The sequence below is a fragment of the Artibeus jamaicensis genome, unplaced genomic scaffold, assembly GCF_021234435.1.
Source record: "Artibeus jamaicensis isolate MK-2021 breed Jamaican fruit bat unplaced genomic scaffold, CSHL_Jam_final contig_444, whole genome shotgun sequence".
NCBI lineage: Eukaryota > Metazoa > Chordata > Mammalia > Chiroptera > Phyllostomidae > Artibeus > Artibeus jamaicensis.
Window position 1 is genome coordinate 7,168,790 of NW_026521831.1, and position 139,741 is coordinate 7,308,530.

The 139,741-nt window shown below is 52.9% G+C and overlaps 4 protein-coding genes across 9 annotated transcripts; all 4 read right to left on the reverse strand.

The window, feature by feature from the left end:
• Positions 1-55,697: 55,697 nt before the first annotated feature.
• On the reverse strand, positions 55,698-64,807 carry LOC119037970 (putative serpin A13). 4 transcript variants are annotated; one of them, XM_053666182.1, is made up of 5 exons: positions 64,677-64,804; positions 61,973-62,606; positions 60,334-60,604; positions 59,774-59,894; positions 55,698-56,153 (listed from the first exon to the last, which is right to left on the reverse strand). In XM_053666182.1, exons 2-5 carry the CDS (start codon positions 62,553-62,555, stop codon positions 55,944-55,946), a joined length of 1,185 nt encoding a protein of 394 aa, XP_053522157.1. In that variant the 5' UTR covers positions 62,556-62,606; positions 64,677-64,804; the 3' UTR covers positions 55,698-55,943. The 4 variants fall into 4 exon arrangements, with proteins under 4 accessions (XP_053522157.1, XP_036986273.2, XP_053522159.1 ...); XM_037130378.2 differs by having other exon boundaries at positions 61,973-62,572; positions 64,677-64,803; XM_053666184.1 differs by lacking the exon at positions 55,698-56,153 and adding an exon at positions 58,924-59,010 and having other exon boundaries at positions 61,973-62,572; positions 64,677-64,805.
• A 3,916-nt stretch (positions 64,808-68,723) lies between these two features.
• Positions 68,724-76,538, reverse strand: LOC119037946 (alpha-1-antichymotrypsin). 2 transcript variants are annotated; one of them, XM_037130331.2, is made up of 5 exons: positions 76,444-76,538; positions 73,914-74,567; positions 72,051-72,324; positions 70,212-70,359; positions 68,724-69,118 (listed from the first exon to the last, which is right to left on the reverse strand). In XM_037130331.2, the coding sequence occupies exons 2-5, from the start codon at positions 74,548-74,550 to the stop codon at positions 68,918-68,920; spliced, it is 1,260 nt and encodes a 419-aa protein (XP_036986226.2). In that variant the 5' UTR covers positions 74,551-74,567; positions 76,444-76,538; the 3' UTR covers positions 68,724-68,917. The 2 variants fall into 2 exon arrangements, with proteins under 2 accessions (XP_036986226.2, XP_036986225.2); XM_037130330.2 differs by having other exon boundaries at positions 76,440-76,513.
• Positions 76,539-86,438: 9,900 nt separating this feature from the next.
• Positions 86,439-95,952, reverse strand: LOC119037916 (plasma serine protease inhibitor). 2 transcript variants are annotated; one of them, XM_053666111.1, is made up of 6 exons: positions 95,844-95,931; positions 91,814-91,996; positions 90,514-91,151; positions 88,605-88,875; positions 88,081-88,228; positions 86,439-87,492 (listed from the first exon to the last, which is right to left on the reverse strand). In XM_053666111.1, exons 3-6 carry the CDS (start codon positions 91,133-91,135, stop codon positions 87,304-87,306), a joined length of 1,230 nt encoding a protein of 409 aa, XP_053522086.1. In that variant the 5' UTR covers positions 91,136-91,151; positions 91,814-91,996; positions 95,844-95,931; the 3' UTR covers positions 86,439-87,303. The 2 variants fall into 2 exon arrangements, with proteins under 2 accessions (XP_053522086.1, XP_036986192.2); XM_037130297.2 differs by lacking the exon at positions 91,814-91,996 and having other exon boundaries at positions 95,844-95,952.
• Positions 95,953-104,489: 8,537 nt separating this feature from the next.
• Positions 104,490-113,237, reverse strand: LOC119037945 (kallistatin). The gene is made up of 5 exons (XM_037130329.2): positions 113,117-113,237; positions 110,478-111,122; positions 106,683-106,956; positions 105,733-105,892; positions 104,490-104,983 (listed from the first exon to the last, which is right to left on the reverse strand). Exons 2-5 carry the CDS (start codon positions 111,103-111,105, stop codon positions 104,783-104,785), a joined length of 1,263 nt encoding a protein of 420 aa, XP_036986224.2. The 5' UTR covers positions 111,106-111,122; positions 113,117-113,237; the 3' UTR covers positions 104,490-104,782.
• Positions 113,238-139,741: the final 26,504 nt, after the last annotated feature.

Below are 139,741 nucleotides of genomic sequence, written 5' to 3' on the forward strand. Positions count from 1 at the left end.
CCGAGACATTTTTCATCTTTCCAGTTTCTTCCCCTTTCTGGTTTTCCTCTACTCTGCTGGACCACGGAGGTCCACCGCCAGTTCTGCACAAGGTTCGACTGTTCCAGTGCCCAGGTCCCAGGGACCAAGATTTTCCCTCTGTTTACCCAGCCGTCACACTGGATTAATCTAAATCAATTTGCAAATGTCTTTATTTACATGGAAAACCCTCTGGATAAACCAGAACACCCTGGAACAGAAAGCCCAGCTCCTTCTGTAAAACAGGTTTCCTGACGCACAGGCAGCCAGGCCATCCCAGACTGTTTCCGTCCGGCCAGGTGGGGTCTGTGTGCGCTTGGCCTGATGGGAGCACACAATGGAACCTTCACAAGTTTGTCTGGAACCTGCTGCTCCTGCCTCAGATGGTCAGGGACCAGATACGCAGTCAGAGTCAGGTCTGTCGTGGGTGCCTTTAGGAGGTCGGTGCTCTAGGGGACCCTGGTGTGTATTCGTTTCCTGGGGCTGCTGTCACAAAACACCACATGCTAGGTGGCCTAAAACAATAGCAATTTATTCTTCCGTCGTTCTGGAGGCTAGAAGTCCAGGACCACGTGTGCGAGCACCCACGGCGTCTGCCCCTAGACCAACCGGGGGGGGGGGCAGTGCAGAAATTCAGGTGGAGCAGCGGGCGTCTGTCTCCCAAAAGGCACTCATACCTGTTGCTGGTGGACATGTAATGGTCACAACCTTTTCAGAGACGATTCTGGCAAAACGTATTGAAATTACAAGCACTTCCCTTTGACCCAGAATTCCACCTCTGTGAATATTGATCATACAGACAGCATAATGCTACCTATGCAGTGTTGAATACATTGTGGACAATTTGTAATAATTTGTTGTAATTCATTATAATTATAGTAATGGATAATTCTTACTAATTCATTGAGAACAATGAATTGGCACCATATGTGGGCACCTGCAGGAATCTGCAGGAGGCAGGAAAAGAGAAAGCAAGTTCAAGTACATATGGTACGAACCTATGTTTTCCTAGAACATTGACAAAACTACTTTGTGTAAATACATATACGTGTCTGTGTGGGCTCAAGATATGTTTGGAAATAACTTACAAGCACGAGAGAACATGGGAAAGACGCGCACTGGGTTGTTGACACGGGTCAAGTGTGGTGGGGTGAGGACACAATGGGGAGCCCCGGGACAGGAAAAGGGCCAACGTAAGACCAGAATGAGCACAGACCTGACACCACTGGGTGGAGAGGACATGGTCTCAGCTGTTATTTAAGATTACACACACGTGTTTACCTGTCCTTCACCTCTTCCAACACCCTTTGCTTTGAAGTCTATTTTGCCTGATATTACCATTGTCACTTGAAGCTTCTTAGCCTTACTTTTTGTATGGTGAATTGTTTTTCATCCCCTTGCTTTCAATCTATCTGTCTTTATAACTAAAGTACGTCACTTTGAGGCAATATACAGGTGGGTATATTCACCCATTCTGATCATTCTACCTTTTAACTGGAGGGTTTGGGCCATTAAGAGTTGGGAGCCTATTGATATGATTGGATTTAGGGCTCCATTTTATTATCTATTTTTGGTTTGTCCCTTGGTTGGTTTTTGAAATTTTTATAAATTTTTTCAATTATAGTTGACATTCCACATTTTATTAGTTTCAGGTGTCCGGCATGGTGGTTAGACATTTTTCTAAATTATGCAGTGATCCCCCCGATATTTTTAAACTGTTTTCAATAATAACCTAAAACTCACAGAGAAGGCCCAAGTGGAGCGGCGGACTGAACATCTATGTCCTGCCCCCAGTTCGTTGGCTGGAACCCTGACCCCCCAGATGGTGGCGTCAGGAGGTGGGGCCTATGGGAGGTGAGTGAGTCCCGAGGGTGGAGCCTTTGGGAATGGGACATGTGTCCTTCATGAAAGAAGGAGACACCAGATCTCTCTTTCTCTCTCTGCCTCACTGAGGGACACAACAAGGAAACAGCCATTGACAAACCAGGGAGAGGACCCTCATGAGAACTGGCCAACCTTGACCCCTGATCTCCGGCTTCCAGCTTCCAGGACAGTGAGAAATCAATGTCTGGTGTCTACAAGCCACCCAGTCTATGGTCTTCTGTTCCAGCAACCAGAATGGGGGACAAAAACAACAGTACGGAGAGTTCCATACGTCCCTCACCTTGCTCCCCCATTATTGACATTCTACCTCACACCTTAACACAGTCCTTCGTCACAAGTGCAAAACCAGCCTTGGCACGTTACTGTTAATCAAGCTCCAGACTTTATTTGGATTTCACAAGTTCCCCATTAACGTCCTCTTTTTGACCCAGGTACCACATTGCATGTGGTCATTATGTTGTCGTCTCCTCTGGTCTGCGGCAGTTTCTCAGTCTTGTCTTATTCTTCATGACCTTGACAGACTTGAGGCATCCTGGCCAGGTATCCTGTGGAATATGCCCCAACCTGGGTTTGGCCGATGCTTTTCTCCTGGTTAGACTGAGGTTATGGAGTTGGGAAAGAATACAATGCCATGGAAGCGAAGTGCCCTCCCCGTCACCCCATGACTCAGCGCGGGTGATGTTTACCCTCACCGCCTGGTTTAGGTGGGGCCAGCAGGCTTCCCCACCGTGAAGCCGCCATCTCCCCCTTTCCACACCCTGCTCTATGGAGCCAGTCACTGGATCTGGTCTGCCTTCAAAGTGGGGAGAAACGGGGGAATTAAGCTCTCTGCTTCCTAGAAAGAGAACGTCTACATATGTTAACTTAGAATTCTTTTGTAAGAAAGATTTGTATGTTGTTCCTGTTTATTTATTCAATTGTATATGTAAGTATGGACTTATATATTTATGATACACTTTGGGGTATAAATCAATACTATGTTACTTATTTTTTTGTTCCAATTGTCCTAGCTTTGGTCATTGGGAGTTCTTTCCGGTTGGGCTCCTATAGCTCTTGGCTTGTCCCTAATCTAAGATTTTGATTGAATCTACCCTGAACTTTTCGACTTTTCAGATACATAAGCCAATAAGTCTCCCCTTCCCCTTTTATTCTTTAAGCTAATTTGGTCTGGATACCTGTCAGTTGCAAGCAAAAAGAGACCTGATATAATATACTACATATAATATATCCAATATATAACAGATACAATATATACCAGACTCGGGTATAATAAGACCATTAATATTGTTACTAAGGATTGTTTAAAAATATTAAGGGAAACAAAAATGATCATATTCAAAATTTAGACCAATATAGTTACTGGTGTTAAACAGATCACTTAACTTTGAGCTTCCTGGCAGCCAAAGCAAAAATAGAAATGCAGTGGCTTATATGATTAAAGGAAACATACCAGACTCTTAAGAGAGTTAAAGTAATCCTCATTCCACATGTTGCAAATGGTATGTTCTCATGAGGATTCTAAGTCAAGGATATTAAGCAGCATAAGGATTTTTCTAAAGATGCCATAACATTCCAATATAAAAGCAAAAGATGTTATTTCAGTGCAATTTAGTAAAGGCATTTCTGTAAGCACTTAATTCGCATGGTCTAGGAACCAGCTTTTTCCCATTCTAACCTGATACAGACTGAGAGCTCCGGGAACAGAGGAATGGTGGGTAGACTGTCTTAGGCTATCTTTTTCAGGTATCCTTGGCTATTTGAAGGATAATAGTCAAACTATTTTTTTTTAATAATACACACTCCGAGCACACACATATTACTGGAAGAAAAGTGATTTATCAGTTAAGATTCCAACTCCAATGTATAATCCGGAGATTTAACTTTGCAATTTTTCGCTGATGCTAATGGCTTTTGTCTGTTTACCTGTCAGCCCAGGAAACTCCTCCTAACCTCTCTGCCGAGTTTAATGGGATTCTTCCTGAAGAAACTGCCCCTTTATGCTCTAAGGATTGCAGGTTTGGGACGCCAGGGGAAGGGAGCCCATGGGGAACGCCCTGCCAGACACTCGCTTCCATTCCTTCCATTCCAGCCACTTTGTCCTTGGAAGTTCACAAGTGCTGTACCTTGGCATCCACAGGCTGAAACAGGGACTGCTGAGCGCTCCGTCTCCGGCCCCTCTGGGCCTGCATCAGACTCCAAACCCACATTCCGTTTGCATGAAGGAACCCACCCGACCGTCGGCTGGCCTACCTCCCGCCTCCGAGGTTTCTCCAGCGAGGCTTACCTTCCAGCAGCTGAGTTAATCCGCTTACGGAGACTTTGGCTGCTTTTCGACTTCCAACGGTATTTTCCTGCCACCGGCCAGCTCCCCGTCTTGTCATCGGGTTTCTGCAGTTCTGCAGAATTTAAAGTGGGACCAATTAACCCAAGTACGGTGGCTCAGTAGCACGCAGGAACTGGGGCGCCCAGAGAAGCTGGTGGCGTAGAAAAGACCCCAGAGAGCATCCTGACCCCAGGCCGTGGAGAAACGAGCTGCAGAGCTCAGAGGCCTGGGCTCAGGCAGCGCGGCCAAAACGCCAACCAGCTCCACATGGCGTGTCAGCCTGACACCTGTTTGATGGTTTACTTCATATTTCTTTAAGCTGTTTCATGTTTTGGAACAAATGCATTTATTGAAAATCGAAACGGCCTAGACCTGATCAGCTGATCCATTTTCACTAGACTCATAATCACGCAACACAACTTTGTGATTAAACGCTTGGACCCCACTCGCCCCAGTGCAGAGGGGTTTTCAGGTGTTTTGTATCAGAAAACGCTGGGATGGGGGGTGTGGCCTCAGAAAGTCTGCATCCCAAATACACATTTAAAGAGGCCATTCCAGAATTCGTGGAGAGGAAAGAGGAAGTGAGAGTCTTTCCAGGATCACAGTCAATGGGGAAGTTGTCTAGCCGGCCACGCAGAGATGAGAATGGCCAGCGAGGAAACGACCGTGATGATGATATGACCAATGAGAGCATGGCGGGTCGGTGCTGCTCCGTTCTAGCTCCTTCTCCTGTCTGGGGAGATCTCTGGGCTCCAGTCCGGCTTTGTCTTTGTTCTAAAGGAGCATCTTTCTTCTAGAAGTCATCAGAAGTCCTGGAAAGGGTTGAACAGGGAGGACCCTGGGCACCCTCATTCGAGGCTGCTCGGGGCCCTCTTCCCTGGCCCACCTCTTTGGGGGGCCCTGGGTGCTGGAAAGAGACCCGACTCTGTCCACACACCACACAGGGCTTCAACCCCTGGTTTGCCCTTCTCGGCCGTGGGCCTCTGGGCAAGTTCTTGCTCTCAGTTTTTCCATTTCTAGAGATGGTGATGCTGAGTCCTCCCTTTGGGACCTGGTCAGCGGGGATCGGAGCTCCCCACGGGCATGGCAGAGTGCACCTCGCACAGTGTGTACCTAGCACGTAGTGGGTGCTTAGTGGGTGGCTTCCTTCCATTAGGAAAAGATCAGGAAGTCTGTGGTGGGACAAAGAGACCCCGGTCCAGGTCTCGGTCGCATGCAGAATGCAGCCTTTCTCCTAACTGCACGCGTTATAAAAACCACAACAGGGAACCCGCAGTCTGCTCTCGCCTCACTGCTCCAACACTCACTTCATGCCCCTTGGCTTCATCGCTGCCTCCGGAACAGCTTTTACTTTGCTTGTCGGATGTAACAGAATCATACAAACACTTGCCCTCTGGCAGCCAGTGTCTCCGCAGACACGGAGTGACGGTGTCTCCTGTCTGCACGTGTTCCGACTGCTGCGTGCAGTTGTCTTCACGTCTTCGCAGGGACAGCGGATGCTCCCGTGGTGGCAGCAGCAGCCTGACCCCGGGGACTCACTGTCCCACCCGTTGCTCTGCACGATCCTGGAAAACACTGTAAAGCATTTTCTGACTTAGCTAGTTCACAGACATTATTCCTTTAAAAATATTTTTCCCCCTATAAGATGGAGTCATTAGAAAAATTCCAGGAGAAAAGCCCAAAAGAGCGAAGATAATGAACATTTTAATGGCCCTCCAGACTGCTGTGTTGCTTTTCGGTCAGCTGTGCGGTGAACGTCCATGGAGAGCCCCCTGGGTGACATGGGTGGTCCCCACTGGTGACAGGACAGACCCGTCACAGCACTGCGTGTGTGCCGTCTCACTAGAATGAGGCCAGCACTGAGTACGTGTGTTTATCAGTTTTCCCTGGTTAGAAAGTACCCTCTTGTTTATCCCAGAGATCTGCTTTTAATATGTTTTCTCTTTGGGTTTGATGAATGGGTTTACCTCTTCGCCAGCCACAGGCACTTCCCAAAGCAGGGACACACTTTAGTCTTGTCACCAACAGAATGAAGGGGCTGCAACAGGGGCCCATTCACTGAAGTGCAGCCACCCCAGGAAGCAGGTCTTTTCGTTATCCCCATTTTCTGATCAGACACTGAGGCTCAGTGACATAGGGTGCCTTGTCCGAGGTTGCACGCGTGTTTAAGCATTGGCTCTGTCTGAATTGCGGGTTCTTCACCCTGCGGCGTGGTTTGTACCGAGAGATGCTCAGGATAGAATTTCGTCCGCACAGGTAGGAGTCCCGCAGAGATTAACTGGGGAGGTTCAGCTTTATCTCCAGGGTGGGCCATGGCACAGCTTTTTGTTTTAGTTTTTGTGTCTGCATGTCACCCCTCTAAACCACCTACTTCTTGGGGGTCGGTTTCAACACCTGCGGCTGTAAATCAGACGGCCCTAGAGGGAGAAACTGGGACCGGTACATGACATCACTGTGCCCCGGGGGCACTCTCCCAGGTCGCCAGTCCCCACGAGGCCTCCCAGCCCGTGTAGTCTTCAGCCCTGGACCTGTTCAGGCTTCACGGAGTTTGCAAATCAAAGCAGCCTTTCCCTAACTCTAACAAGGTGGCCGTGGGATTTCTTCAAAAGAGACTCTGCTTCAGAGGCAGGAGAGTTTCTGTTTTAAGTCAAGGCCGCAGCAAATCATCAGCAGTTAGATCCTCCTCTGGTAATTCATCAACAAAGTTTCCTCCGTGAGTAGCAACTCATGGTTTCCAGGATTCAGAGACTGGGAGAAGTAAAAGGAGCCAGGGAGCTCATACATCATAAAAATCGTAAAGTCCAATGTTTACTGGAGCCAGAAATGGTAGAAGTGAGTGAAGCAGGACAATAGGGAGTGGTGGGGACTGAGGTGAATTGAGAGCACATGTCCCATGGATGCAAGTAGGTGCCATGAGTGAAATGGCCTAGTATTGCTAAATCTTTTATTCTTTATGAGATGCTAAAACTCCCAATTTTTAGATGAAATCATCTCATTTTTATAAATGAGAAATACATTTTAGTTATGAAAGAAAAAAAATGCAGGTCAAACGCCAAGCATGTCTGCACACGGACTTTGGCTGAGGGTGCGCCGTCTGAGCTTTGCTCCGGCAGCACCACCTATTGCACAGATGTGAGAGCTGAGCCCCAGAGCGAGGGAATGACCACTGCCCATCAGTCTCTTCCCATAAGATAAGGGCCCTCAGGTAGAAGTTACAGCATGAAAAGGCACAACTGGGTGCAAAAGTTAACACTTATTAACCGCTTGCTACATTCTAGGCCCTGTGTAGAGATGTACCTCATATGGTCATCACAGCTATTTCGTCTACCTGACATACGAGGCAACTGAAGTTCACGGCTGATAAGTCAGACTGTAGGGCGTACAGGAGCGCCTGACTCCAGTGCCCATGTCCATTCCACTGCTGTTAGCTATCTTCCCAGGTAGTGAGCCCCCGTCCCTGGTGTGTAATGAGAACACTGTGGAAAAGTACCTTTCCATTAGACCATGCAACAGAACAGAGAGCCCAGAGGCTAGCCTGTTGTGCACATGAAAACTCGAGGTACAATGAAGGGGCTCCCACAAGTTGGTGGGGGAAAGAAAGGACAGTTTAGCCACTAGAGGTGGAAAAACTGCGCCACCAGATGAAGGCAAACAGAACCCTGGATTCCCTAATTCCGTTTACAAAGATGGTGGCGGATGGAGCGAGACAAATTCCAAAGTAAGACTAGATTATCAATAGAAGATAACCTAGAAAAAATAATATGACATTTTTTGTGTGGGAAACTACTGATGTGTGTGGGGGGCAGGGGGCGGTGCTGGTCAGGGGGAGGCATTGCCAAAGCACAAAGCACAAAAAAATGGGTGAACTTGATTTTAATACAATTAGAGAATTTTGCTCAGTGAAGGACACATTGGAGCAAGTTCCCAGATAACAAACAGAAAGAAGTTGTTTGTAAGGTCAGAAATGGACAAGGAACTAATATTGAAAATACTCCAAGGAATTTCTGCAGAACCAGAAAAGACAGGAGCCACAGGGCAACATTGGGCAAAGGATACAGTCGGTCCTTGAAGGAGGAACCCTAAATGGCTAACAAGCACATGAAGAGATGCTCCGACTCAGCAGCAAACAGAGAAATGCAAATTAGAACAACGATGAGACATCACTCACACCTATCGGATTGGCCCAAATACAAAGATAGGAAGCAAGATGATGGAAGATGTGGCGGAGATGTGGGGACACAAGAAACTATGTACGCAGCTGGTGGGAAAGTTTAGATGGGCACAGCCATCCTGGAGAGTCACCGGCTGTCCCTCATCCAGCTGGGTGTACAGCATGTCACCCCACAGCCAAGCAGTTCAACCTGGGACGTTATTTCTCAGGGGCGTTCACCATAGGCTCCTCAGGGCCTTCAGGGGCAGCCTCAGAGCTTGTCCTGGGGCGGCGTGGTGGACAAGCTCCGCGGGCTACGAGCTGTGGTAGTTCTCAGCAAAGTGCAGATCTTTATAACGCAGTACTGAGTGAAAGAAGTAAGTAGGAGACCTATGGCCCAATACTACTATGTCAATTCAAAACTTTCGCACAAACACGACAAACACAAGCATTAGAGTGATGGCCCAGGGGACAGGGGCTGGGGCGGGGAGCGAGGAGGAAAGGGGAAAAGGCAATGAGTCAAGACAGAGGCCTTGACGGGGCCAACAGCGGGAGAGAGGCAGGGAGTTGAGTGGTGTGACGAACTGCACCACCACCTTCCCCAAAGTAAAAAGTATCTTTTTTTTTTTTTTAAGAAAATAGAGGCCGCTGCCATTCTGTCACTGGGGAACGAGCAGATTCCCCAGCACCCTGGTTGCCCGCCCGCGGGCCTGCCTTCCCCCGTCCCAGCTGAAGGTCTGATCCAGATTTCGGGTCTCCTTTCCAGCACAGGGCTGTTGTGTTGACCTTTCCTGGCCTCGCTTGTCATGCGGAAAATCAAGCGGGTGTCTGCACAGTGAGGGTGGGTGTGTTGTGAACAAGCCCGGGAAATTCAGAATGATGTAATGGCTACGGGCCTTCTGGATGAAAATGAGAAAAAGTCCTCACGTCACATCCCTGCCAACATTTGCAGACCGTAAATAGGAACATTGGAGGTGAAAAATAGGGAATCGCTGCTTAGCTGCCTGGGGAATCTCTGGCCGGGAGACGTTTGGAAGAAGCGCGCATAGAGTGGAGGGCCGGCTGCAGAACATGCTCACGCCCGAGCGTTCCGTCCCTGCCTCCATGGAGGGCTCCGGATTTCGGGTGCTGCAGCGCAAACTGCTCAACCTGGAAGCTAGAACGATGATGATCATAATAGTAACTGCTATTTAATTCTTATTCACCAATATTACTTACTGCCCACCTTGTGCCAAGTACCAGGAGGGGACCTTTGCACAAGCTGTTGCTCATTCTGCGGCTCCCTGGTTGTGTGGAAGGAGTTCGGATCCCAATTTGACCTGAGAGAGCCCTAGAAAGGCCCCCCCAGCCCCTCCCTCCCCTGGGCTGTCTCCTCCCCAGGGAGACAGCGGTGGAAGGGGGCCTGGCCCAAGCACCCGAAGCAGAATAGTCTGTGTCCTTGGACAAGGCTCTCAGCCTCTCTAAGCCCCTGATTCCTCATCAATCCAAATGGGCGGAGGGGCCCCGCCTAGCCCACCCCACCAGGCTGTTAGGAGAATAAGCTCAGGGCATGCAAGGCCTTCTTTGAAAGAAGGAAACTGTTGATCGTTCATTTAGGGAGAATTTGTGGTATCACGTGGGCTCACGTCCAAAGTCTCATCGACTTTAAGTTCCCTCCCCCAAAACCTTTTGTTTCCTATGCCCCTCCCCCTCCCCTTTGACATAGGACCATCTCACTACCACACATACGTTGTCTCACAGTTACTGCAACACCTACCATCATTTTAATAAACACAAAATATGTATGCACTATTAGGCACCTGGTTTGCATTATCTAAATGTTCCCAGTGTGTGTGTCTGTGTGAGACTGTGTGTCTGTGTGTGTACAGGAGACAGAGGGGGAGGCTAGTGTGAGGAGCGGGAGCAGAGTACACAGTGACTGAGCAGTGAAGGACTTGCCCAGGGTTCCCACTAGTTCGTGACTTTGACCTGGGCCTCTTCCTTCTGTCCTTTCCCTGGTGTCGTTCAGGCGGCTGCTGCTGGGGCGTCCTTAGAACATAGCTTTGGGTTCAGGAGAAACCTGGGTTTGAGTTCTGGCTCTGCTGATGACAGCCGTGGGACCCTGGACAAGAGACACAACTGTCAGATGAGGACAGTGATATGACCCCCCCCATGTTTGCAAAGGCCTGGCGCGCGGTAAGCGCTCAGCGAGTGCACCTGCCCGCCTCCTTTCCATGCGAAACCTCGTGCACGTTCCCTTGGTTAGTCATCGCCTTTCAGAGACAGGAAGAGAGGGGCAGCTGAGAGTAAAAGCATTTCGACCCGTGATGGGTGGCTAACTGAGTGTGTCAGCTTGGCTAGTCAACGCAATATCTGGGTACCGTGGATGTTGCTGTGAAGGTGTTTATTTGTTTGTTTTGTATGAGACTGGCATTTAACTTGGTGGCCTTTGACTAAGTAAAGCAGATTATGGTCCCTAACGTGGGGGAGCCCATCCAATCAGGTGAAGGCCTGAATAGAACAAAGACCAATCACCCCCAGCAAGAAGGAATGATACCAGCTCATGGACTCAAACTGCTACTCTGGATCTCCAACCTGCAGCCTACCGTGCGGATTTTGGACTCCTCAGCCTCTATAATTGCGTGAGCCAGTTCCTTAAAATAAGTATTCATCCCTTCTTCCCTTCCCTCTCCCCCCTCCCTCCCTTCCCTCTCCCACCCTCCCTGCCCTTCCCTCTCCCTCCCTTCCAGTCCCGCCCCCTCCTTCCCTACCCCCCCCATCCCCTTCCCTCCCTTTCTCTGCCCTGCCTCCACATGTTCAGACAAACCCAGACACACACGCCCTGTTGGGTCTACCTCTCTGGAGAGCCCCCAGCAAACACCTCTTTCAGAAGAGTCGGCCTGGACACCCACCCTGGGGCGGGTCCGCCTGCCTGCTTCACCTTAGCAGGCAGGTGGAGCGCACAGCGGGTGCTGCACCGCTCTGCTGAGCAGCGAGCTCTGTTTCAAGATAATGAGAAGCTGACCACGAGGCAGGAGGCCTCATGGGACTTCCCCAATTTGTCTGAATAATGAAGTGTTGCCCATTGCCTGCATAGCTGACTATGAACAAAATATGTGTTCCGTGCTCTATCCACCATTTGGAGAAAAAGAGAAAAAACACATTTGGGTTTTTTATGAATGCTCTCATGAAAGTATGCGCTGTGTTTGTCGACTTCTTCCCTGCCCCAACGCCGCACCAATTACCCAAAGTCGATGCTCCAGTTGCTGTGGAGGGCAGTTTCCAGGCTTTTCCGAGACGGCCTTTGCATTCACCCCAGGTGGCTCAGCCTAGGCCCTGCTGGCACCCGGGGCCGGGCCCTTGCTCCATGCACGGGTGGTTCTGTGCAGCACAGGACGGCTCAGGGGCTCCCTGGCCTCTCCCCAGGCCCCGACCCCTTAGTGCAGTACCCCTGTGTCTAAGACTCCTGGTTCTTTTCGGGGCTTACGAAAATGTTTCCATTTTAATTTCACTTTAAGATCAGAAGAAAAAAAAGGAACATAATAATAATAAATATGTATCAATGAACCCAGCCTGGATTATATTTTTCTTCACACCAATTTAGCTTTAAAAGAAAACATTTGATTTTTTTTTTTTTTTTTTACAGAGGAAGGGGTTCATAATGGGTGAAAGGTGAAGCACCCACAGAGTTGGAGTGGGTGGCCCAGCCTCTGCCCGCTAGTTGTCACTAGCCTTCCTCTCCAAAACAGTAGCCATCTAAAATGCCCCTAGACATTGCCGGCTAGAGACCCCCAGGAGTCAGGGGAGGCATGCAAATCAGCCGGCTGGGATTCACCGTTGGCACTACTAATGAAAGCAATAATCATTCATTCAGCCAGCAAGTGTTCAGGGGGCACCTGCGGGCTGTCATGCAGCTGCTCTGGGGACCACAGGAAGAATGGAATAGTAGGGTATCTTTCCCACCCTGGGGTCTCTAAATGGGCTAGGTCAGGGTGACCACGGGGTGGGGAAGCGGGGAAGGATTCCCAGAAATGGGCGTTGTAGATGGGGTCTGGCAAGGTGAGTAGGTGTTTTCCAGATTGGAATAAAAATGAGGAGAGGGTTGGTGGGTCTGCGGATCAGCGTGGAGGGGGTGAAGAGGGTCACCCTCGGGTCTGCCTTTGGGGTCACTGCCAAGTGTTAAGGGCCGGACATAGGCCCCTTTGTAATAAGCAGAACGGGGGTGGGGGGAGGCATTTAGTTGCCTGGAATCATGGAAATATTCATTTCTTTTTGAATCTCCTGAAAGATTCATTTCTTCTGTCAGCACCGACAGTAACATACGACGTGCAACACCCCCGGCTCTGACACCACGTCCAGCCCGTGAAGTCCAATTAGCAAATGAACGCTGATTTCAGATTTATCAGATTCGAGTTTTGACTTTTGTCCAGAGGAGAACAGGAGCGCCGTGTTATTTCAGGCTTGTATTTCACCTTCTCGAGGAAGGAAAGGAAAGACACACGTCGTTTTGACGGGATCCAGAGCCCTGCTCGGGGAGAGGCGCCCTATTTTATAAGGGAGCCGCTGTCTAGAAATAGTCCTGCCCTGTGCGTGCCGTTTAGTTTCTGGGCCCGTCGTGCCAGCGACGTGAAATAGAAAGCAGTCCTGGGCCGCCGCCGTTTTTCCAGGGCCAGTGGTCTGCCGACTGCAGGGCTCAGTGGGCTTGGCACGAGGCGCGCTTTCCAATTGGCACTGGGGGCTTGTGGAACTTGAGATTGGCCACGGTCTGCACTTCGCCTCTGAGAACGGGCCTGCCCTTCCCGGCGCTCGCAGGAAGACAGGCCTGGAAACTGGGGAACTGGAGGCAGTCACACTGACCTGGAGCGTCCCTCTGCTTTCCGTGGTTGGGCTTATCTCAGCCTCCCTTCTAGAGCGACTCTGAATAACACAGCAGCCCCTCCCCCACCTCTAGGTTTTCACCAGGTGTGCAAAGCAGAAGGACAAGAGTTTGCGGGATGGAGTCCCTCATCACTGTCCGAGAGGCAGGGCTGAGCAAGTTTGAATCCCTCTTCTGCCACTCAAGTTTGTGGCCTTGGGGAAATTGCTGACTGCAGGACAAAGAAGGGACAACCAGGCACTGATGTATGCGCCTTTTGCGTCTTCACCCATTGGCCACTGCAGCAATCTGGGCCCCGCCCCAGGCCCCTCCCCCTGCATCCCGCAAAGGAGTCTGGGACAAACAACCTTTGCATCTGCTTCCACTCTGGGGGTGGGTGGTGATTGTCCTCGGAGGGCCGGGCCTGGCCAGGTCCGTCCGCCGAGTGCGCCCGAAGCCCCACGCAGCGTCGCGCAGCAGTGGTGAAGGAGGCAGAGCCCGGTCGCCTCTGGCACCATCTTCAAAAATGAAAATAATTTAATACTTGCAAACGCAGCCCTCATTATCTCTCCGAGCAACAAGATCTGTCTCCAAACCTGAGAAGTTCAGATTACCAAGTTTCCAGACCTTTTTACCAACTCAATCCAAAAACAATCCTGGTTTTATAACTCAATAAAAAGGACTCGAATTTTCAAGCGAGAGCAGAGCAGGCAGAGCGCGCGGGCCGAGGGGCAGATGAGGGAAACGATCGGTCTCCCCACTTGAGGAGGGGAGGGGCGACTGCCAGGCAGGGGCCGGGCAGGCTTTAGGCCCAGATTCCTCATCTGGGAAGGAAACCAGCCAGAAACGTCTGCTTCCACGCCCTCAGTGGGATTTACCCCGATGGCAGGCCCAAGGGGCCGCAGGCCGGGTCATCGTGCTCTTTATATGACAGATGGGGAAACTAAGTTGGAGGGCAGGTGCCTGGCAGAGCCACCCCATAGGTTGTGCGGGTTTCCTGGAGGGGGCTGGGGGTGGGGTGAGCGTCCGGATTTTGCGCAACTCCCCAAACCATGCTCCCTGGTGCAAGGCTGCTTTCGTCTGGAGGGGGCGCCCTATTGCAGTTCGCGTACCAGGGCCTTGTAGGTGCCCATCTGGTGTCCCCTTCCAGGGCAGTGTTGTCAGGCGGCAGGGTTTCCATGGAGGCGGCAGGTCTGGAGCGAGGGCAGCCCAGAGCGCCTCTTGTCTGGCGTGTTTTCCCTTTCCCTGCAGTCAGGTATCTCTAGGAGGGCGGTGGGCAGGGCCGAATCTCCGAGTCCAGGGCTGAATCAGCCTCGGTTTCTTAGGGGCACAGGGAAAACCAAGCTTTCTCTTGCGGGGTTAGCTAGGGTTTAAACGAGGTGCTGATGAAGTGAGGGGCTGGGGATGAGGTCCTCTCTCCTGCACAGTTAGTGGCGTGGGAATTGGTTCAACAGTATCGACTTGGTGATTCCAATCAATAACGTGTATATCATCTGACCCAGTAATTCCACTCGTGAAATTCAGCCTGATGAGTAATTTGAGCAAAAGGCAAAGATGTTTGGTTCAAGACCATCCTGTGCACAGGAGTGAAAACACATATGTCCACCCATTGATATAGTTTCCCGAAAGAAAAAAAAAACGAGAGCGAGAGAGCGTAGAAAAGGTGAAAAAAACAGTTGCCAATGACACACAGTAGGTGTTCAGTAGAAGTTCTGTCTATAAGGCCTCTTGACATCATGAGTCCCAAGCAGCAACTTTGATCCTTATGTCAGCGTTCATCCCTACTAAAAAAGCCCAGAGCTAGTTTGGGCCAAATTAAAATGGAAACATATAGGCAAAGTAAGGCTTGTCGAAAGAAAAAAAAGAGAGAGAGAAGAGAAAAAATCCTGACTGTACATGTATATAAAATCCATATTACACCATGCAACAAACCATAAATTGGAAACATGTGAAGTTGCCCTATGTTGGCGTGGAGATGGCGTTTTTAATGCATCGACTTGAAATTGAGCCATCTTCATAAAGCACCTGAGGATGGGAAGGTGCGCAGCGGCCTCGGGTTGCTGGGCGGAGTGGCCGTGGCCCCATGCTCTGGGGCACATTTGAGGCCTCTCTAACTTCAATGCAAAGAAGTTAAAAAGGCACTTACTTGGCACCCTCTTCCCACCTTCCCAGTCATACAAGGCAAATGCCAAACAGATGTCCTCAAAGGCTGGAAAACTGAAATGAAAGGCACATTTAGGATTTATAGAGCTGAAAACCAAAAACCAGTGGAAATTAGGACTCTGATGAGCACAAAGCTTGCTGTTAATGCATAATTTTTTTTCACTGTAGTACTTGCAAATTGGCTTCCAGATCCCCAAGCAGTCAGCGGGAGACCGGAGAGGGGTGTGGCCTCAGTTTGATAAAGTGATAGGCCGGAACCAGGCATCCAAGCTCTTCAGGATCTGGCAAGACCTGCCTGTGAAGCTTTGAGGCCCATGCCCTGCACTCCTGATGCCCCCTCTCTCTAACACTGCCGTCCTTGACGCACCTCCACACCCCAGCGTACCCTTTATCTTCTCTCTCTAGCGTACCCAGCCTTGGTCCCTCCACTCTCTCCCATGCCCATCTTTGCCTCTCCCTCATTTTATATTGCTTGATTTTTTTCAAAATGTAGTCTGCATTAGCTTTATAATCAGAAAAAAAGATATTTCACCTTGCTCACAGAAAAACACTAGGAGATCATAGAAAAAGCTCAACCACACTTGCCAACACCTAGTCAGCACCCAGTAAATGAAGTTCCATCCACAGAACTTCTTGATACCATCAGACTTGACACCATCGAAAATGGTTAACATTCAGCCACGTTAACCCAGCCTTCAAGGCCCTTCCCCACCATATTCTCCTCCATGCTGAGTTACAGGCAGATCCCTGTCTGAATCCATCATGCCGTAATAATTTTGTTCCCCCTGTCTAGAATGTTCTCATAGAATCTGAAGACCCCTCCCACACTTTGGGCCTTGGGAGGAAGTCACCTCCCCTGGTGGGCTCCCCCTGGCCCAAGGGATGCTGCTCTTCCATCACTTCCTGCACAGTATTTCCTTTGCTGTTCAGGCTAATCTTCCCAGACTGGAGCCTCTGGAGGCAGGGATGAAAGCCATTTCAGCTCTGGCCTAGAGGGCACTACTCAGGGGTGAGGATACCCGACAGGGTTCTCCTTTTCGCACAGCACAGAGTAGGCACTTCATTGGATGAATGAGTGAATGAATGCGATGAGGCCTCCCCCAGGTGCTCCTCCTATCCTCTCCACCCTCAGAAGGACTTCACCTGAGCACGGGTGGCAGAACTAAAGCAATTCCAGGAGCCAGCAAATGCCGTTTATCTAGACCAACCCTGTACACCCTGCCTCTGGGCGCTTAACAGATGTTGATACCATTTAATGGCTTATTCCATTTTACAGGTGTCGAGACTCAGAGAGGTGCCGTGCTTTGTTCAAAGGTCACCTTTTGTCAGGATCCAGGAACCTGGGTTTGGGGACCGAGATAGGGGGAGATTGAGACCCTGGGCTGAGGCAGAAGAAAAGGGTGATCGGCAGGTTGACCTCAGGAAAAGCTCGGGACCGCAGAGGTGAACGTTAATTTCAGCTTCATTGTTGCCTTTGTAAGCAGATGTCTGCTTATCTTCCAAGACTGGGATTCCTGGAATCCTTGAACTTGGTGTAATTCCCTCGGTGCAGCCTGATAATAGCCCAGTGATATTTTACCCTCATGGACACCTGTAGAAGAAGATACTGTGATTATGCCGCTTCAGGTGCAAACACTGAAGCTTGGGGGAGTGATTAAGTCCCCAAATAGCCAGGCGGCTGAGCCGTGATTCGAGCCTGAGGGGTCTGACTCTCAGCCTGTGACCTTCCAACTGTCCCGTGTCACTTTTATTTCCCTCTGCAAGTTTAGGGACCCTGGCCAGGGACGAGTGTGGAAGTCCCATCTTGGTTCTTAGCAGGTCACCTGATCCTTTAGATTCAGAGTCAGGGTAGATGAGGGTTCAAATCCCCACCAGGGCCCATGTGCCTGAAAGGACAAAGCCAGCCCCATGTGCTGTGTGGTACTGTTTTCGGAGCAGGCTTGTGACCTTCTTGAACGTGACTGCCATTTTACTCGTCTGAGCTTGTGTCCTCAGGACTGGAAATTGCTGGAAGCAAGAACAGAACTACCTGCTCCCTACAGCCATGGAAAATAGTTTCCCTCCCTACAGGTGGAAAATAATGTCGGAATAAACTGCAGCTTCATGATACAACACCCCAACAGCCCAGGGGCCACGCCACAGCACCCCCACCTTTTAAAATCCAATTATAATCCATTGAAAGCTCAAAGCCCCCACTCCCCGGTGCTGGTGTCTCTCTCCACACCATGCCCCCTCTCCTCTCTTGGAGAGTGAATAAAAGCTTGACTCTACGCTTCTTCTCTTTGTGAACTCCTCCGCAACCCATGTCACTGACAATCCTAACCTTTGGTGGTCTGTCATGGGGACATTCTCTATTTCCCCCTCGGGCCTCCTGAGACTTGCAACTAAGGGAGCAGAGGGCGCCGGAAGCTCCATCCGGGCTAACTCCCGAGCCCTGTCTCTGCGATGTTTGGAGAGAGGATTCTAATCCTTCTCTGTCCAGATTCTGCTGACAGCCTCCTCCTCACCAGCTTCATGGCCAGCAATCAGTTAAGTCTCTCTGAATCTCCAGGCGAAAACATCCTACTCATCTCACTGTTGATGTTGTAAACCCCGCTTCTGGGTCTATCACTTTCACGGGGTCTCAGCTGGGAGGGACGCCTCCAACCGTCGTCCTGCTGGTTCCATCTGCTCTTGGGGGCCAGGAACGCTTGGCTCTGACTTGGCCCCATTGTGCCCGAGTTAAGTAAAAACAAGGTTACAAAGAGGAAGAAAATCTCACGCCCGTCCCAGACTGGAAAACACTTTATATTCTCCTTCTAGAGACCCGGGAGCTGCTAAATCCTGGGAAAAACTGGGCCTGCCTCTCAAGGCAGAGGAAAAAGTGACATTTTAAATTCAAGCTGCTTTTCTCCCCCTTCTCCCCGTCACCTGATAAAATGAAGCCCTTCCAGGAGAAGCTCGTTCTTCCTTCCCTACCTTTTTGAAGTGCAAACACCTGGTCTTCTTTGAGAACCCTTGTCTAGACCATCTTCTAAAACACAAAGTTTGGGAAGATCATTCTTATCAAAAGGGGGAAAAAACCTTTGCTATATCTGAGCAGTTACTTTAATTTGTTTCAGCTATTCTTGTCTAAATTAGTAAATTCTGATAGAAATTATTGAATGTCTAGGCATTTCGAAATCCCATGAAATACCAAAACATAGACTCCTGGACCTGCTTTTGGCTTTCCGTTACAGAAAGGCTGTGGAGGGAATTTGGAGCTGTAGGCGCAAGCCTGTGCTTTATCGGAGGTGCGCTTCCCGCGGGTGAGAGCGTGTTTGCCAGGAGAGGAGCCTGGGTTTCCAACGGTCCTGAAATGCATTGAAAAGTCAATCTAGGGAATGCTGGTTGCTTGCTTTTTAGTATCAACTGCATTTTAGTAAAATCTACAACCATGTCATTTTAAATGTGGTCATTTACAAACAGTCACTGTTTTGCTGCAATGCATTTGCAAATATATCTTTGGATAGTTCATGAAGGAGACTCTGACTTAGTCTGAATTACAGATATCTATGTAGGTCATGTCTTTAAAGTAAATGGAGATTTATAGAACCCTGAGGAATAACTAGATTGGTGGAAATATTGGCAAATAGTCAAGACAAACAAAATGGGTCATATGGGACCGAATGAACTAAAGATAATTGTCATTCTTATGGCTTTGTTCGAAATTTTGCTAATTTTAAATCTTTCTATTTTCCAGATATAAGGAAACTTGTTTTTTCCCCAGAACAATATTTAAGTTATATCCTCCTAAGCAATATTAAAACATTTCTATTTTCCCCCTCTCCAATCCCTCTAGAATTCAGCAACTCTTGATGAGTTGAGTATTATTTTCATGGCAATATGTTTGCTTGCATAAACCCTATAAGAATCTGTCCTCCTTTTTAATAGCACCAGTTTCCAAATGTGGTTTTATTAACCAAGTCTTTGTCTGGAATGTCACAATCGAAAGAGTCACGCCTGGACTTTGGATGTCACCAGAAAGCCCTAAGGAATTAAGACGGACTTTTGAAGCCAGTAAGAGCCCCTTGGAGAAACAGCCTGGTTCCATCATGTGGTTCAGAGTAGTCTTTCCAGGTAAGGAACAAAGGTTGCTTCCCTGAAAGATGGCAAGGAAGGAGCCTCAAGACATTTTGGGGACCTCAAGAACTTGAGCAACGCACCCAAACATATAGATAATTCAGGCAAAACTAGATGGCGCCTGTTCGGCTCGGCGCCTATGCCCCGAGCAGCTGACTGAAGCTTGGTCTGAAGGTTCCTCATAAAATCCCAGCCGAGCAGATTTGAAAGAGCCTATTCTCGGTGACTATTCTTGTTGTGGTTGTGCAAATAACCAGTCCAACTTGAAACCGGACTTAATGCAATCTCTCTAATAAAATGAAGATGATTTGGGGGAGAGGAACTGTGCTTCAATGGAAATCCCAATGTCCCATTGTCACCCACAAACTGACCGAATCCTGATTTTCCTGGTTTCCTCCCAAGCTAATGTTTTACTTTACTTTTTTATTTTTTTGTATCTTTTGATTTGGAATCATTGAGAATGACCAATGAATGCAGTGTCAGCTGTAAGGAATTCACCGGCCACGCCCCCTCTCCCTTTTTGGGATTTGAAGGCCAATATCCGGTCTTGGTTTTCTTGGCTAATTACCTTCCTAGGACCCAGAGCAGCCTTTTTCTCTATTCTCGTTTTTTAGGCCATGTCTCCTCAAATACCCCATTTCCATCATTTGCCAGAGCTCCGGGCTCTGGGAGATTTCCTTCACAAATGGCCTCTGGCCACAGCTCTCGCTTTTCAGGTACAATGCCCAACAGCCCAGGGGCCACACCACAGCACCCCACATTTTTAATCTAATTATAATCCAATGAAAGCTCAAAGCCCCCATTCCCCAGTGCTGGTGTCTCTCTCCACACCACACCCCCTCCTCTTTTGGAGAGTGAATAAGAACTTTACTCTCGACACTTTCTTCTCTTTGGGAATTCTTTCACGGCCCATGGCCCCGGTCACCCTAACGGAGCCTTTCAGACTTCCTGCAGTCGGTCCATCTGCAAACGTGTGCCTACTGGTGCCAGGCCCTATGCTTGGCACTGGGAGAATGTCCTTGGCCTGGAACCCACGGCGCTGACAGATGAGGAACGACTAACAAGTTCATGAACAAGATCATTGCAAGTAGCAGTAAGTGCCAAGAAGGCCTGCCATCCCGAGCCACCCAAGCATGCCACCCTGCCACCAGAGATCAACAGATGCTGCTTTCCAAAGATGAGGGTGTGTACTGAGTCCAAGACCCAGGGCATGGCAACGCTGATTTCAAAGCTTGTCTTTGTGGCTCTCTGTCTCGCAACTCCTTCTGGCAAAGATTGTATCAGTTGGGGTGCCCGCAGCCAAACAAGCCGCAGGAGGCGCTCCGGGGAAGGGGGTTCATACAGGGAATGGTTGTCACTGGTGACAGGGACCTGAAAGAGAGGGAATGGGTCATGGAGCTGAGCCAGACGGCCAGGCAGAAAGCAGCAACCACTCGTGGGGAGGGGACACAGGGGAATGAGAACTTGGAGGAGAGGCATGTGGAGCTGGGGACAGAGCCCTGAGAGGAGAGAGAAGTGAGCCTGCAACTGTCTGCAGAGCTGGGGCGGAGGGTCATGCAGCTGGGTGAGACCAACAGGAACAGCCGCCCGCTGCCTCCTTACATCCCGTCATCCCGTCCCTCTCTCAGGCGTCCCTCCTGGCAGAGCCGAGCGGGGAGCCACCTGCCTGATGAGTCAGAGAATGATGTGTGCCCACCTCAGAGCCCAGCCTGGCCAAACACGGTGTGGACGGGCAGATACAAAGCTGAGAGAAGATGACTGAGGCTGCCAATTGCTAACTGTGACTTCTGGAAGTTTCTTTAACGTCTCTGAACCTGATCCATAAAACGGGCTGGTGCTGGTCATACAATGTGTCCCCATGTATGAGACGTGTGAGATACTAATGCAAACCGCCTGGTGCCTGTAGGCGTCACTAAATGGGAGTGTGTGTGTGTGTTAAATTAGAAAGGACTCAAGTAAAGTTTCTTGCTCTAGGATTTCATAGCTGTAAAAGGACAATGCCCCCCCATCCTCTCTCCCTAAACAACTTTTCTTTTATTTTTCTCAATAGCATTTTCACCAGCCGACTTACAGTGCCATTTACTTTTAAAAATCCTTCTTCATTTATTGTCCTCCTCTCCCCACTGGAATGTGAGGGACACGGGGGCAGAGGTTTCATCTGCCTTGTTGACCCAGGACCAAGACTGGGGCCTGATGCCTGGTTGTGCTTACTGGCTATTGGGTTGAATGAATGAAATAACAGAACTTCTGATTAGAGTGAATTCAATCTTTTCCTTACTTTTCCCCTTCCCTCTCTCCTTCCTCTCTTTCCTAGGATAGTTACCAGTGGCTTCTAAGTGCTAGGTGTCAAGCAAAGCACCTGAAACTTTTACCAGCCATCTTGGTCCTGACGATGTTGTCTGCAAAATGGCACAAGATGTTACCAGAGAAGCTGGACTTGGCTCTTGAGTTTGGCAAAGAAAGAATTCAGATGCAAGAATCCAGATCATAGGAGAAAGTTACGGAAGTGGTAGAAGTGAGCCAGTTGGGCTGTGTAAGCTCAGGAAACAGGCTACAGAGGCAGCAGGAGGGCCTTTGGAGGGGAGGAGAGGGGCCGAGGTTAGGTGCTGGGAGAAGAGGAGGCGGAAGGGTAGGTGCCAACGTGCTCCCAGAGGGAAAGAAAGCACCAGCTGGGGCCTTTGTCTGGGGGGATTTTAAGGCTGAGTGTTTAGGGGGAGACTCTCAACAGAATAATCATCAGCTTTAGGCCAATGCACCAGAGTGAGTTTGTTCTCCTGACCTCCTCCGTCCTTGGGTGGGGTTGGCACACATGTGGCACTAATTGGATTTTTGCTATCTATTCCCTTGAGTAGGGTGGTTTAAACTATTTACACTGACTGCAAACCACTTCCTCTTCGGTGTCCTTAGCTGGGGAAGACAGGATTTTGTGATTGATTTATGGCTGTAAACGGCTTGACTGTTTAACTATCTGTCGCAGTTTCCCTGTGGCACTTGTCCTGGCTCACTAACCTGTCTCACTCTTATCACGTGTTACCTGTTGTGTCCTTGCATGTTCTCGCTCGTCAGCCCCCCAGCCCCCCGGCCCCAGCCTGGGTCTCCTTCTCTAGGTGCACTCAGACCATCTGGGCTCAGGTTCGAGCCCCACCACCCACTGCTGGTGTGCCCTCCGGGTCATTCATTCACTTCTTCACTCAGTGAGCCATCAAATACTGAGCTCAGTTATATTCCCAATGCCCTGTTCGGGGTGAGAGCTGTGCAACTTTGAGATTCCAGAGCAAGGTCCAGGAGGACTTCCTGGAGAAGGTGGCCCTTGCAGGACGGGTAGGGGAAGAGAAACTGATTTGTTGATGATGGTGGTTGCTGCTAAGACAACTAGCACTTAGGAAATTTATACTGTGCACGTGCTTATTTATGTAACCTGCCCGACAACCCTCTTACGTGGGCGCCACTTTATCTCCATTATAGATGAAGAAGCCGAGACTGAGATCAGGTAGCTCAGTAAAATAACCACAGGTGTCCTTTATTGTATGCTTTCCCGGGTGTCCAACCCACCACCTCCAGGCCACATGTGGCCCAGGATGGCTATGAATTGGCCCAACACAAAAGCGTAAATTTACTGAAGATACTAAAAGAATTTTTTTGTTTTCATTAGTGTTTGAGTGTTTAATGTGTGAGCTAAAACAACTCCTCTTCTTTCAGTTGGTGGCCCAGAGACACCAAAATGTTGGACACCCCTGTAACAGGGTTGACTATTTCCCAACTCTTACCTCATTTAATATCTTTTACCAGTCCTATGGGGTAGATACTGGTCATTTGGTTCATGTTAATGAATCTTATTTCACAAATTTGGAAAATGAGACTGGACAGGCCGGTACTCACCACTACCACACACATAGCCGGTGAGCGGGGCAGGCAGGACCAGAACCCAGGCCCCGCGGCGCAGGGCCACGGCATTCATCACCCTGCCCCACTGCGTCTGCGCTCAGGCTCTGCTGGGCACTGCCCCTGGAAGGTTGCGCTCACAGGCACAAGGCTGGGCACGTTCATTTCAGAAGAATTTCTGAAGCAGCCACTAGTACAGATGCTGACGGCAGCATCCCCCCTCCTTACCTTCTTCCCTGCACCCCAGCTTCACAGGACTTTCTGGCATCTCAGCTAGGGAAGGCGACCTCTTCTCACACCCTGCCTGCCCTCCTCCCTTCCTCGCTGTCTTTGATGTGTTCATCTGAGCTCTCCTGAAGAGGAGCGTCTGACTGCTGCGCGCCAACTGCTGAGCCGACACTTCTAAACGTCTGCAGGAATGCAATGAGGGGTGCGCTTGGGTAATGAAGCTGAAAGCTCTTGGAGTCGATGGCCTTTGGGACTTGATTAGCAGAGACTCGCACTTCGCTGCAGAATTGGCAGATAAAGTGGTGCTTGGAGCGAATGCAGGACGAATTTATAGAACTTTGGAACATTCGGTCAGGAAAAGCCAGCCTTTTCCCAGCCTGGCTGGGACCCAGGCAGAACCCCGGGAAGCTCGGTGACCCCACTGCAGTGAGGGAGTGGAAAGACTTTGAGGATGGCGATTCCGACATTGGCCGAAGCGACTCTGCACGGCTATCCTTCCGCCAAGTTTCCAAACCAAGTCTGAGCCTCTCAGCTTTCACATCCGTAGAAGGGGCAGACGCCTCCTACCTCAACGCATCCTGGGAGGATGAAACGAAATACAGAAAGGACTGTCACAGTCAGCTTTTGCTGCTCTTCGTGCCATGTCTGTTGCCCGAAACATCCTTTCCACGCCCCCAGGCCCCTCCAGATCCATTCCTTGATGCTCTGGGCCCGGTTGCCCCTGTGGACTTCATTTCCCAGGTTCCCCTGTTCTGTGGCCTCAGCCAATGGCAGCGGGAGATACCAGGGTATTCCTTCCCTTCTCCCTCCTCGTTTTGATGCTGGCATCCAGGGGGTGACTGCGTCCTTCTAGAACTAAGGCTCCAACTGGGGCGCCCCCTGCCTGGCTCTACCTCTCACGGGGCTCCACTAACACAGTTTTCTCTAGTTTGATCGCAGCCCTGAGGGGTGGGACTGCGTTTCTTTGCCTCACCCACACACCAGGACCAGTCCCTTCATGACCCTCTTCCTAGATGCCAGCTGTGGAGTGCCCCATCTTTTCTCCTGCCTGGCCTCTCAGTATATAGATGTGCTGGATAGATTTTTCTTTTCCCTCTAGTTCCAGCTCTGCCACCAAGGGCCCACGTGTGATCAGAGATGAGTCCCGTCTGTTAACTCCACACTCCTCAAGTGTCCGTGGAGGGGACACAGTTCTCCCCTCTGCAGGACAAAGAAGTGCAAGGGAGACGGTCTGGCCTCTCACCAGCTCCTGACTCAATCTTTGCTTTTTGAGGAGGAATAACTTTGGGGTGGGGAACAAGGGGTGCATCCCAGCCCCTCCGGGGAGCGAAGAGGCCTGGTTTGCATGGTAGAAGGAACTCTGTGCCGGATGCCTTCAGATCCAGACGGGGCCACACATCCAAGCCTGGCTCTCCCATCAGCTGACCTATTAAAGCTGACCTTGCAATCTGCCATTTAATCCTGTCCACTTCTTGGTGCCTCCCAACTCTTTGTCCCCCTGAATCCTGATACCCCTCTAAGGTTGGTATCCTCCTCTACAAAACACAGGGGGGGGGGAGGGGGCTGGGTTATCTTGCTATACATGGAAAGTCATCTTTCCCTGTAAAACTAAGCAAAATGAAAAGCAAGACTGTACCCTTTCATCATCTGTCTGCTGGAGGATGGGCCCAGGAGACTAGCTCTCTCTCAGCCTGAGGATGGATGCCTAGGTGTTGAGAGGCATTCAAAGCATTAACCCAGCCTCCCTCCTCCTTGCCACAGTCAGCAAGACTGATAAAGAGCCCTGCACGGACCAACCGTCCCACCGAGCGGCTGCTGTTCAAGGTGCTGTCTGGGGCGCCCCCCACCCACGGCGCACACCCCTGCCTTTGGGCATCTGTTCCAGACAGAGGTAACTGCGTACTGCAGGCATTGCTTTTGGACAAGGGAAGTTTTCCACGAGACCATGGGCATCATCTGTGACAATATCCGGCGCCAACTCCGGAGAGGGCCCAAACACAACCATGGCCTTGGGCAAGTCACAGTCTCTCTGAGCCTTAGTTTTCTCACCTGGACACTCCTGAGGCCACTCTGGACCCGAGCATTCCAGTGGGGACCTGTATTGCTTAGTTTCAAGGAACACAGGTGTCGGCGCCAAAGACGCCTGGATTTGGCCACCACTCTGTTTCTCACTGGCTGTGTGGCTTTGGTAAGGCGCCCCCTCTCTTCGAGTCCCATTGCTTTCAGTGGAGACACTAGTGCCCACTTCAGAAGATTTGTGTAGGAAGGGATGGGGTCACTCATTCCGGCCACCTAGCACACAGCAGACTGCGCCTGAGTTGCCATTGGGTGAATGCGTGCACGAACACAGCTCCCATGGGCCTCGGCCGTCTGTGTGTGGGTGGTGACCCCACTGTACATATGGGGGCCCTGGGGCCCGGGAGCTGGGTGCCTCAGCAGGGTCAGGGCAAGGGCAGGGGCTGTGGGGAACTTTCCCAGGACATTGACCTCCGCTCCTTCCCATGGTGCTGTGCTGCTTCCAGGACTCTAGTTCACTGCACTGGGGTCTCATTTTTATGGCCTAGGTTTAGAATCTTCCTTTCGGGGACCCTGGGAATGGCTTAGGCTTCCCACTGACTTGGGAGCTGTGGTCACCATATAACCTGAGGAAGACCTTGGGTTTGCACTGGGGCACGGAATAAGAAGAGGCAGGTCCCAGCAGGGAGGCACCAGCGGCAAGCAGAATGCCCTCTTCGCTCGGAGACTAACTGAGCTCTTGGTTCAGGTACTAACTGGGGAGCAAATACTGGCCTTCAGCATCTGAGGTCGGGACTGGTGCTCACAGGGAAGCCAGCACCTGGGGAGCCTAAAAGGGCCTTGGACACACCGCTTGGCTCAGACCGAAAGGGCTAGTCAGGCTCTGTGCTCCCCATGACTTAAGGTCAGAAGTATCTGGGACCCAGACGGGTGTTCACCAGCCTCTTGCAAGAAGAAGAGAACAGTGTTCAATTCGTCAGAGGAAATGGCCAGCCCCTGCTCTGTTACCGTGAACTTGAATTAACTGTACAGGAAAGGGCTGACTAAGGGGGCAGAAGGAAACTAAAAGTTCATGACCACCTTCTCCATGCTCGGCCCCGTACGTGTTTGCTAACTTCTCCTTGCCGTCAGAACAGCCAGTAAAGTATGATTTACCTCCTTTGTGCAGATGAGGACAAGGAGGCTCAGCTAAGATAAGATCTTTGCCCCAGATCACACAGCGGGAAGAGAGTGAGCATGGAAATGTTTGGGGAGTTTCGTGCATCCCGCCCCTTCCCCCAGGAGGGCCCCATTATCATGGGGAGGCGGTGGGGGAAGGAGGGAGGCAGCTCTTCCTGATCCTCACTGGGGGGTTTAGGAAATGTGGATTCGGGGGTGGCTCTGTGATTAGCCTAATTATATTGTTTACATCTGGCCAGGTGAGAAGGGAAAAGACAGGTGTCCTATTCACCCCCACCCCAGCTCAGTTTAAGCTGGCTTTGCCGTCAAGTGTGAAAAGAACCCTATTTGGGGATCTCATTTAGCTGCCTAATGGAAATAGTGGGGTCTCCGCAGTGATGGGGATTGAAAAAAGAAAGAAAGATTGTGCTGGAAATTTCATCAGAGAAAGGGCTCTTCAGGTCCATTCATCACCCATCTACCTGTCTGAGTATCCATCCAACCATTTATTATCTATGCGACCGTCTACAGTTATTCACCCATCCACCTACTGTCTGTCCACCCTGTCCATCCACCCATCCTGGGCTCTGCCATTTACCTGCTGTGTGACTCTGGGCAACCAAAGCAACCCCTCTGAGCCTCTGTTTCTAGCCCTGCAAAGCAGAGCTGATAATAGCTTCATCGGGAAGGGGTTAAGTGGCATCCCTGTGAGTAGGCTCCGTAAGTGCCCAGAATGGTGCTTGTCACGTACTTGGCACTCCGTAAACTTGGTTCCTATCGTGTTTCTTGTCTAGGACGTGTGGTATGGTTCATTCATTCTTCCCTGCATTCACTCTTGCCCGGCGCGGTGTTGGGCCCTGCCTGGGGACAGAGCTGTGAACCAGACCAGCTGAGCTTCTTTCTGCCTTCATGCAGTTGACAGTCTGGTTATTGAGCCCAAACTGCCTGCACTGAGACTGCAGTGCGGTCTCCCTTACCCAGCCAGTACGCATGTTTGGCTTGGCTAACAACGTGTTGACTTTTTAAAAGACACTCTATTTTTTAGAGCAGTTTTAGGTTCACAGCAAAACTGAGCAGAAAGCACAGAGATTTCCCACCCCCCTGCACATCTCCCCACCAATAACAGCTTCCCCCAGCCCAGACCAGTTGGCAATGAACCGACATCACCATCATCCCCCAAAATCCGTAGTTGACACTCAGGCTCACTCTCGGTGGGGCACGTCCAGGAGCTGTGCCAAATGTGTGGTGGCGTGAGTCCGCCACCACAGTCCCACGCAGGACAGTTTCACTTCCCCGAAACTCCGCGGTGTTGCGCCTCTCATCCCTCTCCATCCCCAGCTCTGGCACCCACGGATCTGTTGTCGCTACCATCTTGCTGTTTCTGGATCGTCATAGGGTTGGACTCCTCCAGCACCCGGCCCTTTCAGGTTGGCTTCTTTCACTTAGTTCCCTCCATGTCTTTGAATGGCTCGGTAGTTCATTTTCTTTCTTTTTTTAAAAAAATAAGAGTCTACTTCAGCCAAACTGATGACATATGCCAGGGAGCAATGTCTCAAATGCTCCCTAATTTATTTCTTTTTAGCCCTAGATTACATTCCTCTGTCTGACACACCACAGTGCGTTTATCCATTCACCTACTGAAGGTCATCTTGGTTGCTTCCAGGTCTGGGCAATTATGAATAAAGCTGAATAAATGTCCATGTATTGGTTTTTGTGTGGACATAAGTTTTCTAACTTTTTCTAAGTTAGCTGCCAACATTTAAGAGTGGAGAGATTTGCCCTGGCTGGTGCGGCCCAGCTGGTTGGAGCGTTGTCCCGTAACAGAAATGTTGAGGTTTCAGTTCCTGGTTGGGGCACATACCTGGGCTGCCGGTTCGATCCTGGTCCGGGCACAGGTGTGTGCAACTCTCAGTCCAGACCCCCATAACCCCGGGTCCAGGTGTGTACGAGAGGCAACTGCTTGGTGCTTCTCTCTCACATCAGTTTCTTTCTCTCCCTTCCTCTATCTAAAATCAATGGGAAAAAAAGTTGAGAGACTTCACATTAAAAACAAATACTCAAACAGGACTTCCAGCTTCTCTGGAAAATGAAAATCCGACACTCATTCCCAAGGGACAGAGAGCCCAGGAGCAGGGCGGCTGCCGCCCTCACCGGGCTGGACCCCTGGGGTTTGCTGCGGGCCCTCCCAGCCCCCTCCGCCCATGTGCATGTTGTCTGATGTCTCCAGGCCTGGGGGTGTGAGATCCCTGGGGAGACCACGCGTGTCCTATCTTACCAGTGCTTTATTACCTGGTGCTTGCATAGGGCCAGGCTCTGTCCCGAGAGCTTTCCAAAATTTCTCTCTATCTTCGTGGACGTCCTATGAGGCCAATACTGTTAGGATCCTCATTACACGTGTGCAGAAACTGAAGCACAGAGAGGGTAAGTAAGTTGTCTGAGGACGGACAGCCCAAAGCATCAGGGTTGGGATTTGAACCCAGGCTGTTAGGCTCTTTAGCACTAAACTATGCATATTCCGGGGGTGGTGGGCAGAGAGGCAAAGTCAGGAAAGGGCAGGTAACCATCAAAGAGAAGCCACAGAGCAACAGTAATTGGGAGGCCAGAGAGCGCCAGGGAGCTCAGAGCAGAGGGAGCATCACTCCTGGCTCTCCAAAGTGCCTGGCAGGATGTAGACAATCAGTCAGTGCCGCAAAAGATGGGGAAGACTTCCTGGAGGCAGTGTCCACTGGCTGGACCTTAAGGGGCTAGAAGAGACTAAGAAATGCTTCACGGCCAAGGGCCATGAAAATCTCTTGGACTTGACAAGGGTCACTGCTTGGACCCTTGGTCTACATCTTGTCCCAAGGCCTGAAGTACATGGTAGGTGTGCCCTGCCTGTACTGGTCATGGAGAACAGGCAGCACCTCCCAAGGACTCTCGGCAGATTTCCCCGGCGCAGATGTCAAGGGCAGCCAACCCCCGGAGCCGGGTACCAGGCAGTGGGCCGGCCTGGTCCGTGAGCAGGGGGTGCAGGGTCTGCAGCACCGGAAGGGCAGTGCCTACACGGACACCCGGGGCCAAGCTCCCTGACCTTTAAAAGCCGGCAGGTAAAGCACTCTGTAACCTGTGAAGGTGGACACACACGCTCACACCAGCCTGTCGCACTCAGTCCCAGCCCTCGAGGGCCAGGGCTGTATTTCCACAGGAGGGCCCAGCAGAAACCGGCCTGCGGGTCACTGCGATGGAAGAAGGAGCGAATGTCTCGGCGGCTTCGCCTTCCCTTTTCCCTTCTCTCTCTTTTAAACCAGGCTTTTAAGCGCTGGCCCGCAGCCCGCTGATTGCCTTTCTGCAAAGCTATTTAGAAACTTCCTGTTCCACATGCTAATTAACAGTCCATGAATTTTAACTTCCACCCAGGCCCATGTAGCTATGATGTTCCTGCGTGGAGGCCAACACATGCCACTCCAAGTCCTTGACGTGCTTTTCCACTCCCTCCCGACCTGGGCCCACAGGGCACCTGGCAGGATCGCCAGTGTTCCAAGGACCACTGCGTTTCGGGCCAGGAGAACCGGGGTTGCATCCTTTATCACGACCCACCTTGCCATTCTGGCAAGTTCAAGGCAATGGGCTCATTCACCAAAACAGCTGCAGGACAGAGGGTCTGAGCCAGGCCCCCAGCCCCGTCCCCAAGGTGCTCCCAGTCTTAGAGCAGACAAGTGAACAGTGGTCATTCTGGGGAATATTTGTGTATCTATTTTTCACAACAAGCCCTGTGGGGCCGGGGCCATTTACAGACAAGAAAACCAAAGTTCAGTGGGATTGAGTGGTCTGTCTGAGGACACCCAGCCAGTAACTGGCAGAGCTGGGATTTGAACCCAGGCAGTCTATGTCCCGGGTCCATTTTTTTTCTCTTGAGTTTGGTCTTGTTGGTTTGTAGGAAGTCTTTAAGCAAAAAGGAAATTGTCTGTGATATCGCCTCTTTATCTGTGATATGAGTTGCAAATATTTCTACCTGTTTGTTGCTTGCCTTTCAGTGTTATTTTTTCCTGCAGTTTTTAAATTTTATATAAGAATTAAACAACCTTTTCTTTATGGCATTTGAGGTTTTTTAAATTAATTTTTTAAGAGAGAGAAAAGGTGGAGGGAGAGAGAGAAATGTGGGTTTGTTGTCCCGCATACTTATACATTCATTGGTTGATTCTTGTATGAGCCCTGACCAGGAATCGAACCCACGACGTTGGCATGTTGGGACGACATTCTAACCAAAGCACTACCCGGCCAGGGCAGCCTCTGAGTTTCATGTCGTGCTTGGAGAAAGCACTTGCCCCGTTCTGGAATTACACATGAAAATGCTGTGGTTTCTCCTAACATTTTGGAAGTCTGGCTTTTTACACATAAATATTTGTTCCGTTCAGAGTTTGTTTCGATGCCTAGGAGAAGGGCGGGTCTCCCTTTGGTCCGCTGTGACGGGGATCCCTCGATCCGGAGAGCTACGGCTCAGAATGTAGGAGTGACTCTGTCTATCTAGCAATTGTTGGTTTTGGGGATTCTAGAAAAATGGAAGGAGGCTACTGTCCAACCTTGAAGTCATGACTTAGACAAGCCTCCGCTCAATGGCAACTGAAATTTAAGGCTCCTTGAGCTGGAGGCCTGGGCACCCTCTTGTGCCAAGTTGGGCACGGGTGCTGGGGGTCTTGGGATGAATAAGTCAGTCCCGCCCTCAAGGATCATGCAGACCGGTGGAAAGATAGACAGACAGACCTGGCAAGGGGAGCTGCTAAGAGAAGGCCATCCCAGGCACAATAGTGAGCTCTGAGCAAGTGTCCCAGGAGAGTGTGAGATGTGCCCACACAAGTGGGTGGCAGAGAGGGGTGTGACCAGCAGGGGCCACAGAAAAGTGGGTATGCAGAACCCAAACAAGGGGACGGAGTGGAGATTTGGCCCAAACTCACATGGACGCATGTCTCTCCCTCCCACCAGTGCTTGAGTGAGAGAGACAGGAAGCTAGAACCCAAATGACGACATGTAGGATTTCCACTCTATCTTGTGCACATGTGTGTGCAGCTGTCCTTGCTGCCCTTCACCCAGAAGCTTCCTTGAGAGGTAATCATGACATTTACGTCCAGTTTGAACATCCAGGGTGTCCCTTGCTCAGGTGCCACCCCCCGCCCACCCGCAGTTGGGAAGGACACTGGCCTCCTGGGTTCTTAGCTCTGGGGGTTTGGGAAACCCTCTTTGCCTCCCCAACTGTTTTCTCCTCTATGGCAAGCAGAGAACAGCTTACACTTTTGCAGAGTTATTGTGGGACCGGACAGGATAAGTGTCAAATGCCAGGCAGGGGCTGGGTGCTTGAGAATTACTAATGATCATATTGGTGTTGATAATTATTATTATCTAATGATTACTGTTATATAATCAGTGTTCCATACATGCAGGTGTGTGAGTCAGCCCTCAGCCCACGGTTCCCACATGGTACAGGTGCGGGGAGGTGGCACATGGGGACACATCGGAAACATGGCCTCCTGTGGCTGGGGAGTTGCCGGTCTGGCTCAGTGGCTCCCCTCCTCACCCTCCACCAGTGGTCTCTCCGACTGCCTGTAGGTGGTGACGGTTAAAGCCATTTCCGCAGGCCTGGAGACAGCGACTGGGCTGAGGAGACCCCCATCCTGCCCTTGGGTGGGAATTTCAGTTTGTTGGAGGTAAGTGACCTGACGTTGGCTGTGTGGCCCTGGGCAGCTACACCTCTCGGGTCCCCAGTTGTCTCGGAATGAATGCAGGACCAGATGCCTGAGTTCTTGCTGGTGGATGATTTCACAGCGTGCTTTGTGAAGATGCTCGCGTGTACTTCTGACATCCATGCAGCTTTTGTCTTAAAGCCCTTTTCAGTGTTCTTATTTTTCGGCCCAAAGTATAAACACATCCCAAGGAACAACTTGAAAAGCTCCTCCTTACACTATATTGCAGGGGACTCCAGTTATCCTGAAACAAATTTCACAGTACAACAGGTGTGGTGGGGCAGATGGGGGACCTCCAGTGCCGGGTGGGGGGTGCTGTTTGTCTCTGTCTGGCCCCCTGGGGAGGCAGCAAGGTGCAGAGAATGGAGACGACAGCCCTGTGATGGCTGTGTGGCCCCAGGCTCACAGATGACCTTCTCTGAACTGGACTGCCAGGAGAGGGAGGGCCCGGGTTGGGTCCTGCCTGGCTGGAAAGCTGGGAAAGGGTTGGGGTGGGGGGACCGCCAGGAGTAAGTCACCCCTTTCCTGCTTTGTGTCTGATGGATCCCTCCACTGTCCTGCTCCATCTCCGTCCCGCTGACAAACGAGGTCAGGGCAGCTGGGGGAACTTATGTAATTTAGGATACTTTAGGATGCGAAGGCTGGGCGGAGGGTTAGCTTTTCTTTGAAAAGCTTCTAATCTGCTGCCAGAGCTTTCTCCTACCTGGTCTTTTCCAGAACTCATGGTTAAGAGGCCCAGGGTTGGTTCCAGCCACAGATGCTGCCCCTGCCCGTGCCGGGATGACCCAGCCATAGGCGCTGCTCTGGCGCCGCCTAGTGGCTGGCGCGGTGAGCGCACAGGCTCCTCGTGCCTCTTATCCTAGACCCACTCCTGGGGGTCCCATGCCCTCTCAGCTCTTTCGGCTTCACGTGAGTCTAAGCCAGCCAACAAAACGCTTTTCATCTTTCTCAAACGTTTAGGTTCTTTGCGGCGCGTGAACTGTTCCTTTTCCTCACTGGTTGGGTATTTATATTTTATGCTGTTGTTTTCCTCATTGAAACTTCATCATGAGGGAACAGCCCAGGGCCAACGTGTATGGGGCCTCACCCCCCACTCTCCCTGCACCTCAGTTTTCTCATCTATAAAGTCGGAAGTTAGATTCAGGGATTTTGTATGGCCTGTAAGTACAGTGACAGCAATGGCTCTTAGTGATGGGGGAAAAGGCTTGTGTTGAAACGCTAGGAGAGAAAGCCAAGGTTTCATCCAGTGCGGTGGAAATTGCCTTAGTTTTTATTAACATTACTTAACACACTTATAACTGATGTGATGTGCTGTGCAAATACAATGTGTAGTACACAGTATGCAGAGTAATGTTTGTGTCCAGAGAGGTGGGCGGCAAGAACCACAGTGATGGCGGCAGGGCACGCCCTGAGCTTGCTGTCCCCATTCTGGAAATTTGGGAACAGAGGCTCTTGGCGCTGAACTTGTCCTCAAAGCAGGAGGCTGCCAGGACAGGGAGTGAGTTCCCAGAACGAACATTTGCTTACCAGAGTCCAGTGGCCTCCAGTTTCCTTGGCTGCACTTTAGAATCACCCGATGAGGCTTTTTAAATCCAGATGCTCAGGCCCCACCCCAGGTGGATTGCATGGGGCTGTTGAAGGTGGGCCTTGCTGTGAGTCCTGCTGAGCCTGGGCCTGCAGTGGCCAGAACACCAGGCAGGAGGAGAGACCTCCTACGGGAGAGCAGGGTGCCATTGCGGGGTGTGTTCTTGGGGTGTGTGTGTGTGTGTGTGTGCACACCCATGTGCACCTGTGGGAAGCACTGGTCTGACTATGCATGAGTGCTCACTTATCATCGGGGTGTGCGGTGTGTGAATGTTCATGCACTGCCCTGCTGGGCCACCCAGGAGGTGGGTTTATGCACCCCATGTGCACAGTGCCAACAAAGCCGGGGCAATGAAATGATTGGACAAACAGGTAAATACATACATGAACAAACAAATCAATGCATGCCTGGAAAAATCAATAATTTAAAGTTGCAATCAGAAAAATTCAGAAAGAAGTTATTTCTTTTAGCACACACATACATTTTCTGACATTTGACATTTCAAAAAACCCAAATAATCTTTTCTTTTAAATTCTGTACAGAAGGCAAGGAGTCTCCATGAGCTGTTCTATGCTCAGGGCCTGTTAACAGTGGTGTGTGACCCGGCACACACAGGTGCTAGTACACCCATGAGTGAGCACGCAGTGTGCAGGTGACTTGCAGTCCCGGGGCTGCCTCTCGGCATGAATCCCTGCAGGTGCGTGTGTGGGTGTGCACAGGTGCGTGCACAGGTGCATGCCGGCAGATGCGGGCCTTCCATACACTGCTCTGCGTCCCCAGCACGAGGGCTCTGACGGGGTGTCTGTGGCTGTGCTGCTGTGGGGACACGCTTTTCTGCCTACAGGGAAGAGGTCTTTCATAGCTCAGCCACCACCTCTCACCGCAAGTGCAAACAGCAGAAGCGAAAGTCCTTGGGATGGAAGAAGGGACTCTGGAGCTGTGTGAGTTCCTTAACGCCTCACGGTTAGGCATCTTCCTTTGTCTGCAGCCTCACTCGTGCGCTGGCCCACAGTCAGACACCAGTGAGCACATACGTGTCTGTGAACATGGGGACAACCTGGTAAGTGGAATAAGCCATCCCATTTTGCCCGAGGCCTGAATTCCAGTTTATTAGGATTGGGAAGATCTGAGACTTGCCATCTAACAGTAAAGAATGGCCACAACTAAGTGAAAGCGAGGCAGAGAATATTCTAGCAGGTGATTGCCATTCCAGCTGGTAGGTGAGGCCTGCGGGAGGGTGAGGGTGGTATAAACAGTGTCACCACAGCTTTCCCACTTCCTGTTGCCCCGCTGTGATGGTGCCTCTTAGCGCCCCCTGGTGATGGGTTCTGCCTCCTGCAGACAGATCTGGGAAAGAGGAGGTGAGAGGGGCTCCCTCTAGGGCACTACCTGGAAAAATACAAACTGTTAGCCCTGATATCCTGGAAGCTCTCTCATCCTCTGCCTGCCGGAGAAAACCATGTGACCTGCCCAAAGTCACCTGGCCAGTGCGTCTAGGACCGGGTGCCTTCTCCTGACCTGGCTGTGCTCGGCCACGTCCCAATCCACCCGTCCTTGCATCCTGCATTGCCAGCCCCAACTAGGTCCCCAGCCGGAGTCTGAGACGCAGGCAGGAGCAGGTGCTAACTACGATTTCAAAGTGCTTGGACCCTGGCAGTGTCTACTGTTTGTGTTCAGCCATAGCCTCAGAAGGTCCCCATTAAAATATAACTTCCTCTATGTCAACTTCACAACATTTTCTGGAAAGGGCCAGATAGTAACTATTTTAGGCTTTTTGGGCCAGATGGACTCCGTTGCCATCATGAAACGGCCACCGGAGAGTGAAAGCAGCCTCAGATGACACAGGAGTGATCGAGCGACACTTTCCTTCATTCACAAAAAACAGAGGCTGGATTTGGCCCCTGGAACTTGCTAGCCCAATGCCGCCTCTACGGGGCAGACTTGGGCCCTCCGTCTGCCCAGTGAATCCATTTCTGCTTCTTTTGGGGAAACAAGCCTCCCCGGTAAGAACCAGCCCTCCCCATTTTCAAGTGTCTGATGTATGTGAAGTCAGCCTTCAGTTGCCTGCTTGGCCTGTGTTAGTCCATGAGTTCGTCCCTCTTCCCAACCCCTCAAATGCTAGTTGTGGTTGTTTTTATGATTTTATTTATTTCTTTTTAGGGAGGGAGAAAGGGGGGGGAGAGAAACAATGTGTAGTTGCCTCTTGCATGCCTCCTGCTGGGGACCTGGCCTGCAATCTAGGCATGTGCCTGAGACTGGGAATTAAACTGGTGACCCTTTGGTTTGTAGGCCGGTACTCAATCCACTGAGCCACACCAGCCAGGGCTCAAGTGCTAGTTTGTTCAAAATCAAACACCTGACCCAGTGGGTACCAGTGGCAGTGGGGGTCTTGGTTCCACACTTGGAGGGAGAGACACAGCCCCCAAGGCTGTGAGGTCTGGGACTCGTGCAGCAGGTCTGCTTCTCTCAGGAGAAATCCTAGAACTGCTAGTGGTTTCTCGCTGCCTCCCACCCTGCACTGTGGAGCCCAGGGTGGGAGGCAGAGAGAAACAGTGGGAGATGCCTTCTCCCTGGTGACATTAGTTGAGCCCCTAGATCAAGCCTTACCTGAAGCTCAAACAATTGTTGGACTTTTCAGTTGTGAGAGCCAAAACATTCCCTTTATGGCTCATGCTGTCTGATCTTCGTTTTCCATCACTCACAGCCTCACTCCCTAACTGACATATCACCCATATGCTCTCTTGGGAACAGTGTAGGCCAGCCTCCTGCATGACAAAGGCCATGACAAGTTCACCTCTGAGATGCTGGCTGTAGCCTCTCCCACACTCTGCTTTTGGGGCAGCCTGAGCACAACCTCTCTGGGGCCCCAGGACCCTGAGCCAAGGCTCTGGCCTTGGCCTCCAACCAGGGCTGAACTTTGCCATAATAGTTGGGAAGCCTGGATTCTTTCTCCAGCCCGTGAACTCGAAAATGTTCTATAACGGAAACATCTGGACCCTCCTCTGGCCCCAGGGTGCACACCTCTCAGACTGCTATAAGTCACAACCGTGCGCCAAGGGTTTTATTGGGGTTATGAATTATGGATATGGCTCGGGCTGTGCACTTTTCATTCTTTTTTTCCTGCCGCAATTAAGCCACAAATCATACTTGAGAAATGGGAGGGTGACCGAATTAGTCAGGATTCGTTCGTAATAGGCTGACCCTGGAAAAGCCATCCTGGAGGGGGCAGATGTTTGTCAGGTCCCAAGAGCGCAGGCCAGGGGACAATGGTGTCTCCTCACCCAGGCTTCCAGCTGATAGACTTTGGACCCCGAGAGCCTCGCACTGCCCAGGGGGGCCTGCACTTGGCCTCAGCTGGAATGGAGAGATGCCCCATGGTGAACGGATGAGGGCAGAGGCTGGGTCGGCCCCACTCCTTGACTGACTGTCAGACTGAGGACCAGTGACAGCTGGTCTAAGTGGCTGAGATGAGGAGTGACTGGGACCATCCCCAAATCCCGAGGCTCTGGATAATAAGAGGGATTTTACCCTGCCGGAGCACGTGATTCCTCACCTTCTTGATTTGACTTTTTTGAATTGAAATAGAAGGTACACAGGGAAAAGATGCAGAGTGCGATGAATCTTCAGCCTTGGACCCAGATCGATGCAAGGATTTGCGACTACAGGGAAGGGCAGAGTGGGTCAGGCCTTCGGGCCCTTGAGGATCTCACCATCAGCCAGAGAAGAGAAGGCACAAATAACTCACAACCAGGTAGCCAACACAAAGTCAAGGTGCAGGGTGCCAGCACACCGCTCTTCAGGCAGAACATGCCGTGAAGTCTGTTGCTGCTCAGGGAAGCCTGCCTCTCTCCCCTCCCAGGGACAGGGTGGAACTTCCTGCCCCGCCCTGCAGTTGGGTGGGTCAGGTGACTGGTTCTGGCCAATCAGTGTGAGTGCACATAACCCTTGTCACTTGTGGGTGAAAGACAGACTTGCTGGCCTGAGATTCTCCAAAGCTGTGGAGAATCTCTACAATGCGACCAGTGATGGTTGAGATGGAGCCACTAAAGGCAGAGAAGTGGAGCCCAAGTCCTCGGCTGGCCTTGGAGGACATGCCCACAGACCACGCTCTCCTGTAAGCTGCCCAGACTGCGGGGTTGACTGTTAACACAGCAGGACTGAGCCCAGCCCTGCTGATGGGAGGCCTGGTCTTCTCGTCCTCGCTGGGTGTTTGATGAGAGCTCTGATATCAGCTAATAACCAAGGCTGGCAGTTAGAATGGGTCATTTGTGTTACTTAGCTGTTACTGAAATCAGTAAGATGTTGGTGATGGGCGACCCAGATAACCCCGTGGACATCGCCTGATGTTCCATCTCTGTGTCCCCACTCTCCTCACTTCCACCACCAGGCCAGGGACCGACCCAGGAGCTGTCTGTCTGTGTCCTTCTCTCCGTCTGCCACACATCACCCAAAAGTAGCGAGTGCTCCATAAATGTTATTGTTATTGTTTCATGACTACAATCTTTGATCTGTGCAGGGGAGAGAGATCAGAGATCATTTCACACTCCCCTGCAGAGTGTGAAAAAGATCAAAGTAGAGGAGCTGGGGGTAGAGATGTCACAGAAGCCCCTACATCAGCCCCGAGGAAGTTCCTCGAAATTATAAGATCTCTCCAGTGTCTGATGGGAAGCCACTGGGTCGTACCAATCAGAATTCTGAGCTGTAAGCAACAGAACTCCCTCTAGTTAGTTTAAAGAGGAAAAGGGGGTTGTGAAAGGAGATCGGCAGCTGGCAGGATCTCCAGGACAGCCAGAGGTACAGGCTTGGAGGCTCATGGGCAGGAGCAATGTGGGCACATTTCACCCCAGCAGAGCACCAGTACCACCACAGCAGAACAGACAAAAAGTAGGTGAGGATGCTGCTGTGTACTGTGTATTACCACACTCAGCAGGATGAAGTCAGCAAGGCAAGTCTACAAGATGTCTTTCATCATTATCATTGGCTTCCAAATAAAGCTTCCCACAGCTGTATCTGATTGGTGGATTCAAGGTCACATGATTGTTCCCTAGCTGCAAGGGAAGCTTGGAAATAGAATCGCTGGCTTTTATTTTGAGAAGGCTAGGATTCCTAAGAAGGACAATGTTTTCTTCTTGTTGTTGTTTTTTAGATTTTATTTGTTTACTTTTAGAGAGAGGAGAAGGGAGGGAGAAAGAAAGGAAGAGAGACAGTAATGTGTGAGAGATACATCAGTCAGTTGCCTCTCACACTCCTCCAACTGGGGACCTGGCCTGTAACCCAGGCATATGCCCTCATCAGGAATCGAACCAGCAACCTTTTGGTTCTCAGGGCAGTACTCAATTCACTGAGCCACACCAGCCAGGGTAGAGGGACATTCTTAAAGCTAGCAAAAGAGTTCAAAGGTTCTGAGATGTTAAAGATCGCCACACACATCCTCCGTATCCACATTGGTCCTTTTCCAGGCCCATGAACTTTCTTACGGCTCTTCACTGCCCCACACCCTCTCAAGGCTCCTTGTCCCTGTTCCCCGGAAATCTCTGATCTGTCTCCCCTGCACAGAGCTTTCCCCACTCCCGCTCCCCCCCGCCCCCACCGCCTTCCCCCTTGTCTGTGCCCTGCAGGGCCTGTGCAGACCTGTGTCCCAGCATCCACCGAAGCCCATTGCCCTGATTCATTTTCATGTCTGTCTTCTCCCTAGACGAAGTTTCTGGGTCAGCAGCCATATTTTTTCCAGCTCTGACCAACACGCACAGCGGCGAGCAGACACGCAATTGGTGCCCTGGGCATGTGCACAAAAGAACCAAATGCACGGCCAAGTCCGTGTCATGGAGTTTCATGCTACCCACGGCAAAGGCATCTGGAAGCCCTCACTTGCTCAGTGATCAGAGGCTTCCAAGTGAGCTCACATTCACCACGCAGACTTTCCCTGGGTTCACCAGAGAAAACAGTCTTGGGGGGGGGTGTCTTTCCAGCTAGAATAATACCTGGGGATAAGCCCAAAGGAAAAGAACCCAACCGGAGGTGCGTCTGCTTCCCGGGTCCGTATTGCCTCTCCACTGTGTGGGGACCCTGCTCTCCCAGCCGAGTCGGGGAATGGGCGGCAGACCCCGGCTCCTCCGGTTTCCCCCTGATTTCTTCTAACCCCTCCAGGAGAAAGGCCGTGCCGTTGGCGGGGACGAGGAGTTAATCTGGCACTAAATGAGTAATTAAAAGTGAGGCCTTGGATATTTGCGTAATGAGCTGAGCGTATTTTCCACGAAGCTGTCATGCAGGCTCTTTAATCAGCGCTGTCTTCACAGTTAACGGCAAACGACAGTGTTTATACAACGGCAAGGAGGAAAAGACGGCATTCGGATGCCCCGGCCCAGTCTGTCTCCCTGCGTTCCTGTCTGGGTTTCCAACTCCCTCGGCCCGCACTGCTGGGTTGGGTCAAGGCTGACAAGAATCTGGCTCAAAGGTGGCAAAGGTTTATGGGATGGTTCCAGAAGCCAGCCATGCCGAGACGTGGGGGTCAGGGCCAAAGATCTAAGGGAGGCCTTTGAGAGGGAGAACATATATGGTGGGTGTATGTATGTGTTTGTGTGTGTTTGTGCACACTCTTATACATTGTTTTGTAATTCCTCAATGGATACTTGCCTACCCATTCACTCCCCAAAGATGAGAGCATCCGGGATGAAAAGCCCATGGTCCTTCTCCCTACACCTGCCCTTGCTGTCCCCACACCCCTGCCCATGTACACACAGGTAGGTGTGTGCCCTTGCAGTAGAAGGGGTCCTTGGGTTTCCCCTCCAGGTGACGGTCATCTGTCTCTCTACCCCTGGGCGCTGTCCCATCTCACAGCTTTCCTGGTCACTCCTGGATAAGAAAATGTCTTCTGTCTACTTTTAGCTTAAAAAGCAATTCCTTTGTTTAATTTCTTAGTGTAATAATGAGAACATCGAATTCCACCCAGAGGCAAACTTCTCCTTGTCCCCCCCTCCCCCACACACTCCGGTGGCAGACCCGGGGAGCCTGGGAGGCCTCCCCCCTCTCCTGGGCCTCACCAGGGGTCCCCTCTGCTGCTCCAGTAGTGAGGGAAAGAGTGGCGAGAGGGGAGGTGCAGAAAGGTTCCACTGGGTGGAGTAGGGGCGGTCTGGGCTCGGTCACACCCACTGAGCATCATTCTCACAGGTGCCTCTGCGGAGTTCTTAGCCATTCCCCCAGGGAACCCGCAGCTGCGATTTGTGCTGCTGGACACACATCCCTCACCCTTGCCCTTGGCCTCTGGGCTCTCTCAGCTCGCCCTGTCCTGTGGTGTGGCACGGATAGCACAAACTCAGCGTCTTCAAAAGGGCCACCCAGGGGGGTTCTGCTGCCAGGAAAGCCAACCAGGCAGCTTCGGTCACCAGGAAGCCACCAGCTTTGTGAGAACCTTCTCAGCCCTCCACCCCTTCCTCATCTGGGGCTCGGAACCTCCGGGCAGCGCTGGCCGGTGTTAGAGAGAGCGGCTGCTTCTGTCTTTTAAAGAGCGGTGTAGTTACCCAACCAAATGTGCCAGCGCCATGTGCCGCTTCGCACACTCACCACTCGGAGTGAGAGGCACTGGCAACACAGCAAAGTCAAGTAAAAGACCTGTGTACCTGCCTCCTTTTTCTTCAATGCAGATGAAAGAGCCCATGACATGGATCCGCCCTGTCCCACAGGGAAGTCACACTCCCAGCACCAAGAACAAGGAGCCAAGGCCCAGGCTGTTCTACACACGCTGACCTGTTGGAAGCACCGCGGCCTTCCGGCTGCCTCCCTCCGCGGAGGGGCTACGTTTCACAGTGGCCGCCCCTGGCCCCTCACCGCCTCCTCTGTTATTGTTGGTGTATAAAAAGCACTATTGACTTTGGCATATTTATCATGTATTTGGCCATAGTATTGAACTCTCATTACTCTAAATAGCTTTTCAGATGATTCTCTTGGGCTTTCTTGATATACCACACTGTCTAAAAATACCTGATTTCATCTTCCTGTCCAGAAATAGCATTTGTTATTTCTACTTTATAGACACTTGCACTGGGTGGGAATTCAAGAACAACGTGGACAATAAAATACTCCCAGTATTCTTTTATCGCCCCAATTTAACGGCAGTCTCTGTGGCACCTCACCGTCAAACGTAAGATGAAGTTCAATGTTCTAGTCTTCCAAATTTCCCAAAAGGTTTCAGAAATGTAAATGGAAGAGAAATAGCACGTTTTATCAACTTCCCTTTGCCAATGGCATTTGTGAAGACTGTTTTCACGAACGAATTTTACTCAGTTAACAGTTTACTTACTACTATTAAGACATTGTTATAAACGAATCTGATTCAGGGCTTGCGGATATTTATCTGTTTTGTGTGCGTGAGTGTTTGTCTGCAGGTCTGTGTGCGGGCTGCTCTAACTTGGTGGGACCTGCAGCGAGTCACTGAGCAGAGGCCCTGCGGTCGGAGTGTAAATAGGAGCCCACCCACCACGTGCCTACACGTTTAAAAGCCGTAAACCAAACTTATAAGCCACGAAGTAATACGTATTCTGGCCTGCCTTTGCAAATACACCTGTATAATGACAAAACAAATAATCCGTAAAGCTATGATTTTTTATAGGATTAAAACTTGGCAAAATATTTGAGAAAGAACTTAATCATTACGGAGCATGTGTGGGTGTTCTGATAATAGATATCAGTGGTTGGATGTGTAATACAACCTATAAAGACAAAATTCTTAAACCGCTATCCACTTATTTCAAAAAATATTTTCATTTCTTCATTTATTCCTTCATTTCAGCAAAATTGCTGACTATATCACTATGATCCAAGATATCACACAATATTTTCTATTGAGAGTAATGAGCTAAAGTATTGAAAAAATAAATGTAGTTGAATTCAAAGTATGCAAAATATAAATATATTTTCATAAAATGTAACAAAAAATATAAAGGACAAAAAATTATAAATTGTTGATGTTTCCTACTTGTTTTTTCTTCTAAAATATTCACAATTATTTTTTATTAAAGGACAGAATGTGGATTATCATTAATATACAATTTTAAATTAGACCTCAAATACAGCACAATATATTTTTAATTTTAATATAATTAAATATTTTATTTTATATTTGAAACGATTTTATTTACTTATTTTTACACAGAGAGAAAGGGAGGGAGAAAGAGGAGAGAAACGTCAGTGTGTGGTTGCCTCTAGCACGCCCCCTAATGGACACCTGGCCCGCAACCCATGCACGTGTCCTGACCAGGAATCAAACTGAAAGCCCTTTGGTTCAGAGGCCAGCACTCAATCCACTGAGCCACACCAGCCAGGGCTAAATGTTTTAACAAATATAAAACCCTTTGCAAGTCTAGCGTATTTGGCAATGTGAAAAACCTATGCTAAGTGCCATGTGGGTTTGTCTAGACCTATGTTACACGGATTTGGGAGTAATTATGTAATACTGAACGACGTTCTCTAGCTGTCGTGAGCAACCACGTGGGAGCACTGCGCTGACTGGTGAGTATCTCCAGCAGCACATACCGTCACGTAAAAGCAGCAGAAGCAGGAGCGTCAGGACCCCCTGGAAGACGACACATTATCACGGGAGAATCTGCAGCGTTCTCGCTCTCGGAGAGGCAGGGTGGACAAGGCTTCCTGCTCACCCAAGCACTCAAGCCTGCCCACGTTCAGAAGCAGCCTCTGTCTCCAACATCAACAGGGACATAGCCCACAGCTCTTCCCGGCGTCTGGACACACTTATTTTCTGTTTTGACAACGTGGGGCAAAAACCGTGGAGACACGTCTCCGTCTGCCCCAGCCCTGAAGAGCGTTCATCGGAGAGGCAGCACGTGGGCTGGGGCCGGGGGTCAGGGATGCCGCCTCAGTGCTCTGTAGTGTAGTCCAGTGCGTGTGCCCTCTCACACCGCGTGCAAGTGTCTGTGTGCATATGTGTACATACACATACGTCTCGATGTCTGCAACTGACTTTCAAATGGATAGGAAAAAAGATGTATGTACGTGTGTATATGTGCACATGCATATATGTGTGTATAGACATGTATATTGTATAGGTAGCCACAGATAGGAAAGCTGTCCCCAGAGCTTAAAAAGGGGCAAGGAGAAGCCCCCCTTTGTTGAGTGGATGCCTTACAAGGGGCAACCAGCACTTTAAGAGGCAAAGAAAGGAGAGGGAATAGAGTCTCCCATAACATCCTGTTTGCAAGGAACTTGAGCGTTTCCAAGTGCAGGTGATGAGGGCTTAGTCCTAGGGGCTCCCACCAACATCACCCCCAAGTGCAAAAGGACAGAGCGAGGATTCCCAGCCCCGTGGTGGAGAACATGCAGCACCAGCACCGGCTGCGACAGGCTGCTCTCTCGCCCTCCTGGTTAAGCTTCTCAGTGCCGCCTTGATGCTGGGCGTCCACGGGGCCACGGCAAGGCCCCGGCGAGTATCCAGGATGTAGACCCTTATGCTAAAATTAGCTTCAAATAGTTCTTGTTCCAACACATGGGGTCCATAATTCTCGATCAACAGTGTTCTTAGATGCGTGCACCTCCGAGTTAAAGAAGCTCTCAAAGTGGATTGGATCTACCTTATGTGACTCACTCAGTTGAGATTTCAGTTCCTCTGGGTGGGCAAATAGAGACCCTTCCACACTCTCTTGGTCCCCTACTTGGGCTACAGCTTGCAGACGTGGGAATGGGTGGGACCGACCCACACGCGAATAGAGGGCGGAGCTACGGGAGCGTCTGGGGGCACTGTTGAACCCACAGCCCAGCACGGGTCAGGAAGCCGTGGACGCACCGACAGGACATAGGCAGACAGTGACAGGCAGACACCAGCTCTGAACGAGTGTGTCCCGTGGATGGACACATAGTGTGAGGTGGGTCAGCAGTGGGCAACGCCCCAGAGACAGCTTCCCCACAAACTGTTAACCAAATAATAGCAACAATAAAAATGTAGTAGGTGATTATTTTACTCTGCTAACTCAGCTGGACAACAAATGTTACGTTTTCTTATTTTTTAAATTTAAATTCGTCTGCCCCCGGGGCCCCATCCGGTTGGCTGGAGATGGTTCCCCACCCTTCCCAGGAAGCGGGTGTGGGTGGGTGCTCCTGTTCAAGGCAGCTGAGAGGAGACTTCTGCTGGGCTCCTTAAATCGGAGACACTCCCGGTCTCCTGTCCTCAGGTGCCTCTGGGTTGCTCCTCGACCAACACTGTCACAGGTGTGGGCCCAGCTCTGCAGTACCTGCTCCAATGGGAACCCGACGCTGTCATCACAGCCCCTGGGCAGGCATGGTGTTGGAATGTGGTGGGTTCAAATCCAGGTCTTCCTGATACGAAAACTCTTTCTCAGACTGACCCTATGCCCAGTGTTTTCAGAGTGGGCAACGTAGGGTGGGGGCGGACCTCTGGGTGGGAAGCCCAGTTTGACTCGCAGCCCCTTTAAAGCATCCCGACTCCCTGATGCACCATCACCGCGCCACCCCCCCGCCCCCCAGGTAATGTCAGGTTGGTATTTCTCAGGTGCAGCCCATGGTCTAGGTGGGTATAGAACCCTCTGTTTGGGCAGAGGCCTGTCGGGGCCATGAGAGCAATTGTCTCGGGAGCATCTGCCTAAGGTAAGAAGATCCAAAACCCATGTGATGTTCTAGGGCAATTTCATAGCTTTAGTTAGAAAAAAGAACACCTCTTAGCTGAAATGGAATTAGAGCGACCTCTTAAACCGTTCTTGAGCCTTAGCTTTTCTGAAGGAACATCTTCCAGGTTCTGAAACACGTGTAACCCCGCTCAGCAGGGAAATTGTGGTCAATTGCCTTGGACCTTCTCGGTATGGAATTTCGGAGGCACGTAGGGTTACGTAATTGTTTCCAATGCTCAGACACACTACACACTTCATGTCGTTGCTGGGTGGGTCCTAGCCGTGGCCTCGTGCTGGGGGACCCTGGAGAACCAGTCACCCCAGAGAGTGTTGGCGCTCCCCCTTTGTTACAGTTGTTCTCTGAAGAGGTAGTATTCCCCCTGTTCAAAATTGGAAGTGAATGAAAGACATACGATAAAATCTTCCTCTGAACCTCTCCCCGGCATCCAGTCCCTTCCCCAAAGACAAGCACGTTTCCAGCAGCTTGAACATTCCCCCCAGAACAACTTTATTCACGCTCGGAGGACGGCATCGCATCCCTGCCTCTGCTCCCTGTCCATCCCTGTAGTCAGCGATATCACCGGGTCATTTTTCCATGTCCGTCCCCAAAGAGTCACAAAGCGTTTACTCAGATTCTGTCCACACCATGGTCATTGTATGACCAGAGAGTCACTTGGGTAAGCTGTCACTTACTGATAAGTATGAAGGTTCTTTTCTTTTTCTTTCTTTTCAATTTCTATTTTTGACTTTATGTTTTAGATTATTTTCTGAATTTCATTTAATTTTTATTTTTATTCCCATCTCCCACCCATGGCCTTTGGCAACCATCAGCTTATTCTCTATATCTATGGGTGTGTTTATGTTTTATTTTGTATATTCAATTATTTTGGTTTTCTTAGATTTCACATATGAGTGTATCACACAGTGTTTGTCTTTCTGTCTGACTTCCCTCCCTTAGCACATGCCATCTAGGTCCAGCCCTGTTGTCGTGAATGGCAACACTTTACCCTCTTTTGTTGCTGAATGATATTCCATTGTGTGTATGTATCACATCGCCTTCACTAGTAATGCTGCAATGAACATAGGGGCGCGTACATCTTTTCGAAATAGTGCTTTTGTTTTCTTTGGCTAAATACCCAGAAGTAGAATTGCTGGATCATATGGCAGCTCTATTCTTATTTTTTGAAGAATCTCCATAGTTTCCCACAGTGTCTGCATTAATTTACGTTCCCACCAACAGTGTACGAGGGCTCCCTTTTCTCCACGTGCTCGCCAGCTCACTGTTTGTGGATTCACTGATGACGGCCATTCTGACAGGTGTGGGGTGATGTCTCGGCGCGGCTGAAGTTCGCGTTTCCCTGATGGTCAGTGACCTGGGGCATCTTTTCCCGCTTCTGTTGGCACCTGTATGTGCTCTTGGGAGAACCGTTTACTCAGGATAAACTCCTAGAAATGGGACTGTAGGGTCGAAGCACATGTGTGCTTGTAATTTTGAGAGATATTATCAGAGATCCTTTCCAGAGACCGTTCTAATTTATATTTGCTCTAGGCGTATACAAAAGTCCTGTTTCGTACACTTCTATTTTTTTCCTACACTTCTATTATTAATATAGCATCAACTTTTTGATGTTTGCCCATCTGACAGACGAAACAGATTCTCATTTGTAGTTTTAATTTGTGTTTCTTTTAAGCTGAGTAAAGTTGAGCACATTTTTCTAAGTTTAAGAACCAAGCTCCTTTGCTGTATTACGAACATTGATTGATATTTTTGTCCATTTTTATATTCGGTCATTAGTCTTTTCCTTATTGATTTGTAAGAACTCTTCATATATTAACAAATTAGCCCTCTTCCATGATATGAATTGTATTTCCCCCAGTTTTTCTTCTTATTTTGACCTTGCTTATAGCAGCATTTAACCATACAGCAATTTTTTTTATTTGTGTGTAAACTTATTTATCATTAAAAAATGGCTTCGGGGTTTTTTTTGTTTTTTTTTTTTCCTAGATAGAAAGGCATGGCTTACGCCAAGGTTTTAGTAATTTTCTCACGATCTCTTCTAGCCCTTCCAGGGGTTCACTTCTCACAAGGTCGTCCTTCCTGTCCCCGTAACTACCTTGGGGCGCGCTGTGAAGGGGACAGGGCTGGCGAATGCCTGCTGCAGGTGCGACCACCCACGTCCCAGGGCTGAGAACAACGGGGGCTCATTTCTTGCTGTTAATTCATGTTTCTCTGGGGTTAGCTGGGGACTCTAGAAGCCCGGCTGACAGAGTACAGTGCTGGGGACCTTGTGGGTCGCTGGGGCAGAGGGGTGCAGTGAGTCACGCGCTGGCTGTTACAGGCTTCCTCTGAAGGGAAGGCTTATGCTCACATTTCATGGGTGAGAGCCGGTCACGTGGTTGGAAAGAGAGAAAAAGTGGAATATTTGTGAGCAGACGCAATGAGTACTGTGAAAATTACAGATTCCTTGTCTTATTTCCAGATGGCAACTTTGCTGTCTCAACTCCGTTTAATGACAAATACACCTTTTCTCCACTGATCTGAAATGCCTTCTTCATCAGAATCTAAATGCTGTTACGTATTTGGGGCTATTTGCGGATTTTCTATTTTGTTCCAACGATGAATGTGTCTCTGCATGTACCATATGGTTCTAATGACATGTTTTATAATTAACAAATTGTAATGATATCACCTAAGTTAGGGATCTTACATGTTTCAACATCGGGTGAGGAGATAGCCCCCCCTCCACATACGTCACGTTTTCATCATTTCACTAACCATTCTTGCTTGTTTACCGTTTCACACGGATTGTACAGTCTTAACTGAGCTCCTGTTAAATTCAGGTGTGAATTTAAGGGAGGCAGACTCAGCTTGGGAAGAGCTGTTGCCGAGTCTTCGTATTTAAGACTATGCTGTGTCTTCCCATTTTTAAAATCTCCTCTATGTTCTTCTGCAACATTCAACACTTTTTCTCCATCTAGAGCTGGCAGAGTCCTCACGTCTGGTCCTGGACTAATGTGTTTGTCGTAATTATGGCTGTTGCATGAAAAGGAGTCCTCCCTCCCCCCTTCCCTTCCCCTCCCTCTCATCTCTCTTCCTTGTTTTTAGTTTTCTTTGCATGTGTGGAAGGTATTAATTCCTCCATCCCCCTTTCAAATCACTAAACTGGAGGCAAAGGTAGAAGGGGAACAGGCATGAGCCAGTGTTAATATGCAGGTAAGCTACAGGAGCTCAGAGACATTTTCTTTCCCTTATCTAACCATCGTAAGATCCCAGGACAGTGAACTTCAGCTATATGATTGTTATTTACAAAATAGGTTTATTTGGAAAGTTGGCAACATGGAGGCAGGTTATTATCAAGGAAAAATATTTACTTGAAAACTCCCAACTTAGGCCACACCAGGCACTTCCCAGGTGGTCAAACGCATGAAGGTGTCGCTGGGCCAGAGAAGCGAACACATAGAGGGCTTCAGACCTGATAGTGGTTATCAGGCATTTGTGGAAGAAAGCTGAGTTCGCGCACAGTGCATGAGAGCTAGAAGGGGTTAAACTTGGCGGAGCAGTGTCGCTCTGCTCTGGTGGCTCATAAACATTGCCAAGAGAGCTTTGAAGAGGCGCTGGTACCTGAGCCCCTGCAGACCAGTAACGTCAGAAGCCGTGGGAGTGAGGCCTGGAGTTCAGCATTTTAAAAAGCCTTTTCCAGGTGATTCGTTTGTAGCCCGGCAGAAACTCCGGCTTTGGGCCAGTGTTCTCGCTGAGCAGATGAGAGAGAGCCGGGAAGGGAGACAGGTGAGGTGTCCATGCTTAGCTGGGGCCAGAGCAGGGCCCAGCCCAGGTGACAGCAGCCAGACCCTGAGAAGCAGCCATGGGGACATGCTCCTCAGTGCTTGAGGGTTAGTGACTCAGGTGCCTCACCAAGCACCCAACAAAGGAGGCACTAAATTACTCTTTTTTTTTACAAGGAGGTAAGTGAGGTTAATTCTGGGATATCCTCAAGGTTATGCAGCAAAAGAGAGCAGGAGAGAGAGAAAGAGAGGAGAAGAATAAGGAGAAGGAGAAGAAAGGGCAGGAGGGGGAGAGGGGAGGAGGGAGGGAGGGAGGGGGAGAGAGAGAGAGAGAGAGAGAGAGAGAGAGAACCTAGGGTTGCTGGACTCAGAGGCCTGAGGGCTGCAGGCTGGCCTCTTATCCTCTGGCCACCACACCCTGGGATAGTACCTGCCACTTTCCCCTCCCTGGGAAACTAGGTAATTCTATAGCAACAATTTGATGTCATTAAGAATCATTTACATTTTAAACATTTTCAGCAGTATCACCTCTTTCTTAGCCAAAATCTTACTTCAGAGCAGGGAGCAGAGCCGCCCAACCTGGGGTGGGATTCCCCCCCACACACACACAGAGCGCCACCCGCTGGCCCCTGTGCCCCTCAGAGAAGCTTCATTTGAAAAGCACAGGCGGACACACTCTGGGGATCTTTGCCTGCTCTAACATTTGACACTGAAGACTGAATAGGACAGGAATGAGAGGAATTTGTCACCCATTCATTCCTCCACAGGCGTTCAGGTGGTCTCCACTACTTGGCTACTGTTAACAATGCCTCAGTGAATGAGGTGGGGGGGGGGGGCAGACGTCTGTCTGAGATCTTGACTGAACCCTTTTGGATAAACATTCCCAGAGCGGGCGTGCTGGACCATCTGCTCATTCCACCTTTAATTTACCGGGAACCCTCCATACTGGTTTCCGAGGCGGCTGCACCAGCTCACATTCCCACTAACGGTGCCCAAGGGCTCCGCCCCCTCCGTACTGCTGCCAACGCTCACCTTTCGCTTTTCGGGTAATGGTCGCACCAACAGGTGCGAGGTGATACCTCCTTGTGGTTTTGAGGTGCATTTCCCTGATGATCAGTGACACTGAGCATCTTCTCATGAAACTGTTGGCCATTTGTGTGTCTTCTTTGGAGAAAAGCTGTCCCTTTTTAATACGGTTACTTGTGTTTTGGGTATTGCGTTGTAGGAGTTCCGTCTATATTTTGGGTAGTAACAGCTTATCAGCTACATGGTCTGGAAATAAACGGCATCTATTCTGTAAGTTTTCTTTTCACCTTCTACATACAGTGGAATATTATTCAGCCTCAAAAAAGAAGAAAACTCAGAATCTGTGATACGTGGTTGAACTTGGAAGACATGATGCTGAGTGAGCCAGACATGGAAGGACAAGGACCGTGTGGCCAACTTCTGTGATGTGTCTGAAGTGGCCAGACTCATGAGAGCAAAGAATTGGATGGTGATGCCAGGGGCTGGGGGAAGGGAGGGCAGGGAATTGTTATTCGATGGACGTAAAGTTGTAGTTATACAAAATGAAGTTCTCGGAGCCTACTGCCCAGTACTATTTCCATAGATGATAATACAGAATCGTGCACTTAAAGGTGTATTAAAAGGATAGAGCTCCTGTTGAACATTTTTCCTAGGACAAAAGAAAACAAAAGGGAGGGATTCCGCTGGGTCCCCTCACTTCATGCTGCATTTCCTCTAGAGCTTCCCGGGAGCTTTTTGTGTTTGAGATTTGCCAACCCCAGACCCAGCAGATGGAGCCCCCTGCCGAAGGATGGCCTGGTTTTAAGGGCCAGACCTTTGGGACTCTCGAGTTACCCGCCTGGCCTCTCCTGACGAGCAGATGGGCATCGGGGGTGTGCGTGAGGACCAACCATATTGGACCACTTTTCTCTGCCACCCCTCCCCTGGGCTCAGGGCAATCAGAGGCCCAGATGCCAAGCCTGGTTTGGGGAGATTTTCTCCAGCAGGCCCGTCCACCCCTGCCCGGCCCCCACCTCCTCATTGTCCTGGCAGCTGCAAGGGGACCTCTAGACCTGCTAAGTGATGGGGCTGTAGAGGCCAGGGGCCAGCTCCAAACAGAGCAAGAAATTGTTGCCTCTGGAAACAATTTCTTGCTCTGCTCTGGGAATCGGGGCAATTTTCTCTCCTGTCTCCCTGCTGCCTTTCTCCGTGGTTGTCCCCCACTGGGGGCTGCCTTCCCTCTTACCCTAGCTTGCTGCACGTGTGTGTGTGTGTGTGTGTGTGTGTGTGTGTGTGTGTGTGTAAGGCCGAGGGTGGGCTGTGTTCACACCTCTTTCTCTCTCCTTGACCTCCATTTCTCTGTCCTCTGCTCTCATGTGGGGACAGCCCAGGTCTGCACAGGTCCAGCCAGCGAGCATCCCTTAATTGCCCATCCTGGCCCGGGCACTGCCTCCGGCCTCTGAAAGGTGTCTTAGATGTGGTTCTCTGGTCTGTAGGCACGAGAGATGGACACTAGACCCAAGATGCCCAGGAGGGAGGCTCAGGTTGGGGGTCACACACTGGGGGCTTCCAGGCAGACATGGCCTCCTTTGGGGGACTCGGGGGAGGAAGTTACTTAAGCCTCTGTCCCTGAGTTTGTTTTGCGGTCCAGGCACAAGGAGCCTGTCCCTCAGAGGGTCGTAGTGAGGATTGGAGAGTATGTTAGGTTCTGAGATGGCCCTTGGTAGGGGGGTCAGCATCATTACAGGCTCCATTTCGCAAATATGTTTGCCCACGGTCACACAGCTAGTGGCCGGTATCATGCTGCCACCTTGGACCTGAGGCTCCCCGCAGGGCCCCCTGCCTTCTCTCCTCCTCGTCAGCTCTCAACTGGCCCTCCACCATAGCCGGGGTTGTCTGACATTCGGCCCCGGTGGGCACAGCCCCACATGAGCACCCCCAAGGCAGGGACTGAGTCGGGCTCCCCGTGTGGGGCAGGGCGACCTAACCCAATGTCTCCTGCGCTTCTGGGGGGCTTGCTTGTCCCAGAAGGCAGAAAAGCCTTTGAGCTTCATCGTCACAGGGATTTTGGGTCATAGGACAGAGAGCCACATTACCAGACAGCCAGGGGCCCCTACCAGCTGTGGGATTGTGGGCACCTGAGGACTTGGACCTGATCATTGTTAATGGAGACTGACGAATGGCCAGATCAGAGGGACCAGCAGGAATGAGTCCCTTAAACCCAGGAGGGAGGAGGTGGGGTGCCTTGAGCAGGACCCCAACCTGTGACTCCCTCACAGAGGCACGGGGTTGCCTGGGCCTTGAGAAGGGCCACTCAGGGATAGGTGGGAGTGGCCAGAAGGGACAGATGGGAGGCCCTGCCCAGGACAGATGGCTTGCCTCCTAGCCAGGCCCTCCAGGAACGAAGTACAAGAGGGGACCACTTTCCATATGCACCCAGAAACTGACAAGCTGTCATTCAGGTTAAAACCAACTGCTGGATAAACTCCATCCCTTGAGCCCTGGCTGGTGTGGCTGGCTTGGTTGGAGTGTTATCCCATACACAGAAAGGTTGTGGGTTCGATTCCCGGTCAAGGTGTGTATGGGAGGCAACCAATCAATGTTTTTTCTCACATCAGTGTTTCTCCCATCTTTCTCTCCCTTCCTCTGTCTCTAAATACAATGAAAAAATGTCCTTGAGTAAAGATAAGAAAGTTTTTTAAACTCATCCCTTGAAAGACAAGACCTTCAAAACAAAAGAACTGAAGACTCTGTATATAGCTATAGTTTTATGTGACTGGAAATCAGCAAAACACCAAAGATGACCGAGTTTAGTTACTCTTGCACATGCCTAGGACCAAGCACATTGGGATGAGAAACAAAATAAAGATGCGGACGTGTTGCACATCTTATACACTTTTCGTACATTTATTGCCTTTGTCTCCATGTCCGCAAAGTCACTGACGTTGTCCCACTAATTACCTTCTTATAAATTGGCTCTACTGCCAGAAATCGTCTAAAGGATGACTCTTGCACGTTTTTTGTAAACCATGGTCAGCCATCTCTGGGTCCTGACTTAACATTTGCCTGGGATGTCAGTCCAGGTCACACCCCAGGGCTCCTCGGTTAACCCAGGGCACCTTGGCCCAGGGCCAGCCTTGGGGACCCTGCAGACTGCCCTCCCCCCTGACCAGCTGCCTTCTGGACCCACCGCTTGCTTCACTGACCTCACTTATTGTTGGCTGCGTGCTTGTTTTCTTTCTTTTTAATTGAATGTGTTGTCCACATTCAAAAACAGAAACATTTTCTACATAAAAGCCTGGATTTTAGTCTTTCTCAAAAAACTTAAAAAGCCAGCAACCCTTGGACACCTTTCTGCAAGGTCTGAGGCTGGCAGGAGGCTGCGTGGGAGGGTCCCGAATTACCAATCACCCCTTCTTCTAAACTAAGAGAACTCCCAATTTGGGTTGGGCGCTTGGCCATCCTAGATAGAAATGACATTTCTCTGCTTCTCTTGCAGCTATGTGTGCCATGTGACTAGATACTGGCCAAGGAGGAGAGCTGAAGAGATGCGTATAATTCATGGGTCATAGCTTTAAAGGGAGCGAGTTTGCCCTCATTTTCCCCTTGTCCCCTTCCTGCTGGCTGGAAGGTGGAGACACAGGTCAGTGATCTTCAAACACCTGGAAGAAGACAACACCCCAGGAACGGCAGGCCCGCAATTTAGAAGAAGCCAGGTTCCCCGATGACTGGGTGAACTAGAGCTACCACAGACACTGACACTTTTATATGAGGGCAAATCTTAAACTTCTCTCTCCTAAGCCACTGCCACAGGCAGGCCACCACTGGGTCCCCCCTTTAGGTGAAGCCCACTTTTCAGTTTAACACAGTCCCTACCATCCCGTATGTTTCCCCAACTCCACGGTCAGCTACTAAATTTGTGCTGTTATTTTTTCCCCCAATCCCTGCCTACTTCCTACCTGACCTCGTACACATTCTTTCAAATTTGGGGGCCCCCCACTGTCAACCCTCAAAAAACAAAATGTAAGAAGACACTCAGTTTCCAGTGCTTTGCGGCTGCTCACCATCTTTGTTGGGGATACTCTCAGTGGCTCTGGGGCCCCCCTTTCTGGAGAGGCCGACTTTACTGACTCATTGGTGCTTTGTCGGGCACCTTCCCACTTCAGAAGAGAATAAAGTCAGGAAGTTTTATTTCTGGCAGTAAATGTGGAATGAAGTATAATGAGATGGCACACCATGGCCCCTTGAGTGGCATCAGGGGGCTCTTTGTGCGTGCCTGCAGTCCCCGTCACCGTTCCCGGTGGCATCTCGAGAGCTGGGGGCAGGATTTGGTCTTGGGTGGGTCTGGCCCCCAAACCTATGTCACTCCTTCTGTGCAGTTGGAGACACAGGGACAGGAGCCAACTGACAGCCTAGGTCTTGGCTGCAATGACCGACGTGGAGCATAGCCCCCACAGTATGCCTAGAACGGGCAAAAAAGCCTTGGTTTGGGCACTTGTTGCCCCCCAAAATGCTCACTAACCGGTGACCCTAAAGCTAGCTTTGTCAGCAGGCCTCAAAGGGTGTTGCCAAATCGGTGCTTAGCCCCATGGATGCATCGAGGGGCCAGGGCCACTCCTCAGCCCTGCTGACCACATTGACTTAACCCCTCCTTGGGTCACAGAGACAGAGCATTTAGCACCCGCTGTTCCTCTGTGGTCATCGTGTGGTCAGCAGCCTCAGCATCCCGGGACCTTGTGGGGGGCACTGGACGTCAGACTCCAGCCCAGACCTGCTGAATCAAAGTCTGTTTTCCCCGAGATGCCAGGGGATTTGTGCACGCAAACAAGCAAGCAACTGATTTAGCAAAACAGACGAAAATGCAGAGTCCAGGCTTTGAAATAAACAGCCCCTGCATCCCAGCTGGGCCACGAACTGGCTGCGTGACCTTCAGCGTGTGCCTTGAGTTCTGAGCCTCCGCTAGAAGAAGGGAGAACTAATATCAGGTAGAACCACATGCGGTTGCCCTTTTGTGAGGTTAAGGGAAAAAAAGGTCAAATATAATCAGTCTCACATGGTTCAACCTGGTGCTTATCTTGTTAGGTTGTTGTGGAAATTAATTTCAACCTGAGATACACTGTACAACGCACCCGATGCACAGCAGATGTCCGCTCGGCGGCACCGCCTCGGCCCCCCTTACTGCCCTCACCCTGCAGGCCCCCCATGAAAACCACAGGACAGAGCCAGGGTGTACGAGCTTCTCATTAAACAAGGGGCTGTAGCAGAGGCTCCGGCGAGCAGGCTGGGGGACTTGCACAGCTGCAGGAAGCCTCTGCAGGGGTACCCACCACCTTCGCCACTTTGGAATATTTCCCATTGCACTTCCAGACGGAGAAGGAGCCCCGAACAGCCCGCCGAGGCCCCCAGGGCCCCACGGAAACTTGGATGCTAACGCTGCCCCCCACCCTGTATCCGGGCACATTCCACACTTCACCCCGACGGGTTTACAATCTTGCCCAGGAAGAGCAAGCTTCCTGTTTCCGTGTGGAAGGTCATCATCAGGAAGGGCCGACTGAACTCGGTGTCTGGGGAGGGTGTGGGGTCAAGGTCGGGGTGGGGCCCTGGAGTGAGCTGGATGCTGGTGGCGGCAGCGGCCTCGGCGCCCTCCTCATTCAGAGCCATCACAGCCTTGTGAGTGACCTGCGAGGAAAGTTCAGGCGTCGTCACCGGACCCCACAGGAGGGATCAACCAGACCTTGGCTTTCGTACCATTTTTTCCTAGTCCTTCACCGAACCCCACTCTTAGTCATTTGTTCTCTTACCAGCTCACCTATTCTCCATCTACCCTTTGGATTTGGAACTTACTGTCACCGACGTGTTAAGCATGTAATTCTTTGGACACTGTCATGCCTTCCCACCCCTGCACTAGGGTATACTTGTTCTGTTCTCTGCTCTGTCCCTGAACTTCATCTATGCCTGGGACCTTCCCTCACTCTATCAGCATGTCACCTTCATCATCGCCGCTGTCTGTGGAAGACCACCTCACCTGAAGTCAGAGGACCCGGCTCTCCCCACCCCTCAGACAGGGCCCAGGGCACCAGGTACCAGATGAAGACACCAAGGTCACACAGCCAGGACAGGACAAAGCCAGGGCTTGGACTTGGGTCTGTTTGACCTCAGAGCCCACACTCCCTCACTCACCTTCCATTGTCCCTTCTAGAATGTGTATAACAAGGAGGCCACAGGGACCCAGGGCCGTTCAAGAAAAAGAATTTAGGGACTTCCAGCCAAGATGGAGGCATAGCCTCCTCGCACAACCAAAAGAAGAACAACGACAAATTTTAAAAGAAAAAACAACCAGAACTGACAGAAAATCGAACTGTATGGAAGTCTGACAACCAAGGAGTTAAAGAAGAAACACTCACCCAGACTGGTAGGAGGGGCTGAAGTGGGCAGCTGGGCAGAGAGGACTCTTGGCAAGGCAGTGGCTGGAGGACCAGGTGGTCCCACATTTGTGTGTGGATAAACCGGGAGGAACAACTGGGGAGCGAGATAGACCATACAACCCAGGGTTCCAGCTCCGGGAAATAAAGCCTCAAAAACTCTGATCGAAAACACCTGTGGGGATTGAGCCCTGGCTGGTGTAGCTCAGTGGATTGAGCGCAGGCCTGCGAACCAGAAGGTCAAGATTTGATTCCCAGTCAGGGCACATGCCTGGTTTGCAGGCCAGTTCCCAGCGGGGGACACACAAGAGGCAACCATACATTGGTACTTCTCTCCCTCTCTCCTTCCTTTCCCCTCTAAAGATAAATAAAAAAATTAATCTTAAAAAAAAAAGAAAGAAAACGCCTGTGGGGGTTGAGGCAGCAGTTAGAGAAACTCCCAGCCTCACAGAAGAGTTTATTGGAGAGACCCACAGGGTCCCAGAGCATACACAAACCCACCCACACAGAAATCAGCACCAGAAGAACCCAATTTGCTTGTGAGTAGCAGGGGTAGTGACTGAAAGCTGGCAGAGAGCAGAGCAAATGGCACTGTCCCCTCTTGGACTCTCCCCCACATATAGCGTCACAAGGCAGTCACGTGGGTTGTCCCACCCTTAGGTGACCACCTAAGGCTCTGCCCATTATACATAATAGGCATGCCGAGACAAAAAATATGACCCAAATGAAAGAACAGTTCAAAGCTCCAGAAAAAATACAACAAAGGGGCAGAGATAACCAACCTATCAGGTGCGCAGTTCGAAACACTGTGATCAGGATGCTCCAGGAACTCACTGGATACTTCATTTAACAGCATAAAAAAGACCCAGGCAGCAACGAAGGTCACATTACGTGAAATAAAGAAAAATCTACAGGGAACCAACAGTGACGGGAAGGAAACCAGGACTCAGATCAACAGTTTGGAGCAGAAGGAAGAAAGAGACATTCAACCAGAACAGAATGAAGAAACAAGAATTCAGAAAAATGAGGAGAGGCCTAGGAACCTCTAGGACATCTTTAAATGTTTCAACATCTGAACCATAGGGGTACCAGGAGAAAAGGAAGAGCAAAAAACTGAAAACTTATTTGAAAAAAATAATGAAGGAGAACTTCACCAATCTGGCAAAGAAAATAGACTTCCAGGAAGTCAAGGAAGCTCAGAGAGTCCCACAGAAGTTGGGCCCAAGGAGGAACACACCAAGGCACATCATAATTACATTAGCCAAGATTAAAGATTAGGAGAGAATCTTAAAAGCAGCAAGAGAAAAGGAAACAGTGACCTACAAAGGAGTGCCCATTTAGACTACCAGCTAATTTCTCAAAAGAGACCTTACAGGCAAGAAGGGGCTGGAAAGAGGTATTCCAAGCCATGAAAGGCAAAGACCTACATCCAAGATTGCTCTGTCCAGCAAAGCTTTCATTTAGAATGGAAGGGCAGATAAAGTGCTTCTCAGACAAGGTCGAGTTTAAGGAGTTCATCATCACCAAGCTCTTATCATATGACATGTTAAAGGGACTTCCATAAGGAAAAGAAGGTAATAAAAAATATGAGCAGTAAACTGACAACAAACTCACAATTATTAACAACCAAACCTAAAAAGCAAAACAAAACAAAAACAAACTAAGCGAACAACTAGAACAGGAACATAATCACAGAAATGGAGATCACATGGAGGGTTAGCAGCAGCGGAGTTGGAAGAGGAGAGGGGGGAGAGGGTACAGAGAATAAGTAGCATAAATGGTAGGTAGAAAATAGACAAGGGGAGGTTAAGAATACTATAGGAAATGGAGAAGCCAAAGAACTTATATGTACAACCCATGGGCGTGGACTAAAGGAGGGGAATGAGGGTGGGAAGCGGTGTACAGGGTGGAGGGGAATAAAGGGGGGGGAGGAATAATTGTAATAGCATAATCAATAAAATATATTTAAAAAAATTTTAAGGACAAAAGAAAGAAAAAGGGTGTAGGCCTTTGATGTTAAATGACTTCAGTTGGCTCAAGTGCTGGCTGGACGTTAACTAGCAGTCGTGACCTGGGGTGGTTTTCTTAGCCTCTCTCAGCCTCAGTTGCCCCATCTGTGAAATGGGAATGACAGCATGCACCTCACCAACGTGCTGTGAGATGCAGGCATGGTGCCGGGCCCAGAGCAGTGCCCAGTGAGGCCTGGCACAGGTGGCGTGGAGGTGAGGCCGGCGGTGCTGTGAGCCCTAAGCTCTCCTTCCCACTTCCTCCTCCTGTGGTTCTCCCCGGGGGCTCCCAGCCCTGAACATTGCCTTCTGTTCTCGGTACTTTGGGCCAAGCTGACCTGTGCCCTTCCACAGATCTTTCTAAATCCTTCTAGAGCACAAGTATGGTCATGCTTAAAACCTCTGAGTCCATCCCTTTTGACCTCAAGATAGAGTTCAAGGGCGCCAGCATGGCTTCTGGGCCCTCTAGGTCCTCTGCTCCACCCAGAGGAGGGACTCTCAGTTTCCATGGCACTAGCGTCTCCTCCCCCTCAGGCTGGCCCCATGCTCCCCTCTCAGTCCCTCGACTCAGCTTGTCCAAGGCCCACGAGCAGGAGTGCCCTCCGGGGAGCTTCCTCTGCGTATCCATCCCTGCCTTCCCCGCCCTTGTCTGTCGCCTGAGGGTGGGAATGGGGACTTACTCCCGTGAGGCCCCCATGTCTTGGGTGGTAGGTGTGCAATAATATGGAATAAATGCAGAGAACACATGGCAACCTGAAAAGTTACAGAAACAGCAACACCCGTGTGTAAGAAGATACTGGATGTGTTCCCCCAGCAGTGGCCCAAAGACCTGGAGAGCCTGCCAGCACCCGGGACCCGATTCCCAGCTTACCCTAGAGATGTTCAGTGCAGGCTGCCCGGGGAGGCCTCCTCCCACCGTCTGTCGTGGGAGGAGCAGCTCCAGTCTGGAGGTGCTGGAAATGGAAAATTTGGGGAAATGGAAATCGAGTTCCCTGTGGAGAGAGAATGGGTTTGCTGTTGAAACCCCAGAAGGGTGGAAGGACCTCAGCCGCTCCGGCCTCCTCCCTCAACCAGCCACAGGCCTGCGGCCTCCTCACCCCCATCCCCACTCCCACCTCTGGTCTCTCTGCCCCTGGAGCCCCTCCTCTCAGAGAGAGACAGACAGCTTTGTTAAAGGGCATGCTGTCCCCCACTGTTTAACTCTGCCTATCACGGGGTCATGCAGCTGGCACCAGAGCTGGGACTAGAACCAGCCCCCCAACTTCTGGTCCAGTGTCCCTGACCAGGCCGCACCCCGATCCCTGCAGGGAGGCCAGGGCCAGTGCCCTGGGGCCGACAGTGCCCTGGGGTGACAGTGACTGAGGGCGCTGCGTGGTGACTGAACCAGGCGGCAGGGACCCGTCTCCCCAGCCCCCGCTGTGAGCCGTCTACCTTGTCCTGAGCAAACTGTCCCACTTGATGAGGGTTTCAGGCAGCAGGGCGTCTTCCAGCTGCCCCAGCGCGCCCCGCCTGGGGAAGACAAAGAAGGTGCTGGCGTCCCCGGCGTGGTCCATCTGCAGCACAGTGCACTGCAGCTCCGGGTCGTGGAGGAAGCGGTGGCGGGCCTTCTGCCGCATCATGGGCACCGGCACGGCCCTGTGCTCATCCACAAAGAACTCCTTGGGGCGGGTGGCCTGCAGGTCGAAGGGTGTCGCCCACCCAGCTGAGTGAGGGGAGAGAGAAGCCGATGTCACCTTGGAGAGAACTGAGAATGGGCTCGGGGGTCACGCACATGGCAGCCTGTGGGAGTGGGGAGTCCACAGCATGGGCGCCACACTCGGCCTCATAACTCCCTCTCGTCTTGTCCTGTATTACGTGGGTGACCCTGGGGCCCCAACCCTGGGCCACCTGAGCTTCCGTCTTCCATGTGTAAAATGGGGCTAAGCACCGTCACCCTGACGCGATACTGTTATGCTAGTGTAAACACTGTTTCACCCTCTGGTCTCCTTGGTCTCTTTCGCAGGTGGCGAATTTTAAAGGGAAACAACGTATCACGTGGTACAGGCTACTCTGAAAACATGCGGATCTGAGGGCGAGGCTCCGCCCCGCTTGCTGGTCTAAGGCAAGTGCCTCAGCTTGCACACTGTGCCTCAGCTTTCCCGTCTCTCAAGTGGACACAATAATAACCACCTTGTTCGGTCTCAAGGAGAATTCAATAAAAAATTAAATAAATAGGCACAGTGACCAGCATGATAATAGGGACTTTACACTTCGATTGTGTGTGTGCGTGTGTGCAAACACTCTTACAGAAAACATACGGTGAGTACTCATAGGCGTGTATTTGAGGAATGCCTTAGTGGCTCAGGCAAATCATTTCTTTTTAAAAACCTGTGTCCTCACCCGTGAAGTGGAAACGTTAATTTGAGCTCTGTATGTGACCTCCACGGGAAGACGTTGCGTGAGTTGGGAGCGCGAACACCCCCAGAGACCCGCAAAGCACCGCACAGTGCGGGAAGGACAGAATGCGTCTGCAGACTCAGACATGTGCCCTTACTGGCTGTTTCGGAAAAAATAAAGGGTCTCCCTGCCTTGGGGTTCTCCCTGCTGTAACCCATGCCTTCCGGGATCTGCCGGAAGAAGGGCACTCACGCTCCTCGACTGGGTGGCTTTCGAGGTTACTCGAAGTGGGGATCAGGGCCTCCTGCAGCAGAATAATCCTTGGGGGGAGGAAGAGGGCTGCTTCAAATGCAGGGTCTTGGGTCCCTGACTTACGTACCCCTTAAATCAGAATCTTTTGGGGATCAGTGCAGGACACCTGCATTTTAAACAAGTTCTTCGAGGAGTGCTTATGCACACTGAAGTTGGAAGAATTCTTTAAAAAAAAAAACCCCAATAAGTAGCATTAGAATGGGAAAGGTGATGAGTTCTCTGTCACTGGAGGCATTCAAGCAAAAAATGCCAAGGATTCGGTGGCCCTCCTATATTGAAGTCATCAGGGGAGGTTTTCTGGATGCTGTAAGGAGCAGGGCTGCGGTGTGACCGGAACCCACTCCCCAGAAGGGGATTTCACGTTGGATGTACACCATCTTACCTCTGAGGAGCACGTGATTCACGAGGACGGCTGCAGTTTCATTCCCAAGTTCCTCCACCCAGGCCCCAAGCTTCCCCTGGGTCTGCTTCTCTACATACTCATGGATGCATTTCTGGGCCTCCACTGGGTCCCGCCCAGCCCCGGGACCCAGGCCATGGAAACTGTGCTGGCCCACAGTCACGAGGAGCTGGGGGTCCTGCACAGGGAGCCGAAGCAGCAGGTCCTGGAAGGCCTCCTGGATCTCGGCCTCGGGCACCATGGTGAGGTTGAGCCCCAGGCTCTCCAGGAGCTGGACCCTGCTGACCGCAGGGGCCCCGAGGAACAGCGTGGCCAAGGCTGAGGAGATGCTCGCTGGGGAGAAGAGGATGTTCTCTCCAGGGGCCTTCAAAGCCAGCTGTCTGTAGAGGTTGAAGGCAAAGTCAATGTTGCTCACGGATATCTTGTGGCAGGGCAGGGCCGGCCTCGGAGGGACATCACGGGGGTCAGTGTCGACGGGATCGGAATCTTCTTGGCCAACCAGTGCCAGACAACGGCCCACAGCCACGAGCACAGGGACCAGCAGCCACCACCGAGGGGCCTCCATCCTCCGGTGTCCTCGGTCTGGAAACAGGTGCACAGGGGACAGCAGCGAGCGCTGCGATCACGATCACTGACAGTCACACAGTGTCCGCCCCGTGCCGGGCACCATGCAAATACTTCCCCGGCGTGTCCTCTCGCATCCTCACCACAGCCCAATGCGGGAGGCACTGTGTTGACAGCCCCATTGGACAGGTAAGAAAACAGAGGCCTGGAAAGGGTAAGGGATTCACCCAAGGTGGAATGATGGCAGGTGGTGGAGTGAGGACTTGAACCCCGAGCCTGCGAGAGGTGGGTTCACGAGGAGATGAGAGGAGCACCCGAGAGGACACCCTGTCTGAGCAGATGCGCTCACACCCTGCACCCCCGCTGGGAGCGCCCCGGCCCCAAAGGGCAGACGCGGGCGCTGGCTGTCCCCAGGGGCAGCAATCCTGAGTCGTCACAGGTCTCCAGTTGGCTGAATCTCCTCCAGCTGCTTCTGTGGCTTCGGAAGACACCCTCTGCCCTGGGTGGGGCGGTCCCCTGGGGTCCCCTCTCTCCCAGCACCTCCTTCCGGCTTGCACACAGAGAAGGGGTCTCATGGGACACTCTCAGAGCCCCTCCTCCAGCTGACCCCTCCTTCAAATCCTGGCTCTGGCCCACCCCAGGATGTGACATGGGGGTGCTCTCAGACTTGCAGAGAGCCCCCGAGAAGGGATAGGTCAGCAGGCCCCTCTCGGTGCCTAGAGGAGTCCTAGAGACCTGGGCTCGGCTCAGGCTCCGCTGTGACGTAGGAGCCCAGAGACAGAGCCACTGGTCAAGTGACTTGACCCCTCTGGGCCTCCGCTTTCTCTCTGCAGGATGATGCTAAGAACCCCATGTCCCAGGGTCTTAGAAAGTCAAAGCGCTCATGCCCCGAGCTGACCCTGCCCAGGGCCAGGAGCAGGCCGGGCCCCCGGAAGCAGTGGATATTATTACCCCAGAGAACCTGAGACCCCCCTCTAGTGATTCTGACTCAGCAGACCCATCGACCCTAGGATTTATTTTAGCGAGGGCCTGGTCTGACCCTGTTTGTCCACTCTGGGTTTGGGCAATTATTAACAGAATTAGTCATCATCCCACTGCCCTATCCTGCTTCTGAATTTTCCACATGACCTTGGGCAGTCCTGGGCCTTTCTAAACTTTAGTTTTTTCATCTGTCAGAGGGGAGGAATAACTGAAACTTGGCCTTGAGAAACACCTCATGGGTAAAAGGTTTGTTTCGTATTGTTTATTTATCAGCAGAGAAGAGACAGTTCTCCATTTGTCCATTTGCCCAGTAATTTGCTTTGGAGAATACCTTGGCTTTGATGAAAATTTGATGAAGAGTTCATTCCCTTATTCCATTTAACATTCATTCATTCATTCACTGAACAAACATCGACTGTAAGTCCGTCGGGACTTGAGCTACATGCTGGGGATGCAGGATGGATGAGACACAGTCGCTCCCCCAGGGAACTGGGGTTTGCTGGGGGCAGGCACACAAAATTCGTGCAGGCTGGTATGTGAGCAGGTCCCCCAAACCACAGAGCTTTCAAGCTGAGAAGAGGTCATGACCCAATGCAAGCATTGTGCAGACGGGAAAACTGAGGCCCAGAGAGAAGCGTGTTCTGTCGTGTGCTGGCTCATTCAACAGGGTCAGGAGGACATGAGGGATGGCAGCCTGGGCCCCGGCTGGAAGATGCTCGCCAGCCATTGGGAGGGACAGAAAAGCAGATTGCTGATTGCAGTCCCCCAAATAATGACAGTCAGAAGGGCTGCCTATGCAGGGTGAACAGGGAGCCTGCAGGAGGCAGGACGTTCCTGGAGGGCTCTCTGGAGGAGGCAGCCCCCGACCTGGGACTGGGAGATGGATCAGGAGAGAAGCAGGAAAAGGGGCTCAGCAGAGGGGAGAGCAGGCTCAAGGTCGTGGAGGCAAGGCGAGCCAGCACAGCTCCAGACTATTGTCTGCAGGTGAAGCTCTTGGAGCAGGAGGGGTGCACCTAAGTGTACATGGGTGCCTGCCCCTGTGTGTGTGCACACATGTGACTTGGGATGGGATAACGTGGGCAGATTCACCAAGCTGGCTGGGGGCCCCTGACTCCAGCCGAACCCACAGCCCCACACTCACCTGAAATCAAATGTTTTCTGTGAACCTTCAAAGGAGCTGGAGAGATTCAGCAGGCCTGCATGGCCCTGGGCACAAACATCTGTCCCTGTGGGGAGGATGGGGACGGGCTGGACTTTTGGGACTAAACGATTGGCTATACGGAGGCCGCCCTTGGCCCAAAATCAGTGCTCAGCTCAGCCAACAGCAAGGAGAACGACCTGCCCCTTTGCTCGCTTGTGTGGAAGCCTGTGCACAGGGAAGAGCTCTGGTGCACGGGGTTGGGGGGTACGGGGGGATCCCAGTCCTGGGGCTGAGTCTCAGTTCCACTCCTATTTGCAGCATGATGGTCTCCTGAGTCTCGGATTGCTCTTTGCCCCCCTTCCCACTCAAGGTCACCATGAAGGTTAAATCCAGTGATGCATGTGGACAGTCTGTAGATATGAGGAGAGACTGAGTCCCTTGGGGCTGTGCACCAGACTCTTTGGTTTCATGTGGTCATCTGACACGTACCTACGGATACCTACTTCCTCCCGAAGCTGTGTGTGGCACAGGACACAGCCCAAGTCACAGTTCTTGCCTCCCCGAATGTGGGCTGTGATTCTCTAAAACGTGCTTGCTGCTCAGTCTGCTTACAGTGTTTTCCAAGTTGTCGTGACTTCGGGAACATCAATAGACCTCGCCACTCATTGCAGCATAAGCAACAAAGTCCATATGTACTCACCAGCAAGAGAGCTTGCGAAACTGTCACAGCTCGGATACAATCTCTGTCCCAAGCTGGCTTGGTGGCAGGGAAGGTGCAAAGGTGACCTGTGGACTGAGCGCCCCGACAGGGCTTCTGCGGGCTCCTGGGTATGAGCCAGGCCCCGTTTTCTCCCAGATTTGTTTATTGTTGCTTTATTTTTATTCTCCTCATCTGCTGCCTGGACGCAGTCCCTTCTTGTTTGTTATCTGGGGATTTTCAATTCTCTGTCTTGATAGTTGCTCAAGGGAGTTACAACGGGGTCTTTTCATTCATCGCTCACTATGGAGCTCCCAGTGCATGCTGGGGAATAAGGCACAATCCTGCCCTCAAGGATTTTCTTTGTTTCAAATTTGGATTACGGAAGAATTCAAACATACGCAACAGTAGAAAGAATGCTGTAACGAACCTTCTGCCTCATCAGCAGTTAATAGCAACATGAGGACATCATTTCCTCCACGTATTTCCTGTCCCCTTTGGATTGTTTTAAAGCCAATCTTCAACATTTTATCTGTAAGAATGTGTAAAAATCCTCTCCAAGACAGTATGTATCACTCCTTTAAACACCCACAATTCATTACTATCATCGAATTTCAAGCCATTGTTTCCCTAATTGAGTTTCCTATTTTTTTTACAGTTGGTTTGCCCGAGTTAGGATGCAGACCGTGGCCACACGTGGCACTTAGTCACTGCAGCTGCCCCCCCCCGCCACGGGGGTGTGCTCCAGGGGCCCCAGTGGGTGCCTGAGCCATGGAGGGTACTGACCCCTAGGCTGTGCTTTCTCTTATACATCCAGACACAGGATGAAGTTTAATTTACAAATTAAAATAAAAGCTCAATCACAATGACCCAGAATAAAACAGAGCGCATGTAATAACACACCCTAAGAAAAGTCGGGTGACCGAGGTCTCTCTGTCAGACCACCCTGCTGTCCGGTCCGCGCCCTGCCCGCCTCCCACGATGAGGTAGCCCGCCAGGGCCTGTGCGAGGAGAGGCGTCTGCTGTTGGAGGCGTGACTGTGAGGTCACGGGTAGAAGATCTGCTCTTACTGTAGATTTCAGCATCGTCGGCGTATATATCATTTTCTTTCTTCTCAAGTTGAGAACTTTCACCTTTTCACCTAAAGGAAGGACTTGATGGATTCTCTGGGGCCTATACACATGGCCCGCATAGCGAGCGCCCTTACACTTGGGGGCCACTACGAAGTCAAATAAGGGGGACTGCAACACAGTACCACGACACTGAGCCACCACTGCACCCCATGGACCCATTCATTCACCACTTTACCCCGAAGTCCCGTCCCTGTCCCCTGGTTACTCTCCTCCTCGTCCTGGGGTGACACCTCCCTGCTGGTCCCCCCTGCCCTCCTCAGTGAGCGGCCCTTCCTTGGACAACCCCTCAGTGGAGCGTTGCCCTTCTCACACCCCATGAAACTCATTTTAGGGGCCCTCCTCCCCCTCACTGCTCACCTGCCCATCCCGGGGGCGTGAGTCCCGACTGCCCCCCACAGCCCAAATCTTCTTCTCCTGCACTCCGTGAACCCTGTGGCTGTCTCCTGGCAACCGTAGGGTTCTGCGTGTGTCCAAATCTGAATGTGCCAGCTGCTCCTCCTGGTGTCTTATCTCAGGGAACCCTTTGTCACCACCAGGAGCCTGACCTGAACGTGGGTTTTTCTGCTTTCTTCCCACGAGCACCCACGAGCCACACTGGCTCTCCTCACACCCTTCCGATCATCCCGTCTCTCCCTCTCCAGCTGGGACCTGCTCTTGCCTCGGTTCTTGCAACAGCGCCTCGAATGCGCAGCCCACGTTTTTGTCCCGGGCCCCGAGTCACTTCCATACCAGCCAGAGTCATTTTTCTAGTGTGCAAGTCAGCTCGGAGCGACTCTCTGTTTAAACTCCCTCCAGGCTACCTGTGGCTCTGAGGGACCACACCGGAGCCCTTTCTGAGCTGACCGGCCCTGAGGTCCAGAGGCCCCCTCCCGGCCCTTCCTCTCCTCAGCCTCACCATCTGTCCTTGCTCCGGAACTGCCCAACTTCTTCTGCTTTCTTGAAAATGCCCCCATCAGCCTTGGCTGGTGTGGCTCAGTGGATTGAACACAGGCCTGAAAACCAAAGGGTCGCTGGTTTGATTTCCAGCCAGGGCACATGCCTGGGTTGTAGATCAGGTCCCCAGTAGGAGGGCACATGAGAGGCAAACACACTTTCTTTCTCCCTCCCTTTTCCTCTCTAAAAATAAATTTAAAACATCTTTTAAAAAAATTATTAAAAAAGAGAAAATGCCCCCATCACTCTTTCTCCTGCCCAGAACCTTCTCCTCTCTGTTGCCTTAACCATCATCTACTCTTCCTCTGATTGTAGGACAGAAGTCATCTCCTCCAGGAAGCCTTTCCTGGCTTCCCCAGCTGAGTTTGGTGCTGTCTGAATCTCAGCCTCAAGGGTTTTTTTCCATAATATCTTGCCCATCAGGTCGTAAGTCCCACGAGGGCTGTCGCTGTGATAATCTTTAAGGGCAGAATCGCTCTGTGGTTTAGCGTGTTCCAGAGACATCAAGCATGTTGGGAGAACATCCTGCCGGCAAGAACTACTGGCTGTGTGGCCTTGGGTGGGGGAGTCACCGAGCCTGTGTTCTGCAGCTTCCTCATCCATTAAATGAGACTGATAATATAGCACCTCTCTCACAGGGTCGTCACAAGGACTAAAGGAGTTATTCGGGGTAGAGGTCTCAGCAGCTTGCCTGGCAGGAAGATCTCAACTGTGCATTCATCCCTGTTAATGTCTTTGCTGGTGCTGGTGTGACCCCCAGAGATCACACAGTTTCAGACCACGTCAGAGCTGTGAGCGACTGCGTGATCGCTTTTAAGCAGGTGCGTGTTTCCTGCTCATTTGTTCCCACGCCCTCACTCTGGTTGCTGGGGGGACTCTGTGTCAGGGGGAGCACTCAGAACTGGGAACCTAGAAAACAGCCACTCTTCCCAGGCTGGGCGGTGCCGGGAGGGCAGAAGGGGGACATCCTCAAAGACAGAAGGCCCAGCTCGGCTGCAGGAGCATGGGGTCCAGGGCCCGTGCCAGCTGTGGTGGGGGTGGGGAGCCCCTGCAAATGTCAGCACATCGTCAGATCCTGAGGGAGGGAAAGCGCGACACTGGAACTGGGGACCAGAGAGCCCACAGAAGTAGGAATTGCACAGCAGGTCCCCCTCTGGGTCCTGGCCAGGCTGCTGAAGGTGAAGGCCTGGGCCGGGGGGCCGAGCCCAGGAGGGAGGTCTGGGGGCTCGGTCCTGCGCATGGGCAGCTGGCAGATCAGGGCAGAAAGGCACAAGGAGCACACCCAGTCCAAAGAAGATGGTTTATTGCCACCGGAAAGTCTCAGAGTCCCCAGATGAAGAGTCCACAGACTTCCCTTGCGTGTAGGAGCCACCAGGCAGAGTCACTGGCACCTTCTCGAGAATGAGTGAGCAGGGCCAGGCTGTACCCAGAGCCCCGGGCGCCCTCAGAGGGAATGCCCCTCCACCTGGAGAGGAGCACTAGGCTTCCTTGGGGTTAACGACTTTGGCGAAAAAGAGGACGTTCTGGGTGTCCTTGGAAAGTATGGCTAACAGGAAGGGCCTGTTGAATTCCACTCTGATATCTGGGATTCTAAGGGACAGGAGGGCAAGACCAATGGCTGTGGCTGCAGCTGCTTCCGTGCCGTTCTCGGCCACGTCGATCAGGGTCCTGTGGACCACCTGTGAGAACAGCAGGGCGTTACCCACCAGCGGCAGGGGAAGCAGGAGAGAAGCAGCCTGCTTGCCACCTCTGCGGGGACGGACACTCACCGAGCACCTACCTCTGACCTGTCACCATGCCGGTGTCACCTTGTTGAGTGTGTCCGTCCCTCCCAACAACCCTGCCAGCTAGTTTTGCACAGTTCTGCTGTGCAGGTGTGCAAATTGAGGCTTGCGGCTGAGAGCGACATGCCCAGAGTAAAGACTAGGGGCACCCTGACCTGGGCTCCCCTCTGAGCCCAGAGGCCGTGCTGCCCCCTCCCAAACACCGCCTCTTTAGCAGGGAGGGACAAGGGTGATGTAAGGCATTTTCCCTGCAAGCAACTTTCCAGCAGCCCCTCCACCCAGACTGCATGGGGAGAGGGCAGAGAGTGGGGCTGGCTCTGCTTTCTGCCCCTCTTCTGCCCCAGCTCAAATGTCCTCAGGGCCTTTGGCTACTTTGCATAGAATGCAGCTTCACAACCTTGGGCCACACAGCTCCCCACCCCCACTCCCACCCACGTCCTTCCATGGCCACGCCCTTTGGAAGGTGGGGGCAGAGGAGAGTGGAGGGCTGCCTGGCCCCTCCCCTTTCCTTTGACTGCTCTGCTTCTAGGAACACAGTGCAGGGGTGCCCAGTCTCCCCCGCTTTGCGTAGTGTGTCTCCATCGCAGTTGCCCTATAGCCATTGTTGCTGCCTGCGGCCTCTTACCTGCTCTGCTGGGCACTGCCCACGGGCCAAGACTTACCACCCCTTGTTACCGATAAAAAGACCAAGGGGAAGAGGACTTTAACTATTTGCCCCAGAGGCAGCAAAAGGCAGAGTCCAGGATGGGATCCACTGCGGGCTCTTCCCTTGACCAGCTTCTGTCACTTGACTCTGGAGGGCTGCGGGGACCAGCCCCCAGTGCTGTTATAACCCAGTGCTCAGGGGGGCTCCACCAAGCCCCAGGGTGGGAGACTGGCTAATGAGAAATGCATTTCCATATGCAAAGTCGAGGCTCCCCAGACGCTGCCTGGCCCTCGCATCCCACTCCCACACGGAGGGCGAGTTGTCCAAACTGTGAAGGCTCACCTGAGTGACCATCAGGCCCTTGGTCCCTGTGACCCCTGACAGGTCAGCCTCTGTGGTGAAGACTTGCCTCATGCCCAGCTGAGAAAGTACGTCTTTCAGATTGTAGTTGCTGGAGACGGAAAACTTTGGCAGGAAGATGTCTATCGATCTAGAAAATGGGGAAAATGAATTCGAACATCTGCTTTCCCGGCGCCCACCTGCCTCTCACCTCACAGTGTACTCTTCCCTGGTTTCTCTCCAACCACCCCCTTCTTGCTGGAAATAAGTGCTTCTTTCCTTCCTCTCTTGACCCTGTGCTTATTCTTCTTAATTCGTTATTATCCACTCGAGTCGGCAGTGCCTGGCTGTATGCCGGAGCTGGGGCTGGAGCTGGGGCCGGGGCGGGGCATGCACCTGGCCCTCGCCCCCCCCCTGCAAGTGTGCAGTGTAGTGGGACTCACAGTCACCCAGCAGAGATCTCATATTGTGCTGGGTGACTGTGCTGCAGCAGCTGGCTCCGTGGGCACCGGGAAGGCTTCCTGCAGGAGGTGACAGCAATCCTGGGTCCCAAAGGAGGAGATAGAGCTAGCTGGGTGAAAGGAGGGCAGGAGGCAGATTCGTGAACTTACAGGGGAAGAAAATGGGAATCCTTCATGACACGGAGGCTGCAGAGGGCAGAGTGAGGGGTCAGGCAGGGGCCAGGAGAAGGGCATGAGGGCCTGGGGTCCAAATTCGAAGGGCTTTGGAGAGCCCAAAGTAACTGAAGGCCCCCGTCTTGCCTCCCCAGTGAGCTCCTTGAGAGCAGGGGCTGCTTCTGCTTCTGAGCGGAGCTACCGGAGGTTCTTGGGGCCAGAGGTGATCACTCCAGCCTCTGAGGTTCCCTCTCTCATTGTTTCTATGTCTCTAAGACTTTTGTCATGGCGAGTGTCATCTTCACAGCTGCCAAATACGAGGACACTATGTCTTACGTTAAACTCTGAGTCCCGTGGGAGCAGGGACCTGATCTACCAACACTCTCTGTCACTAACTCTGCTCCAGCCACTCAGGGCTGTCTGATCCTTGAACCTTGTTCCCAACCTGGAGGCTGCGCACTGGCTGTTCCCTCTGCCTGGAATGCTTTTCCCCAACATATCCGCATGGCTGAGTGCCTCACCTCTGTCATGTTGATACTCAAATTTTACCTAAAATTTAAAATCACAAACTACCTTCCAGTCCAGTTTTCTTAACCCCTTTACCTTAAACCTACTATTTCTCATTCTCATTTCTTACCCTTTGACACACCAAATAATTTACTTATTATGTTTATCTAATGTCTCTCCCCCGACTATAAGGCCAGCTCCACGAGGCCATGGGATTTTGTGTTTTATTTGCTGATATACCCTCAGGCTCTAAAGTAGTGCATGGCACACAGTAGGTGCTTGTTTAACCATTCCACAAATGCTGAATGGATGAATGAATGAATGACTGTAATAGCCAGTGCAAAGCTGCCTCTTAGAGCCTGTCTCATACCTGCCCTTGACCGATCACACTTCAGCCCGCCCCCTCGGCCCCCAGAAGGCTGAGACAAGGACAGAACTCATGGGAATGTTGGGGGCTGGGTTGAGGCCCCCTGGGACTTAGAGAGAGTATGTTCCAGTCTGAGGAAGCCTCAGCCCCTGCCCCACCCAGTGTTATCATCTTACAGAAGAAAAACAGACCAGGCCCAAAGCCGCACAGGCAGCAAAGGGCGAGGCAATCCCACCCGACGCCTGTCCCACCATTGCACACCCACCCTGGACCTCGGCGAGGCCTGAGTGGAGAGGGGACAGGGAGCTGGGGAAGAGTGGGCACGGCCGACGGCCCTGGGTCCCGGGTAGGCACCTCGTCTGCAGCGAACCCCTCCACCTCGTCAGCGTCTCCGGGAGCAGCGCGGCTTCCACCTCCTTCATCTTGCCCTGGTCCGGGAGGATGAGGAGCATGCTGTCATTGCTGGTGTACCGCAGCTCCACCACCGTGCAGGCCAGCTCCTCGTCCCGGAAGTAGGGCGTGCGCAGGCCCTCCAGACTCATCATGGGCACCTTCACCGACTTCCTCTTACTCAGGTAGAACTTGGACTCGGCAGTGTCGTTGGGGTCAAAGGGTGTCATCCACTTGGCTAGAGGCAGAGGGAGCAGTGGGAGAACTCAGCAAATGCAAGGGCTGCTGCCCTGCCTCCGCACCTTCACTGCTCTGGTGGCCTGGGCAGGGAGGACAGTCCGCCCCCCAACAGCCGGGCCACAGCTCCTCTTAGGGATGGTTTGCAAAAACACCTGGACAGGTGGAGAAGCCGCACGGGTGAGGGTCAGGAAGGGGGCCGTGAACCGAAGGCCTGGTTAATCGTGCTCAGCGAGAAACCCACAGGGATCTGGGCACAGGAAAGGCCGCCGAGAACCTGGGCCACAGGAAGTGGGGAGGGGCACAGTGACACTGTGGCAGCCTGGGCCTGGGAAGAGATGGGGACCCCTGACCACTTACAAAGCCACACCAATTGTTCATCACCGGCACTGCAAGATGGCACATGTGCCTGGAGCTTGCAAAACAGACAGAGGCATCGGCACACTGGGAACCCAGAGGGCTAGGCCAAGTTCACCTGAGGACAGGAGCCCCGGTCTGCCCCCCACCCCCCAGGTGGGTGGAGCTTCCTGAGGAGATTATCCCCAAACAGAGATCTGGGGCTTCCTTGGAAATGTGTGGCCACTTCTACGGTCCCCTTTGTTTTCCACCCCTGCATGTCCCCATGTCCCCTTTGTTAGAGGCAGGAAAGGAGGGAGAAGATGGATCAGCTGGCATGTCCCTGGGTAGGAGAATTTGGAGGAGAGAGTCCCAGGGTTGGGCAGGGTGGCAGGAAGGAAAAGCACAGGAAACTCAAAGACCGAACGCAACACGCCAAGCCTGGCTCAGTTTCACAGAGAAGCTCGCTTCCACGTCCTCATGAGCAGATGAAAACGGGCCCCGGACGGCTTGCCCGGGCCTCGGCCAGGAGCTCCTGGCACAGGGCTTTCTCGGTGACTCTCTTGGTGGCTCTCTACAGCTCAGGTGTGTCAGGTACCTCACCGCCCTCTGGCTCAGTGATCGCGCTCTGCGTCCTGTCAAGCTTTTGTCCCCATAGGGACTGTTGGCTCCAGAAGACAGAATCTCTCTGCTCACACTCCGCCCCTTCGAAACTTCTGGGACACGAGGTTCGCACTTCTCGCAAACCCTTATAAGGGATTGGTCACGCGGCCCACTGGGAAGGGGTCCTGTCTTGGATAGTGCCCTCCCCAAGGCTCGTCCCAGCTGGTGGCCACACCATGTCCACCCTTAAGATTATAGGACAGCACAGTCGCAGAACCAGGCATGGCCTGACTCCTTAGAGGCTATCTTCCTATGGAGATGGCCACCAGTCCTGCAGGGATCCCCTGTGCCATCTAAATCCACCCAGGAGCAATTTGGAAGGGACACGTTTAAGTCAGAATAAAAGGTACCACCCTGGCTCAGATGAAGCGTTAATGGGCTCCCCCACAGTTATGTCCTGGAATGAGCAGCTGATGTGGGAAACCCCAGGAGAAGATGGGGCCACGGTGCCCCTGGCCACACACACAAGCCAAGGGCACCCTCCTCAATAGCAGTCTCCCTAACAACGCAGGTCACTGAGCCTGGACCGCAACAGCCCTGACAGCTCAGAAACAAAGTCTGTTTCCTTCCGAACCCCAGGCCAGCACCCACCTCTAAAGAAGATGTAGTTCACAAGGATCATCACTGTTCTTGCCTGAAGGCTCTTGATCAAACCCACAATTTTCCCCTGGGTCTTCTTTTCCACATAGTCATTGATGAGCTTCTTGGCAGCGACAGTGTCCTGGAAGTTGGTGGAGAAAGCCTCAGAGGCGTACAGCGCGTTGGCATCATTCCTGAACTTGTCCAGCAGCTCCAGCTTCTCATGGACGAACATGGCATTGCCCACACTCAGATGCAGCTGGTTGCTGGCTTGGCTGAGGGCATGCAGGAGGTGCTGGAAGCCCTGGTGGATCTCTGTCTCAGAGGTCTCCGTGAGGTTGAACTTGAGGCCTCTGAGGATCTCTGTCAGGGTGGTATCACGGGCCCCCAGGGAGAGGAAGGCCAAGGCCATGGAGATGCTCATCGGGGAAAAGACGACATTCTTAGTGGGGTCCTTCAAAGCCAACTGCCTGTAGAGGCTGAAGGCAAAGTCAGTGTTGCTGGAGGCAAATCTGAGGAGGTCCACAGGCGTCTCCTTATGTTGGCCCTCCTGGGTCACATTCGTACGGTCTGGCACGCCCCCCGGGAGGCCATGGACAGTGGGGCAGAGCCCAGCCACCAGCAGCCCCAGAGCCAGAAGGAATGACATCTCTTTTGCCCTTGACTCTGAAAAACAAAGCTCCTTTAAGTCTCAGAGGGCCAGGTGGTACTCTGACCGCCTCCCACTGCCCCACACAGCCTGCTTTCTGCTCCGTGCCCCTGCAAGCTTCGTGGCCGTGACCTCCCAGGCATCGGCTATCTCCCAGGCACCCAACACACATAATCATGCTCTGTACTCCTTCTCACTTTTTAAGGCAAGTACTGTAATTATTGCTATTTTCTTCCAGCGGAGAAACTGGGCACAGAGAGATGAAGGGGCCCACCCAGGGTCACACAGCAAGCAAGTGGCAGAGCGGAGGTGAGCAGCTTGGTTTGCCAGGTTCCGGTGGGGAAGCTAGCGATGGGTGTGAATTGCTGCTGGTCAGAATGCACCCTTCACTCCTGCTTGGCGAGCAGACACCAGTCAGAGGGAACAAGAACGTCAGGCTCCTCTTCCTGTATGTCTCTGGTCCACCCCCTAAGTAGAACCCCGGGAAGGAGCCCTGGGCCACAGCCCCGTGCTGGGCTTTCGACGACAAGCTGTGGGCAGGTGCTCCCTGCGTGGTGGCTGGCCGCAGTGAGGGCTCCTTTAGAGAGGGCTTGGAAGGCCAAGCTGCAGCGAGGTGGCCCTGGGGAGGGTCGGTGCCAAGGCCCCAAAAAGGAAGCACATTCTTTTCAGCCTCTGCCTAGTTGATAGCAGGTAATTTTTTTCTCCCTTTTCTACCAAATGCCTGGAAAGGAATCCTGGTGGGGAGAAAGCAGTGTGGGCTTCAGCATCACAGAGGCCTGGACTTCATTTTGGAGGTCCAGGATTTCATTTTGGCCACTTGTGATGGCTGGGTGGTGATGAGCAAGTGACTGAACCTCTCTGAGCCTCAATTCCCGTGTCAATCAATAGGCTGAGAAGCTCAGGAGGACAAGGGGCCTGGCTCCTGCCTGAGAGGTGCTCAAGGGATGTTATCACCTCCCACAGGCTCACTGGGAAACCACGGGCCAGAGCTACGATTCCACGGGAGGAGAGAATGAAGCCGCGGAGGAGCAGAGCGAGGTGGGTGCAAAGCTCGGGACTGAAGCAAACAGGGTTATTTAGCTTCAGCCTCCACTCACTCAGCTCCCGAGTCCAGAGGCCAATAGGGCGGTGAGGAGGGGAGGGAAGGAGAGGGGACTGTGAGTTGAGCTGATTATCATTCAGGAGGCAGTGGAACCCCCTTTGGACAAGCCCTGGGGCAGAGGCAGTTCAATTGCCTCAATTGTTTACTCTCTGGGTTATGTAACCATTCATTTCTTAGGAAAAGAGTTAAACCTTTTTCCTCCCCAAAAATTACTTCTGGAGAAAGACTTGTCTGTTCGAGCAAATTGGCAGGCCGGCTCCATTTCTGAGCAGCCTTTTAGGTGGCGGGACAGCAACCTGCTGGTCCATTTGGCTGGTGGGAGTGCTGGGTACAAGGTGGCGGGGCGGGAGTGAGGGGGGGCGCTGGAACCCAGGGACAGCCCCCACTGAGTCCCTGTGGCCTCTGCCCAGAGGGACCTAGTGCAATAATTCTGTCTGCAGCCCCTCGGAGAGCAGCACCCTGCACCAGGAGAGGGGAGACCCTGTCCTGAGGGTAGGTGGATACGTAGCTCCGTGGGGTACGTGGCTGACTCAAAGCAGAGTCCAAGTGTCAGGCACAGAAATGGCCCTAGACACCCTCGTGGTATGTCCACCCGTTTGCAGGTGTAAAACTCCGACCCAGACAGCGGACGGTCCTCAGAGGGCACCGGGACTGGCTCCCCGCACTCTGGCACACCTCCTCTTGGCTCCCCCCCTCCGCACAACCCACGATGACTCTAGGTCAAGACCTAGAACCACCCTGGAAAAGTGGATTCCTTTGCTCCCAGTAGGGCAGCATCAGGGATTACCTGCCTCGGAGAGCTGGGTGTAGTGAGAGGATGTCCAAGCCGCCTGTCCAGGTGCTGGATCCTCCTGGGTGAGAACGTGTATTTATCCCTGCACAGGGCTCCTCCCCTTCCTTGGGCAATGTTGGCAGGGAACTCCAGTGCCCTCTTTGCGGACTGGAAATTACCAGCTGAGTGTTTCCGGCAACATGCGCTTACCAGACCTACTCAAATAATCCAGTTCTGGGTACAACTAAGTTTTTGTCTCTTAAAACAAAACAAAACCTTCCCTTGGTTAGTGTTTTCCTTGTTTATGAAATATTCATTGAGGAACAGGTGAAAAGCCAGAAAAATACAAGAAGGACATTGTAAACTATTTCCCAGAATATTATCACCCGTGGAAAGTCCCAGCTAAGCTCTGTTGAAGGTCTCATATCATTTTTCTTTGGTGTGTGTGTGCCGGTGTGTGTGATGACTCACCACACAGAAACTCAGATATATTTTTTAAAAAGATAGCACTGTCTTTATAGCTCAGTTTGCATGCCGAGGCATCTCTCCGCAATTCCCAGAGATGTGAGTCTAAGGGCCCCATGCGTATGGAGAGCCCGTGTGTCCTGGGGGCCACCGGTCCCCAGCCCCATCTGTCTTTGGGGGCTTCTCTGCACTACAGACTCACCCTAAGAGCTGGTTTTCCCTCATCCCTGACCTGGAGGTCTCCTCAGGTCTCTCTCTGAGCTAATCCCAGGCCTTCCTTGGGCTCGTGGGGAAAACCTCCCCCCAGTCCCTCATCACCACAACCCTCCATCTGTGGCATCTCTGACAAACCTCTGAGGAGGCCACACACAGGGCGCAGTATGGAAACTGCTGGGTTATGGGGAGGGCATGGCTCCGGCATGAGGAAAAACTGGATTCTGAAGGTACCAATTACCAGCCATGTGACCTCAGGAGATTTACTGGAAATCCTTCAGTCTTAATTCCCTCCTCTGCGGAGCACAGGTAAGTTTCCCTGACAGGACGGTTATAAAGTTCAAGTGAAATCATACTAAATGTAAGCCCTGTTAGGACCAGATTTTTGTCTGTTGGTTTTGTGCAATGCTGAGTCCTTAATAAGTATTTGTTGACTGTAACGCACTGAGATGACCAAGAAGAGTTTGGCCTCATCCTCCCTGAAATGGTGACTTATGTCCTCCTAGACTCTAACCGTTTTCAGAATGGAATACATATTTTTAAGTTACACAGAATTCCGAAGAAACAGTGGCCAAACAAGACTTGATGGAGGCAGTGGGTTGACCTGGTGGCTCCACATTGGGAGGAACCCAGGCTCCTTCCATCTTGTTGTTCTGCCATTCCTGGTGTTTGTTTTGCCAGGTCCAAGACAGCCGATTGCTATGTTCACCTCCAGTTAATAGGAAGGAAAAGAGGGGAAGGGAAAGGTGTATTCTTTTATTTGAAGGGAACAATCTATAATATATATGTCACCTATGTTATTTCCGTTTGTGTGCCACTGGCCCGAGCTTGGTCACATTGCCACATCTAGCTGCAAGGGAGGCTGTGCAGTGTAGCCAATATTCTATATTATGTAGCCATGAGCCAGCTTAAAATTGGGGGTTCTTAAAATTTGGGGGTCAAGAGAAAAGATAGATAAAAATGGACATTGGGCATGACTAATAATCTTGCACCAACATGTACCTGAGTGTTCCCAAATTCTTCAGCCCAAGGAGAGCCATCACTTTCTTTAAAACTGAACTGACTTAGTGTGAAGGGAGAAAATTTTCTACCTCCCCCAAATACCTCTGAGGATGCTCATCGGGGGCTGACATGTCCTGGGCCATCTGTCGTCTGGAGCTCCAGACTGATGCTCCAAGCCATGTGCACTATACCTCTTGCCACCTCTCAGCCTCTTCTCTGGGCTCTTACAGCCTTCCTCAGTCTGCTTTGCCCCAAGCACCAGTACAGGCCCTTCAGTTCTGCAGCGATGTTCATACAAGGATGGCCATGTCAGTGTTCTCTATGGTCTGGTGAGAGCATAAGGGAATTACAGCAGGAAAAGAGAAGCAAAACTAAGGTAAGATGCTATTATTCCAGAACCCACTGGCTTCTCCTCTAGCATTATCCTTTCCTAGTTATCTCTCTTACTGGCCACCAAGGCTGCAGTATCACTGGAGACAGTCTTGTGGTCACTAGTTCTTTGAGAATATTCTTTCCTCTGAATCAAGGGGACCCCCACCATATTTCTGAACCCCACAAAAAGGAAATAAATTAGAATCATAGTGATGTCTGCAGCTATGCCTGTGCCCATTAGAAAGAGAGCTTTGACACACTTTCACACTTGCCACACTCAAAAGTATGGACTAGCAGCAGAGAGCCTGTTCAAAAGGCAAACCCTTGGGACCCACCCCAGACTTACTAATTCAGAATCTGCACCCTAATAAGCACCCCAGGCAATTTGTGTGCACCCTGCAGGCTGAGGAGGTGAAGGGAAGCAGAATGTCTCACACAAAATACGTCTTTTTGTATATCCCTTACAAAATAAGGGACGTTTACATTTGTAAGAGAAATCCCCATTTAAAGGTGTCTCCTTCTCTGCACCAGGAAGAGGAAGATGAGTGAGCCCCTAGAGACCCTTGTCAGTGGAGGAGGCTAGGACTTACATCTGTGTTACAACTATAACCTTGACTGTGGTGCTTTTCCTGGTCACTTCCCATAAACTGGCCCCTCCCTCTCCCAATATCTTCTTTTGCTTTTAGCTGAAGATAATATTTAAGGTGCTGGCTTGGGCCATTTTGGGGAGTCCCTTGGTTTACCTAGGTGTCTTCCATGTAGGCAAGAGGTATACATGCTATTAAACTTCTGTTTATTTTTTTCCTATTCATCTGTCTTTTATTACAGGGGTAGAGTCTCAGCCAAGAACCTAGAAGGGAAGAGAGAAAATTATTTTTCTCCCCTACACCAGCCTAGGATCTCTTCTCTGCTTTTGCTCCCTGACTTGGCATTTTCTGCCTCTGCAGAAATGGGCTCCAAGACCCGCTCCCCTGGAACCTGTGGAGGGCCTTGCTCAAGGGCAGAGCCCAGCTTCCCATCCAGAAGTAGAAGGGGCCGCAGATTTTGAACGAGTATGTATCTTTGTCCTTGTAACACATGAACTTTTTAGGTTACCAGGTGTTTTCCATACATCACTCACTTATTCATTTATTCCTGCTTTTACCGTACAAAAATGTGCAGAGTGATTTCATGTGCCAGTGATTTAGGCCCTTGGCATCTCGTAGGGAAAGAAACATGTAAAGATTCTGCTTTCCAGGTGACCTGTCCGTGCAGTCTGGGCCATTGCCCTTAACGGGAGGTGGGAAGTCCCAGGGTCTGCAGAAGTTTTCTGTAGAGGGGTAGATAATAAACATTATAGATTTCACAGCACACATATGTCCTCCTCCTTCCTCCTCCTCCCCTTTCCCTCTTCCTCCTCCTCTTCTTTTTATCGGATGTTTTTTAAATGTAAAAAAAAAAAATTATTCCTAGCTTGCAACTTACCCAGAAACAAGCTGTGGGCTGGACTTGGCTGCTGGGCCCGCTGTGGTCAGACACACATGGAGTCCACACCCATGCGCCGGCATGTTCGCTCTTTGAGTGCAGGCTCCCCCCAGAGCTTCCGGACACGTGTTCCTGTTGAGGCCTGGGGTTGGGGTGGAAGGAAAGACTCCAGCATCGAATCTCATGTTTTCCCAGGGACCACCCCCACCTCCGTTATTAAGTGGTAGAGCTGGTGGAAATTGGGCAAAACCAACCCAATGCCAAATCCAGGCTCTTTCTATTCTTTCATGCTTTTTCTTAAATACATACATACATTCATACATACATACACACATACATGGAAGAAAAAGGAAGGCGTGTGCATCCTTGAGCACAGGAGAGAAAGTGACAGTGTCAGGAGAATAATCCTTGCACAGGTGTTGGGGTGCTCGCTGTTTAAGGCAGTGGTGTTCTCTGGATCTGGGTAGGGAAGGCGGCCTCTTTTATGTGGGGCGGTGTCCCAGCTGAACGGGAGCTCTGTCCTCGTCAGTCACTACCTCCCATCTGTGACTGTGAATGGCTATGTCCCTCAGACTTGCATTGGACCCAGGCAGGCAGCCCACAGAGCTGGGGGTCCATCCTGCCCACAGCCTAGAGAGCTAAAGGGTCCATCCTGGCTTCAGTGGGGTCAGAGCTATGGTTTCCAGGACTCAAGAGACCTGGGGGTCCGAGGGCATAGAAACTGGCCCAGGTGGGAAGCAGGACCAGCCTGTGGGGCCCGTGGGAGTGTGGCTGTGGCCCCTGCCCCGAAGGTGGGGAGATAAAAGGCATACCTTGCATGCTCAGTCCAGACTGGATGGTTTGTCCACAGGACGGTCACTCTCACTGTCCCCAGACACACATGGAGTCCATGAGAACAGGACTGACTTGGACTCGGCAAGCTTGACCTTTATGATTGTTCACTGTTTTCCCAGGCCTTGTGCTGCTCCTTCTGGCTCCTGAACGCTGGCCTGGCACAGGTGGGCTGAGCAAAACCCTAGGAAGCACCTGCCCTCGGGTTGGGCTTGCAAATGGACACAATGTATCTCTGGGGCTCAGCGGGGTGGGAGTGGACAGGGGAGTTCAGGTAGGAGGGTGTCCCATCTCCGTGGAGAGACCAGTGCTTGTTCCCTCAGAGAGCTCTGTCCTGGAGCGGGAGCCAGTGGGGGAGTGGTGGGAGGGGCTCGATCGCTCTCTCTGCATTGTGGTTCTGCCACCATGGATGACTTCAAGCCAGTAACTCCACCTCTCTGAGCCTCTGTTGTCTATCCTAGCTCCTTAAAGAATTCTTAGGGGGGAAGAAATGAAATATTGGCAACAGCCCACATCCCGGAGTAGGTCCTATCTTCTCTCTCACAGGCCTGTTGACTCGGCTCTCTGTTGGAAAATTACAGAGTCCCCTGCCTGTTGTCGCCTGCCACCCAGGCCACCCGCTGGCTGTGTTTGCGCTGACCTGGTTTGTGGTCTTCGGGGAGATGCTGGCTGCAGGCCTGTGGCACATTTGCAAAGTCCTGTCAGCGTGCCCCCACGTGGTTTGGAGGCTCCTGCAGGAGCGTCTGGCAGGAGCAGGGGAAATTCCCGAGTCTGTTTTGCGGGCCGCTTAGTCATTCATTGCTCCCTGTGCTGTGTCTCGTATTCTTCTGAGGAGGAGTGACCTACTACAGCTGGCCGTCTCCAGTTACCATTGCTACAGCGCCTTCCTTCTACATTACAGGTGACACCAGGGGTTTCACCCGGTACACAAGGACTCCCGCAAAGAGCAGCCCGCCCCTGGCTTCCTACCCACCAACCTTACACGCACTTCAACTTTCCTTTCTGTAAAGTGGGGCAGGAACACCCTCCTCATGCACCCACTTATTTACACGTTCATTCGGTCCACCTGTGTCCTATTAGGACTCTGCCTGGAGTTCCTCTCCTGGGTTCTTGGGTTACAATATTCTGATCAGTTTAAAGATGAGCCCACAAAATTTTAGATAATCCTGACTTCAAGAAATAGAGCTTAATGACCCTCTCCAAGAGTTGGACCAACTTAGTGACTTGTTGCAAATGAAGTGAGCATGGAAAGGCATGGGGGATTAGTTCTGAGATACTGGGTCATAAATTGACCATGGACGTTCTTCTCTCTCTCTCTCTCTCTCTCTCTCTCTCTCTCTCTCTCCACGAGAAGCCATGTCTGAGCAGCCCTGTGAATAGGCCGAGGAGCCAAGGAGCCAGGGCTTCTTGCCAACAGCCACCTGAGTGAACTTGGGCATGGAATTCAGCCCCTGTCTGGTCTTCAGGACCCGCAGCTCTAGCCTATAGCTTGTGTACAAGTGCATGAGAAACTCTGAGCCAGAGTCACCCAGCCCAGACTCTCAGACACTGGGAGACAGTGAACTGCTCTGTGTTCCAGGCTGCAAACTATTGGAATGAGTCACTACGCAGCTGTAGCTTAATCCAAATCCACACCACCTGCCCGCTTGGCTCTCAGGATCAGGAGAAGACTGTAATCAGAGAAACTTGAGTATTATATTAAATAAAAGTCAATTTCACCAAACAGCATGGTCCACATAGTTGATGCCTCAGTAAATGCATGTTCCTTCTGACTTCCCTACTTTTAAGCAAACTCTTCTCCACCCACACAGATGCCCGGTTGTGATGGTGATGGTGATATAATCACAGTTGTGCTGTTCTTTATGCTGAGAGTTCTCACCATACGCCCTGAAGCAGTTCAGTTATTCTACTTTACACATGGGGAAACTGACGGCAGAGAGATGAAACGAGTTCCCAAGATGGCAGGCGGGAAGCGCCCAGCCGGGACTCTGCACCGGCAGGCTGCTGGCTCTGAGCCGACACTTGTCCTCTCTGGGAAACACTGTGCCACTCTCTGCTGACTCGTCCCCAGCCTGGCCCTGAGACACAGCCCCCTCTAACAGGAGCAGCCCAGCAGGAGGGTGGAGGCGTCTGGACTCCAGCCCAAGGCCTTGCCCATGTTCCGTGCCAGCCTTTAGAGAGATCCTGGCACGTGGTCCAGAGAGCCCAGGCTTGCTATGCTGCCTGGAGGGACTGATGGTTAGTCACGAGGACAGTGGCAGGTTTCTGATTTCAGGGGCCTGGGGGCGTGGAGGTGCCTGCCAAGCTCTTTGCTGCCCTGGGTGCTGTTGAAGGCAGGGCCAGGCACCCCCACTTCCTCTGTGCCCCCTGCCATGTTCTGTGTCCCATTGGTCCCCTCTTTCCTCTTCCCTGGGGTGTTGCCGAGGCTCTTTCTGTGTTTCACGGATCTGTGGTGACCAGAATTTTGACACCAGTGCCTCCTAGGCAGCTTCTCAGACTGATCAGGCCCTAAACAAACCCCCTGCTGTTCTCTGGCCCACACTCCTCACACCTCGGTAAAGGCTGTAGGCTGTCCCTGTCTCCCAGCTCAGCCAGGAAACACGGCTCCTCCTCCTCCTCCCCCCTCTCAGCGTGGGACGGGACCCTCCTCTTCCAAATCCCGGAACCACTGAGCACTCTCCGTCTCTACTGCCCACACCCCAGTCCCGGCTCCAAGTGCCGTGACCACCGAGCCCTCTGCCACCTCCCGCCTGCCACCTGAGCTTGCCCCCCAAACTGCCCGGCTGGTCTGCTTTCTACCCGGGTCCAGAGCATGTTTGCTCATTCAGGGCATCCAGGGCCACTCCCTTGCTTGAAGCCTCTCCCCACCGCTCTGCCCCTCTGCTCAGTCTAGAAGGGTCCACGTGGACTGGCCCCACCCACCTCTGCAGCTGGGATACCAGTGGGGCAGGGCCCTGCACGCGCTCCCTCCAGCAGCCCTGTCCCTGCAGAGTCCACAGGCCCCTCGGCTTGATTCAGGAGAAGAGAGGTTTCGACGCCCTTTACCCACCTTCTGTCCCAGGCCTCAGCAGGACGCGATCACAGAGGAGTCGTCTTTCCTCTACTCCAGGCTGCACAATATGTGGCCAGGAGGTTTCCGTGGTCCTTTCTGGGACCCGACCCTCTCACTCACCTAGACCTGCTCCCACTCCCCTTGCAAGCAAGCAGCCCTGCCCCGCTGTCCCTGTGACTGGCTTCCCTGCCTCTGCCGCAAGGACCGTTGGCTTCTGGATATTGGAATGGCTGCTTCTCACACGTCCTGGTTTCCTACAGCTGGAGTATCAGCGACCCCACCCGCAGGGCAGCTCAGGCTGTGTATGCTGGGGTCTGAGGCTCAGGCGGGGGCTGAGGGCATGTAGGGGCCTGGGGTCTTCTGGAGCCTTCCCTCACTCAGCCCTTCCATTTGTTCATCCAACACTTGTTGAGAGCCCACTTTGGGCCAAGGCCACAGCAGGGGACCAGGGGTGCAGGGATGACCCGAGCCTTCGCAGATTTTGTAGTGTGTGAGAGTCACAGACCCAGAGGGACAGTGACCACACACGTGGAAGGTGATAGAGGGAAGTTTGGGGGACGGTGGGAGCCCGGAGGTGGGTCTGGGGGTCAGGTGGGGCTGGGGGACCTCTGGCCAGAGTGCTGAGGCCGTGCCTCACCTCAGTTTGTCATTCTGTGTTTATTTGTTGACTACCTGCAAGCCAGGAGGACCTTTCAGAAGGAACCAACCCTGCCAACAGGCTTGACTGTGGACTTCCAGGCTCCAGGACTGTGAGGGAACACATTTCTGTTGTTAAGCTGCCCAGCCTGGGGCATTTGTTATGACAGCTTTAGTAAACTAATACTAGTGGCTAAGAAAGAGGGTCCTGGGGAGTCAGTCATGCTTATATGTGCAGGCACCCTGAGACCCCGTTACCTTTTTACCAGGTGGGATGATGAGGTCAAGCAGAGGAGCGGCCCTTAGGTGATGGAGCAGGAATGGATGGATGTGAGCGCCCCCTAGAGGGCTGAGTGGGGATACCTACTGATGGGCAGATGAGACAGTGAAGGATGAGAAGAGGTCCAGGGGATGCTCGCGGTGTGGTGTGGTGGCCAAACCACCCTGAAATCACGGTGAGAGAGAACAGACAAACCACCACTCCTGTGTTCAGGGTCCCTGCCACGGGACGACCAGCACCGTCCCCTCTTCCCCAACACTGGTCCAGACTGAGGTCTCTGGTTTGTCATGCACATGGCAGGTCACTCAATATCACACTCCTCTCGAGTCATTGTTCCCTGTGCCTTGAAGTCCCATCCCTGTTCCCAAACGGCTGTCTGTCAAAATCCTGCTTATTCTTCAAGACTTGCTCAGGGCCTCCTCTTCCACGAAGTCTTCTGATGACCCCCAGCAGTTCATTCCTCCTCTCTCTCTCTCTGAGCGCCTATACTATTTTGTTCACCCCAGGGTCATGTGACCATGGAGTGACATGGGGCACCTAGTAGGGTGCTTTAGTGCCTGACACGCGGCTGAGGCTCACAAGTCGGCACCCGGCACCCATCCCAATCTTGCCCACAGTAGCTGCTGGCTGACCATTTGCCCAGGAAGTTTAGACAGTGTTGGACCTTGGCCTTAGATGTGTTGCACAGGCAGAGCCTCCCCCTGACCTTGGACCAGCTGGGCAAACAGATGAGGCGTTTCTTGAGGGGAAGGCACACGGGAGCGGGTCTGACCCCATTAGGAGGCCCAACCCCCGAACGCTGTCCTGAGCTCAAAGCACCGATGCAGACAAGCTGTCTGGGTCAGGACGCAGCCATCTGCTCTGCCACCGGTCAACACATGCCATCTGGGTCCCAGAGCCAGGGACTGTCATTGTCACACTGTGGGGCGCAGGGCAAGCACTTAGGTTTGTTTCCATAAAGTGGATGAAAGTGATAAGCCCCGAAGGGCGGTTCAGGGATTAATGAGGTAGATCACAGATGCCAAGCGTCCCCTTGGGCCAGCACATAGTAGGTGCTTAGTACTTTGGGGAGTGGTCAAACGTGGGGTTCCAATCTTATTAGTTCTAAGGGGCACCCTTCCATGGTACAGTCCAGACTCCAGGCCCAGAGTCATGCAAGCAACCTCGTGGAAGGCAGGCCAAGGACCCATGCAGGGTGGCAAGGTGGGCAGACCTTCAGGGGTCAGAGTTGGGGGCAGCTGGTTAGGGGCCCTTTGAGACTGAATGAAGGGCTCATTTGCTTATTTGTTCACTGAAGCATCTTTAAAGCGTCTGATCCCCTTGGAGAGAAAAATGTGTGGGGTTTTATAAAAGGGAGTGAGCCTCTCTGACCATAAAGCAGCTAAGATGAAGGTGCCCCTGACTTGGGCGTCGGCTTCCTGGTCCTGTCCCCTCTGCACTACAGCACAGGGCCAACTCTGTGGGTCTGGAGTCAAACCCTGCCTCTGCCCCTTAGGATCTGTGGGACTGGGGAAGCCACCTGCTCTCTGCAAGCTTCACCTTCCCCATCTGTAAAATGGGAATAATAGCACCTGCTTCCTAGAGGATCTTGTGAAGGGCAATAGCACCGTCCAGGTGAAGTGCCTAGCACCTAATCTGGAACATGGTCAGCTATCTATGTCACCATTCCTAGAGCCACTTCCCTAAAGACGACACCCAGTGCTTGCAAAACACTTTATTGTTATGACTGACACTAAAGTTCGGCAGTATCTTCAAATGATGCTCTACTATTTGCAGCAGGCCTCCAGTCCCCCATCGCCACCCAAGCCCACAAGGCTGTAACTTCATCCACAGGATGGCACAGTCCTGTGAAAGGCCATTTCCACCTCGCTGTCCATTGCTTTGCTAAAAGGCTGAGTGGCACTCAAATGGATTGACATCAACTGTGATTGGCAGTAACACCCCAGCCTTCTTGTATGGTTTCAAGGATCCTTCCAGCCTTGACCTGATCCTTCAATGCATACGTGGAGAAACCAGAGTCCAGAGAGGGAAAGAATTGCCCCACTGTCACACAGCTGCTGGGCTGGGACAGAAGCCCCATCCCAGACTTCCATTCCGGTGTTCTTTCGAAACCGTAACACACAGATAGCTGGTGTTGCTGGTAAGTAGGGGACGAGGCTTGGACGTCCACGTCCTGGTAGAAATGTCTACCGGGAGAACCTTCCTACAGAGCTGAATGCAGCACTAGGCCGGGAACCAGGGGCCGGGTTGCAGGCTCCTTTCCACCACTAATGTGCCATGTGACCTTGGGCAAGTCAAGCAAACTCTCTGGGCCTCAGAGCTTGCCTCCACTGACGAAGGGTGAAGGCAAGACCATCTGTTCTCTAGGATTCTTCACGGCACTTGTGCCTTGAGATTGGGTGAAAGAAGCAATCATCAGTGTATCAAGGTTACTGTTATTCTTTGAGAAAGTCTCACTAGCCAACTGCACCTGCTTAAATCACTAGCTCTCAGCAGATCGAAGGCCAGCGTGCACCCACTTCTTCCACCGAGGAGGCCTGCGACCTGTCGGGAAAAACCCCGCCTCAAGGGCGGGCCACTCTGCCCAGGAAGAGGATGTTCTCAGTGTTCTCCACAATCATCATCAGGAAGGGCCTGTCGAACGCTACCACCTGAGCGCCTATGCGGGCCGACCGGAACACAAACATGACTGCAGTGGCCGCAGCCGCTTTGGTTCCCGACTCGTCCACCTCCACTACGGCTTTGTGCACCATCTGCAGGGGAGACACCAGACACCGCCAGATCACCAGGGGCAGGGAATGCCGTCACAGGAAGTGGCCAACCTTCTGCCCGTGGCGTTGCTGTCAGGGTCTCTGTGCAGCTGAACCTTGAAGCAGGTGGGGAATGACAGGACTCCGCAGCGGCCATGTGCCAGGCACAGGAGCATGTGTGTCTGTCATTGAATTCACATGGCTCTCACGGTGACAGTGCAGTGCTCTGATTTTATAGAACAAAAGGAGGCTCAGAGAGGTCAAAGCATTGTTGGAGGTCACGCAGCTGGCGAGTGAAGGAGGTACTACCTGATTTTTAGTTTTGATTGCTTAATACAGGGCTCCTTCCCCCGAGGCACTGCTAGATATGACTTCTCACTGCACAGAGGAATAGGACACAAAGGGAAGTCTTTGCATTTTAAGGAGGAGAAAGAGAAAGAATGGGACCCATGTTCCATTCCATTCCATTCCATGGAATAGAACAGAACAAATTAGAATAGAATAGAGTGGAACAGAATAGGATAGGACAGAACTGGATATGCGGGCATGGAATGGAGAAGAACACAATGGAAGAGAATAGAATGAGCTCACCTCAGACACCTGGATGTTAGAATGGTTGGAGAGTCCGGTCAGGTCAGCTTGTGAGGTGAAGATGTCCCTGATCCCTAGCTTGGGGAGGACTTTCTCCAGCTGATAGGAGCCCTCCATGGAGAACTTCGGAAGGTGAAGCTGGAGCCTTCTAAAAATGGAAGGCTTTTGTTAGACTCTTCTAGAGCATCGGACCATTACTCATATTCCTGTCATCTCCCTTCAGCTTCCTAATGACCCTCCAGCTCCTGCCTGGAGCAGAGCCCATCTCACTTTGGACTTGGCCCCGGGCAACCCCAGAGACCACCGCACACTCTGGAGGCACCACCAGGAAAGCAGGCTTCCAGCCCCACTCCCTGCAGCTGGGCCAGGCCCAGGAGCTCTGGGACTTCAGCTGATACCTCTGGGTTGGGAGGCAGCTCCTGGGCTAGGTGAGCCCTTCCCGCCATGGCTATGTGGCCTTAGGGGACATGTGTCTCACTGGAGGTGCGTAGCATTAGGCTGGTTCCAGTGTGGCCTGAGAATACCTCTTTGTGAGCTTCTTGAGCCACTTCCTCAGTGTGTCCTGGTTCAGCCCAGCCTCCACCTGCTCCATCCTGCCTTCGTTGGGGAGAACGAAGAGCGCAGTGGCATTTCCTTGGTAGGGGACGCCCACGACCCTGCAGTAGAGGTTGCGGTCCAGGAGGTAGTAATACTCATTCTCGCATCTCATCATGGGCACCTGCACCACCGTCTCTGGGGTCACGTGGAAGTCCTGCATTTGGGTGCTTTTGTGGTCGAAGCTGGTCTCCCACTTAGCTAAAGATTAAAGTAAACAGGGACAAGAAATGAGAGATTCTCAGCTGCCAACGGGAAATGGGGAGACCGCAACCCTATTCAACGGAGATCGTCCCCTTTTAGAGCACTCTCGCTGGTGGCGGTGACCGTTGAACCGCTCTGGGACCCCTTTACCATTTGAGGGGGAACACGCTCGAACATTTTGTGGGGCTTCTGCGACATTTGCAAGACAGGGAGCTTGGTTTCCACATTCAGAGACCCTGAACCTTGTGTGTCTGTGCGATTCCCTGGTATAACCGAAGGCCAAGTATCCACGTGGGGAGGGCGAAAAACACGGATGGCTGGTAAAGCTACACTGTATCTAGGTGCATCGTCTGTCTTTCACTCTTTTCCCAGTGCTGGACTTTGATCTCCGTTTGGAAGAAAGTTTGGTCGGATTTGCGGAAATACGAGATTTTTCCTACGGGGAAATCTTCAGTTACTTGTCCTGCTCTGTCTCTCCCTATGGGATTTTTTGATCAGAGTGATACAAGTAATTATCTCCACCTTCTTCATAATTATCAAATACAGATCCCACCCCAATGCCAACTCAGCTTAGTTCGCACCTGTCCTCTGCAGCCTGGTGCAAGGGCATAGCCCAGGCCAGGGACAAGGAATCCTAGAACCCAAGCCTGATACTCGCTGTCTGTGAGCGTAGGAAGAGGGGTGGGCGGTTAACATTTCACTGTTTTTCTCCCTCTCTCTCCCCCCCTGCTCTTCTCCCCACCCCGCCCTCCCCTCCCTTCCCTCTTCCCCTCTCCCTTCTTCTGCTCCTCCCTCCCACCCTCAGCCAGGCCCCGCACGGAGCGCTGAGGGCTCAGCGGTCAGCACAGAGATCTCCAACCCTTTTCATTTCTCGGCAACATAAACTGACCACTAACATTCTGCGGCACACCAGGGAATAGTTTTCGGTAGATCTGACAAGTAAAAAGGTATCATTTTGATTCATTCACACTGGAGGGCTATTGTTGTATTGGCTATTGTCATTTTTCAAGAAATCTGACAATCCAAAAGAAAAGAGGTCCATGCCCCTGACTGAATAGTCAGGTACCCTGAGTACCTGACTCACTGGCTGAGTCGCTGCTTTGGAGGCAGAAGTGACAGCCGAGATGAGGGGAGACATTTATAAGAAACGTCAGGAAGCTAAAGACAGGGATTAGCCCTCAAGGAGGGAAGAGAACACTTTTCAGAGGAACAGGCTCCTGATGGGAGATTTCTTGGCTAAGGAAGCAGCCCCTGGGATGTGAAGGGCCTGGGGTAAGGGCGTGGCCTGGGACATGCCTGCAAAGTCCCTGCTAAGGCCCAAAGTCCTGCCCCAAGTGGCCACGATGTCAGTAGCCATGTGCCCCAATGACCATGAGCAACTCACGTTAGAGAACCTGTGTGGAAGCGGCACCTTCAGATGCCCCAGGGGCCCAAAGACAGGAAGCAGCCCTTCCCCAGGTACACAGTGAGAGGGCACCCTCTTACCTGCAGCCGCTGTTGGCTTCACTCTGTCAACACGCACCAGAAAAGGCTAAATCTACTCCCACACCTTCATGTGTGTGGGAATTGGGTCTTCTTTTAATAAAAGCAGCTGAAAAGAAAGAGGAAGTTCAGGTTCAAGCTCGAGGGTCTTACCTTTGAAGAAAATGTAATTCACCAGAACCATGATCTCAGAGCTGTCCAGGTTCTGAACCAAGTCCACGATCTTGCCTTTCGTCTGCTTGGCCACATAATCATTGATCTGCTTCTGGGCAGCTTCAGGGTCCCTGAAGTTGGTGGGAAAGGTGTCTGCCAGGTACAGGGTCCTCGCGGTGCTCAGGAAGGTGTCCTGGATGTGCATCGTGGGCAGGACGAACAGGGCGGTGCCGAGGCCCAGCTGGAGGTCCTCTCTGGGCTGGCGGAGCGCCTGCAGCAGCTGGTGGAAGCCGCTGTGGAGCGCCTCCTCCTCTGGGCCCCCCTGGACAGTGAGGCCCAGACTCTCCAAGATCTGTGTCTTTGTGTTGGACCGAGCCCCCAGGGAGATCAGGGCCAGAGACACGGAGATGCTCAGAGGGGAGAAGAAGATGTTCTGGTCGGGGCCGGCAGCCGCCAAGGCCCTGTAGAGGTCGAAGGTGAAGTTCTGGTTACCGGGGGCCGCTGTGCTGACGACGGGCAGCTCCCTGACTCTCTTCTTCGTCCTCCAGGTGTGGTGGCGGCGGGGGAGGCTGGCCACCTGCAGGCTGAGCAGCACCAGGAAGAAGGGGAGGCACAGCTGCATGGCGCTGCCTCTGGTTCTGGAAGGAGAGTGGGAAGAAGTGCTCAGGAGGCTGTGGGGCCAGCGGGGCTTCTCAGAGAAAAGACCGGGTGCAAGTGTGCAAGGCTGACCTCCTAGAGAACCGCCACCACCCGAGTGCGGCACCAGAGAGGACTTAGCAGGGAGAAGAAGAAGGCAGAGGGGTGTGGCCCCGGGGCGGGGCCTGGCCACCGGGGCAAGACTCTTCCCCTGTCCTCACAACCAGGGACACACCACAGGGCGAGGGGACCTGGGGGTGGAGATTCTCCCGTGTCCTGCCTGGGCCTAGTCTCTGATGCTCCGGGGGAGCTAGCGGTCTGCTAACCTTCCCTTTGTCCCAGGTAAAGCACGTGCAAGGCCTCCTGGTGCTCCTCAGGCCAACCACCCCCCACGGGGCTTGCAGCCTGGATTCATTCATGCCACGGCTATTTCATGAGCACCTACTATGTGACTGCCCGGGGGGCCAGGCTTTTGAGAGTCATCAGTGTGCACCCGGATGCCAGTCAGTCCCTTTCTCCCGGAGTGAGTGCACAGAAGTGAGGGCCCAGCACAGACCTGGTGCTTCTAGGAGTGTGAGCTGTCAGTGTGGCAGCGTCTGGCCAGAGCCCCGCCTGAGACCCCATTGCCTGGACGAGGCTGCGGGGGACACGCTTTCACACACACACTCTCACGTGATCCTGGCATCGGTGGAACAGATGATTCCTGAGGCACCGTGGGTCTGACTGACTCCTGATGCAGGTGACGTCCCCTCAGCTGGGAGCCCGCCCCCGGCCGCCCAGGGTGGGCACTGCCAGAGTCCAAAGGCCCCCCAACAGCTGCAGTGGATTTCACTTGCAGAATGGCCCCCTGCAGGTGAGGTTGAGGGGTGGGGAGAGGAAAGTGGTGGGGGGCATAGAAAGCCAATGAACTTGGGAGTCGGGCGGAACGGGGCTGCAGTCCTATCTATGAGCCAAACCAAGTGACTCAACAGGTCACACAGATAGGCCCTGGCCTCCAAATTGCGTCTGAGCTCACAAAGGAGGCACATTTAGAATGTTCTGTCCGCAGAACCTCAGACTACCCAGCATGCAATCACCACCCCGTGGGGAGCCAGGAACAAGGCCTGCACCCCCTGTCAGAAGCCACGCGGTCCTCACATACGTCAACTCCTTCAGCCTCACCCCCACCCACAGAGAGAGGGTCTACCCCCAGCCCCATTTTATGGATGGGCAATCCGAGGCTCAGAGAGGTTGAGTCTCTGGCTAACAGTGGCAAATCTTGGGCTCAGACCCAGTTCTGACTTTCCAAGCCCTCACTCTAAAATGCCTTACCATTTGGCTTCCCCACACCCCTAATCCTCCTCCCTGGACCCCTAGCTCCTCCTCCCCAGACCCCCGGTCCTCCATTGCTGCGTCACAGCGTCCCAATTTTGTATTCTAGGCATTCAGGCAAGGACAGCCCCTAATCTGCAGATAATTTGGAAACACGTTCTGACCTTCCCATGCTGACACTCCCTGTCTATTCCCAAGAGTGGCCTCCCTGCCAAGTGTGGGACGATCAATGTAGCAGGTTGCTGCTGAAGAAAGAGCTGAGCTCAACACCCCCACCCCTGCTGATTAGCACTGAGCTGGTCAGCACCCCAAAAGGAAGGCTTTCAAAGAAAAGCTACAGTTGCGGGGGGAGTTTCCTGCTTGGAAGGAGTGGGAGTGAATGTTCCGGCTTCTCATCCCCCCACCCTCCCAGCTGATGACCTTGGGACAGGCCTGCCCTCTCTCTGGCCTCAGTTTGTTTCTAAGCAGCAGGAGGTCTGTCACTGTGGCAGCCAGTAACCCTCCTCCCCACCACTGTCCCCAACCCCCAAGTGCCCACTGGCTCTCCCTGAAGAGCGGGGTCTCCTTGGAGAGGCCCCCCTCCCTGGCTGCAGGTTTGGGACCCAGACATCTCGCCCTATTTGGGTCCACTCTCTTTTATTAAAGCCACTGTATCCAGAACTTATTAAGACACTCTATAAATAGTACTGCATATCATCTTCATCAAAAGTAAGCACTGTTAACCTCATTTTACAGGTGAACAAACTGAGGCCCAGCCAAATGGACTTGCTTGTCCCAGCCAGGGAGTGATGGCACTGGACTATAACTCAGATTCCTCTGATTTGTCCCTTCATGTCCCCGAGGAACGACACCTGACACAGGTCCCTGCCCCCGTAGCTCCTGGGGCGTACCCCGGGTCTCTCCCTGACTACTCATCTGTATTAGCTCATCCACAACAGTGTGAGCTGGTAGCATGATCAAGTTGTACAGAAGCGCAAACAGAGGGTCAGAGAGGTCCTTTCCCCAGAACGGGGAGTTCTCAGGGGACTCATTCCAGTTTCCTAGTTTCAGGGCCCAGGCTCTGCTGTCGCGCTTCTGGGCCTCTGGTGGAAATCCGCAGCTCTGACAGCTTCGTGCCAGCCTCGAGCGGGGGTAAGCCGCTCCAGGACCCGTGAGCCTGGCACTCAGGAGGCTGGCAGAGCCAGGCCTGGCTGACTTTCCCCCGGGCACCGGACGCTGATGTTTCCTCAGAAATGCTTCTGTATGTCAGAGGATGGCAGTAGAGTAGCCAAGCTCCTGGGACATCCAGGCCTGTGACATCCAGGCCATAGTGACCCAAGGCAGCTGGAGGTAAGCAGACCCTGGGCAGTTCACCCACCGATCCCTCAGTATCCATGGCCCCCAAATCCGCTGGCTTTTATTCCAAGTGGGAGGCAGAAAGTCCTGCCCAGGTCCCTTTTGGCCTCAGCTGCTGGCACTGTGGGACTGAGAAGAGACCACCTGTGATCTGCTAACTGCCAAAGGTAATGGACCCCGGGTTCCAGGCGGACAGGGAAGGACGGAATCCCAGCTTCCCTTGGTCCTAAAGGCCCAGGGCGAGGGCACAGACCTCCTGAGAGCAGTGATCTAGAGAACTTCGAAAACCTCCCTCCCATCTGCAGACCACCAGCAAGCCTTGTTGCTTTCCAGCTCCAAAAGGTGTCTTAAATCTGCCTGCTTCTCCCCATTGTCCCTGCCGCTGTGTTCATGGAAGCCCCTTCCATTTTTCACCTGGCCCACCCTGCTTCTCTTCTCCCCACGAGCCACTCTACATGGCATCCGAATCTCCTTCCATCACAACCAAGGTCACCGTACTCCCCTGCCTAAAAACATCGTTGCTGCCCATTCATTCAGGGTAAAATTTAACTCTCACTTATGCGGTGCCCCCACGTAGTCTGGCTCTGCCCGGCTCTCCCCAGCCTCAGCTTGTCCTGCTCTGCCCTCGGACACGTGTGCTCTCCAGACACACTTCTTTATTTACTTCCTCGGACACAGCGAGCCCATCCTAGCCCTGGGCCTTTGCACATTCTGCACTCTGAAGGAGACCTCTCTCCACCTTCCTCGCCAGGGCCAGCTTCTCCAGAGGTCTCGGGCCTCTTCACTGCTCCTCTCCTCTCTCAGGGGATAATATAAGTGCCTTTGCAGGTGCATCTGCGGTTGGCCTCTTTCGTTCCCACCACTCCCTGCCCCTAGCAGATGCCCTCACAGCAGGCATGGGCTGATGGGGGGAGGCACCTCTGTGCCATGAATGAATGAGTGAGTGAATGAATGAACCGGCCTCGTTCTTTGTAATTCAGAGGTGTCAGGCCACACCCCAGACACCAGGAGTGGTGGAAAGCAGTCAGGCTGGGCATCTGCAGCTGAGTGGCAGCGGCCTTGGGGCTCACTTGCCACGTGACCTTGAACAACTCCCCCACCACTGCTCCGCTTCCATTTTCTTTCTTTTTCCTTTTTAAAAGCCACCCCATTAAGGTAGGACTCACATATGTGTACGGCTTGGTGAGGTCGGTGAGAAACGTACACCCACAAAACCATCACCACTGACGCCCATCACCCCCCAGAGTTCCCTCCTGCCCAGGGGAGCAGTTCCCCTGTTACTGTGACATTTCTTCTCAACAGCCCGATCTGTAGAAAAACTGGAAGCACCTTATGCCTCTGTTTTGTTTACTTAACCAATGGCCACCGGGCAGAGCACGAACTGGGGGGCAGAGCGGCCTTATCTCAGGGAACCAGATGACATTTGATTATTTTTCCTGCTTTTGAAAGGTTAGATATTCCAGGCACAGACAAGTCAGATTTACTGGGCTCCTCCTGTGCACCCGACACTTGTCCCCACTGCCTCATTTCAGGTCTCTCGACCTCAGCCCTGGTGGCATTTGTTAGAACCGAATCATTCTTCGTCGTGGTGGTGGGTGGGGGGGTAGGGGTCGGGGTGCTGTCCTGGGCACTGTAGGATGTTGAGCAGCCTTCTTGGTCCCCACTCACTGGATGCCAACAGCAGCCACCGACCCCCACCCCCGGCTGTGACAACTAAACATCTCCACGCAGATGTGCCCTGGGATGAAAATCGTGCCTGGGGACAGCTATCCTCGTAACTGATCGTCACGCCACCCATCCAGATGGTAGAGTAAGTTGCATTGTACCTGAAAAGAACCTGAAGCTCAGCCAGAGTTCGTGTGGTGCCCAAGGTCACCTCTGCTGCCCGAGAGGCCCAAGTCCTTCCCCAGCACGGTGTCCAGCTTTTCCTGCTCTCTCCGGGACCCCTCCGACCCGTGTTAGCCCTCTGAACGCCCTACCTCCAGAGTCCATTTCCTGACCCTCCTCACACGTCCCTCGGGCCCTCAGTGTGCAGTGGCCGTACTTACTCTGTCCCTCGGCGGAAGGGGCACACAGTGGAGGCGACAGGCTGTGGGCTCTGGACGGCGCGGAGAGCTGGCTGGAGTGGAGCCAGCACTTGTCAGGGTCCCAGCAGCCGAGCCGTGACTCCGCCCCGCCCTGGCCCCGCCCACCGGCCCTGCCCTGTCCTGACCCGCGGGCCTCTCTCCAGCAGCCAGGTTTCTGGCAAAGCCACTGGAGCTCTGACTAGGGTCACCACCCACATCCCTGCATGTCCCTGAAGGGGAGCAGAGCCTGCCACCCTGAAATATGCCTCTTTGGGGACAGCGATTGTTTTAGTTTGGCTAATTTTAAGAAACAGCCCACAGGGGAGAAGCTCTGAAACCCAATTTTAAGTGTTGCCGGTGGGACTCTTCCACAAGATCTCAGGAAAAGTATTTCACGGACCCACACATGGGAGACTGGTGTGGCGAGGTTTATTCAGGTGGAAATCTGCTCCTGGGCTTCCAGCATCCGGTCTCCATGGAAAAGCCCTACCTTGTTCTCAGCAAGGCCACAGCAAAAGCCAGTGTCCCGAGTCTCTGCTTCCTGTTAAAGCTGAGCCCGTGGAGCCCACCCCACCTTTCGCAGGCACACAGCCGGTGGACACACATGGTTGTATTTGCTCCCGGCTGAGAGGCAGTGCAAGAACAAACAGGACAAGTACGGGTCACTGGGGGGGGTGTAGAGAGAGGGGGAGAGAGAGAGCGCTCCTTTGTTCCCCTGGGATTATAATTGGTTGGGTTTGGGACGGACCAGGGGCTTTTTAAAATAACCAGTCAACTTTCCGAGCTTTCATGGGCTTTTGATGCGTCCACCCCCTAGTTCGACTGGCAGGCCTGTGTGGTCAAGCCCCTCCCCCTGTGCCATTTTGACTTCCCTTGCGCATGTACTTGCCTCTGACCCTCTGCAGTCCCTCGAGTTCAGGTGGGGGAGGGGAGAGGGTTACCCCCCCCACCCCCCGCAGAGTGATGCTCTGGCTCCCTGGGGTGTGAAGCTGCAGCCTCCTGGTGACGCAAACAGGCTCCTGCTCCCCAGTTCATTAAACTCAATGTCTCACTCCCTTTGCTCTCTTCCCTATTAATAACCAATTACCTTCGGTAACAAAAGGCCGCCTACCTTTGTGAGGGAAGCCCCCACCTGTGAGGGCATCCGGCCTGCCCTCACCGTCCACGGAGAAGGTGTGGTCTTCGAACTGCAGAACGTCACCCTCATCTACTGTGCTTTTCCCAGTCCCCACCCGTAAGGGACTTCCCTCCTGAAAAGTCTCCTTCTGTCTTTAGCCAAAGCTGGCATTTAAGGGGGTGGCTTCAGCCTTTTTGGCGACACCCCACATGCACCCATATTTGCCCATAGAGGCCCAGGAACTCTTGGGAGAAGGGCCTAGACAGGCAGCCGGCTGCCAGCCTTCCTGACACAGGGAAAGGGAGACCTTTCCGGACTAAGGGGAGAAAATTGTTTTACTACGTGTGCATGGGGAACTCATGCAAGCGTGAAGATCCCAAAGACCCTGGGGCGACACTGGGTACACGTGGCATTGTGGACAACGGAGGGATGTTAGATTTCAGAAGTGAGAATGGACGATGGGATGGCGCGGAAACCGTGGGAGATGGCAGTGTCCGGCTCACAGGCCCTGCCTGAAGCCCTCCCCTCACCAAACTCAATTCGAATTAGGAGAAGGAGACGTGCTTCTTCCAGAAGCAGGTTTCTTTGTCTGAATCTCTTAGTCAGGAAAGGGGAAAGGGGTCAAAGATTCCTGCTGAGTCTTTCTTTCTCTTTTAATTATTTCATGTTGGTTTCAGGTGTGCAGCACACTGCTTAACAGTCATACACTTCCCAGAGCGTCCCCCCAATATCTGCAGTGCCCCCCTGGCACCGAACACAGTCATCACAATGGCACTGACTGTTCTTTGTGCTGTACCTTACACCCCCATGACTGTTCTATAACTGCCAACCTGTACTCCTCAGTCCCTTCACCTTTTTCACCCAGCCCCCCAGCGCCCCTCTCTGGAAACCATCAATCTGTTCTCTGCTGCTGTGACTGTGTCTGTTTGTTTGTTTGTTCATATTGTTCTTTAGATTCCACCTATAAGTGAAGTCATATGGTCTTTGCCTTTTCCTCACTGACTTATTTCACTTAGCCTACTACCCTCTAGGTCCACCCACGCTGTTGCGGATGGTAAGCTTTCGTTCTTTTTAATGGCCAAGTAATATTCCATTGAATACATGTACCACAGCCTTTTTATCCACATGTCTATTGATGGACATTTGGGTTGTTTCCACATCTTGGCTATTATAAATAATGCTGCAATTTATAAATTATAAAGAATAAATTTACAATTTATTCTTTTGAACTAGTGTTTTAGACTTCTTTGAATATACACCCAGAAGTGAAATTGCTAGACCATAAGGCAGTTCCATTTTTAAGTTTTCTGAGGAAATTCCATACTGTTTCCACAGTGGCTGCACCAGTCTGCATTCCCACCAACAGTGCGCTAGGGTTGCCTTTTCTCCACAACCTCTCCAACGCCTGTTGTTTGTTGACTTGTTGCTGACATACAATAAGCAGCTTAAAATCAATACCCCCCAAAGGCAGCTTTAGGGTGGCAAAACTTTGGTTCCCTTCACTGTCAGTCTGGGGGAGCAGGGCACAAGACTATGCGCTTACTGAGGTCTTGGACCCCCTGGCCAGATTTGGGTGGACACGAGAGGGACTCAGAGTCTCACAACAGCTGAGATGAAGTGACCCTTGTATCAACCCCACCCCCTTATTCCTGCAGCAACCGAACGGAGGCTCTGACACATGAAGGGACTTTTCAGAGTTATGCATCAGAGGAGGGACAGAGTGGGGCTCAGTTTTAAGGCCAGCGCTGCTTGCTTAGAGAAGGGCCGTCTTTATGATCCCTGTGGCCCCAGCCGGACTGTCCTTACTTACCCTGAAACTGCAGCTCCTGAACTCAGCCCCACACTTCCAAGAGTATTTGCAAGAAGCTGGTGCTGGTTCAGCCCTTGTTTTATTCCAAGGTGCCCCATCTGTGGCTTCCTAATACTGGGGTGCGCTATGTATGGCCACAATCCAGGAGGTCGTGTAGGTGCAGGTGGGGCGTGGAGTTGGCGGAGGAGACAGGGGGCTGAGCATTACCCAGTGGAAGTGACCTTGATGCTCAGCAGACTGGGTCCCTCTACAGCCTGGGAGACAGACATTCCCCTTCCTTCCCCACGTGTGGCCCACTCTTTCCATCCTTACAACAATCTAACAAAGTGGGCCCGGAGCTGCACCTTAATCTAGAGACACACACAGTCGCTGCCGGCATTGAGGTCTGCTTTGTGCTCACACGGAGCTGGGAGGTGGGTGGCAGCCTGACCCAGTACCCCAAACCTGTGAGCACTGATGGGACTTTGCAGGTGTAATTACATTAAGGGTTTTGAAATGGAGGGATCATCATGAATTACCTAGGCAGGCCCTAAGTGTAACCACAAGGGTCCACATGAGAGAGCGGTGGGAGGTCAGCATCAGAAGGCAATGTGGCCATGGAAATGGGAGAAAACTCGACATGATGTGGGTGGGGCCGTGGGCCCAGGAACTCCAGAAGGAAACGCTGCCCATTTCCTGACTAGTCCAGTGGAGCAAGAGAAAAAACTTGTGCCATTTTGAGCCACTTTGATTAGAAACGCTTTATTACTGCAGCCCCAGGAAACTAGTTCAATATCCCAGAATGTGCTGCAGCCAAACTGCTCCGAAAGATGGGACCAACCGAGACATTGAAGGACCTCTCTCAGCCCGTGTGTGCTCTGCACGGCCGCGTCCTGTGCTTGCACTTCAAGGAACATCTTGAGAACTTGGGGACCACCTGTGGCAGCCCCGGCCTCCCCGCTGCACTTAGAAAGGCTTCTGAAGGAAAAGGGGGGCCGAGGATGGGGAAGTCCGGCAGGGGTGGGCTAGAGGGGTCCTGGGCGCACAGCGCCCTCTGTGGCTAGGACGGCCATTGTCACGGACTGGGTGCAGGTGGGACAAACTCAACAAGCCTCAGGTGGCTTTGGCTAGAAACACGTGGGAAAGGTGTGCTCAGGGGCTTCACACCGCAAGCACGCCAGGCAATGCCAGAGTGTTCTGAAGAAGAAACAGAAGCTGAGAGTTTCTGCAGCAAAAAGCCCATCCTTGAGAAGAGTGTGTCCCACATAGTCAGCCCCCAGACCGCCCTGAGGGGCCCTGTGGCCTGGCCCCTGAGCCCCAGCGGTCCAGACTGGGAACTTTCTTCTCATAGCCCCTCAGGGGCCCCCAGAGGGTTGCCTGGACATTTGACGCAGACCCAGGAAAAGACACAGGACTGGAAAGCTTACAAGTTGAATTCCCAGGCAAGTGAAAACAACCATGCAGCCAGCTCCTCCAGCCACAGCCCACCTGACGTCGGAAGCCGAGCGGCTGGGCTGCACCAGTGACACATCCTTCCTCACTCAGTCCTGCAGGCCTCACCAGAGGAATGCATTTCTCAGTGTCGGAGGCCACAAGTCCAAGACGGAGGTGAAGTCAGGACGGGTTTCTGGTGAGACCTGTCCTTCCCGGCTGCAGGTGGAACTTGGTGCTGTGTTCTCATGTGGCCTCTCTGTGTGGGGGTGGGGTCATGGAGAGCAGGAGATGAAGAGGAAACAAGCTCTGGTGTCTGTCCTCCTCATAAGGACACCCATTCTGCAGGACTAGGGCCCCGCCCGTACAATCTCATTTAACTTTGTTTATTTCCCTAAAGTCCCTGTCACCAAACACAGTCATGTTGTGGGGTTCAGGCTTCAACATGCGAATTTGGGGGAACATAATTCAGTCTATAACAACTGGGGTGAAAGGGGGGAATAGGCCAGGGGTCAGAATGTGGGAACTAAATAGACAAGGTAGGTTCATTTTTCCATCAACATCAAGGTTAACAAAGAGCACCGCCCCCAGCAGGTTGTGCATAGGTACTGCCATCTCCACTTCACGGGTGAGGAAACTGCTGTCACCCCAAATTGAAGTCTTAACCCCAAGACTTCGAAGTCACCCATTTGGAAATGGGGTGACTGCAGACAGAATCAGTTAAAATGAGGTCATCCTGCAGTAGGGTGGGCCCTGATCCAATAGGACCGATGTTCTTATAAAAAGGGGACATGTGGACAGAGACACGCACTCAGGAGAATGCCACGTGAGATGAAGGCAGACACCCATGAGCCACGGAAGCCAAAGATGCCAGTGAACCACCAGGAGCTCGGGGAGCGGCCCGGAGCAGATTTTCCCTCCCCCTCAGAAGGGACAGCCCTGCCGATGCCTTGGCCTTGGACTTCTGGCCTCCAGGACTGCAAGACAATACATTGTTTGTTAGATCACTGGGTTTGTGGTCCTTTTCACAACAACCCTCACGAACTAACATACCCAGTAATTGGAGGGATTCAGATTCAAACTTGAGCATTCTGGCTCCAAAACCCAGGGTCTATCCCTAGTTCTCTGTGGTCTCTTGATGACTCTGAGAACACTTGTCACCGAGCTGTGCTCACTGCAGGGGCTCAGAACATGGCACCTCTTCATCTGCCTACATGTGCCTGTTCTCCGAGAAGGCGCCCGGCCTTCCTGGGCAGCCAGCAGTGGACCGGGCTGCTTCCTGACCTTCGTCCGCCACGGTTGGTCAGAGCCAGGTCTGTGACTCCAGGGGACCTGAAAGGACAAAGCCAGCCCCATGTGCTTGCTATGTGGCACCGTTTGCCGAGCAGGCCTGTGACCTTCTTGAACATGACGGCCATTTTACTCCTCTGAGCTTGTCCCCAGGCCTGGAAGTTGCTGGGAGCAAGAACAGAACTACCTGCTCCCTTTAGCCACAGGCAGAAAATAACGTCTGAACAAACTGCAGGCTCGTATTACAACACCCCAACAGCCCAGGGGCCACGCCACAGCACCCCCACCTTTGTTAATCCAATTATAATCCACTGAAAGCTCAAAGCCCCCACTCCCCGGTGCTGGTGTCTCTCTCTACACCATGCCCCTCTCCTCTCTTGGAGAGTGAATAAAAGCTTGACTCTCTACGCTCTCTCCTCTTTGTGAATTCCTCCACAGCCCACAGCACCGACCACCCTAACAGGACCCGTGTTAGTGGCTGCGGGGCCCTGTGCCCACTTCTGGGGGGAACGTGAGATCCCAGGACATCAAGCACCTGCCCCCCAGCACAGGGGCAGTGGAGATGCAGGGGCCACAGCCCTCCCCGCCTCCCTCCGAAACCCAAGTGCTTCCCCTCCAGTGGGGCGGCCCCTCTAGCTTCCCGGTGAGTGGCCAACCCCACTAGTAAACATTGGTTGAATGAGAGAGTGAATAACCGAGTGAACCCATGATGCACCTCCACCACCCACTGATGAGGGCCATGTGGGGTCTGTCCCCTCCCTGGGCATCTGGGGGTCCCCAGGCCACGCCACAGACGCTCACGGCTCTCACACTGCCCCCTCTTCCTCCCACTCCAATGGCAGGAAGACTGTGTCTTCCTACTGGCTAAGAACTTCCAAAGTCACAAACACACGGCCCCTCTGAACACTAATCGCCAGTCCTGAAGAAGCGTGCCTCCAAGTGGCATCGCCAGGGCCCCACACCTAAGGGACCCTGTGGGACAGCAGTGACGGGAAGGGAAGGGGGCCCAGGGCCGGCTCTCAGTGGACAAGGTGTCCCACGCAAAGTCTTTTCATGTATTTATTTTTCTGATGTTCCAAAAGGGCATTTTGAAATCTGAGAAGCAGGACTAAATATTTACCTGATCGATTCCAGGGGCCTGTCGGGGGCAACGCAGAGCAAACAACTCAGGCACCTTGCTCAGCATGCAGCCTTTCCCTCTCGCTCACTCGCTCATTCATTCATTCATTCATTCATTCACCAAATACTCGTTGGGCCTCAGCCCCTTCAGACCCTGGGGCCAGGTACTGGGTGAACCAGGGCCTGTCTTCAAGGTGTTCTCTCTAATCGGGGCCGAGATGAATGTCAGCCAGCCATGTTTGATTCTAGGGTGTAGGATGACCGTTTGCCTTAGAGAAGAGGTAAGGCATTGATGGGAGGTCCTGGCGGAATGCAGATTCTCAGAGGTGGGGAAGAGCATTCTGGGAGATAGGGACCTACAAGAGCAAAGGCCAGGAGCTCAGAAGCTACGAGCACCCTGGGACAGCAGCAGGACTTTCTGTGACCAACGTTGCTGGGTACAGGAGGCAGGAGAAGCGGGCAGGGAGCAGATTGGGGAGGCTGTGACTTCCAAGAGAAGACCCTGAACCTCAGCTTGTAGGCAGCCCGGAGCCTTGGGTGCTTCTGAACAGGGGAGGAATAAGCCCAGTCAGGGTTGGCAGGCAGCGCTCTCGAGGCTGAACATAGGGTGGCCGTTCCCCCATTTTCTCCCCTCCTTCACCCCAGCAGCGACATTGCCATAGTAACCCTAGGCCTATGGCTTCTTTCTGGCTCTTCTGAGACTCTTGAATCCACCCACCCACCTGCCTCTGTAGGGCAAAGTTGGGAAGAAGTAAGCCTGGCTTTATTTCTTGCCTGGTTGTTAAAGAACAAAATCCGATTTTCCAGCGGGTACACAAAGAAACGGACCGAGATTCTCAGTAGCACTCTTGCTTTTCAGCCAATAAACCCGGAGGGAGGGGAGAAGGGCATGCGGTCCTTTGAGCCATGGAGGGCCGGGGGTCTGGAAGCATTTCCTGGGCTTGGTCCACGTAGCCCAGCCCGGAGCTGGTATGGAGACGGTCCTGTTCTGCCATGGCCTCACTGGGGGACGTTCCTGTGTCAGCATCTCTGGAAGCTGTCCTGTCTGGCTCAAAGCTGTGTTTCAGAGGCAGGGAAGATGAGAACCAGAGTCTTCCCCTTCTTCTCCCCACTTTACGCCATAAAAAAGTGGTCCGTCTCTTGCTGTGGATACTGGATTCCCACAACGAGCCTGTTCCGAAAGGCGTGGCATTATCTGGGCCAGAGAGCAGGCCACGCCATCCCTGGAAATTGTGGCTTGAACAATCATCAGTGCCAGAGGCGGCCCTGGCATGTTCTCTCTAGTCATCGTGAAAACTCCGGGTAAGTGACGTTGAGACCTCCTATCTCCGACACGCTGGCCATCGGGATGACCCATGGGGCTCTGACCCGAGAAATCTGTTTGCCAGAAATGACTGAGGTCTGGCCAGGCGCTCTCGGCCCGCCTTCTCCTGTGGGAGGGATTCAGATGGGGAAACTGAGGCCCGAAAGGGAAAGGGATTTGCCCGAGGCCCCAGAGCTCATGGGTGGCAGAAGAGGATGAGAAAACAGGCCTCCAGATCCGGATGCCGCACTCTTCCTCCTGTGGCGCAACCCGGGACCACAGTCACCTGCTCCGGGAGAGAGAGACTGGCCACCGCTCCGCAGCCACAGGCCGGGGTCCCCTTCCCAACCAGGTCGCTGCAGCAGCCTCTCGGTTGGTGTTCTCCCTGCCGGGCCTTCTGGGCCCCACTTTGGAGCAAGGCACCCAACCCCGCCTCCTCCTTCCACAGACAGCTCACCCCCTCCCCCCTGGAACTCACAGCACCTCACCCCTGTGTCTGCAACCAGGGATGCGGGGGGAGTGCGGGACCAGCCCCCGAGGGCGGGGAAAGGCACACATTCACTGAGCGTTTACTACAGATGAGGCGCAGAACCGGGCTTCTCACAGCCATCAGTTTAATTCACACGACCACCCTGGGAGGGCATCTCCTGCTCTCCAGGGTGGAAACTCGCTCAGAGAGATCACATGATGGGCCCAACATTGCACAGCCCTGGGGAGCCAAGTGTCCAGTCCACACTCAGCTGGTACCAACCGCCCCCATCCCTCCCGTCACCAACAGCTTCTGCCTGGTCTCTTGGCAACTTCTGCACCCCCAGCCCAGATGTGGAGCTGTGCCCAGCCACACAGCTCCTGCACCAGCAGCTCTGGGCGGGCTATGATTCCATGGGGTTGACCACCTTGCCCAGAAAGAGGATGCTCTGGGTATTGGTGGACAAGATCACCACAAAGAAGGGCCGGTTGAACCGAAGGATGTAGCGATTGTGGGGGACGGAGAGGAAGGTGGTGGAGAGTCTGGTGGCAGCTGCAGCCTGGGTGCCAGCTTCATCCACTTCCAGGAAAGCCTTGTGGAAACTCTGTAAGGCAAATCATGAGCATCACCTCTGAGAGAGTGTGGGCGGGGGCTGAGGGAAGACTGGGGACCCGAGGCCCCGAAGAGCAATCCTGCGGTCCTTGCACACACAGCTGCATGGGGGTCTCCCCCCAGCAGTTTCTGCACCGGGCAGCTTGTTGAGCTGAGTGACCTCTTATTAATACAGTCATGAAAACTGTCATTAACTGAGCACTTACTATGTCCCCAGGGCTCTTTCTAATGTTCAAAACCACCCTAAGAGGAAAACACATTCAGAGACGAGGTAGCTCACTGATGTCACAAGAGGCAGAACTGAAGTTCAAACCGTCAAACCATCAAACCCAGGGCTCCGCTCACCAGCGCACTTTCGTCTCACTTAGCTGAAGTCATCGGCCCCTTTCTCTGGTCTAAGTCTGTCCGATACGCATACTGAGCCCAGCCTCATCTGTACCCTTCCTATTTCTGGCATTGAACCTGTCACTCTCCATTGCCATGCTCTCTGAAGTGGCACCCCAACACGACTGGGAGTGCTTCTGAGGACAGGGACTGGGTGGACACTGTGTCCCCAGCACTGAGCACCACCCGTAGCATGTGGCGGGTTGGTTCATGCTTGGGCATGCCTGTGGGTGACTGAACGGACTCAGGCTCTGGGACCATGCGGGGGCAGGGGGAGTGAGCATCCATGGCCCAGCAGCTCCCGAGGGGCAGCAGTTCCCCCGGAATCCCCAACACTGAGGGACACTGAGGACTCACCTTGGACACCAGCATGTCCTGCTGTGCGGTGATGCCGGAGAGGTTTGCCTCCCTCGAAAACAGGTCCCTGATGCCCAGCTGGGGCAGAATCTCATCTAAGTCATAGGAGCCAGAAATGGAGAACTTGGGGAAATACAACTCGAGCTTCCTGTAAAAAGACCTGAAAGAGGCATCAGGTTCAAACGCCAGACTGACACCCAGGCTGGGATCGCAGCCAGGCCAAGCTGCCCTCCCCAGCGGGGCCCACTCCACCCGAGGGCCCACTCCACCCAAGTACTGCCATGAGCACCAGTCTGCTCACTCCATCCTTGCATGGTGCCCCCAGTGGCCTGAGTCCAGGCTCCTTTGCCCTGGACACTGCTGTCCCTGGGACCTCCCACCCCCAGTGGCAGTCTCGCCTTTGCCTTTGTCGGACCCTGTGGTTTTCACTCCTTTGCGACCAGATGGTTTCTTCAGTCGACATTCCTGTGCCACAGGAAATAGGAGGATTTCCCACCCACATGTGGCCTCAGGTGGAGGAGTCCTTTCCTCACAGGTGGCGGGGGACTCTCCCACCCACTCCAGCTCCGGGGTGATGGGAAACTTCCTTGGTATTTGCTGGGGTGGGAGGCTGGATTTTTCTCATGCCCCTTGATGCCCCAGCCAGCCGCTGTACAGGAGTGGACCCAACAAGGTCTGGGGTCACCTCACCCAAGGCTTGTGCATTCGAGCGCTATCTCGAAAACCAGGACGCTTAACTCCTAGCCCGCTTCCCTTTCAGTGAGGAGGGCAAAATCGTATTTTGGATGCAACAGGAGAGTTTATGATTTAAGGAAACCCATGGGAAGTCTCGGAGCGGATAAGAACTCTTTCAGAGTTTGGCACCCACCCCGTTTCGGACCCTGGCTCTTATCGCAAGGGTCCGGTTGAAGGGCAGCACCACCCATTCAGCACCACGTGGCGCCGGTTACCTCTTCTGGAGCAAGCTGTTCCACCTGCTTAGCATCTCTGGCGTCAAAACCTCTTCCACCTGCTTCATTTTCCCTTTGTCAGGGAGGATGAAAAGGGCCCTGGCGTTGCCATGGTAATCCATCCTGAGCACCGAGCAGGGCAGGTACCTATCGTGAATGTACCAGTGGTAGTTCTTGTCTTGAAACATCATGGGCACCTTGACCACTGTCTTCTCATCCACGTAGAAATCTTGGGGGTAGTTCTTGGAGTGGCTAAATGGTTTTTCCCACAGACCTGGAGGGAAGAAGGAAAGAAGGAGCAGGCAGGCTGTGGACCAGCAAGCCAGCCCTCCAGCCTGGGGAGCAGCTCCCCCAAATGGCCCCAGACCCTCACCTTCCCAGCTCCTTGGCCTCAGTGTGCACAGTTTAGATGGTTCACCACCTGCTGCGCTCGGGGATGGACTGCACCCCGGGCTCACTGAGCGTTGAAATGGGGAGCTAGCGCAGGACACCAGCAGGCGGTTCCACGTCTTCACCAACCCCCTAACATCGCTGTGCTTCTTGTTTTAGGCCCACCTGACGTGTGCACAGCACGAGCTCTCTGTCGTTTTGACTCGCACTTTCTTGGGTGCGAAGGAGGCCGAGTGACCTTTCCCGTGTTTACTAACCAGCGAGACATCCTTTGTGTTCAGTTCAGCACCAGTGCATTTTGTCTGAAACCCGTGTGTCCGTGGGCTGTTTCTTAGCGGTTGGCGGGGTTCTTCCTGGACACTAGCTGCACATCAGTCACGTGTGTTGCACACACAGCCTCTCCTTGCCGACTGGTCTTTTCACTCTCATTTGCTGGCAATTGAAACCCCTGACTGCAGTGAGCCTTTCGGTGTTTTTCCTTCAGGGTGAGGTCTCCCATCAGGAAAACTCTTGGTTAGGAAGGTCTGCCCCACCCCACGCTGGTGCAGAGCTCCCCTACAATGGCTTTTCGAAGACTTAGTCTTGCCTTTTGCATTTATTCCACCTGGAGTAAGCATTTATGATTGGCAGAAAGGAGGGACCCCAGACCGTGGTTTTCCCCATATGGGTACCTAACTGTCCCGGAACCAATGTTTCGTTTTTAAATCCATCCTTCCCCAATGCTCCTCCATGTCAGCCTTGACAAATATCAGCTGTCCATACATATTCATGGGGCTGTTTCTGGCCGTGCTCCACTCTGCTCCACTGGTGCATTTGCACCACATGGTCTAAATGAATGTACAGTAAAAACAAACCTTGCTCTCGGGCAGGCAACTGTTCCCATCTTAGCTATTCTCGGCCCTTTGTGCTCCTGTACACATTTTAAAATCAGCTTGTTAACCGCCACCAAAGAGGGAAAAAAAAAAAAAAACGCTGTCAGGATTTGGATTGGGATTACATTAAATATTTAGATTAATTGGGGGCAGAAGGGACATCTTTACCTCCCTTTTCAGGAACACAGCTCACCTGGATTTTCTTTAAGTCTAATTTTAAATCCCCCAGTGTCACCTGACAGACAGTGACACACACAGCTATGGCTTGGATTCTGCCAGGCACTCTGCGTTTTTGAAGGTGAGCCACAATTGTCCCCTTGCTCTCGAAGTGGCCCACCTTGAGGTCTCGGGGCTGCACTCGCACCCCCAGAGTGCCGGCAGGAGTCGGAGCGCAGCATTGTCTGCCCCCTTCTCCTTCTGCAGAGCCCCTCTTTCTCACGCCGAGGCCACTGACCCAGCTGGAACTAAGTCTCTTTCAGGAAGGGAGCGCCCGAAATCTTCCCTCGCTCTGCCCACAGCCTTGGGCGGGGTGGTGGTGTACACAATACGTTTAAATTATGTGTTAAAAGGAACAGAGTCAGTATAAGATTGTGCAGCCAATAACATGAGCTCTAAATAAAGTTTTCCAGAGCATCAAACCATAGCACACAAACACACATGCATGTCCATGCGCACACACAAGTGCACGCACACAACTAGTAAACTGAATGAAGTCTGAAGCTTGTACCAATGTCAATGTCCTGGTCTTGCTGTTGTCCTACCCTTACGCAAGGTGTCCCCAGGGGACTCTGGGTGAAAGGTACTTGGGAGCACTCCGTACTACTTTTGCAACTTCCTGTGAATTTACGGCAATTGTGGAATTTAAAAGGTTCTTTTTTTAAAAAAAGTTTTCAACAGCACACGAAAATCCCTCATATACAATGCACAACCAGTGTGGCTGGCTCGTTAGTCTGGAGTCGCATCCCAGAACTCGTTCTCTGCAGATCCTGGTGCGAGCTGATTGCAGGTGAGAGACAGGAAGTTGCCAGGAGCAGCCACCGCTCGCCGACGGTCTTCACGGGCAGACTGGGCAAGGGTCAGACCCCGAGCAGCCCTGCGCGCCCCAGCTCGTTCATGCACTCCTCCAAGTTCGTTGTCCCAACTCTAGTTCTGCTGACTAGTGGTGTCCCCAAGCCACCACCTCGTGCCCAGCCTGAGTCTCCCCACCAGCTCCCTCAAAATGGGACCACTCTGGTGGCTTAGATTCTTGATAAGCTGTTCCTTGTCACCTGCACTGGTGACTTCTTCTCTGTCCCTCCCTCCACCTCCCTCTCCCTCCCGACCTTCAGTTCCCAGCCCCTCCCACAGGCAGGCAGGTCTCATTCCTGCCTCCATCTCCTTTACGCTCCTGGGGGCTTTGGCCCCCTGATGGCGCCCTGACCGACATGCACGGTGCGGAACTCTCCCCACACTGAGACTTCAACTGTGTTAATACATGTGTGCGGACCAGAGACTGGAAAGAATCATGCCAAAGCGGCAACATTGGGTGCCTCAGGGTGATAGAATTGTAGGCAATTTTTACTTTCTTTTTTTTATACTTTTATGTATTTTTAAAGGTTTTCAAAATGATAACATTGTTATCATTAGAGTAATTACAATTACTTATTTTTTGAGTACGCAAGTATATAGTGGTTAGGAGTCAGGCAAACATCCTTTGCAAAGGGTCAGAAAGTAAATACTTTTGGCTTTGTAGGTCCTTCTGTCTCTATAGCCACTGCTTTCTCTGTGTGTGTGTGTGAGAGAGAGAGAGAGAGAGAGCAGCCAGGGGCAATGCATAAATGCATGGGCGTGGCTGTGTGCCAACAAAGCTTTTTTTTAAAGATTTTTATTTATTTATCTTTAGAGGGGAAGGGAAGGAGAAAGGGAGAGAAATATCAATGTATGGTTGCCTCTCGTGAGTCCCCTGTTGGGAACTAGCCTGCAACCCAGGTATGTGCCCTGACTGGGAATTGAACCATGATCCATTAGTTCACAGGTTTGTGCTCAATCCACTGAGCTACACCAGCCAGGGCCCCAACGAAGCTTTTTGACAGAAACCGGTGACCCATCAGATGGGCCTGGGGGCTGCAGTTTACTGACCTCTTTAGGCCCTTGTCTAAGATGTGTATAGACATGGGACACCATTTGATCCTCAAAACAAAGCTTTGAAAACAGCAACTCTTACTATCCTGACCTCAAGAAAACAGCCTGCCCTGTTTCCACGGATGGAAGTGGCAGAGCTTCAGTGTAAATGTAGCAGCTCGAGTCGTACGAGGCGTTTCATAGACGGCTGTTATCCGGAGAATAAATAAGAAAATATGTGTAAAGCTATGAAGAGATGGGAACCTCAACACTACACCATCTTAAAGACCCGACACTAACAAATAGATGTTCCAAGGGGTATTTGAGACAATCAGACCCAATCCATCTACTTTCTTTTATTAAAAATATGCACTTCATCAATAAATTAGTGGGGGAGAGAAGACACAGGACATGCCCGTACGCTGGGCCTTACCTTTGAAGTAAATGTAATTCACCATCACCAGCACGTCCTCAGGGGTGAGCCCGCTGACCACGTTTTCGATCTTCCCTCGAGTCTCCTCCCTGACGTGGTCGTTGATGAGCTGGGTTGTGCCCTCAGGGTCAAGGAAGTTGGTGTGAAAGACTTTGGACCCGTAGAAGGCCGTGGTGTCATTAAGGAATCTTGGAAGGGGCTGTAGGTCCTGGCCCAGGAACAGGGCGCTGCCCACGCGGGTCTCCAGCTTGTCGTCCGGGAGGTTGAGAGTGCGCAGCAGGTGCTGGAAGCCCTGGTGGATGTCAGACTCCGACACCTCCGTGAGGTTGAAGCCCAGACCCTCGAGGATCTGGGCCCAGGTGTCTGCACGGGCCCCCAGGGACAGCATGGCGTAGGCGGCAGAGATGCTCAGTGGGGAGAAGAAGATGTTGCTCTTGGGGCTTTGGGAAGCTACCAGGTGGTAGAAGCTGAGGGCAAAGTCTGTGTTGCTCGGGGCGATCTGGAGGCTGGGGGAGCCCTCGCCTGTGCCCGGATCCTTCTGTTGGTGCTCATCCGTATGACTCTGGCCATTGTGAGAAAGGGCCAGTAGTCCGACGAGGACGAGGAGCAGGTGGTCGGCAAGGGGCATCCTCGGCGATCTCCGGTCTACAGGAGGACAAGAGAGCATCCAGGAAGCTCCCCCCACAGAACACCCAACGCTGCTGAGAAGTCAGGCCAGGGGCCGGGCCCCGCCGACTCCTGCAGACGGACTTGGGACAGACCGACAGACGCCCAGCACCCCCCACGTGTGTGGTGGTGGTGGTGTTATCCTCTGGCACGCTTTCTGTGCCCACCGTCCATTTCCTTCCCATCTTTGTGAGCTCTGCGTGGCATTGATCACAGAGGCTCCCCAAGGGACATGGCCACCTCCCCCATGGGTTCACATCTGAGATGGGACACGTCTCCCGACTCGCCACCTGGGGCACCTTCTACCATGTGAGTTTTTTACCTTGGTCCAGCAACTCACTGTACCCAGGAAGCTAATTGCCAAAGGTTATTTTAGTGTCTACTCCACACACCTCCACAGTGGGCTTTGCAGTTTACGAAGCCATGCTAATTTGCATGACATGCTAATGTATGCTAATTTGCCCATCCTCTTACCCAGGTGCAGGTCAGAGGACCTGGGATTCTTAGCCCCCCGCAATGATGAGACCACGGGTGTCAGATAAATGATCTGGTCAAGGTCTTAGGGTTCCCTCTCCTAATGAGATCCACCTGTCCAACACAGGATGCTTGATTTTGGCCACCAAATCTGCTCTGCCCCATCCGGTGGCCTTCCTATTATCCGGCTCTCAGCCCCCAAACCCAGTCGTCATCTCTGACAGCTGCCTGGCCTCCATTCCCTCCACCTCAGTCCACGGCACAGCTTCTTCCTTTCTCCTCTCAGCCCTTCGCTGCCACGACCCTCACTCAGGGCTCCGGCATCTTCCACCCAGAGCAAAAATCAGGAAACTTCTTCTGGAAGGGGCCAGAGAGCCCGCACCTTGGCTGCGTGGGCCACACCATCGCAGCTGCGTCTCCTGGGCTCTGCAGTGCCAGCTGGAAACTGGCCACAGACAAGACGTGCAAGGGAGGTTGTGGCTGCATCGCAGGAGCACGGACTTACGGGCCCTGAAGCCTGAATTCCATACACTTTTGGAACATCAAAAAATAATGCCCTTTGTCTGAGTTTTTCCAGCCATTTACAACTTTTATATTTATATCGTCTGTCTTCTATTCTTAGCTGGTGGGCACTTCAAAAGTAGGCGGTAGGCCAGACTTGACCCACGGGCCACGGCTGGCAGACCTGCAACCCAGACCCCCGGAGCAGCTCCCCCGCTGGCCCCACGCCCTGCTTCCCAAGCAGCCATTGGGAAACACACATCACACACCTTTGTTCACAGCTCAGTACGCCACCACCCACCTTGACTCTCCAGCAGTCCACAGTGACCTCTCCCCTGCCCCCAACTCTCTCATACTTCTCAGGAGCTTTACAGTAAGGTTACCCAGAATTCCCCTCTGCAGGACTCTCCACAGAAACTGGATTGGGAGGCAGGAGACCTGGTCCCAGGCTGTGAGCAGCCTTTGTGGGGGACGGTCTGTTTTGGGGTCTGGGCACTAGCTGCCCCACCGGGGCAGTGAGGAGGTTGGTGCATGTGTGTAGGGGTCCTTTTACCCTTAGGATTTGTCACCACAAGGAAGGGCGACCAATTGTTCCAGCTTTCCCAGGACCTTCCCAGCTTATCTGTGGGCAAAGAAAGCTGCTATGATAAAACTGACAAGTCTAGTGACAAAAAGTAAGGGGGGTTTGGCCATGAACCCCTCACTGGGCAGGTCGTGGCGAGCGGCCCTGTCCCGGGGACATGACCTCTTTAGGAAAGGTTTGTCTTTGCCTTAAGAAGCCTGGCATAAACGAAGCTACACACCGTCATCCTCAGAAGCATTCTTCTCAATCTGTTGAGACCTTGCGTCCAGATGTCTGCTTGGCTCAAATAAGTTCTAATAAACTCTTATGACATCTTTCTACGGGCTTGGATGTTCTCATGTCAACATGGCACTGAACGTCTGGTGTCCCCACTCCTCCCTCGGGAGTCTCCACAGTGGCCCTCGGGGTTACTCACATCGGCTCGGTCGATCCTGGAGTGGTCCCCCTCCGATTCTGGAGCAGATATCTCCGCTCCAGAAGTTGCCCAGGAATGTGACTTGGGTTTGTCAAGCCCAGGGAGATGGAAGAAATGTCTGTCTGCACTGCCCACCTCCTGCCCAATTAGGTAATTATTAATAAACAGACCCGTAAGGGCAGCGGGGAGCCCTGGCACAGAGAGAAAACACTGGAAGCTGGCCTCCCTCCACCAGAGGGAACTCCCTGTTCCGTCCTTGGAGACCCCAAGAGGCTTCACCCCTTCTTGACTCCGTTATGCATTGAAGTTTGCCAGGTACTTGCTCCTCCCTGCGGCTCAGGGGAACCCCCTAGTGGGCCTGGTCCCCTCTCTTGGGTTTTGTCTCCCCTCCCCCCCAGTTTTACCTCCCTTCCTGCAAAGTGAAGAGTTGGACCGGACCAGGGTTGGCAAACTCCAGGATCTTCATAAAGTAAAGCTGCTTCCCAGGTGACATGGGGGCAAATGGGGCACATGAGTCTAGAAAGACTCAGCTCTCTGCAGAAGGACAAGACCCACCTGGCGCCCGGACCCTGCCCAGGGTATTGCTTGCAGTCCAGGACCCTCTGGTTTTCCAGAACCTTCCAGCTTTAAATGGTAGTGTTCTGTGACGGGGCCTGCTAGGACATCCTGTGCTGGCCTCCAAAGTCAGTGCATCCCGGGGCAAGGGCGGCGTGGCATGGGACCAGCCCCCTCCTTGGGCTAGACTTCCAATTGCACACTTTCCCCCTGAACTACGGAACCTGAAGCTGTTCTCTCTCCAATATCTGTGAGCCTCAGCTTCCTTGGATGATTCTGGGGCAGCTGGGTGGGTGGGTGACATCTAGCTGCACCTCAAGCTATTTGGGGAAGGACCACAGGAAGTGACGTGGCCCTTGGTGTCACACTGAGGTGTGAATGAGATGCCCTTGATGGTCCAGCTTCCTTTAGTCCACTTTTCCGAATGTGTCTCAAGTACTTGGAGCCTTAACTTCAGTGAAGCGGGCACCAGTGAGGAGCAGGACCGGGCCGGGGGCCCTGAACTGGGCAGAGCATAGAGAAGGTTCAAGCTCAGACCTGGACCCAGCCGGCCTGGAGCCCAACCCCAGCTCTGCTGTTGGGCTCCAGGAAGTCCAGGAAGGTGTAGACGACAAAAAGGTTTCCACGGACAGTAATTTCACAGGGCGATCTGACCATAAACTTCTGACCAGGCAGGTCCTGCTGGCTAGTCACGGCCCAGACATGAAACTTCTTTAGTAAAAGGACAGTCTTGCCTTAAGCAAGGCCTGTCTGTTGTACATGTGCATCCATGGCAACGGGCCTCTGAAATGAGTCTTCTCAGACCCTCCCTTTGTAGCCGGGCCCCTGACTCCAGAGCACAGTCGTGTTAACCCGCCTGGAATCCAGACCCGCCTGGCTCTCCCGCACTGATCTCAGTCTGCTAACAGCTCGCTTCCAGGCAGATCCTGTCTGACCCATTTTTTATAAAAATTACATACAGGTTTGAACATTCTTACATGGACAAAGGTTATGTCCAAGTTCACCGGAAAAAAACGCATCAACACCAGGGCAAGTCTGGAACTTGATGTGCCAGATAAGAGCCTCTCCCTCCCTCCCTCTCTTTCTCTCTCCTCTCCTTTTACACACACACACACACACACACACACACACACACACACACACACACACACACACGGGGTACTATCCTTATCCCATTTACAGAGGAGAAAACTAAAGCCCAGAGAGGTTGTTAGCTCAGATTTCGAGTCAGGATTTGCACTGTGGACCATTCTTTCTTGGCATGGACACACCCACCCGCCACAGAAGGTCCGCTCCACCATAGCTCACTGCCGGCCCTGCAGTGGGGGGTGTGGCGGCAACAGGCGCCCCAGCAGTGACCCCTGACCAAGATAATGAAGGAAGGGTGGTGTTGAGTTCTGGACCCATGAACACAAAACCAAACGATTCCCTTTACGAGAGCCTGCACTTTGGGGCTGTGTTTCCTGAGTCGGGATGACGCAGCCACGCTGCAGGCTCAGGGTGTGCTCCGCTGTCGCAGCAGGACCGGTGACCTGACCCCACTGTGGGTACACAGCCACTGCCCTTTGGTCCCCGGCGCCTGCCCCCACGATGCTCTGGACAGAAGTGAGGCTTTGGAATTGGATAGGTTCTGCCATGTCTGACCGTGCGACCTTGGGCAAGTCACACTGCCCCCCACCAACCTCGCTTTCCTCGTTGGTCAAATCAGGAGTAATTACTCACTGGGAGGGCTGACGTGAAGGGGACAGGGCGGCATCCTTGGTGCGTCCCCGATCTATATCAGGCTCTGGTGGCGCTCGCCTCTGTGCTGGGCAGCCTGGACCCAGGCTCCCTCACCCGCACTGCCCGCCCAACCCCGCCACCCCGACCCGGTGCTCACTCTCCTCAGTGTTCCCACCTGTAGACTGAGGGCAATGGCTGTTCCTAAATCCCATGGGTGTCAGGAGGAGTAAGCAAATTCACGTCCATGAAGTGCTTGGAATAAGGGTTGGCCCCAGCGAGTGCAGCAAAAACCTGAGCCATCCTACGGTAGTATTCCAAAGGGGCCGCACACCGGTCGCCGATCCCGAAATGTGTGAATGTGGCCAAGCGAGAGTTCTCAAAACTGCCTGCATCGTGGTCCTCACAGAGCATCTTAAAAGAGCGTTGGCCTCCCCTGCCCTGCGCACACGGGTCCGATTGAGGGAGATTTGAGTCTCATGAAGGGCCACATACGATCCCTGCACCATTTTCTCCCACGGGAAGGAGTGCGTAAGGAGAGATGGAAATGACCTTCAGATCTTTGAGGGGCATCACTGCCTGAGAGTGTGGAGGAGTGGGGGGTGATGTCCATCCGCGTGGGGGACAGGCTGGGCTCAGCCGCTAGCTCAAAGCTCACTCCTGCCCAGCTCCTGGCTGCCGCTCATCCTGAGGCCTCCAGGGCAGAGAGTGGTGGCCAGCTCAAGGGTTACGAAAACCTTGCCCTTTACACTGAGGATTTGCCGTGAGTTCCTCACTGATCTTCCCTGAGGTCCAAGCAGGCAACAAGCCGCGTCACAGTCCCATCCGTCTCTCTGTACCCAAACCGGCCTGGGTAGAGCGGCAAGCCCCCCTGACGGATGACGTGGACAGAATTCTTCGACAGAATTGCAACAGATAGCCCCTTTCTGGGGAACGCCCTGTTCCTGGTTTGTGGCGGGCGACTTCTCCTTGTGTCCTCATGTGGGGACGGGGCTAGGGAGCCCTCGGGAGCCTCAGTTTCAAGGACACGAATCCCACTCATGAGGCCCCACTCTTAACGACATCAGTGCCTCCCAAAAGCCCACCCCGACACAGCCATCTTCGGGGGCTGGATGTCAACCTAGGAATTCTGTGGGGGCACGGCCATTCAGACCATAGCGAGGGCCTTCACCAGGACACTCACACAGCACCATGTGCACCCCCATTGTTGTTTGGGGGACCACCGACTGAGGCGTGATGCCTGTCTGGAAAAATCTAAAACAGCAGAAGCAGGCTGGTTAGACCTGGGAACCACTGCATCTGCTTCTATCTCTCTCTTTCTCTACTGGATATAAATTTAAGAACTAAAGAAGAATGAGCATTTATTTTCTCATGGTTCCGGAGTCTGAAAGTCCAAGGTCAAGGTGTCAGCAGGCTTGGTCCCTTCCAAGGGCCGTGCTGGGGGATCTGTACCAGGCCGCTCCTTGGTTGGGGCATGTGGCTGTTTTCTTCCCGAAGCTTCACATCACCTTCCTCTGGTGGCGTTCACACCCAAATCTCCCTGCTCTTATGAGGACACCAGTCCTCTGGGGTCAGGGCCCACCCTAACGACGTCTTTCAGTCCCCTCTACAGAGCCACGTTTCCCCACGCACAGTCATATTCTGAGGTTCTGGGAGTTGGGACAGTGAACCAGCGCAGCACCTGGCAACCAGAGAGGGGCTGTGACTGAGTGTGGGAAGTATCGGTGTCAAAGACTTGGGGGGTTAGCAGCTGGACAGCAAGACAGCAGCCCCACCCTGCGCTCTCCCCAATGTCTCCTTGCCGTCATTTTAATGACAGAGGACCTTTCGCTCTAGCCTGGGGACCTGCGTTTGGCACCGTGGGGAGATGGTTAGCGGGAGAGCCATGCGGCACTGACCAGCCGGGCGTTGGGTTTACAGCCGCCACAGGTCTGGCTGGCAGACTCCATCTGTGGCGCTGATGTGCTGGGAACCAGCTTTAGTCAGAAGGAAGACAAAGAGCTGAGACTGTGTGCATTGCCCCAGGCAGGGTGCACGCCCCTTCCCTGTCTGCCACGTCCACTGCCGCGTCCACTGTTGGATCCCTCTCTCCGTGACAAGGTCCTGAGAGGGGGTGTAAGACTTCAAGGAAGCAGTTTCCAACCTGGTGGACGTGGCATGGAAGGCCCTGCAATACCTATTGTGATTGTGCTTGCTTTGGGGATCATGACCTTTTCTGCTTTAATCATTATGAATACCCTGGCAGTGATTCAGATAGTGTGCCTAGACCTTTCCCGGCTCAATGAACAGAATAATAATATCATACTAGAATGTCAGGGAATATAGGTACAAAGAAACAACCAGAACAATCTGAGAATTCAAGCTTAATCAATAACAGATCATTAGAAAAACACCCAAGATAAGATAGAATACTCTAGGAAATCAGGAGATGATCTCACTGCTTTCTTAGAGAGAATCAAAGTACAAAACATGTCTATAAAAGAACACCTAGAGAAACTTAAAAAGAAGTACCCTTAAAAGCCCCCTGCAACATAGGAATAGCCCCTCCTTTACCTTGAATAGGAATATATATCAACTAGACAGGCAAAGAAATAACAAAAGCTAGTTAGTTATTACAAACTAAACAGTCACTAGGGAGTCAGAATTTATAGTACACAGAAAAACATTTTAAGCAAAAAAAAAAAAGGTAGATAGCTAAGTTAGACATCACAAGGGCCTTATAATAAATCTCCTATTTTCTCTACTCAATCTAGCGTATCCTTTTGCCCTATGACAAATTCTGAGAAACTTTAATATACAATAAGATACTTCTAATTGTCTGATTAATGGCTCTCCTAGTTAAAATAATCTTTAACTAAATCTATGAGAACTTTCGTACTTTTACTGATTACCTTTGTATTAATTTTTTCTGCTTAAATGATCATGTTATACTGCAAATGTTAATCACTACCTAAAATGAAAATATAAAAACCTGCTTGTACTTGCAATAAACGGAACAGAGCTTCACTGTCCTTTGAGGCGTGTTGTCGTCTGTTACCCAGCGCCGACACCTACCCTCACCTGTGGGACCCCTTGACCCGCTGCGGCCGGACCGCGGCACCTGTCTCTAACCCATCACTTTCTATCAATGACATGCTGTCAGGTAACAAACTGCCCCAAGTTTCCTGGCATAAGACAGCAGCAGCCACTCAGCATCATCACCTTCCACAGGTCCAGGTGGAACTGGGCTCAGCTGGGTGGCTCTCACTCAGGGTCTCAGGGTGACAGTGGCTGCAACCCACGTCATCTTGCAACCCAGCTTCAAATTCCCATGTTTCCCGGCCCCACTAGGCTGGGCTCTCTGAAGGCACAAACAGCTTTCCATTCATTTTCCTCCCTGCGTCCTCCCTGCCCCTTCTAACTCTTCCCACTTGGCGCAGAACAAGCCCAGGGTGAGGGTCTGATGAAAATCAATGCTAACAACTACAGTAGCAGCTCCTGGTGGCTGAGTTTTTGCCGAGGGCCATGGCTTGTATTTGGTGCTTTAATCACTTCTTTTATCCTAGGAAGCCTAAGAGGCATGTTTTGACCCATTAAAGAGACATGAAGCATCTTGTTGAGGACACAGCTAGTGAATGGAGAGCTGGGATTTTAACCTGAGAGGCTCCTCCCAGTGTCTAAGGTCCCTGCCTCCACTTTGGACAGCTGTTCTTAGAACGGAGGCCATTTGACCACAGCTTACTGGCCGCCAACCAGAGGCCGTACAACCCACATTTCCCCCCTCAAAACGGACTGAGCTTTTCAAAAAACTGGTTTATGCTGGTAGACCGAGAGCCCCCGAGGGAGGGACTGTGTGTGTTACTGTGACCCTGCTATTCCCAGGGTCACAGTCACACACTGAGGGTCGCAGGACTGAGGGGGCTGGCCCTCCGGACCACAGAGGGGTCTGGGAAACTGAAAGATTCTACCATCCTTTTGCCCAAGACCAGCATTCCTCAAAGGTGGCCCTGGGGATCCTGCATAAGCAGGTGCTTACTAAAAGAGGAGAATCACAGACTTTCCCGCAAGCTTCCCGAGTCAGAATCATGGAGGTGGCGCAGCGTGGGTACAGAAATCTGGGCTTTAAGGAGATCCCCCAAGGAGTCTCCAAAGCCACCCATATTCTCAGAGCAAGCCCTTCGCTGGGCTCGGTTCCTGCAATTCGCCATTTTTCCAGCAGAGGGCGCGCCACCACTTCTTATCTGCACGGGCATCTCCTCCCCGGACAGGTGTTCCTACAACTTGAGACTTGGTTGACCAACGGTGGTTTTGAGTTTGGGAAGGCACACCTGGCTCTCTGCTAGTCTGAAAGTGTTACAGATAGCTCAGCTGGCCAAACACCTCCTGTTAGAGAGAGGGACGGAACTTTCCCGAGGCCAGTTAGTGGCAGAGCTGCTCTCAGAAAGCCAGCCCGGCTGCGCACAGTACCAAGGGCCCCCTTTGCCTTCCAGCCCAGACTACAGATGGGAGCGGAAATGGGGCGGAGGAGACTCAGGCCGGTCCCTGCGCTCACTCTCGCCACTCACCCATTCATTCCCCCATTCACCGCTGTTTGCTGAGCCCTTGTTTCATGAGCGTCTTTATCGCATTCTTGTTTGGTGGGGGAGGGGCAGCGAGCGCACACTCACCTGTAGTTCTGAAGGGCAAGTTCAGGAGTCAGAACTGACTGAATGGGGACTTGCTCTGGCCAGAGGTGTAAAGGGGAGTTAAGAAGGGTTCACTGCCCTGGCTGGTGTGGCTCAGTGGATTGAGCACAGGGCCTGGGCGAACCAAAGGGTTGCAGATCGATTCCCATCAGGGCATGTGCCTCAGTTCTCGGCCAGGTCCCCAGTAGGGGGCGTGTGAGAGGCAACCACATATGGATGTATCTGTCCCTCTCATTTTCCCTGCCTTCCCCTCTCTAGAATGAATGAATGAATGAATGAATGAATGAATGAATGAATGAATGAACCTTAAAAAAGAAGGGTTTACCGAGAAAGGGGCTCTTGAGCTGAGCAAGACGAGACAAACGAAAGGAGCTGGAGCAGGACCAGGATCAGCATTCTGGGTAGAGGAGCAGCACGCATGTGTCTTGCGGAAGAATGAATCATGGAGTGGTGACAGATACGAAGGTGCCCCTGTGCCTGGGGGTTCAGGAAGGAAGGGCAGGTGCTGGGAGAGAGGGGATGGAGAGAGGCTAACTTTTGGGGACACATAAGTGCACAAGACATGACCTTGACCTCAGTGGGCAGGAGGCAAGGTTTGACTGCAAGTAGCAATGACGTGAGGCAACCCCTGGAAGGCTACACACCACAGAGCAAAGGATTGGAAGGTGAGACGGGTGGGGAGAGGAACAGGGCAGGCTTCATGGGGGAGGTGGCATTTAGGTGGACTCCCAGCCAGGTTTGCCTCAAGGGCATCGGGCTCCCCTCCCTGACTTTGCAGAGTGGGTATCATCTTAGCCGTACAGATTTTCTATCCATACCTAAGTAGATTATTCCAGAAGCTAAAAATTGCTCTGACCTGAGAGGGGATGAGGATATGTGTTCTCCAAAGGCCAGCTCGGTCCTCCAAACCCTGTCTCTTGCCTCCCACGGCTCCAGCCTCCCCCCAGCTCTCCTGTGTGCATGGTCCGTCCTGTGCAGCTCCAACCAAAGGCAGCCCAGACACAGAGTCCAGGCTCTGAGCCCCCTGCACCCCTCAGCCCAGAGCCATTGGGATCTCAACACTTTAGAGCAGTTGCAGGTTATGAGACAACAGGAAGCAATGGCCGTTATAAGTGTGCAGGCCTTTGTAACAGGGTTTGACTCCATTTTCTGATGGTTTGCTGCTGACAGCTCTTTAGCCTCCTCCCCCGCCCCCCACCCACTCCCCCTGTGGCCCCGCCTGCATGGAAATCCTCCCTGCCACCTCAGTCTCATCCACATAAAAGCCCCAAGCCACCTTCAGTCCCTGCTTTGTCCTGCCATTTGGGGATGACCTTGGGAGCGTGCCCTGCTCTCGTTATGTAAGCAGGAGAACTCTCCATACCCTCCGGGGCCACAGGTGCTTCCGTCAGTGTTGACACTCAAACCAAATTTTACGTGGGGGATCTGTCACGGGCTGAATTATGTGCTCCCAAAATTGTATATTAAAGCCTTACCCTGCCCCCAGCACTGAGCATCGACCATATTTGGAGGTGGGGTTGTCACAGGAGCAATCAAGCTAAAAATGGTGTCATTGGAGTGGGCCCTGACCCGACACCACTGGTGGGGGAATGCGGACGCGGAGGCAGACGTGCGCAGGGGAACATCGTGAGACAACGGGCAGTGATTGGATGGATGAGGCGGATGCAGGATGAGGGGCCCCGAGATGCCAGGCCACCAGCCAGCCTGCAAAGTCTCAGAGGGAGCGTGGCCCTACTGGCCCTGATCTCAGACTGCTGGCCCCCAGACCTAGGAGAGAATAAACTCCTGTGGTCCCAGCCCCCTCCCTGCCTGTGGCTGTGGGCGGCCCCCACTGAATCCTGGGGTCAAGTGCATCCCTGAGGTGGAGTGCTTGGTTCTGTGGGGCAGCAGGGGGCGGGGCAGGGCTGCGGAGGAGGGCACAATGCACCGGGACCCCTCTGCCACCCAGGAGGGTTCCGAGAGGTGGAGAAGGGCGGCCAGTCAGGTGGGTGTTGCAACAGCTGCAGGCGGACAGCTGCCCAAGGTCTGCAGTCAGCTTGGGCATGTGGCTGTCTGAGAAGATTGGGGGCATCAGGACCTGGTGATGGGGACTGAAAGGGTCAGGGCTGAGGGGCTGGGGGACAAGGGCGATGTCCCCTGGAGCATGAGCACAGACACAGCACAGGGGTTTAGTAAGGACTGGGGGTGGGGGCGGCCCCCTGGGGCCAGGTGGAGCCTGGGAGCATTTGGTGGGATGCCCAGGAGGCAGCAGGGCAAAAGCAACCCGATGGGGCAGTGTTTCCTGTGGCTGGCTCCTTCTCGGCCTTCAGCACTCAGATCAAACGCCTCATCCTCAGAGAAGCTCTTCCATCACAACCCCGTCTCCAACCATCCAGGGCAGGTACCCCCCAAGGGGCCCCCTGACCCCTGACCTGTCCACTCTCACAGCACTTATGCCCTCTTGTTCGCTGATGGGCTGGTTCCCAGCATGTCTGCCCCTCGTCTGTTCTGACCCACGGTGTTTGCTGGCAAATCGCAACTGCCCAGAACGGTGTCCGCAACGGTGTCCGTGAGGCTTGACCGAGATTTGCGATTTGCTGAGTGAGACAGAAGGAAGGAAGAGTCCCAGGAGAGGGTCCGGGGCTGTGTCTCTGGGGCGGAGGCTGAGTTGGGGTTTGGGGTACGTACGTACGAGAGGCTGGTGGGATCGGCACCTGTGAGTGGGAAGGGGAGGCAGCAGGGTGGGACAGACAGGACCATGGGACTGCGTGCCAGCCCGACAACACTCTGCCAAACCCTGAGTTCGGGATAGATTTGCTCACTAGAGCTGTCTGCTCGGGCTGACATTCGGGGCCTTTAAACCCCCCATCTTGCTCAGTCACTGGATGCAGCCGGCCCATAAAGGCAGACCACACAGGAGCTGTCTGCAGAGCACAGCCCCCGGGCTGAAGGCAGCCCGTCCCCACAACCCCCAGGCCCAGGCTGGACACAGGTTCTCAGTCACGGCACTGGCGGAGGGGGTGTGGAGACCAGGGCCGTGAGCAAATGGTAGGCACCCAACAGCCTGTGCTCCACGCCGCAGGCACGTGGGGGAAGAAGGGTGAGCCTCTCACCTGGAAGACCCCGGTTGGCTCTGGGAGGTGGTGGAATTTGACTGGAGGGTTTCCTTGCGTGCAGCTGTTGGGGCTGGACTGGAGGGGGTCTCCAAGAGAGCTGGCAGCCTGGGTGTGGGGAGCCTGTATGGGAAGGGGTGTGCAGAGTCAGGCTGTAGGTAGACTTGTGAAGAGTGAGCAGAGGTGCTTCAGGAAGGGTGCGGGGTGCCAGGAAGAAAAGCTCTCACCCCGCCCAGAAGACACCTCTGCTCTCTCCTTTGGGACAGCAGCTCAGCAGGGAAGCTGACTCATGGGTCACCCAGCCCCCCTGCAGAAGGTCGCCTTAGGCAACCGATCCAGGATCAAAGTGCCATGGAGAGAAGAGAGAAGTTCAAAGGCAGGCTGGCATGGGCACCTCTTTAGAAACTGCAGAGAAGGACGGAAAAAGAACAGGATCACGAGTGACCCCAAAGGCGACAGAGAAATGTGTTTTCTGCCATAATCCCCAGAGGCAGAGTGGAGCATCCATCTTCCAAAGAAATCCTGGTGACTGTTTCTATCCCTGCCAGGCAGGAGATGAGAGCTACTGACACATTTTGTCCCTCTAATGAGAGACAGAGTGGCAGGACTCGCCAGCCCAGAGATCAAGAGGCCATGCCGAAGCCTCCTGTCCCCGCTGGGCCTGCCTGTGCTGGCAGTGGGCTCCTCGGTGGCATTCCAGGTCCCAAGGGGGCCTCTGCCTGCCCATACGCCTGCCCACACCTGCCCGCTTCTCCCCTCCCCTCTTCCCAGGCCCAAGCCTGAAGAGGCAACGATTTCCGGGACGTTGGCGCCCTGGGTTGTCACCTTAATTCCTTTGTCAACTCAAGCAGAGTTAAGCTGAGGAATCATGTACCTGTATCTCTTTTCCCTTTGTTAAATTTCTGGGTCTGGGGAGTTGATTGCCTAGATCGGCAGACTGTTCGGCACAGCAGAAGTAGAGATGAATTGTAATACAGGCATTTCTCTCACTGGTTCCTGGTCCAAGAAGGGGGCACCTCGTGTAGGGGACTCTTTCAGCACTGTGTCCCTGAACCCTGCCTGGGCCAACCACAGCGCCCAGCACGGAGAGACAGGGAGGGAGGGAGGGAGAGAGGGAGGGGAGCGCAGGCCAAGGGAGGGAGTTCCATCTTCTATCCCCTGTCCCACTAGAGGAACCCTGTGCTGTTTCCCCCACCTCTGTCATGATCCACCTGGCGACCTCCAGAACTTCTGTTCTTACTCAGGGACAGATGACCGAGGACAGGCCACAGCTGAGGGCCCTGAAATTGAAACGTATTTCCATGTTAAGAGGAGAAAAGGGAATATAAAGCACTTTTTCTGTCAGCCACATCACAACTATAATTGGATAGTTATTAAGATAAGGATGTGTTTAATTTCTGTATGGACGTCACTCCACCATCACCACCATCACCACCACCACCTCCATCACCTCCACCACCATATCTACCACCATCATCACCACCAACACCACGACCTTCGCCGCTATGGCTACCACCACAGCACACACTACGTGAGGACCAGGACTCTGGTCATTCTGTGAACTGCTGAATTCCTAATTCCAGGTATGGAACAAACACATCAATCATATTGCTGAACGAAAATGAGCCAGTGAGGGAGAGAAGAATGAAAGAAGAGAGAGAAAGGAAGGAAGAATAAGAGAAGTCAAGAACGACGGCAGGGAGGAGGAAACAGGTGAGGTCTCGTAGGCTCGGGGGGGAGACAGACTCGGGAAATCAACAGCTTCTCTGCCCCGAGATAATTGCCATGACGAGAGCAAGCCCCAGGACCATGGATGCAGCGCAAGGGCGTAGCGCTGGGAATGACCAGCTCTACTGGAGGAAGGGGGTTCAGAAAATGCCTCTTGGAGGAAATGATGCCTAACCTGAATTTTAAAGATGGATAAGACTTTCCCAGGTGGACAAGAGCAGGTATTGTGAGCCCGAGGCCCAGTGTGTGTAAGGCAGAAAGAGCTGGAGAGAGGGCAGGAGGTGAAGACCTGGCCCTTCCGGAGTGCAGAGACCGGAGGGGAGGCTGACCTGGTCGGTGGGTGGAGGGCATGGGCACCTGTAGGTGTTGACATTATAACAGCAACGTATCTTAGTGGCTGCTATTTTTAAAATTTGGATTTTCTTTCATAGGCAAAGGGACTTGCATGGGGAAAACATCACTGATTCGTTTGCTCGAGTATTTATTCATTTATTTCAGTTATTTATCGAGTCCCTTTGGTGCACAAGGTCCAAGGGACAGAGCAATGAACAAAAACACCCAATCTGTTTAAATGACCTCATTGGTCCTCACAATTAATCCAGGAGGTGGTGACTATGTATCCATTTTGTTATTCTCGGTCAAAATAGCTTCCAAATATATTTTTTAAATAAATACATAAGGGTGTGAAATTTTGATGAGTTAGTAAAAGGAAAAAAACAGCTTCTAAGCTCTGAACTCAACATTTTCATAATTATTCTGCACAGCAGCCCTGTGTGGAGAGTGTGACGTCCGTTTTCAGAAGAAACTGGCACTTAGCAAGGTCACGTCTCCTGTCTAGACCCAGCGGTGCAGAAGGGCTCTAGCCAGGATTCAAGGCCAGGCTGTCCAGCACCAAAACATCACCTTCGGCTTCCGAAGAGCATCTGTGGTGGTGGGTGAAGATAGCGCTGGAACTACAGACCTCGGCCATCTGCGAATTGGGGGCATCGGAATGTTTCGACACTGAATCTGCAGTACGAGCCACGGCCAATGCCTTCTGCTCCTCCCCCCGCCTCACACTGAAATGTCACGACGACCGGGTTATCTCTCGGCCAGGCCGGCACCTGCCTGGTTCCCCCGAGAACACCTCGGGCCCCCCTCGGAGTTTGCTGAGCATGTCTGCCTGTCAGCCGCTCACGGCCTGACCCACGGAAGCTCCAACCCGCGGAGGGGTCTCATTCCCCACCCCCACGCAACCCTGCCTTTCAGCCTGAACTGTCGCAGGGAGACTCAGGGTGTCACAAGCTGGGAGGCCCCTTGGATAATTAGAAAGGCCCCCCAGTGTCTTGCTGACATCTGAGAAAACCAAATTTCGGTTCCTCCGAAAAGGAGTGGATGCCACACCAGAATCAGCCCACGGGCCTTCCTCTTAAGTCTGGACACCCACTCAACCCCAGGGAGAACAAAGCAAAGGCTTGGAGACTGGGGTGGCGGGTGGGGTTGGGTGGGGGAAAGTCGATTCGGCGTACAGAACAAGGAAACAGTAGACTTAACACAGGTCAGCGGGCATCTGAACGTGCAGATGTGTGGGGACAGCGACGGTCAGTGTCCCCCCTGACTCCAGGGTCGGGTGCACAAGGATGTGGCTTGTGTCTGCCACACCCACTGACGTGTCCCAATGCCCAGTCCACAGTCAGTGCCACATACGAGTTTGCAGATGAATGAGGTGAGTAAAGGCTGAGGAAGGATTTCACCAGGAAGCTGGGCGACGTGTTTCCGCAGCAACGAAGCCGGTGAGAGCTGCTCTGCCCGCGTGGAGGAGGCGGCAGGTGTGACCGGGACACCAGGCAGCCACGCTCACGTGGACCTCTCTGTTGGACCACACTGTCACAGTGTGAGGGAGCCGCACACGTGTGTGCACACGCGGTACACGCACACCCTGGGAACTGTGAAACCCCAGAAGGTCAAGTTTCCTTCCTCATCAGGCCTGTCTCCGGCCACCAACATCCACTGCTCAGACACGCGTCCCTTGGGAGTCCGAGATACTCCCCTGGCCCTGCTCCAGCCCCTGGGGTCAGACCCACTGGCCAGAGAACACTGCGGCTGGCCAGCGGCCCCTCCCTGGACACCCACGAGGACCCAGCGCCAGCCCCAGGGTTCCCAACCATGCCCAAATCAAGCCTCCAGAGCCACCTCCAAGGACCCACCCAGGCCCCCACCCAGCCCCAGGCCTCCCTCCTTCCCACCCCCACCTGCACTGAGTTCTGAACATTTTCTCCCACCACCACCAGCCACGCCCGAGAGCTGAGTCAGAGGCACCAGAGAGAATGTCTGCCCCGGGGGCTCTGGCGTCTGGCTCTGCCCACATACCGGTCACACGGTTCCTGCCCAGCCTGGCTCGTCCCAGGGCACCAGAGTCTACCAGGTGGGAGACAGATGTGGTTGGGAGGTGGGGTGGGTGTGGGGGCTGATGCGGACATACCTGCCTTCTATGGCCCCATCTCCATTTTTATTGTCATTATAAAATAATAATTAAAGGGATGTACAATAATGATTACGATAATAAAATAATAAGAGCGGCTCCCATGAAGTAATCGTGCCAGGCGCAGTGCAGGGACTTTGCGTGCAGAATCTCCCTGCGTCTTTCCGCAGTGGAGAGGCGGGTGCGATCGCGCCCATTTCTGCAGGTGAACAAGTGGAGGCACAGAGACGCGGTGGAGGCTGCAGTCCGGCGCTGGCCCATGCCACCCCACCTCTCAGCCTGCGACCCTCCCAGGAGCCACTGGAACAAAGTGGATGATCATTTGAGGAGGGAAACCACTTCTGCTCTTGGGAAGCCGGAGGGGCCGGTGACGCCCCCACTGGTCACGTCCCTGTGGCTTTCCAAACCTGACTGCAGGATGCTGGCAGCAGAGACTGTGCAGTCCCTGGGTTTTAACCCTCACGCCACACAGGTTTCGAGCTGATGGTGTGTTTTTCATTCATCCCCCAAGGACAGACTATAAAAGCTACTGGCCCTGTCTGGGTTGCTCAGTGGCGTCCAGACACACCAGGGTAATGGGTGGAGTCTCGTACGTGAGCTGAAGCAAGTTGGACAGAATGCGGGGGAGACGTGGCCAGGGCAGGTGGAACCTCTCTCTCTGCCTCTCTCTTTCTCACCTCCCCACCGACAGAGTGTCTGACACTCAGAAGGGTCCTTCTTGCTCCCAGCCCCCGGCCCAGGCCAGTGGGAGCTGTGTTCCTGCATCGTGGGGAGGAGCCCACTGAGGCTCAGTGAGAAGCAGGTGGGAACCAGCCGCATGTTGGCAGTGGGCGTCCTGAAGTTCTACCTGGCTTGCTCTGGGCACCTTGGAGGAGGAGGACTTCCCAAGGCCAGCCTTCACCTGTGCGTGTCCCACAGCTTCCTGTGGCCTTGTTGTGGCCACTGCCCCAGCTGCAGCTGTGCTGGGGCTGCTGGGATAAAAAGCCTCACACTTCACCCTACAGGGGTGTCCAAACCTTTGGCATCTCTGGGCCACCCTGGAAGAAGAACAGTTGTCTTGGGCCACACATTAAATACATTGTGACATGTGATCACAAAAATCATATCATGTTTTAAGTAAACTTATTGTTTTGTGTTGGGCTGCATTCATAGCCATCCTGGGGGGCATGTGGCCCAGGCTGGACACTCCTGCCCTGTAGAGACAGCCCCGGCCTGCCCCGGGAGACTCCCTCGCTCTCCTGGGTGGCTAAGAAGCATCTCCCCACTGGGAATTGCCCAGGGTTTGATCAGGCCTCCGTCACAGCCCTGGCTCCAGGGTCTGCCCCCGTCCTGGTCTGTGGGATCCGGGGGGAGGGTGGGCACTGCTTCCCCATGTTCGGCACCGAGCTTGCTGCCAGCCACACCAGACACTCTTCTGTGCTTCCGCCTGCCAGTCGGGGACAGACGGGAGGCTGCTTTGGAAGGGGACAAGGAGAGGGAAGGTGAGCAGCACACCAGTGGCTCGGGAACTGAAGGCGGGGCCAGCCTCCTGCCCCCGCTGGGCTTCGCCGAACCAGGTGGACCGGAGGAACCAGACGGACCATCGGGGAGAAGGCTGCCAGGCTTCCGACAGCCCGGCTCTCCCGCGGCGTCTCCATTTATTCCGCAATAGTACCCATGTCCACGTGTTGTCCTTTTATATCAAGCTATTCTTCGGAGCAAGCCCTTCCCCTTAATAACCAGGTGATATTTAACACGTTGCCCTCAACCCGGAATCCCAATTTCCTCACCTACGCAGTCCTTCCCTCACAGGCGTGTAAGAACTAAAGGTTTACGAGTGTCTGTGTGTGCCCACAGCTGAAATCAAATTGGGGGACTGATCCCAAAAGATAGGAAACACTAAATTGGGGACTCTTTTCTTTTGTGATTTCCGTCGTCCTCCCATAGAGGTTTCTCTGGAATGTCTCGCTCTTGCACCTTCTGTCACCGTGCTGAAGCTGGGCCCATCTCACCCTGACTCAACTGGCGCTGAGCACACAGACTCGGTCGGGTCTGCAGTATTTTAACCGAAACTGACCCACAGCACAGCTTCTACAAGACTGGCCCTCTAAAGCAGCCGGAGGTCCAACGCATCCCCCGTCCCCACGGAACTGGTGGGTAAACTGAGAACAGGGCGAGGGATGGCTTCCCTAGTCACCTAGTGCATCACGGGTCGGCTGTGTTTGGACCCCAGGACGCAGGCCCAGGCCACTGCGTTCCAGACCTCCCGGGGCTGGGGGAGGATGGGCGGCGGTGCCGCTCCCAGCCTGCGCCTGGGAGTGGGGCGGTGCAAACCTGGGGGCTGTGTGGCCGGCGTTCTGCAGTGGGGCTAGGGCACCCCCACCCACCCCTCTCTTGGCCCAGGGAAGGAATCTGGGCTGGATGATTCCACCCAAAGACGTTTCAGAGATCAGGGCCGAGGAGCCAGGGCCAGAAGGGAGTGTGTCAGTTTGGTTCCGGGCACCCCACCCTCACCTTTCTCGGAGCCAGGCATTCAGGTCCTGGCAAGCCGAGTAGATGGGCCCACCAGGCTCCCATGGTGTACCTAGCACAGGGCTCGGTGCTGCGTGGGGTCAGGGAGAAACAGCTGGCCCGAGCGTGTCCAGGAGCTGAGGAAGGGGACCCCCCCAGACATGGTGCCATCTGGATGTGGCCCCCAGCAGGGCAGTGGGCCAGGCTGACCCGGAAAAAGGGCAGAGGTGGGGGAGGCCAGCTCAGCGATCCTGGGCAGAAGCCCATCACATTTTGGATGAGCCTGTGGGGCTGGGGAGTCTAGGGGTCCGCACTTGGAAACTGCGGGCTGAAAGAGGAGCAAGACAGAAAGACCAGGAGGCAGGGAACAGCAAGACAGGGAGAAAACTGAGGAACACTGACTGAGAGGCGAGGAGGGGACAAGAAGGCCAATCCAAGGAGTTTGTGTGTGGCTGTGTGCATGGTGTGTATGTGTGTTCATGTGTCTTAGGGGAGAGAACCGAGGGCTCAGGTGACCCCTCGAATAAACAGTCTCCCTCCCCCCACCTGGTTGGCTGTAGCAGCCAGAGGTTGCTGCCAGCTGTCCAAATGCTGCGGCCACCAAGTCCACTGCTGGTCTTGCAGAGCTGTTGATAGAACAGGGGTTAGGAACCAGAAGGCCTGATTTTTGAATCCTGGGTCTGCTAATTATCTGACTGTAGGAACCTCAGTCTTCTCGTGTGTAAAATGGGCCTAACAGCACACAATTTACAAAGCTGACATGAAAAATATGTAATATTTATCAATAAATATGCCTAGTAATAATGTGGATGAAAGCGTTTTGTTCCGCAACAGTAAGGATGAAGAAGAAAATAAGATAAAGAGAATGAGGTCAAGGTCAACGCGAAGGTTTCTGTATTTCCCTACTTCCTCCCTGTCTGTCAATGATAGGAGCACCCAAGGCTGTCACTGACATGCAAAGCTCTCGTTGATAAGAACATGAGCTCTGTCGAGCCCTGGCTGGTGTAGCTCAGTGGATTGAGCGCGGGCCTGCGAACCAGACAATTGCAGTTTGATTCCCAGTCAGGGCACATGCCTGGGTTTCAGGCCAGTTCCCAGCAGGGGACTCACGAGAGGCAACCATACATTGATATTTCTCTCCTTCTCTCCTTCCCTTCCCCTCTATAGATAAATAAATAAAACCTTAAAAATTAAAAAAAGAAGAAGAACATGGGCTCCGTCATGCCCACACGCTTCAGTCTGCAGCTGGTCCTCGTTTTGTGTGTGCTGTTGAGTTCCCTACGGGACATCACACTGTGTCCACCTCATTCATTATTCTGCATTTCACTCTGGCTTTCGTACATGTCATGCCTATGAAGCTCTTTGCTACTCAAATATCATAAAAAGATACTCTCCCAATATTTTTATTCTAATTTTGTAAAATTTAAATATTTAAGATTTTATTTTCAAAAGGACTTTTTTGTTTTTCAGTAACATTTATAGAATTGTTTCCCTTTCCTCCATTGTTTTGAAATGCCATCTTGGATGCAATGATTTTTTTTTTTGTTATTTACAGAATGCTTTCTAAATTTTTTATGACTTATATTTGTATTTATTTTATTTTTTTCTTATTTGCTTAAATTTTTGTATAGAAAGACTTCCAATATTTTGTGCTTCAGCCTTTTTGGGGTAACCTAGGGTCTTGTGGAAGATTGCTTTTAAAATGTTGGTTTTCTTCGAAAATCATTTCTGATGCTCCGGTTGGAGCTAACTTAGTGAATGAAGGTACATTTTCATCAACTAAATCTTCACCTTGTTGCTTGGAGACCCATTCGGTTCGTCCCAATGTGCTTAGGGCTCCAGAGTGTTTCACACCGTTGGCTGTTGGCCGTTGGCTGCCAAGGCTGCCAAGGCTGCCAGTCATGAGCGCAAACTGGGGGACCTGTGGAAGACAGAACTATGAGGTCACCCGAGGAAATGGAACTTATGACCGGGGATGGTGGCTGAAATCTTTGTATTATTTTCATTCTGTCAACGGACATCTGAGTCGTTTGCACTTTGGGTTACCGCGGAGAGCCGCTATGGGCATCTCGGAACATGTCTATTGTGAACCCACAAGCACCCTTTCCGAGTCTATTCCCTGGGACACAGTTAATAGGTCAAAGAGTAACCGTAGGTTTAGCTCTCATGGACCCTGCCAAGACTTTCCACGGTGTATGTGCCAGTTTACACACCACGGGCGGTGTAAGAGATCTCCGCCTGCCCCACACCTCGGACCAGTCAGCCTGTCTTAATTGTAGCTATTCGGCCCTCGGGGAAGTGCAGAGCAAACCACAAGGAGATTCCTCCTCGCAACCGTCAGAACAGCTACTGTAAAAAGGACGGCAAACAAAAGATGCTAGTGGGGACGTGGAGAAACAGGAGGCCCTGTGCCCTGCAGGTGGGGAGGGAGGTTGCTGCAGCCACTATGGAGAACGGCGTGGAGGTTGCTCAGAACGTTAACAATAGAACTGCCCTTCAGCCCAACAGTTCCACTCCTGGATATTTGTCCAAAGAAAACAAGAACCATTATTCAAAAAGATATGTGCGCCCCTCTGTCCACCGCAGCACCGTTCACAGCAGCCGAGGTGTGGAAGCGACCCAGCATCTGTGTACAGATGAGTGGACGGAGGTGCGGTGGGTGCGCACAGTGGGATGAGACTCAGCCATGAAAGGAATGAAGTCTTGCCACTCGTGACAACTTAGGTGGGCTAGAGGGTGTTAGGCTAAATGAAATAGGTCAGACAGAGAAAGATAAATCCCATATGATTTCACTTACATCTGGACTAAAAAACCAAGCAAACAGAATGAGACAGAAACGAACTCAGATACAGAGAACGAAGGGATGGCTGCCAAAGGCCGTGGGGCCAGGACACAGACAGAAGGGGGGAGGGGCTTGAGAAGCACAAATTCCCAGTGCAAATGAACGCATGGGGGTGTGATGAACCGCACAGGGCACGCAGGCAACGCTGCCACCCTGGCGATGGACAACCACAGGGTTACTGGACATATCGCGGTGATTGCTTCATAGGTGTATGCATTTCAAATCACTCGTTGTACACCAGAAACTAATATGACTTTGCATGTCAAGTATGATTAAAAGTAGATTTTAAGAATAAATAAATAAGCTTAGCTCTTCGGGTGTGTGTGTAGAGGTATGTTGTAGCAATTTTATTTTGCATGTTCCTGCTGATTGGTCATGGTGAGTATGTTTTTAGAGGCTTATTGGTCATTTGGATATCTTCTCTTTGAAATATTTGTTCAAGTCTTTGCTTATTTTTAAAGTGTTTTACTTTCCTTACTGATTTGTAGAAATCTTAAAAATCAGATACCAGTCCTTCATCAAACACGTCTTACACGTTCCATTTTTCAGCCCATGACTTGCCTTTGTATTCTCTTAGGTGGCTTCTGATGAGCAGAAGTTCTTCGTGAAGTTCAACTCATCAGTTTTTATGGTTAGTACTTTTTTACATGCTGTTTAAGAAGTCTTTGCCTGTCTCAAGTTTATGAGGATATTCTACTAGATTTTCTTCTAGAAGCTTTATGATTTTGATAAGCATGGGGTTTGAGGCAACAAAAAAACCATCGAATATCAGCAGTTCCATATGTTTCATCCTAACACCTTTCACGTTTGGGTCTATGATTTTTTACATTAACTCTGGAACATGGAGTCAGACGGGGTTAAGATTCACTCCCCTCCCCCACCCCCTGTATGGACACCCAGTGTTTCCAGCTCCGTTTGTTGAGAAGACCGTCTTTCCCCGAAGTATTGTGGTGATTCTTTGTTGTATATCAGGTGGCCGTCCTTGGGTGGGGCTGTCCTGGGTTCTCCAGTCCGTTACACGAGTCAGTGTATCTGTTCCTGTGCCGGCACCGCACCGTCCTAACCGCACCAGCTTTACAGAAATCCCAGCCGCCTGCAGTGCACGGAAGCTCGTGCTCCCAGAGGTGTCCCAGACCCTCCCGCCCTCTCCGGTGGGAGTTACCTGCTGGAGAGAAGACCTTCTCAACCACTGATGCCCATCATAATCCCCGGGAGAGGTTTGTCAAAGCACCCGACCCTGGCTTTCTCCTAGACCAACTCAGCCAGAATCTCTGGAGGGAGGTTCAGGAAATGGATACTTTGAAAGCTCCCAGATGGTCCTGTGTGCTCCCAGGGCTGAAATGACTGCTTCAGAGGTAAGTTATTCCCATTTTTCAGAGGAGAAACCGAAACTTGAAATCACCTTTTCTAGAGGTGCCACTCACTTTCTGCAGGCTTCAGGTCCTTTGCTATGCTACTCTTGCCCTCAGTTTTTACTTAGAGAACTCCTACTCATCCTTCAGAACCCAGGTCAAGAGGGCCCCACCTATGAGGCTGTCCCAAACACTTCCGGTGGGAGAAGATGCCTCTTGCGTGCCCTTACCTTCCAGGGACACCTCTACCTCAGCCATTAGCAAGCTTGGCTTCCACGCTCCCTTTGGACCTGGGCTTTGTAGTGAGGGCATGGCATGGCCACTAACACGTCCCTAAGTCTCTCACAGACCAAGCTCAGGGAGAACCAAAAACCAAGGGTGGAGCTGGAAGTCCCCAGCTCCCCTCTCACTCCTACAGGTGGCTGTGCAGCAAAAGCATACCCGGGCCACTCCCCCGGCTCGGGCCACTGCCTCTTGTCCATCTGCTCACTGCACTGCCCCCAGGCTGGAAAGCCGCCTTCACCCTCCTAGCCCTCAATGAACACCAGGCCGTAACCAATGGGCCCCGGGTCTTCCCATCTGCAGGTGGCCGGGGCAGCCCCCAGGCTAGGCTGTGCCCGTTGGCGGGTGCTGGGAGTCCACTGGTCCTTTCTCAGCCTTCTCCCCGCTGCCCCTGCAGCAGGGCGGCCTTGACTGAGACAGGACCCTGGGAGTCCTTCTCCCTGACAGTGAGGCACAGCTCATCACTGAGAGTCGGCACCTGGCCAGGTCTGTCCTCCGGCCCACCTGTGGCTACCCTCTGCGGTGGCCTTCCACCTCTGGGTGCCCGCCGTCTGGGCTCAGGCATCCCCGGGGCAGCCCCTGTGCCTCAGCGTCACCCCTGTGGGCCCCACGCCGAGCCTCTCCTGCACGTCTCCCACGGGAGTTCGCCCCGCAGCTCAGTGTGCCTGGCACAGGCCAGTGGGTGGGGCCCTCAGACTCTCAACGACCGCACCCGGTCATTAACAGGCATTGTTTTTCCTTCCAAAACAGGGCGCAGACCAGATTCTGGGTCAGCGTCTCCTGGCTGGTTGTCGGCTTTCACCACAGCGGGATGACCGCCCTCACCTCAACTTGTCCTTGGGTCACTGTGCGCCCTTCAGTGACCCGGGCCTGGGAGCGAGGCTCCTTGCCTCCTGGGGTCACTTGGTGTACCTGCCCAGATGCCTTATGGCTGCGGGAAGGTGGCAGCTCCAGACCCCCTTCTGTGGCTCCCCCTGATCCTGGGGGCCCCAGAGCCCCACAGTCCTGGCTGGTCGGGTCTGTGAGTGCATCGGGTGTGGCTGAGTGGGGCCAGGGGGTCATCCACTCTGTGTAGCTGTGGGGATGAGAGCCCTGGCCCCCACTCACCTGACAGCAGTGTCCCTGAGCAAAGAGAGCCTCTCCACAGCGTCCGGTGCCACAGCCACAGGACTACGAAGCCTCACTGAGTGGAAAGGGAGCTGCGGTGATCTCTCTGCTTGGAGCGGGGCTCACTGCTGCCCCACCCGAGGATCGGTGGGCTCACATGGCTCTCAATGTCGTCACTGCCCCCCTCTGGTAAATCTGAAGCTAAAAAGTTCATTTGATTTTCAATCTTTAAAAAATGAATTCTAAAGCAATACCTGTTTCTCTAAGACGACTTGGAAAATACAGAAAAGCAAGGAGGGAAAACTAACCATGGCCTCATTACTTCAGAACAAACATGCAATCAGAAAACAGTTCGTGTTTTTCTCGAATGATCACAAATTTTGATTTCTGTTACCCCTAACAGAAACTATGCATCGAACTCTCCACTCATCTCTTTCGGGTCTCTTCCCCAAAAGGACCCCAGGTGAGCTCAGGTAATAGGACTGACAACTGGAGAATCCTCGAAAAATAGGGGAAAAAGCAGAGGAGAAAGGGAATGACCCAGAGAAACTCAGCTATGAAGCTGTTCCCGTGGGTGACAACGGTGATGTTTGGGGTGAATGTTTAATGTCAGGACTGTAGGCTGATCTACCTGAAAAATACTCCAGGTTCCAGACCCACAGTGATTGCGAAACACAGTCGTTGCAAAAAGTATGAAGGGACTTCACCAGGGAAGCCACCACCCAGCGGGTGTGGTCTAAATATCACTCCACCGCCTCGGTCCGGAGGAGAAGCCCAGCGAGGTGGCGTGGCCACAGCTCCCAGCTTCTGTCCCCGGTCCCCCTGGGCCAGCTCACTGTATTGGCTTCGGTCTGATTTTCCCAGAGACATGGAGGTATAAATGATAAAGCAAGAGAAGCAGACCCATTTGGCTGGCTCTGTGGATTTCTCCCGAATGCACCGTGAGTATGACACCTCCCCCGTGAAAAGGTCGCGCTTGCTGTCGCTCTCAGGTGCCGGCTGCTTCGGGCTGCAGGAAGAGGCAGGCCGGCCCCAGGGGGCTGGTTGGCGAAGACGGTCCCGGAGGAGTCCCAAGTCCGGAAACCCCGCTCTCGAAGAGAGAGGCCGGGGCTCATTTCCATGGGTGTCCTGCCCCAGTGGTTTGCTGGAGGACAACCCTTCCTGGACGTGCAGGGCGGGGTGTCTTGGGAGCCCAGGGCTCCCCTCTGACACCAGTCTGCCCCCGCCCGAGGGCTCCGGCCCCAGGCAGCCCATCTGAGAGCTTTCCAAGGCCCTTCACCTCCACCCGAGGACGAGGACGGAGGCCGTAGCCGCCAATTTGCTACTTCGCGGGCAGAGCAGAGGCTTTGGGTCCGCAGGCAGCGTAGGCACGGACCGCTCCTCCGGCAGGGCACCAAGCCCGCGTGCCTGGCACGGAGTGAGGGCTCAAAATATTTCTTAAAAGAGAGCAGAAGTCTCCAGGGCCAGCTCAGAGGCGAGGTGATGTGTGCACACTGTGTTTCCCAGGAGGGAGGGTCAAGTGCACCTGGGTGGCCAATGGGGTCATCTCATGGGTCTCCTCTCACCTCCAGCAAAGAAGGGCATGCCGTACTATCACTTAGTTGTAAGTTGGTTTAAAAAATACTTACTTAACTTCTAATATATCTAGAGTGCTCTCTTAAAATAATGTCGATCCCTTAAGACCAGTGGACCCCAGAGCCTGTCTGGGGTGCCTCCTGGAGCCCCGGGCGCTGGTGCTGGTTCTTAGGAGGCCAGCGCTCATCGGTGGGAAGGACCCTCCGGTCACTCGCTCTGTGGGGGCTCCGAGAAGGATTGGGGGAAAGCTGGGGTCTCAGAGGGCCTGGGGTTTCCTGGGCCCCGTGCCTGTGCCCTGTGGGGACAGGAAGAGGCCCATCATTGAGTGGGGGGGCCCCCAGCTGGCTGACGTCAGCCCATGGCGGCTCACTGGGGACAGGAACTAGTCAAACACTTCCTAAACTTTTCGGTCACATTGGTTTGCTCGGAAAGACTCGACATAAACTTTTCCTTCCCGTCAGTGTTATCACAGGGAAGAAAGGCCGCCCAGCGAACTGTCACGAGAGGTAACCTGGGGTGGGCTGGGGAGGTCCCTGCACTTGGAAGTAAATGGCTCCGAACTGCTCTGCACGGAGCTTTCCTTCTGGGTCTAGTGTGTGCTCGGTTTGTTCGTGTGCTGCTTCCCCGAACCACCGGTGACGCCAGCAAGTGTGAAAGTGTTTCACAGCATCACAGACATCGCTGGTGTTCACTGCGCCAGCCCCTCTCACCGTCCCCGCCCCTGTGTTGCTTTGATTGGCTGATCCCAGTCACCACACTTATCAGGACAGTGTGTGCAGCAAAAGTGCAACCCGCTCCGTGGGTGGGCAACGCGGAGTCGTGGGTGGGCCCCTCCTCGAGCAGACCTAAGGCCCCGAGCTCCGTTCCGAGAGCTCCTGGTTTGCTTCTGGGGTACACCTGGTTGGGGTCTGTCTTCAGGATGCATGACTCCTGAGTCAGTGCGATTTTTATCTCTTCCTAAGAGAAGGAAATCATTTCCCCAAATTAATGGGGAACGTGAGACCAGGGTAGTCAGAGAGAATTAAAGTGCTGATTACAACTTTACCTGCCCCGCCCCCCATGTGCCCACAGGGCTCAGTTTCTGCCGTGTTCTGTTCGTCTTTATTTTCTTACTTTCTATCTAGAGCGACAATCCCCGCCTCCCCCTCCCCAACACACTCCAAAATAAAAATCGGAACAGAGTTTCTCAGCTGAGCAACCTATCAATCTGTCAATTTATCGGGGAACAGCCAGCCACGCAGCCATTTTAATCGATGGGATAAACAAAAGTGAGACTTCTCAGGCGTCTCAGACGAGTACCCACCTGACAGTTCGGGTCAGTGTGGGGCCTGTGGTGACGATGGAAAAGCCCAGAAATGGGTCTAGTGTGAGCTGTCTCCGGGGAGAAAGCCCAGAACGGTGGGCACTCGGGGGACTGGGCAGGAGGCCTGTGGGGACCACTGTGACACAGGCTTAGAGAAGCAGGGGCAGCTGAGAAGGGCAGGGAGTGGATTGTGTCCCGAGGGGTGGGGGCTGCGAGCTGGCTAGCAGGGGTTAGGGGTTAACCACCCGCTCTCGGCCATTTGAAAGATGACATTATTGAAGCTCTGAAGGACAAGGAGGCTCGTCTCAGGCCACCGAGCAAACAGGTGTGCAAGAGATGGCCAACAGCCAGACTTCTGGTTCCATACTCAGTCCTTGTTCCTGAAACCAGCAACTGGGCATACCTGTAAAACCCCGCGTGGGCCAGGGCTTCCAGCAGCTTCCCTCCCCAGCCCCGGGGCCTGGGCCCGTCAGCCTTGGCAGACTGCTCAATGGCTGTGCGCCTCTCCTGGCTGGTAACCCGACCGCCAAGAACGCTCTCTGAGCTCCTTGACAGAAGGGTCTGAGCCCCCCAACCCAGGGCATCGGGAAGCAGCACCACAGAGGTGGCAGTCTGCACCGGACACGGGGCGCTTCTGTCACTCACCCGGGTGGAGTTTGTCCGCAGTCCAGCCCGCTAAGCTGAGAGAACCTGTTCCGTCTTCTATTGTCTTTCCTTATCGAAAACATCCGGGGACTGGGTCAACCCTGTCTCCTATCACCTCTTTTCAGACTGTCTCTACAGCCCTCGTTCATCACCAGCTACTTGTAATTTTTACTAAAAGAAAAGTGCCATTAGAAGCGGGAGGTGCTTAGACATCACCCAGGCTCCGAGAGGGGAAGCGCTTTCCCCGTCACACAGCAATGAGGTGAAAGATCAGAGCCAGGCATCCGTAAGTCCTGGTAGCCCCAGGTTTTGTGTTGTTTCGGTTTTCCCTGTACACTCTTATCTGTTAGGATGCCTTTGGCTTCACGTAACTGACCAGATATCCCTGGAAGTACAGAGGCAGGGTGGCTTGTTTGGTGGCTCCCCCTCCAGGTTCTCAGCAGAGTCCTGTGTGTACCCTCTTTGCCTTCTGGCTTTGTCCTGGAGTCCCTCTGTCACTGGGCAAGCAGCCGTGGGTGTCCCTGGTGTGGGCACCTCCCTGCCCAGGACATCCGGAGGATGGGAGAGGGCTGCGCCCCAACATTCCAGCCAAGAGCCCAAAGTTCACCCTCACTGGGTCACTCACATCACGTGCCCCGTCTTGACCAGCTCTGGGGCGGAGCTCACTGCCTGCCGACTGGGTCAGGCCGGTCTCCTGACCAGTCACTAGTGGGGCGAGTGGGGAAGTGAGGCTATCCTGCCCCAGTCAGAGCCCCCCTTGGTGCTGGGGACCAGTCCTCTGTCCCTGAGGCATGTGGGCTGCCTGAGGGA

Excerpts from the sequence above, each read along its gene's own strand:
- LOC119037970 (XM_053666182.1), bottom strand. The coding sequence starts at position 62,555 with ATGGAGGCCCCTCGGTGGTGGCTGCTGGTCCCTGTGCTCGTGGCTGTG. Across the intron at positions 59,895-60,333 it reads GACAGTTTGCTCAGGACAAG|GGAACTCGATTTCCATTTCC; the intron begins GTAGACGGCTCA and ends CTCTCTCCACAG. Across the intron at positions 56,154-59,773 it reads CTGCACTGAACATCTCTAGG|GTCACTCACAAGGCTGTGAT; the intron begins GTAAGCTGGGAA and ends CTTTCCTCGCAG.
- LOC119037945 (XM_037130329.2), bottom strand. The coding sequence starts at position 111,105 with ATGCCCCTTGCCGACCACCTGCTCCTCGTCCTCGTCGGACTACTGGCC. Across the intron at positions 105,893-106,682 it reads AACAGCTTGCTCCAGAAGAG|GTCTTTTTACAGGAAGCTCG; the intron begins GTAACCGGCGCC and ends TGCCTCTTTCAG. Across the intron at positions 104,984-105,732 it reads AGGACATGCTGGTGTCCAAG|AGTTTCCACAAGGCTTTCCT; the intron begins GTGAGTCCTCAG and ends TTTGCCTTACAG.
- LOC119037916 (XM_037130297.2), bottom strand. The coding sequence starts at position 91,135 with ATGCAGCTGTGCCTCCCCTTCTTCCTGGTGCTGCTCAGCCTGCAGGTG. Across the intron at positions 88,229-88,604 it reads CTCAAGAAGCTCACAAAGAG|AAGGCTCCAGCTTCACCTTC; the intron begins GTATTCTCAGGC and ends TTCCATTTTTAG. Across the intron at positions 87,493-88,080 it reads CTAACATCCAGGTGTCTGAG|ATGGTGCACAAAGCCGTAGT; the intron begins GTGAGCTCATTC and ends TCTCCCCTGCAG.
- LOC119037946 (XM_037130331.2), bottom strand. The coding sequence starts at position 74,550 with ATGTCATTCCTTCTGGCTCTGGGGCTGCTGGTGGCTGGGCTCTGCCCC. Across the intron at positions 72,325-73,913 it reads GAACTACATCTTCTTTAGAG|CCAAGTGGATGACACCCTTT; the intron begins GTGGGTGCTGGC and ends CTCTGCCTCTAG. Across the intron at positions 69,119-70,211 it reads AGGGCCTGATGGTCACTCAG|GTGGTCCACAGGACCCTGAT; the intron begins GTGAGCCTTCAC and ends CTGTTCTCACAG.